This window comes from Borostomias antarcticus (assembly GCF_949987555.1).
Source record: "Borostomias antarcticus genome assembly, chromosome: 10".
NCBI lineage: Eukaryota > Metazoa > Chordata > Actinopteri > Stomiiformes > Stomiidae > Borostomias > Borostomias antarcticus.
The window spans coordinates 13,519,733-13,663,911 of record NC_140243.1 but is presented as its reverse complement, the minus strand read 5'-3'; the positions used below and the strand labels follow the sequence as shown (position 1 = coordinate 13,663,911).

The 144,179-nt window shown below is 48.0% G+C and overlaps 5 protein-coding genes across 5 annotated transcripts in view; 2 read left to right on the top strand and 3 right to left on the bottom strand.

Moving 5' to 3' along the window:
- Window positions 1-45,872: 45,872 nt before the first annotated feature.
- tent5aa (terminal nucleotidyltransferase 5Aa) lies at window positions 45,873-47,938 on the bottom strand (the record flags this gene model as incomplete). Its single annotated transcript, XM_084444895.1, has 2 exons — window positions 45,873-46,652; window positions 47,504-47,938. The coding sequence occupies 2 exons, from the start codon at window positions 47,936-47,938 to the stop codon at window positions 45,873-45,875; spliced, it is 1,215 nt and encodes a 404-aa protein (XP_084301021.1).
- Window positions 47,939-56,888: 8,950 nt separating this feature from the next.
- On the bottom strand, window positions 56,889-82,312 carry ibtk (inhibitor of Bruton agammaglobulinemia tyrosine kinase). Its single transcript, XM_084445081.1, has 26 exons — window positions 81,960-82,312; window positions 81,744-81,840; window positions 79,877-80,001; window positions 76,897-77,007; window positions 75,634-75,804; window positions 75,326-75,443; window positions 74,823-75,000; window positions 74,540-74,663; window positions 73,065-73,242; window positions 72,484-72,637; window positions 71,643-72,296; window positions 71,409-71,495; window positions 71,211-71,293; window positions 70,123-70,160; window positions 69,882-69,978; window positions 69,513-69,614; window positions 66,534-66,651; window positions 66,204-66,264; window positions 65,866-65,993; window positions 63,648-63,769; window positions 62,947-63,080; window positions 62,609-62,868; window positions 62,260-62,397; window positions 61,867-62,049; window positions 58,191-58,323; window positions 56,889-58,031 (listed from the first exon to the last, which is right to left on the bottom strand). Exons 1-26 carry the CDS (start codon window positions 82,284-82,286, stop codon window positions 57,906-57,908), a joined length of 4,047 nt encoding a protein of 1,348 aa, XP_084301207.1. The 5' UTR covers window positions 82,287-82,312; the 3' UTR covers window positions 56,889-57,905.
- Window positions 82,313-86,677: 4,365 nt separating this feature from the next.
- Window positions 86,678-87,826, top strand: tpbg (trophoblast glycoprotein; the record flags this gene model as incomplete). The annotated part of the gene is made up of 1 exon (XM_084444509.1): window positions 86,678-87,826. One exon carries the CDS (start codon window positions 86,678-86,680, stop codon window positions 87,824-87,826), a length of 1,149 nt encoding a protein of 382 aa, XP_084300635.1.
- A 22,709-nt stretch (window positions 87,827-110,535) lies between these two features.
- On the bottom strand, window positions 110,536-123,051 carry ube3d (ubiquitin protein ligase E3D). Its single transcript, XM_084444389.1, has 10 exons — window positions 122,755-123,051; window positions 121,501-121,706; window positions 120,633-120,723; window positions 119,975-120,215; window positions 118,772-118,844; window positions 117,858-117,948; window positions 117,303-117,411; window positions 116,864-117,045; window positions 115,893-116,031; window positions 110,536-110,658 (listed from the first exon to the last, which is right to left on the bottom strand). Exons 1-10 carry the CDS (start codon window positions 122,829-122,831, stop codon window positions 110,638-110,640), a joined length of 1,230 nt encoding a protein of 409 aa, XP_084300515.1. The 5' UTR covers window positions 122,832-123,051; the 3' UTR covers window positions 110,536-110,637.
- Window positions 123,052-123,339: 288 nt separating this feature from the next.
- The window catches only part of dop1a (DOP1 leucine zipper like protein A), a 29,645-nt gene continuing 8,805 nt past the window's right edge, over window positions 123,340-144,179 (top strand). Inside the window, exons 1-23 of the mRNA XM_084444390.1 lie at window positions 123,340-123,459; window positions 124,937-125,132; window positions 125,317-125,498; window positions 125,691-125,861; window positions 126,263-126,452; window positions 127,025-127,123; window positions 127,465-127,564; window positions 127,974-128,083; window positions 130,114-130,228; window positions 130,362-130,482; window positions 130,671-130,790; window positions 131,173-131,290; window positions 132,773-133,000; window positions 135,527-136,124; window positions 136,756-137,033; window positions 137,247-137,399; window positions 137,501-137,601; window positions 137,874-138,142; window positions 138,397-140,241; window positions 140,350-140,680; window positions 141,155-141,266; window positions 143,242-143,430; window positions 144,111-144,179. The exon at window positions 144,111-144,179 is cut by the window's right edge and continues 57 nt beyond it. Coding sequence (XP_084300516.1) covers window positions 124,995-125,132; window positions 125,317-125,498; window positions 125,691-125,861; window positions 126,263-126,452; window positions 127,025-127,123; window positions 127,465-127,564; window positions 127,974-128,083; window positions 130,114-130,228; window positions 130,362-130,482; window positions 130,671-130,790; window positions 131,173-131,290; window positions 132,773-133,000; window positions 135,527-136,124; window positions 136,756-137,033; window positions 137,247-137,399; window positions 137,501-137,601; window positions 137,874-138,142; window positions 138,397-140,241; window positions 140,350-140,680; window positions 141,155-141,266; window positions 143,242-143,430; window positions 144,111-144,179 — 5,637 coding nt within the window. The 5' untranslated portion in view covers window positions 123,340-123,459; window positions 124,937-124,994. The remainder of the gene's footprint in view (window positions 123,460-124,936; window positions 125,133-125,316; window positions 125,499-125,690; window positions 125,862-126,262; window positions 126,453-127,024; window positions 127,124-127,464; window positions 127,565-127,973; window positions 128,084-130,113; window positions 130,229-130,361; window positions 130,483-130,670; window positions 130,791-131,172; window positions 131,291-132,772; window positions 133,001-135,526; window positions 136,125-136,755; window positions 137,034-137,246; window positions 137,400-137,500; window positions 137,602-137,873; window positions 138,143-138,396; window positions 140,242-140,349; window positions 140,681-141,154; window positions 141,267-143,241; window positions 143,431-144,110) is intronic.

The window sequence follows — 144,179 nt, the reverse complement described above, 5'->3', positions numbered from 1 at the left end:
GCAGTTTGGGGTCTCTGCTTTTCCCCAGGTAAAGAGATTCACTGGGCTAGGCAAGACATCATACACTGCCCGAATCAGGAAGGTGATGCGGTGTGGCTCAGCCTGCCAGAGGTCCGTCCAAGTGACTTTCAGGTCCATGGCTTGCTCCCACCTTGTCCAGGCATCCTGCTGCCTCAAACCGTCCGCTCTGGTTGATCTTCCTTCCTCACCTCCTCCGGAATCTGCCTGCACTTCTCCTTCCCCTTGCCCTCCTTGTGCCGAGGTGTTGGGAACCATCCTAAGCCCGCTCTATCATGGGCCACCAAACCCACCAGATCTTTGTGTCGCAGCCATGATTCTGCATCCAGCACCGCAGTCTGGGCACTCCACTTCCTTCTAGTTCTCCTCTCCAGTCCTTTCCATATCTCTCAAGTCTCTGTACACCTCTGCACCTCTTGTCCTTGTAACCTTGAACTCCTCTTCCAAAGACTTCAGTGGCAACCGGAGCTCTGTGCTCTTCCTGTAGAGGGCGATGTTGCTGAGGCTTCTAGGCAACCCCAACCATCTCCTGAGACAGCAGCTGACCTTCCTCTCCAAGGTCTCCACGGTAGAGATGGGGACCTCACAGACAAGTAGTGGCCAAATTATCCTTTGCAATATACCATGCTGGTATATCCACACTTTGAACTTGCCTGGGAGGCCAGATCTGTCGATTGATCTTAGCCAGCTGTCCACTTCCTGGCATGTTGCCTGCACTGAAGTATTGAATTATATAAACCCTTTGAGAGAAATAATTTGGCTACATCCATCATTCACCATTTCCCATGCCATATATTGGGTTTCTAATAAGAACTTCAAATACATACACATATGAAAACATTAATTTGGCTACTTCATTAATGTGTTAATTCATTCGAAGACAATCTAACAGAAAGCATATGTTCACATTTATGTAAACTTGTGGTGCCACACACAGAATTGTCATTTCGTCAACTTTCCCCTTTTCAAACTTGTTCCTGTACCTTTAAATGTCTAGCTGCATAGCTTCGACTGGAATGAGGAAATTATTAGTGCACTTCCCTGATGATGGGTCTGCACTCATCCTTCTCAGCAACATCCAGAGTGAGAAATTGGAACCTCTTCTCTCTTTTCTCTCCTCCTTCGATCTTCACCTCTCTTCTCCTCCTACTCACAAATCCGGCAACCAGTTGGATCTCCTCTTCACGAGACACTGTTTCACCATTAACCTCTCTGTCACTCCCCTCCATCTCTCTGACCACTATTTCATGTCCTACTCCCTCTCCCTCCCCTCTTCGCCTGTAATTCCTCCTCCTACCCACATGGTTACTACCCATAGCAACCTCTGCTCACTCTCCCCTACTGACCTTTCCACTGCCATCACCTCTGCCCTCCCTGCTCCTGAATCCTTCTCTCTCCTACCCTCTGTTACTGCCACTGACCTTCTCCTCTCTACTCTTTCATCTTCTCTGGACAATCTCTTTCCGTTCACCTCCAGGCCTGCACGCCCAACTCCACCTGCCCCGTGGCTGTCGGACTCAGTGCGTACTGATAGACGGAGCCTGAGAATAGCTGAGTGTAAATGGAGAAAAGAGAGGGGGGTGGAGGAGAGGAGAAGGAGGCGGATGGAGGAGAGGAGAAGGGAAGTTATTTCTCATTTCACATAGTGTGTTTGACAGGACACCAAATACAGCTGAGCCTTGCTGCATCCTATACCCACTGCATTCCTCCCTGTCTACTCAGATGCTATCTAACATGACCATGAGAGAGGGAGACAGAGAGAGAAAGAGGGAGAGAGACAGATCTCTCAGTTGTCAGGGTAAATATTTAGGGGAGACTAGATTCCTCCTCCTCCTGCTGCTTCTCTTGAAATTATTCCTGGTATGTTGGCCTCCCAGAAGCCTCTCCGGCATCACCATCTGTGAGCAAAGTTAGTTTACCACCTCAGCAATAACTCATTGCCACCTATACTTCCACACATTCCCACTCTCCTCCACACCTCTTCACCTCCTCTTCTCTCATCATCTCCCCTCTGCTCCTCTCCTCCACTGCTCCTCCACTCCTCTCTGCCTCTCTGAGGCTGTTCAGGAGCTTGTGAGGAGGATAGAGGAGGATGGAGGGGAGGAGGATAGAGGAGAACAGCTGTTAGTGCAGTGAGCTCCAGGTGTTGAAGGTGTTTCATCCATCCCTTCACTTCTCTGTTGAAACGTGTCATCTTCCCCCTCTCCTTTCTCCTTCTTTCATCTCTCTGTTTGTCTGTTTGTCTCTTGTTTGTGTTTATCGCCAACCTACACTGCTGATCTCACTGCCGAAGTTACACCAAAAAAGATATTCACATCCCACATAGCGTGTTTCACAAGCCGCCCAGGCCTCGCTGCTGAATCTCCATTCCTCCCCCTCTCCTCTCCTCTACCCATCCCTCCATCTCTCCCTGTCTTCCACATCCTCTGTTTCACTTATATGTATTCAGATGCTATCTATCTTCTTATCTATCTTAATTCACTCTCTCTCTCTCTCTCTCTCTCTCTCTCTCTCTCTCACACACACACACACACGCAAATACATGGACCCGTGGCAACTGGGTGACATCTATCAGCAAGGTTATGACTGATTGAGTATGTGTGACGGTGTGTGATGTGGGGATGACTGACAGCATCAGCACCATTCCCTCCTCTATCTCTCCCTCCTCTCTCTCCCTCTCTCCCTCTCCTTCTCCTTCTCCCTCTCCCTCTCCCTCTCCCTCTCCCTCTCCCTCTCCCTCTCCCTCCCTCTCCCTCTCCCTCTCCCTCTCCCTCTCCCTCTCCCTCTCCCTCTCCCTCCCTCTCTCTCTCTACTGTATCTCTCCCTCTCCCTCTCTCTTTCCCTCTCCCTCTCTCCCTCTCCCTCTCCCTCTCCCTCTCCCTCTCTCTCTCTCTCTCTCTCCGAAGGTGAGGTCGGTGAGTCAGCCATGCTGGCACCTTCGTCACTCTTCCCCCTCCCGACAGCATGAGGAGACTGAACACCATTGGTTGACTGGTATGACTCAACACCATTGGTTGACTGGTATGACTCAACAACATTGGCTGACTGGTATGAGGAAGTTTGATCAGGAAGTGTCAGCTACAAAATGATCACTTGGAAATAATGAGACCCAGAGTTCAGAATTTAAATTGCTGTCAGATTGAGTCATCAGGATGGCATGAATGAATAACTGTCTTTCCTGAATCCGAGATCTGCTCATTATAATGTATAGTAATAAAACTATGATTTACTTGTATTGTTTGGGGGGATAAAACAATAAGGCATATGTGTGATGTTAGGATAATGAAATGCATGACACAGTGGTTAGAACTATCAAAAGAACAGCTGTATGTACGGCCATAAGCCAGGCTGGATCTGGCCTGGTTTTTACTCAACTTGCTTCAGTGGAAAGGAAGTAGCCTATACATCACTGCAATACTGTATGTGCACACACCTTTGGTTTTATCTAAACTTCCATCTGGAAGCTTAGATTACAGTAACACTCGCGTTTGGAATTACGGCAAGAAGTTGGGTTGACTGCAACTTGGATTGGAGTCAGACAGGAAGTCAGGGAGCATAAGGCATTTAAGTAATCTGGCTTGACAGAAATGTATAATTGTGTAGCATCAGTCTTTTGCCTCTGACTGACTGGATGTATTTATTATGATATGATGCAGGCCTTTGAGATAACCTTTCACTCTCCAGACAGTTGATGAGACAACCCTGGTCTAATATATGATTGGTTGCCTGAAAGGAACGGCAGTGACGAGACCAAAAAGTTTCTTTCTAAAAAGTTCAAATATTTTTAACTTGAAGTGCTTGGAGTGGCCGTCCTAAAAAGTCAGAGTGCTGAAAAAAGACACTGGGTGCAGTAATTTGTCTCTACAGGAGCTCAACGCTCTCCTCATTGGGAACAATTCAAAAAAAGGCAATGCCACTGTGAAAAAGGCGCTGTGTGGACATGGTCCTTAAGGACTGAGACCTTGTTTGTAGCAGCACTGGGTCTAAGGTCATTGACTATTTAGTAAGAGCAGTCTCTATACTGTGATTCGATTTAAAACCTGACTGGAACTTCTCTAGAGTACTGTTTTCACTTAGAAAGTTGTTTAGTTGATTAAAAACAACTTTTGGATGTATCTTGCTCATGACGGGTAAGTTGGATACATGCCTGTAATTACTTTGCAAGTTATAGTTTCTTCAAAAGCGGTTTCACAGCAGCAGTTTTAAATGTATTGAAGAATGTTCCATTCTCAAGAGATGTGTTAATTATTTTTAGAGCAGACATGGAGACACTATTAAAAACATTTGTTTTTTTCAGTAGGGACATCCCTGGGTTCTGTCATTTACTCACAAGGCTTCTCCTACCATTGTTATGCTGATGATACCCAGCTGGTCCTGTCATTTCGTCCCTCTGACTGACTGTGGAGGCATGCATTCTCGGAGTGGAGGGCACACACCACCTCAAGCTCAACCTGGAAAAGACTGAGCTGTTACAAGGAGAGGGTTGGTCAGACCATGACCTGGCCATCACCACTGACAACACAGTGGTGATGCCAACACAGACTGCGAGGAATCTGGGTGTGACCCTGGATGACCAACTGTCATTCTCGGGACATATTGCATCAGTTACACACTCTTGCAGATTCCTGCTCTATTAGGAGGATTTGCTCATCTTTGCTCATCCAGGCCTTTTTCATCTCCCACCTGGACTACTGCAACTCTCTCCTGGGGCCCCAGTGTCCTTGGTGTGTAGATTGCATTGATATTCATTTCATTTCAAAACTTTATTTATACTCGTATAGCACTGAGGTTTCCCTCATTTACAGTGTTGACAAGTTCACACAAATACACAAATAACAGAACAAATACAATAATAATAATAATAATAATAATAATAATAATAATAATAATAATAATAATAATAATAAAAACAGTTACAGGTCTAAGTACAAATGTCAAGAGCCATGGATTTAAACTCTGCGACTGAAGGAAGTACCTCAAACTTTAGAGTCTGTTGTAAAGTATTCCAGGTATAAGGAGCATCATGGAAAAAAGCAGCTCTACCAAGGCTCCAGTCCAACAGAGACGAGATGTATGGTGGACGTTTACCAATAATGGCTTTGAAAATAAACCAGTGATAGTTACACCTTAAAGAAAGAGGATACAAGCCTACCTTATCATAAAGAACACAGTGGTGGGTGTCATAACTATCACCCGTAATAAATCTTAGGGCGGAATGGTAGACAGAGTCTAGGGATTTCAGGGTAGTCATAGAAGCATGTCTATAGATTGTGTCACCATAGTCTAATACTGATAAGAAGACAGCTTGAACAATTCTCTTCCTGCTGAACATAGGAATGCTAGAACAGTTCCTGTACAGGAAGCCAATTTTCTGCCGCAGTTTAGAGACTAGACTGTTTACATGAAACTTGAAAGAAGTTTATCATCCAGCCAGATTGTAACTGTGTCATCATGGCTAATGGATGATGCAGATTGATTACTGGGCTGCTAAGGCTCAGTACCAGCCATCAGGAGGACTCTGGTTGAGGTATCCTTCGGCAGCAGTAAGGCTGTATTTGACATGACCACTACTACAGCTGAGGACTGAGGAAACATAAGGGAATCACTTTTATGGTCCCGTAGGTTATCCTGTATCTTGTCACATGGTCTGTCTCTGACACATGGACCTCATTCAGTTCGCAAAGCCTGATCTCCCTTATTTCCAATCCCCCCCCCTCTCTCTCTCACTCTCTCTCACTCTCCCTCTCTCTGGTTATTTTTGTTTATTTTGGTTAGAGTTGTTTTTGTGACTGCACTGCAAAGTGGAGATGCAGGGAGATATTCAGCTTGTTTACCTCTCTCTCCATGACAGCTCTCTCTGTAATAATATTTAAGGGGCCAAGCACGAAAGTGTGAGGCACCCTATTGTAATTGATATTTATTATTATTATTATTATTATTATTATTATCATTATCATTATAATTATCATTATTAGTATTATTATTAGGTAACACTTTATAATAAGTGTATACTATAAAGCATTTATTACGTATTAGTAAATACTTAATTCATCATTTATAAAGCGTTATTCATTCATTATTACACATAAGTAAGCAATTTATTAACACATTTATGAAGGTTTTATTCTTCATTAATAAGCTAATGTAAAATGTGTTTATTCACTATTTTTTCATACTTTATAAACAATGTATTTACCATTTGTAAATTGCGTATCATATCAATTACAAACAAGTTTTTCATGATAATGTTAATGGTTCATCATGTTGTTTATGCCGTGGAAGTTAATGATTGACAAACTATTAATAAGTACCTTATGCATGCATTTATCCATGTAATGAACTATACATGCACAAATGGTTAGTAAGTGGGCCAATAGATGCTTTATACACACTTAATAATACTGTAATTCATGATGAATTCAAGTAGTTATAAAGCATTTACTCTGCCATTGGTAAAGTGTTATGTGGGAGATGATCTAAAGTGTAAACTATAAAAGTGTAAAGTGTAAACTATAAAAACTATGCTTTACACATCATTTACAAATGAGATATTAAGGCTGGCAAAGCAATTACGATCGATTTCAACTAGTCTACAGTGTTTTTTTTTTTTTATTACACAGGGGTGGTTTTGAACCCTGGTCTACTGCAGTGCAAACACCTGTCTAAACCATTAAAGTCCCAGTTAACCAAAATCAGAGATTTGCTTGAAAACACATTCTATGTGTTAGTGATGCATTGCTGATAACATGTCAAAATGGGATGAACCATGTGTAGTACTGAATTGTGAAGTTAGACCAGTTTTGTGTTTTTGACCAGTTTTGATTTCTGGATTTTCTGGGCGGGCTTAAAACGGTACCGGATGACGTAGAGCGGTGTTCTTAGCATATCCCCGCCCTAACACTATATAAAGCTAGAATGGATTTGAATCTTCGGTTCTCCTGCTCAATCTTGAGTCTAGAATTAGCTAGTTTTAACCAACAGTCTAGAATTAGCTAGTTTTTCTTAGTTAGCAATGCCTATGCATAAAACTAAACGAATATGTATCCTTCCTGGATGCCAGCAGGAATGGGATGATAAGGTCTCCTTCTTTCACTCCCGAGTAAAGCTGAAATGAGAAGCAATGGTTAGCATTTTTGAAGAGCCATGGTGTTACAGAGTCTGTCACCGCTAGCGCCCGCCTCTGCAGCAAACATTTCACTCCCGAAAGCTTCTGCAATTATAATATGAGGCTTTTGGGTTTCACGGACTCACGACTGGTCCTGGTGAATTTGGCGGAGCCAACCATCTCCCTCCCCGGCCTCCATTCTCCTCCTGTCGCATCAACCTTTGGTGCCGACACCGCTGCCTTGTGTGCTTATAGCTAATTAACGTTATAACGTTAGCTAGGTAACGTAAGCAATAGGGAAATACACTGCTACGTTAATCTACAAAATGTGTCTTGACATTTATGTGGTAATGTCAGCTATGATGAATTATATTATATCTTAGGAGGAATTATAGCTAACATTAGCTATGTAGCTTGCAGATGGGAGTGTGTATATAACCTTAGTCTAGCTAACATAGCTAGCAGCACCGACCAGGCGACCACCCACCAAATAACGTTACGGATGATATATTATGACTATAAGCGTTAACTATACAGAAACTGCCTGCCATATTTGTGGCACCTGATGTGCGTATGGGTTCACCGGTAATGGTTACAGTATATTTCTCCAGCGGGAGACCGGGAGGCGGGAGCGAGGGGGATGGTTAGGTAGACCAGCTGCAGCTGGAGAAAGACGCACCCTCTCCTAGTGAAGCGGTGCTCGGCGGCTACTGGCTGAACATTCCAGTTCTGTTGGATATGTTGCGGGAAAGTTGAAGCCGAGTGCTCGTTATTCTCACACATAACATTGCCAACGAGAGTGGATGAGTCTGTCCCGATTATCAACTCCGGTAGTGTACGCTTCTTCGCGCTATCAGCGCTGTTCAAGCCAGTGACTAAAAGGTACATTTTAAACAACTTTTTCCATTGATCCCAAGGGACGACAGGATCGCCTGGGAGGGGTAGGAATGGGTCCGGAGGTGGCAGGGAGAAAATAGGGACAGACTCATACATTCCTCGTTGCCTGTTTTTGTATTTTGCATCTAAGGGCAGTAACACTGGCGCGTTGGTATAGAGTAGCTACAGTTTTACCTGTGTTGTTTGTCAGGAGGTAGGTTAGGAGGAAGCATCTGTGCGTTTGACTCATTAGACAAGTGTAATTTCAACTCCTCTCTGTTTTCACAAAGCTGTGCCTTCCTACCACAAAAGAGACGGCGTGCCAGTGTGACAATATGCAGACCAGAGAACGGTACTATTTGACAGGTTCTTCCCTCCACACCCCCTCCCCACGCAATTGGGTGTGGCTTCGGTGCCTTCAGCAGACACGCCCCCACAGTCTCAGACCAGAGAATGCTGCTGATTTTTAACCGATTTTGAAGCCTTATTTTATATACTTAGCGACATTTTTAATCACTCAGATTTGGCGGGGTGGTTAATGACATGTTTTCCTGTGGTGTGTGAAGCTCATAACAAAAATTTGAACTGGGTTAACCTGGACTTTAAGCCACCGAAAACAGTGATGCAACTTAACTCTCTTTAGTGCCTTTATACAATCCAACTGGTTGCGCAATATCGGAAGCAGGCTTGAATTTTGAACGGTGCTCTATAAATAAAATTACATTGACATTGAAAGTTTGGGGCTCCTTGCTGTATCTCTGCTTGAGTGCACAAAGAGTCGCTGGTGTTTGCAAATATCCTATTACATGTCTTAGCTAAAGACGGGCAGTTCCCTGTGTGTTCAAACTTCTCACGCTTGGGTACATGATTATGACATTTACATGTGGCAGTGGTAAATTCCATGACAGTATGTTTCTGCACCTGTGTGTGTGTGTGTGTGTGAGTGTGTGTCCACATGTGAGTGTGTGTATGTGTATGTATATGTGTGTGTACGTGTTTGTGGGTATGTGTTTGTGTGTAGATAATGACATCCTCTCACTGTGTTTCAGCGTGCCAGACATTCCTCCATTGATTACCAAAGCTTCCATTGATTACCATCTCCTTTGCTCACTTAATTGAAAAGCCTCAGCGTCCTCTTCTCCCTCTCTTTCTCGCTCTCTCCTCCCCTCACCCCCTTTACCTCCTCTCCTCTCCCCACACATCCACTCACCCTCTCTTCACTCCCTCACTCCTTTCACTCTCCTCTCCCTCTACCTCCTTTTTCTCCCCCCTACCCTCCCTCTCTATCTCCCTTTTCTGTCTCCTCACTCTTCTCTCCACATAACCCTTCCCCAGACAGAGAGCTGCGCATCCACATAACCCTTCCCCAGACAGAGAGCTGCGCATCCACATAACCCTTCCCCAGAGAGAGCTGCACATCCACATAACCCTTCCCCAGACAGAGAGCAGCGCTTCCACATAACCCTTCCCCAGACAGAGAGCTGTGCATCCACATAACCCTTCCCCAGACAGAGAGGTGCGCATCCACATAACCCTTCCCCAGACAAACCAGAGAGCAGCGCTTCCACATAACCATTCCCCAGACAGAGAGCTGCGCATCCACATAACCCTTCCCCAGACAGAGAGGTGCGCATCCACATAACCCTTCCCCAGACAAACAGAGAGCAGCGCTTCCACATAACCATTCCCCAGCTTGTACTGCAGTTCTGCTCAGGGATTAGTGGTTGAAACATGCATGTTGTTTTAGTTGGTGTCCATGGTGCAAGATTACTATTAGATTTAGACCTATGCTATATTAGATCCACCTGCAATCAGGTGTTGTCAGGGTGTGGGGTGGAGGTGGTGGGGAGGGGTCACCTAAGAATGAGTAGATCTTAGAGTCGATGGAGTTGACGGGGAGACAAGAGGCAAACTGAGGAGGAAGAGTCTCTCTCTGGGTACAGTAGCCATAACACACACACACACACACACAAACATTTTCCTGGAGCTTGCTCGATCGTCTCGTTGAGAGAGGTCAGGGAAGAATTTACACAAGTCACTTTTCTGGCCACTGAGTGAACATTTTTTATGTAGGGGTATGTCCACCTCGCTTTACAAATAAAGTTTGATTTGATTTGATTTGGATGGAGAGTCTAGCTAGTTAGCTGGCTAGAGAGCTAACATTTAATATTCATTAGACCTTAATAGCCTAGCCAGCACAAATGCTTCGCTCGTGCCTGCCTAACAATGCCGATTTGCGCAGGCTTGACCGTCCAAAGAATCCATTCAGAATTTGGCATTGTATGTCCACGTTTTTTTGGCTGGCGCTGTGGAAAAAATATTTGAGGAAAGAGAGGAGAAGTATCAACCTAATCGTCTTTCTCAGAAGAATGCATTTTCTTAGGGGTTTTTGTATTTTTGGACAGCTTCTCCATGAACTCCTGGCATTAGAAGTTGACTGGTGTGCATTGCTCCCAGTAGCACCCGATAATGTAATAATCAACCGATAATGTAATAACGCCTGATAATGTACTAAAGGTTTGACTTAAGTCAATCGAAAATGTAATAAAACCTGATAATGTAATAACTTAACCAATAATGTAATAAAATGTCCTGACTGATAATGTAATACCATTTTTCTGATAATGTAATACCTTATTACATTATTGGTCAAGTTATTACATTATCAGGTGGGTCTTTTTTTTTCAAAACTGGTAATGTAATACTTGACTGATAATGTAATAATTTAAAAAGTGAATGAATAATACTGTAAGGGTACTTTGTGGTATACTTTGGCGTACTTTGTGGTACTTGTGGTATACTTTGGTGTGTCTCATGATACTTTGCAGTATACTTTGGGGTGCTTTGAGGTACTTTGTGGTATACTTTGGGGTACTCTGTGGTATACTTTTCAGTACTTTGCAGTACTTTGTGGTATACTTTGGGGTACACAGCAATACTTTGCAGTACTCTGCAGTATACTTTAAGGTACTTTGAGGTACTCTGCGTAATACTTTGAGGTACTTTGTGGTGTACTTTGGAGTACTTTGCGGTACTTAGTGGTATACTTTGGGGTACTTTGTAGTACTTTGCAGTACTTTGTGGTATACTTTTGGGTACTTTGAGGTACTTTGCGGTACTCTGCGGAATACTTTGAGGTACTTTGTGGTGTGCTTTGGAGTACTTTGCAGTACTTAGTGGTATACTTTGGGGTACTTTGTAGTACTTTGCAGTACTTTGCAGTACTTTGTGGTATACTTTGGGGTACACAGCAATACTTTGCAGTACTCTGCAGTATACTTTGGGGTACTTTGAGGTACTTTGCGGTACTCTGCGGAATACTTTGATGTACTTTGTGGTGTGCTTTGGAGTACTTTGCGGTACTTAGTGGTATACTTTGGGGTACTTTGTAGTACTTTGCAGTACTTTGCAGTAAACTTTGGGTACTTTGCAGTATACTTTGGGGTACTTTGTGGTATACATTGAGGTACTTCTTTGCTGTATACTTTGGGGTACTTTGCTGTATACTTCGGGGTACTTTGGTATTTTGCAATATTTTGCAGTACTTTGCGCTTTACTTTGGAGTACTTTGTGGTACTTTGTGGTATACTTTGGAGTACTTTGAGGTACTTTGTGGTATACTTTGGAGTACTTTGAGGTACTTGGTGATTAGTAGGGCCCTTCAAAAAGGGGTTCAGTATTTTATCTTAACCTATATAGTAGGAGACAGGATTTAATTTAAGACATAGATTTAATAATATGAATTGAAAGCATAGTGTATGAGGCAAATTATGTGAGGCTGCTGTTCATCAACTATAGTTAAGAGCTGCTATCCATCGACTATATTTCAGATTGCAATACCATGAGCTGAGATGACATATGAAATTGGACAGTTCACCTAAATAGAGAAGTATACATATGGATCTAGAGAGAGTAAATGCCTCTGTGAGTTGATCTTCTTCAGTAGGCAGTACCTGAGCAGAGAGAAGAGGCTGTTGTCCGGGTGGCTGGGATGTTTCAACATTCTCCTGACCTTGGTCCTGCAGCGCCGTGTGATGTCCTGGAGGTGTGGGAGATATGTTCTGCTGACCAAACACTCTCTACAGTGACTTGTCCTGCATGGTGTTGCTTCCATAGCATGTTGGTAGTGTTGATGTTCTCAGTCAGACACCCTCTCAATCATGCATATACGGGGATGTTTGTTGTCCATGTCTGGTGATCTGTACATCAATATACTGTACTTGTAAATACACTGTCTCCACAGGGGTCCTACTGCTGTTCAGGCAATTGGCCGGTCCTGCTTCCTGCTAGTCCACTAGAATCACTTTCATCTTCCTGCTTCCTGCTGTAGTCCACTAGCATCTCCATTATCTTACTGACGTTCAGGTGGAGGTTGTTGTCCTGACAACATTTAGTTTGGCATGCCACCTCCTCCAAGTAGGCCTTCTCATTATTGTTGGAGATCAGGCCTACCGCAGCTGTGTCATCAGTGAATTGATAATTGAGCTGGAATTGTAGGTAACTATGCAGTCGTGTTTGTACAGAGGATATGAAACAGCCCAGTGTTGAGGGTGAGAGGGTGACTTTCTCCAGTGTTTAGGGTGAGAGAAGATGATGCCCACTCTCGCCCCCTGAGGTCTGCCCGTCAGGAAGTTGAGGATCCACCTGTGCAGGAAGGGTTTAATCTCCAATCTCCATCCTGCGTTTGGAGATGAGTATGGGGGAGTTATGGTATTGCAATCTGAAATATAGTTGATGGACAGCAGCCTCACATAATTTGCCTCATACACTTTGCTTTCAATTCATAGAATTAAATCAGTTCCTGTCTCCTACTATATAGGCTAAGATAAAATACTGAACCCCTTTTTGAAGGGCCCTACTAATCACTAAGTATCTCAAAGTACTCCAAAGTATACCACAAAGTACTCCAAAGTATAGTGCAAAGTACTCCAAAGTATACAGCAAAGTACCCCAAAGTATACAGCAAAGTACCACAAAGTACCCCAAAGCATACTGAAAAGTACCTCTGTATACCACAAATTACCACACATTACTGCAAAGTATGGGTAAGTACCTCAATGTATACCACAAAAGTACTACAAAGTACTCAAAAGTATAACGCAAAGTACCCAAAGCTTACTGCAAAGTACTGCAGAGTACCGCAAAGTACTCCAAAGCACACCACAAAGTACCTCAAAGTATTCCTGCAAATTCCCGCAAAGTACTGCAAAGTACCCCAACGTTTACTGCAAACTACTGCAAAATATCAAAGTACCTCAAAGTACCCCAAAGTATACTGAAGAGTACTGCAAAGTATTGCTGTGTACCCAAAAGTATACCACAAAGTACTGCAAAGTACTGCAAAGTACTACAAAGTACCCCAAAGTATACCACAAAGTACTGCAAAGTACTGCAAAGTACTACAAAGTACCCCAAAGTATACCACTAAGTACCGCAAAGTACTCCAAAGCACACCACAAAGTACCTCAAAGTATTCCGCAGAGTACCGCAAAGTACCTCAAAGTACCCAAAAGTATACCACAAAGTACTGCAAAGTACTACAAAGTACCCCAAAGTATACCACTAAGTACCGCAAAGTACTCCAAAGCACACCACAAAGTACCTCAAAGTATTCCGCAGAGTACCTCAAAGTACCCCAAAGTATACTGCAGAGTACTGCAAAGTATTGCTGTGTACCCCAAAGTATACCACAAAGTACTGCAAAGTACTGAAAAGTATACCACAGAGTACCCCAAAGTATACCACAAAGTACCTCAAAGCACCCCAAAGTATACTGCAAAGTATCATGAGACACACCAAAGTATACCACAAGTACCACAAAGTACGCCAAAGTATACCACAAAGTACCCTAACAGTATTATTCATTCACTTTTTAAATTATTACATTATCAGTCAAGTATTACATTACCAGTTTTGAAAAAAAAAGACCCACCTGATAATGTAATAACTTGACCAATAATGTAATAAGGTATTACATTATCAGAAAAATGGTATTACATTATCAGTCAGGACATTTTATTACATTATTGGTTAAGTTATTACATTATCAGGTTTTATTACATTTTCGATTGACTTAAGTCAAACTTTTATTACATTATCAGGCGTTATTACATTATCGGGTGCTACATGGATGCTCATCTGGCTAGGGTAATGTGCGGAATTTCATTGTTCCTAAAATGAGTACTGTGCTTCATCTTTCATAAAGGGGCGTGTCATTTGTTTTCTATCCATCGAGAGCTCTCCCCTTCAGGAACTTGTAAAATAGTAATCTAATTTCACAAATTACCTCAGTGAATTTTGCACATTTTGCTAATGCGTGTTAGTCTATGTTAGCTAGTCTAGCTAGGACAGGCAGACAATATCAACAAATTGAGCAGAGGACAGTGGTAACAGTTTTGTTTTGCCTTTAAAAGGAGATATGAATACAGTGCGCTCTGTTTGTCTAATTGTGTTTTCCCCTTTTTCCTTTCTTTCATGCACCCTTTAGTGTTTAAAATTGGTGAAAACTAGAAAATCTCTCCTCTATGTGTTTTAAATGTTTTACCGTAGGCTATATCCCTCTAATCAGAATGGATTCCTTTTATAATAAGAATACCGTGGATTTGTATAGGCCTAGCACCTTTCACAGAACCCAAGGTCGCTTGAATTTTAATTTTGATGCTGCTCTGTAGTTTTTCTCGCTATTTGATGAAGGCCTACTGCCTCCTACTTTACCAGGCTTTATATATCAAGCAATTTAAGCTGCAGTCCATGTCTGAAATAAACAAAGGTTAATTAAGTTTAACATCATGACCACGATTATTCTGCAACCATCCCACATCTGCATGCACATACAGTATGAGATACAGTAGTTCATCCCCATCAAATGTGTGCACTACCTCCGGATCATCATACATCATAGTCTGCATTAACCAATAGCTGTGCGTAATTGGATGTGATTGCCACTTGGATACACCTGTTGTTTGTCATCACACACACACAAGCAACAGGGAATTGGTGCATTCAAATCAATTAAAACTTTGTTTGTATAGCGCATTTCATAGACAGAGGCAACACAATGTGCTTTACAGAGAGCAATGGGAGGGTGGGCATAGGTCCGCATATTCCAGAGGGAAGCAAAAAAAAAACAGTTTCACCTGGGAGCCAGAAAAGTGAGCTGTAAAAATACTTCCCTGACCTCTCTCAACAAGACGATCGAGCAAGCTCCTGGAAAATGTTTGTCTATTGGCTAAGAACATATACAGAGCAGTAAACATGGGCTAAATACTTCATAAGAGAGACATGACTAACAGGAGAGTGCACAAATAGTTACAGTGAAGTTGCCTAAATGTGTTAGCTATCCCTGTAGTCTCTAATATGATATTTAAGTGAATCATATAACCAAGCACAGTAAGCACTTAGCAGAACAGGCTCATAGAGAATGCCGCAAGGCAGAGGTGAAACAGAGGGGGAACAGAAAGCAGAGAGCCAAAGGTAAAAAAGGGGTAGGGTTGGCTGGATAGGGACAGCTGACGACACACAGTGGGAAGGAACTAGTCATGAGAAGGCAGGGGGCCTTTCCAGGAGCCATAAAGTGGACTTTTGGCTGAGGACGGGGGGGGGGGGGGGGTTCTCCGGGGTGGCCTGCAGGAGACAGGGGGAGTCCACAGGACCTGTTTAGAGCATTGGGTTGCAGGCCACCACGGGTTGGCCATGCATTCATACTCTTATCAGCTGGGCCATTCAGTTGATGTTTTCAGACATTCTGCTGCGTGTGTTGGCACTTTTGTGGGGGAACTACAGTAGGCCTGTCGCTGGTGTTTCATATTTGTAATGGGCAATGCGAGCAATGCTATTTAATTTGTTTAGCACATAACATAAACATTGCAAATTAATGGGACATAACGTTATCCTACATAGAATAGGTAGGCAGAACAGCAGGGCAATGGCAGATGTGTGGATTCAGTTCGCAATTAATATTATAATCGCAGTCGGGCACCTTGGTTCCCCGCGTGTTCATTTTTAGCATTATTTTGTTGATGGGGGTGAGTAGGACGTCACTTGTTACATTAAAATTTCATTTGGGAGCATGCAATTATGTGGGACAATCGATTAGCCTGGCATCGATTGATTTGTTTTCAGTACCGAGGTAGTGGACAGCTCCTGTAAAGAAGCTTCTTTAGCGCGGTGCTAAGAAGGGCATTAAGAAGGGCTCTAAGAAAGCATTTGGGAAACACTCTTTTCTTAAGGCTCCGTCTTAGCTGACCTCTTCTTCGGACCCTTCTTAACTCCTTAAGAAGCTTCTTCTTCTTCGGGAAACGCGGCCACTGACATTGACTAAGATCTTCTCAACACTATTTCTATTCATGTTCTTATCTATTTGCTAACCTTGAAAATACAGCCACCAAACTGTTAATTAATCGCATCCTGTTTTGGAATATCACCACCTGGTATGGCTACAGCAGCACACAGGATCTCAAGTCCCTACAGAGAGTGGTACGGTCAGCTGAACATACCTTAGGGGGCCACTCCCCCACCTTGAGGACTTCTACACCAGAAGATGCAAGACCAAGGCCAACAGGATCCTGAAAGAACCCAGCCACCCAGGCAACGGACTGTTCTCTCTACTTGGGTCAGAGAAAAGGTACCACACCCACATGGCGATCACGGAGAGACTTAGGAAGAGCTTCTTTCCCAAAGCCATCCGGCACCTAAATGATTAACTAATGTATACAGTGCCACTATATCTAGTGGGTCAGAATATCTGTTGCCTCACCCTACATATAAATGCAGATGACAATATATCTCACCCCCGGGATTATTTATTATAGCTATAGCATGGATGTAACACACATAACACCCCCATGCCACCCCCACCAAACTTACGTTCGGCAAGCTCTCCCGCTTGTGAGGCAGACACGCTGACAGTTGTGCCAATATGGTCGTCCCTCTTGGAGGGACTCTCAGCACTCCTTACTCTCACCAGCTACTCTCACATTTCACTTGGTTACACTCACCCCTCTAAACTCACTCCACACCACAGGACACTGTGGTCAATGTAAACATCATACTCTCATCTGCGCTGTGCTCTTGTGAGGTGGATGTGCTGACAGTTGTGCCAATAGGGACGTCCCTCTTGGTAGGGATTCAATTCACCTGGTGATATCGTATCTCCCAATTTCACAACGAAGGAGAACCATACTGTAGCAGTGGATTAAACTGGACGTTATTAGATCCCCCTTGGAGTGGGGGTTTGCAGCGCTATCATCAGTAACACAGCTTTAACAGGTGGTACTGACTCGCCCACTAGGAGCACGTGCTGAATAAAGAAGTCTGTTTAATCTTTCTCTTGTCTAATGAATTGTCTGTATAGAGTATTCACAGTATCCTGGTGATGGTCTCAAGAAGCCTACCCTTCATTCGCGGGAGACAACATGTACTGGGTTTCTTGTTGTGGTTGCTTTGCCCACTGAGCTAGCTGATAGGTGGGCCTCTCCATCTCTCCGCTGCAAGTGACAAAACTACCGGCCTCGCTCATTGCAGTGGAGAGGGGGAGATGCCCTCTATTTATTGTATTGGAAGGGACACGACAGACATTAAGAGGCCAAATAGGACCCCTGCTAACTGAAACAGAGACGAGCTAGGTCTGTATTTCTACCTCCACGCCAGCGACAGCTGGACGAGAGGTAATGTTTTCGGTGGCGTGTGTGGAATAATTTATTCACCCTGAAGGGTCCGATTTGTTCAGTCCTCATGCATGCTGCTGTCTTTATTGTTTAAGTGATGAAAGAAAGACTGGATGCCAGAGTTCAATAGATTGTGAAAGTTTGCTGACAATTAAATTCAGTACAGTGATTCTGAAGCACGCGCCATGCCTGATTAAACATAATCTTCTCCATTTATTGAGTTCTGGAGAAGCAAGGATAATCCTGCATCATCCAATCACAGTTCACTTCAATACATGACACTTCAATTCACACACTTCAGTACATGACAATGCTGGTGTATTCTGAAGGTAACCTAAAACTAACCATGCTTTGTTCTGAAGATGTCCCTTGTGCAACATCAAAAACATCTCCCACACCAGTGCCTCCTGAAACATCTAAAACCACAGATTAACACTTGATCAGCAGGCCTATTTTGAGAATAGAATCAAATATTCTCCCACACATGTTTATTTATTGGTTGGTTTATTAGTATAGTATTGGTTGGTGTATTAGTTTATTGGTTTATTAGCAGGATTACACAGAAACGACCAGACCGATTTTTATGAAACTGTGGTGGAGGGGTGTAGCATGGGCCAACTTAGAAGCCATTACATTTTGGAGTGGATCCAAATCACGAGACGGGTCCACAAGCCGCCCAAACATGGCCAGCCATTCATCTCCTTGCATAAAGCTCTCTCCCGACTTGCATAAAGCTCTCGACCTAACGAATGCAGCAAAACCAAACATGTCCTGTTTGCACGCACATGCAGGTTAGCTACGAATCACAATCCATGACGTAGCCTAGAAGGCAAATGAAAAAATAATAATAATAAAACGTCCTGAATATCCTTGACCATGTTGCATTTCCACCCCTAATACACAGATAATCAAAAACGAATGCTCGTATACACACACACACACACACACACACACACACACACACACACACACACACACACACACACAAACACAAACAAATCAAATAGGGCGTTGTGTACTGGAAGTGTCAGTCTGAGGAGATTAAGTGTTTACCTCTCATGTATTGTAAACAGCCAACATGATTTCATGGCTCATGGATTCCCATAATATACAATTCTCTCTTCTCTCTTTTTATTTTTCCCTTCTCTCTGTCTTTTTCTCTCTTTATCTCTTTCTTTCTGTCTCTTGCTTTCTGTCTTTCCCTGTCTTTCACTCTTTTTCTCCGACTCTCTCTCTTGTCTCTATTTATGCCTCTTGCTCTCTTCGTCTGTATTTCTCTCTCCGTCTTTGTCTTACTCTTTCTATCTTTCTCTCACTCTCCTTTTCTCTATTTATATCTGTCTCTCTCGTTTCTCTCTCTCTTTCTCTGTTTATCTCTGCCTCCCTCCATCCCTCCCTCCCTCCCTCCTTCCCTCTATTTTCCTCAGATGGAGACAGTGAGTCCAGCTGATCTCCATGGCAGCTGCGTTACCTTGTACTTGAACATTACCATGTTCCAGGGTGAGTGTGTGCAGCCCCAGTCTCAGGGCTGTTGCGTGTCCCTCCCAGGTTCCAGCAGAGTAGCCGGGGACACAGAGGCCCAATCGCGCACCTCCCAGTGACCATGAGAGGATGACAGCCTGGACGTTCTCATCCTGTGCCGGTCCTTTGCTTCCTATTCTTCTGTTCTCGTAAAGCTGTGGAGAGTTTGTTCAAGGCTGGGACAAGGTGACATGATGGCAGGTACACCCTGTAACCTCACTCACACTGACACAGAGAAGAGGAGTGGAGGAAGTGGGAGAGGGGGGGGGGGTACAGAGTGGCGGAGGAGAGAGAGAGGGGGGGTTAGAGAGGGAGGGGGTAGAGAGTGGCGGAGGAGAGAGAGAGGGGGAGGGAGAGAGATGGGGGGTTAGAGAGGGAGGGGGTAGAGAGTGGCGGAGGAGAGAGAGAGGGGGAGGGAGAGAGAGGGGGGGTTAGAGAGGGAGGGAGGGGGTAGAGAGCGGCGGAGGAGAGAGAGAGGGGGAGGGAGAGAGACGGGGGGTTAGAGAGGGAGGGGGTAGAGAGTGGCAGAGGAGAGAGAGAAGGGGGAGAGAGCGAGGGGGAGGGAGAGAGAGGGGGGTAGAAAGGGAGGGGGTAGAGAGTGGAGGAGGAGAGAAAGGGAGTGAGGGAGAGAGGAGGAGGGAGAGAGGGAGGGGGTAGATAGTTGCTTGTCATTTATAGTCTCATAAAATCCAGCAGAGAAACTGCCTGATAGTCTAGTGGACTGACAATTCTCATCAAAACCGCTGGCAAGAGACTTTACTACTCTCTACTACTGAGCTGCACTGATCAAAATGATAGCCACTTAGATATGGCATCACTTTAGACTGAGATGTTGGAGGTGCTGCTCTATGAATCACTGTATAATAGATAAATACTTTATGGCCTTTACAGAAATGTGTTGCCACATCTACATATTGCCTCGCATGAACACAACATAGATACAATATACACTTATCACCATACACCCCACACCATACAGATACAGTATCCCAACTACCTTTAAGCACACATACATATAAACATAATATTATGATGATGATATGATAATTATCGGGGCCCTTTGTTACATAAGTGATGCTCTGGCAGAAGGGACAAAGCTCCTTCTAAAGCATGCATATTTCCAGGCCAGGGATCTGCATCTGCGGCTTGATGGAAGCAATGTGATGAGTGGTTGATTGGGTCAGGGGGGAATGTCAAACAGCGTACAGTGTCATCGCAGCACCGCGATGCTGCATGATAATCTACTTGCCAATTAGCTTCATCCTTCAGCCTCATTCTAACTAGCTGGGCAGCTGGGAGTTACTGACAAGGCTGCCTTGGGAACAGTATCTTCTAATTCAGTCTCCTCGCTGTGTATCCATGTTGTGTATCCTCCAACACTCTCTAGTTGTGGGTGTCACTGCTGGATCTTGTGGTTGTAGTATATCTTCTGTTTGATGTCAGGCACCACATCCTGAGACTGGAGAGTTCAGCAAGCTACAGTACATGCTATACTCTGCGGCCCGGTTGTTGGGGACCAATGTGCTATAGTATATACTATAATTTTATCACCTCAGAAACATTGCCAAGATGAAACCTTTCCTCTCCCCAGACTGATACTGAAAGACTAATGCATGTTTGTATTACTAGCAAGTTGGATTATTGTAATGCTCTTCTGTCTGGCCACCAAATAAAGCGATTAGTCAACTCCAACTGATTCAAAATGCTGCAGCACATGTTCTTACAAAGACCAGAAGGCCAGTTATAAAATCACTGCGCTGGTTACCTGTCAGTTTTAGAATAGATTTAACGATCCTTTTATTAGTCTATAAGTCCTTACATAATGAAGCGTTGAAATATATATCAGATATGCTTTAAAATATACACCCAGTAGATCCCTCAGGTCCTCTGGCACTGAGCTTTTAATGGTTCCTAGAGCCAGGGGTAAGAGGCATGAGGAGGCAGCCTTCAGTTCTTATGCCCCCAGCCTTTGGAACACCCTGCCAGAGGACCTGAGAATTTCTGAGACCGTGGTAATTTTTAAGCTCTTAAGATCTTAAAACATACAGTACCTTTTTAACATTGCTTTTACCACGTACTGTAGCTTTACTTGTTTTAATACTGTATCTTAGTATTCTTAATTCTTAACTATGTGCTACATTGATTTGTGTGAATGGTGCTATACTGTATAAATAAAATGACACTGACATTCTTGGGTAAGCCAGACAGGAGAGCACTGCAGTAATCAAGTCTGTTTGTGGTAAAAGCATGTAAACATTTCTTAGTGTCCGCTAAAGAGAGAAATTGGAGCACCTTGGCTGTGTTCCTCAGGTGGTAAAAGGTGGTTTTGGTTGAGATACTGTACAGTATGTGCTTCAAATTTCAGAATCTAAAATTACACCTAGACTTTTCACCTATTTTTTTGTCTTCAGTAACTGAATTACTGAAATGTGCATCCAGATTCTCTCTCTGGTCTTTGTCTCCAATGATGATAACCTCTGTCTTGTCCTGGTTTAATTAAAGAAATGTTGAGCCATCCAAGTACTTTCCGTATATCTGCAATACAGTTTAAAAGGGGCTAAGATCCTCAGATGACACACTGTAGAGATGTAAAGTTGAGAATTGTCTGCATATCAGTGAAAATCAGTACCATGTTTCCTAATCACACTGCCAAGGGATAACATGTGGATAATCTAAAAGGTGTATAATCTAAAAGGTACAGGGCCCAGAATTGAACCTTGTGAAACACTGCATGTTATATCCACCATCTTAGAGTTTTGGCCACCAAGGCAACTTTCAGCCTGCTACAGTATATTAAAACTTGGCCAGAGAGCCCGACACAGGTTTAAAGTCTCCCCATGAGGATATGTCTAGAGTGTGAAAAGCTGCGATCAAATCTAAAAGTACAAGGGCTGAGGGCTTTTTGGCATCTGTGTTTACTACTTTAAGGTTGTCTCTGTGCTGTCTCTGTGCTGTGGTGGGATCAGAAACCAGGTAGGAATTTCGCAAAATACTCTTTGCATTTAAAAAACAACATTTAGCTGTATAAAAATATACATTAATTTTTATCCCGAATCCTTCTTAAAAACAGAGGATTAGAGATTGTCCTCAAATGGCTAAATGCTGAAGAATCCTAATAATATTTATTCAGGAGGGTTTTCACCCTGGAACTTCTAAGAGCACTGGGGAAAATGCCAGTGAGCAATAGCATGTACATCATCAGATATGCAGTTAAAACGTTTTAGAAAAACGTGGGAATGGCTTAATTTGAAGGCTTAGAAGGCTTAATTTGAGATATTACTTTCCTAAGCATGTCTGTGTCAACCAGGGAAAAGGAAAATGCCTTCGCTGGAGAACATACAGTACCATTAGAACAGCTCAGCAAGGGGCTGTTGAGTAATACAGAATGGTTGTAATCTTTTCCCTCAAATATGCTGCAAAGCCCTCACATTTGGATGTGGGGAACAATTCTCAACTCAATGATTTGTGGGGGGTAGGATTTATGAGACTGTTAATAGCAGAAAAAAGCACGCTTGGATTATTTTGGTTCTCTGTGATCAAGCTGGAAGAATCTGATGGTGCTGGAGTGCCAGTGACTGTAAATAACACAAGGTGGAGCCAGGGGAAATTTAAACTGTATCAACCAATTACTCTCCCAGAGCCCTACTCTGTTCTTCTTAGCTGCTTTAAGCTGTGCTTGGGGCTTTAAACAGCATGGGTTATTGTTTCCACGCCATATCAGCCAAATGACTGAACTGGACACCAGCCTCAGCTTGCATACCAGACTCTCAGGTTCTGAGAAGGATTAGAATACACAGCCGGTTGTAAATGAGATCAGGCATTTATTTATCCGGCAGAATAACATTTGGATGGATTGCATTAAGATTTAGAAGCATTGTATGTATATAAACTGATGAACAGCAACATGATAATATAAACCATGGAACATAAAACACAACAGCCTTCCCACATGCCAATGAACTGAGCGAACCTCTAGAGCTAGGCAGTTTGGTGTGTGTGTGTGTTTGTATGTGTGCGCGTGCGTGCGTGTGTGTGCGTGCGTGCATGTGTGTGTGTGTTTGTGTGTGTGTGTTAGCTCTGAACCCCAGGTTGGTCTGACCCATGCTCCAGTCAGACCCTCAGGCAGGTGGAGTCTTCACACACTCACAACCCAGTCACCATCAGCCCCTTATCCCAGCTCTTCTTCACGACAAACTCACCCAGCTAAGTATGATTGACTCCATCTGTTGGTGGATCACCAACTTCCTTCGGATCCCCGGAGACGAAGCACTGGAGCCCAACAAGGTTGCGTGCTCTCTCCCCAGGGACAAGTTGGCCTGTTGATGGGAAGTTGATCACCTGGCTTCCTGGTGCACCTGTAACAATCTGGAGCTCAACGTCTACAAAACTGTGGAGATGTTTGTGTGCAAGACCAAGGCTAACAGAATCCTGAAGGACCCCAGCCACCCAGCCCCATCCCACCATCGGGCTATTTATAGCCATACATATAGCATGTACATAATCCATCTATACCATGCATACGTATCCTATCTTTATCCTGTACTTGTTGTGTAATTTGTAAATTGTGTATTTGTAGTTATCTGTAATGAGCACATCTCGGAGCTGGTAGCAACATTTCACTGTGACTGTGTACTGTACATCTTCAACACCTCACTAGAGACAGCCTGCTTCAAGACCTCCACCATCATCCCCGTCCCCAAGAAAACAAGTATCACTGGCCTCAACGACTACAGACCTGTCGTTCTGACCTCTATAGCAATGAAGGTTTTTGAGTGCCTTGTTCTGCAGCATCTCAAATCCCTCACAGACCTTCTCCTGGACTCCCTGCAGTTCCCCTACAGAACCGACAGGTAAAGATTGGCACCATATCTATTTTTGATGGATCCTGCATCTGGAACACATCAAAGTAATAGTAGAAGAAATGGGTTACTGTGGGTCCCACCCCCTGGCAGAATATCAAGCAAAATACTCGTACCTCCAACACAGCTGGTGGACTCCCGCGTGAAGGATGGAACAAAACCTGACTGCATTCGGAACGCCACGCAGCCGCAGTAGGTGGAATCTTGGTGTCACAGGACCTCAAATGGGAGGATGACTCCATCATCAAGAAGGCACAACAGTTTCCTCCTGCACCAGTGGAAGAAATTCAACCTGCCGCAGATAAATATGGTCCAGTTCTACACGGCAATCATCAAGTCCATCCTTACCTCAACCATTACCATCTGGTTTAGTGCCACTACATCCCGTGACAAGCAGCACATAATTCAGTCAGCAGAGAGAGTCAATGGTAGCCTGGCTTTGCCAGACGTAATTTGCAAAATACAAAGGGTCTGGAGCTGCTGAGTTTATTCTCGATTTTTATGGGGTGTTATCAACGGTCGCAGACCAAATGCCTCTGGACGCAATTGGATAGACCTGTAACCAATCAGAGCAACAAAATGGAGTTAGCTCCAAACTCCTAAATCCTAACTGTTCAGGAGGAGAAAAGACAACACCACAACCGTTCTAATCTAACAAGAAGCACTCAGCCATGCTTTGCCAATCAACTCAACTAGACACATCTGCCATCTCCGTGCCTACAAGGTAGTTTCCTGCCTATTATCTACAGTATATAAACATGCCTTACCTACCTGTTCCAGCTTACTGTGTACCTTTAACCTGTCTTCCTCCTACCTGGGACTGCTGTGTGTGATCACTGATCAGCCCCAAACCAGCTCTGACCTGAAGGGGCGAAGTCTCACCACCACGCCACTATCCAGCCCACAAACCCCACAACTTGGCCCCTAGGTGGGATAGAGACACGCAGTCTTTGCCGGGGGGTGCATGGGGATGGTTTGTTTGGCTACATTCTCCTCTGTAACCTTCGAGATTATTTCAATTACTTCCTCAGTGAGTGTGTTTATGTCCGTGTTGTCTTTTAGCAGTTGTTCAACAGTTGTGTTGGTGAACCTACACCAACAAGGCAACTATATGTAGATGTCCTGATAAGCTAGCCTGGTATGACCATCCCGATCTAGCGAGCTCACTGCTTCGCTCCGCAATATCGGTCTGGCCTTCGCCCCATAGAGAGCGATTATGTAGGAGGGGGTACTTGTCTTGACAGACAAATACCTTCAGCCAATGAGCGTTCAGCAAACCTTTGCCAAATCCAGTTGGAAGAACGGCAAAAACGTCTTTTCCACTGATAAACTCCGCTAGTGCATACTCTTGTTCTTGTTTAAGTGTTGTGATTAAGTCTATTTCTGCAATAACTGCACTTATAGCTGCGTTTATTCTTCTAGCGTTAACGTTACCACTCGTTGCTTCAGGAGCCGCCATGTTTGTTTAGCGAGCGGCAGGGACACAAACCAATCAGGGGCTGCTTTCCACTGTGGGGTGGGACAGCAGTTAAAACGCAGTCCCTAATTGGCCCGGTATGGATTTTGGCATAATCGCTCTGGAGGAGGCGAAGGGCAGACCGTTCTGCGTTAGTGAAACAGATTGTGAGCTCACGAGAACGCGATGGTCGTACCAGGCTACTGATAAGCCACTGTGTCTTAAGTCTCAACGCCAGACCCCTGAGAGCTCTTTCGCTGATACACTACGTAAGCTACGCTAACTACGTTACTGCATGCTGCAGATCTCTCTATGGGTCTGGGACACTTCATGAAAAAACTGATGCTCAAATCCTGGCAATCACTGGTTTCGCAGGAATCCCTGCGACACCAATCAGTAACATATTTTGCGATCAGGCGTTCTCACTGATAGATATGTCCCGCCCATCTAACCTGGGCTAGTGTCTCTCATTTGGTGCTATGACCTGTCAGTCTTTCAATTTTGAACCATTGATACGCCCTCAGAATACCAGCTTGGTCAGCAAAGTGGCACAGAGTCTATTACAGTATGTAATATGCGGAGCACAGCGATTCAACATAGTATTTGAGTCTGGAGAGAGACTACTGTGTCTTGGTCTACTAACTTCACCACCTAAAGGGAAGTGCATAGGGCATGCAATGACATTTCTCCAGAGCTATCAAAAGAAGTATGTACACCCACCAGCCATAAGCCAGGCTGGACCTGGCCTGGTTTATACAGTATGCGAGTCCTCTGTGCACCATCCACCAAGTCAAACTCTTTATGTAGACTATATGGATCATAAAGATAATGAACAATTAAGTTTTTATCCAATTATCAATATGATGAGACAGAGAGGGGTTTAGCCTATGCAGGGGACTTCAGCTGGCAAAAAAGCATATCCTAGTATTAGGCATAGGCTATAAAAGAAAAATGTTCCTGTTTGTGAAGTTGTACTGTAAGGCTAAAGAAACTTTAGCAACATCGACATGTATAAAATACTAAGAAATATTCAGGGAACCAGAGAGGCTGCGCTTTATGGAAGCCCTCCCATTGCTTTATGGAAGCCCTCCCAAACTTGCTTGTCTTCCTGTGATGGTCAGGAATAAGTCTCTATAGAAGAACCCTCTGAAGAAAGATTCCAGATAGACCCCTTTTCAGGTCTGTAAGGTTCCACATAGAACCATTTTAGGTCTGTAGGGTGCTGTTAGGAATCCTAAATGGTTCAAAAAGGAACCAAAAAGCAAAGCCTCTTGTCGGCCAGGATCATTCTGGTATATTTTTCTTTTCTGCCCGTAGCAGCCAGCCAGCAGTCTGTAGCTCCTGTAGTTATATCCGGTTCTCCCTCTCCCACCAGCATGTCCATAGTGGGAAACTACAGAAGAGCAGATGAGGGTGACGATGTTCTCCATCAATGAGGTAATCAGCAAGAGTAAACAGCCTCGACACCGCGATAATGAGTTGTGACAATCAGTTATGTATGTGTCAAGAAAGCCAAAGGCTGCCAGCACTGACGTTTAGCACCTTGATAAATCATCAGGCACTCCCTCTCTTCCCACAATATCACTCTATTCCTCTCTCTCTCTCTCTCTCTCTCTCTCTCTCTCTCTCTCTTTCTCCCCCCACACACTCTCTATACCTCATCTGCCATCTCCTGCAGGTCTGCACTCTCTCAGCCATCCTGGCCAAACGTTATCCCAACACCCAGGAATCCCTCTCTCATAAAAACCTTTCAAACGCCTCTGCCTGAAAGAGAGACTTGTCGATGTGTTTTCATATGGAATATGATACCGTCTGTCTGGCCTAACGTTCACAGTTAATACTCTTTGTATAAACATAGAACTATTCATATCTATGTACATTAGTAATATATTTTTCCTTCAAATTCACATATTTGGCAGATGTAATGTCCTGCCCCTCTCAGAGGTGTCTAAAGGAAAACTGGAGAATCAAACTCTGGAGAACAGATCTTGGTTTGCTGAAAGCTGAATTGTACAGCAATGGATTGGACAGCAAAATGTGACCTTGACAAATGACTGGGGGCATGATGAGAGGAAGCGTTAAGCACGGAGACGTCAGAAAGAGGGAACAGAGAGAGAGAGATAGAAGAGAAATAGCAAGAAAAGGAGAAGTGAAAGAGATAGGGAGGGACAGAGGGAGAAGGATAGAGAGAGAGAGAGAGAGGGAGAGGCAGAGAGAGAGATAGGGAGAGGCAGAGAGAGAGAGAGAGAGAGAGGGAGAGGCAGAGAGAGAGAGAGAGAGATAGGGAGAGGCAGAGAGAGAGATAGGGAGAGGCAGAGAGAGAGATAGGGAGAGGCAGAGAGAGAGAGAGAGAGAGGGAGAGGCAGAGAGAGAGAGAGATAGGGAGAGGCAGAGAGAGAGATAGGGAGAGGCAGAGAGAGACAGAGAGATTGTCTGGTGAACCTCTGTGTTCCATTCAAAAGCTGTTTGTTTCAAGCTGTTCCGTGCCTCCACATGCCACAAACATGCTATACGGAGCTGTAAAAAGGATATAGAGTATATTACCTCTCTCTCCCATCTCCTCTCCTCTGGTCTCACAGCTGGTCTTACCCCTCAGGCCCGACATGTCTAAGTAGGGTCTTGTTAGTGAGTCTTTCCTCTTCCATTGCCACTATGACACCACTGCACACACACACACACACATCCGCATACACGCACACACACTGAGCAAGAGATCATGTACAGTATCTGTGTGTGTGGGTGTGTGTGTGGGTGTGTGTGTGTGTGTGTGGGTGCGTGCATGCGTGCGTGCGTGTGCGAAATATGGGGTTCTGGGGGAACTGAGCCCCCCAATTGACACTCGAGACAAAAAAGAAGGTATTCCAGTATTCATGATTCAAAACATTTATTCACAAATATGTTCCATTTTTTGGCTGGCAAATATATAAGCCCAATAAACGCACACGAATGTCTGTGGCTGATTTATGCAAATTTGCTATGTGCGAATGCACACAGAAAGAAAGACGTCAGGACAGATCACTCCGTAGTCTTGGATAAAAATATGGAAGCAAATCCAAAGTTCATTACTTGTAAAGTTTGGATTCACTTCTTCGAAAAAGCTGAATCTTTTTTAAGGTAAGATAATATTTTTGCAATCTTTGTGACTGAATCAACCCTTTTCCCAGCAGCCGTTTTGACATGTCATACTGTAGCAGGGTAAATACAGATGTAATTTATCAAATGAACTAAGGTCACATTCTATTTAGTGTGTCAGTCATTCCAGGCCCGACTCATCTAAATCCTAAATGGAACAGGGCCGTACTTGATGTGATTAATTACTCCTGTTTACCCTGCAATGACACGTCAAAATGGCTGCTGGGAAAAGGGTCTATTCGGTTGTGGCTAGATTGGGTACAGAGACAGCCTGTGTAGAAGGATAGTTCCCATAAATGCAGAGACCCTTACCCCAACCCTAAACCTAACCAAAACCTTAACCCAACCCTATGTCTAAGTCAACCTTAACCCCAAACCTAACCCTTACTTAACCCTAACCTTAACCCTAAATGGCCTCTGCGTTTATGGGAGCTAGCCTTTACCATCCTTCTACATCTGCTGTAGCTGTACCCCATCTAGCCATGACTGGTCTATTGAGTCACAGCAAACCTGTGTAAGGTGTGAGGTGTATGTGTGCACATGTGTCAGGCAAATGTGTTGTGTGGATTCAGGGCATTGTTACATTGTTGTATGGGCCTAGTTGTGGTTGTGGCCTTATTGTTCATGATATTAGCCTTGGTTTTCAAGTTCTTTATTTATGATGTGTGTACAGCCTAGTTGATTGCCTTGGCCTGCATCCATGAAATCTTGTATATTGAGACGTGTAGCAAACCGGGCACCCTGCGCAGTGCACAGATAAGCTGAAATAATGAGCAGAAAGGGAACGACGGCAGCACTGTACTGTATGCCAGAAATGTGTGATAAGAGTTTCCATAAAGAGAGGCTGTTAAATGTTTGTATTTTGATTCTCCAGTTCTCTGGGGATTGGACTAGCAAGCCTGCATTAAAATCACTCAAAAGTGTAAAAAAAGTTTTTATTGTCACAGGCTAGATTCTCGCCCACCAAACTATATATATATATCTTGAGGTCCAGAATTATTGTGTGTGTATGTGTTTGTTTTGTGTATGTTCTGTATCTAGGAAAGGGAGGAATCTATTATTGAATTGTCCACTGCTGTCAAATTCTATGAAAATAATCTTGAAGAGAGAGAAAGAGAGAGAGAGAGAGAGAGAGAGAGAGGAAAGAGAGAGAGAGTGAGAGAGAGAGATTTTGAAATCACATTCTGATACACTTGTCAGTGCATATTAGCAAAGAGGAGAGAAAGGATTAGCAAAGCTTAAAACCACAACGTCCTCAGGGATGTGAGAGCATGTCCATGTTTGGAGTTCTAGAACACTGTCCAGCAGCCTCTTGCCCAGCACTGCTATGTTATATATAACATGATAGGAGACTCTGAGGTGCTGGACAGAGACTTTGAAGGGCTGTGTGGGTTGGCTGATAGAGCAGTGCTGGTGTTTCTGTCTGCTGGCTGAGACTGAGCTCTGCTGGGTCAGCCAGGCCATGTCTAATCTGAACCAGAGGGAGAGGAGAGGGGAGCCATTGATGTTCTTATTGTTTCAGCTGGGGAAACCTCCAAGGTTAAAGAGGCTTGAAGCAAGCCTCTGTGATATCACTGTTGTTTATTTAACCTTATTAACTGAGCAGTCACCCTTGATGGTTAAGATGTATTTTAGGAGAGATGTGAGTTAAGCGCTGGAGCCAGGATCTGAGTTAGGGTTAGGGTTATTGGTGTAGAACTAAGGCAATAAGCCTAACATCTGTATGGAGGCGTCTGTCATCGGCAGACCGGTGCTTACCGCTTACCTGGCCACAGGTGTGTGGGGCTATACCTGTGGCGGTATGACCATCGTAACCAGATAATCACTGTGATCAGGCGCCCAGCGAGGCCAGCTGGTGCCCCTGGCCGCTTGCCTCTGAGGGCTGGGATGAGTGGAGTCGTCCACACCCTCCCACTAATGCAGTGGCGCAATACTTTATAAGTCTGGTGTCATTCTGGCTTTCATGAGCTCTGGAAGAGAGAGGTATGTTGATAATTGGTAGTGTGTGTCGACCACGCCAGTAAAACATCCAAACCAAGCGCCCGCCTCTGTTAGTTGCTACCGCGTGTTGCATGTTGCGTGTTGCCACCATGTGTTGCGTGTTGCTACCGTGTTAAGCGTGTCCCCTGGCTGTTTAAAACGTATGGTAGAGTGAATGACAGCCTTCAAATCACAGAGAGCAGAAAAGCCTCCCAATTCCCCTCCCACCACACACACGTTGGGACACACTCACTGATCACACGGTAGTGATGGGGATAAAACCTGATCTCATTCAATGTGTGTGTGTGTGTGTGTGTGTGTGTGTGTGTGTGTGTGTGTGTGCGCGCACACGTGTGTGTGTGTGTGTGTGTGTGTGTGTGTGTGTGTGTGTGTGTGGCTGGTTGTGTGTGTGTGCGTGAGAGAGAGAGAGAGAGAGAGAGAGAGAGAGAGAGAGAGAAAGAGTGAGAAAAGAAGGTGAGAAAAATGGATACAGTGTGAATGGATGAGAAGCTCAGTAGGCAGGTGACTCAGACCTTCACAATACGAGGTTACTGAATGTTGTGTGTTATGTATTGTGTTGTGAAATGATGTACTGTGTAATGTGTAGTCTCTGAATGGTGTATACTGTTCGTGCTGTCCCATGTGATTCATGGTGTAATGTCCCTGAATGCTGTGTGTACTGTATTGATTTTAACCACTGTGTACCAATTTTACCATTGCAGGAAGGCCTTTTAATTTCTGGCAGGGGGACTGCCGACGGAAACTAGCCTTTTGGCTAAAATCGAGTGCATTTACACTATGTGTTTATTAATGTATGTTGTCCCAGGTACATGTCATTACATTACATAACATCATCATCTTCACCTTCATAATCATCATCTTCTTCTTCTTCTTCTTCTTCATTGCCATCATCATTATGACCATCATCATCAACATCATCATCATTATCAGCATCATCATCATTATCATCATCACCACCATTACCATCATCTTCATCTCTGGGGGAGAGGACCACCACTCCCCTGCTCACCAGACAGGGAAGCCCGCTACAACCTCTGATCAATCAGAGACCCAGAGAGCCCATCTGAAGGAAACGAGGAGGAAACTGGCTGTAAAACAGTCCTGTCAATGTTAGTAAGCAGCCCCCGGAGTGTGTGTGTGTGTGTGTGTGTGTGTGTGTGTGTGTGTGTGTGTGTGTGTGTGTGTGTGTGTGTGTGTGTGTGTGTGTGTGTGTGTGTGTGTGTGCCCCTGTGGGTGGGTGTGTGCCTGCGTACGCATCTGTTTGTGCCTGCGTGTGTGTGTGCGTGTGTGTGTGTGTGTGTGTGTGTGTGAGTGTGTGTAGGTGTGTGCGTGTCTGTGTGTGTGTGTGTAGGTGTGTGTGTGAGTGTGTGCGAGTGTTTTCTAGAACCCCTCCAGCTGGTCCTGTGTGGTGGAATTACAGCCCAGGATCTGAGCGTTTGAGGATTGATGGAGGGAGGGAGAAAAGAAAACAGCTGTCAGACAATGAATTACTGCCCAGAAGATTCTCTGAGGAGCATAGGAAAGCTGTCAAGAACACTCTCTCTCTCTCTCTCTCTCTCTCTCTCTCTCACTCACTCACACACACACACACACACACACACACACACACACACACACACACATACACACACACACACACACACATACACACACACACACACACATACACACACACACACACACACATACACACACACACACACACACACACACACAGACACACACACACACATACACTTGTTTCTTGACCTAACCTAGCCCAGACCCAGACACTCCAGCAGACTGACAGACAGCCCATTTTGTCACACTGTGAAGATGAAGGTTAGCTGGATGACACAGTGGAGATGTTAGACTGTCCACCATAGTTGGAGCCCAGGTGGGCTCTACCTGGGCTGAGGGAAACTCTGGCAGCCGTGTGACTGCAGAGCAAACACAGCACAGCCGTAGGTTGAGGCTGACCCCTGTGAACCAGTCCTGTCTGGGGCTGTGTCTCAATCCTCTTCCCTCTTTGAACTGGTTCCGTCTGGGGCTGTGTCTCAATCCTCTTCCCTCTTTGAACTAGTCCCGTCTGGGGCTGTGTCTCAATCCTCTTCCCTCTTTGAACTAGTCCCGTCTGGGGGTGGACAGGAGAAAGGGTATTGAGACACAGCCCCAAACCAGACCTAACATCACTAACGTTAGTGGAAAGGGGGAATGTCCCATCAGTGAATTTGAACGGGTCCTCACAGGGCTGTCTCCCACATGTCTGCCTGCAGCTAGTCTCCTAGGGTAGCACTGAGAGAGAGAGAGATGGAGAGAGAGAGTGAGAGAGAGAGAGAGAGAGAGAGAGTAGAGAAAGAATGAGAACGAAGACCAGAGCTCAATAGCATTGTGAGTCAGACTTCCACAAGTCTGACTCACATTACATTACATTACAGTCATTTAGCAGACGCTTTTATCCAAAGCGACTAACAATAATTGCATTTAACGTATTTAACGACTCACAAGGCCAGAAGAGATGTATGGTAATATCGTTCGATCTCCCATTCACACATTCAGTATAAAAGATCAAATGGATTATCTTATTGAGGCTGCTCCTGCGGTGACCGGGCCAGGCCCGTTGTCTCTGAGATTACCTAGGAGCCCCACCAGGCCAGGCCATCTGGCTCCATTTAGCAGCGGCAGCGTTACTAACGGAGACCACTCACTGTGCGAGGGGCCCTGCAACGGAAAGAGGGCCCTAAATGTTTTTCTTGTTTGTTTTTTTGTGAAGAAATATTTTTCAAGCCACTCAATACCTTCCCTAGTAATATTACTATTTAATCAGTAACATGGAAGGAACAACAATTATTGGTCTCAGTGTTCCTTAATTTCGAACAAATGTATGCTACTTTATCACAGGACCACAAACCCTTGATTACATTTTATGGCAAGACCCCCCCCCTCCCCCGCACACATACACACACTTCATAAAGGTTAAATCACCATACAAGGAGTGAGGCCCCTGGACAGATTCTCGCATGGGGCCCCTTACCTCACCTACAACCAGCCCTGTTAGCCACGAGCAAGCAACACGGCTCCGTTTGTTGGAGAGAAGGCACAGAGGTTCATCCAGACAAGCTGTTTGTTATATTATGGTCCAACTAGAACACCTCCCCTCAGCCTGGATCAATCTCGGTTCTGTCAACTAGAACTCTCCCGTTAGCCTAAATCTTGGTTCTGTCAGCTTGTTCATTTTTTTGCGAAAGCGGAGCTCTCTGGAGAGCCTAGGCCAGGAATGGGAACATCAGTGAAGAAACACTGGGAAGAGCTTCATGGCCGTCATGCTGACAAGAACAAGAGGTTTAGTTCCAAGTTCATAAGAATGAGACGACAGTGGAGTTCTGGAGTCCAGAAGAATGAGACGGCCGTGCGGTACTGGTGTTCATTAGAACCAGACGGTGGATGTGTTGACCTGAGCTAGGCATGCTTTTAGCGTGCGCGCGTCTACACACACACACACTCAAATACCCACACACAAGCACACTCACACACACAAACACTGAACAACCACATGCTAGTGGGGTGGAACAGTATATCTGGAGGAAATTAAAAAGTATTTTTCTACAGACATTGAGTACTGAACCCCTTGCATGTTGTAAGTCACCCCCCCCCCCCCAACAGAGACAACCCTTCAATCACAATTGCCCTTGTCTCGACCACAACCAGCTAGCGAAACCCAGGCGAACAGTGATACCTGTACACAAAGCACCTCTCTCTCTCTCTCTCTCTCTCTCTCTCTCTCTCTCTCTCTCTCTCTCTCTCTCTCTCTCTCTCTCTCTCTCTCTCTCTCTCTCTCTCTCTCTCTCTCTCTCTCTCTCTCTCTCTCTCTCTCTCTCTCTCTCTCTCTCTCTCTCTCTCTCTCTCTCTCTCTCTCTCTCTCTCTCTCTCTCTCTCTCTCTCTCTCTCTCTCTCTCTCTCTCTCTCTCTCTCTCTCTCTCTCTCTCTCTCTCTCTCTCTCTCTCTCTCTCTCTCTCTCTCTCTCTCTCTCTCTCTCTCTCAGGGTATAGTAGTATAGTGTAGTGTATAGGGGCGGCACGTAGCTCAAGAGGTAGAGCTGGGGATCGAAAGGTCCCCGGTTCGATCCCAGCTCCCAGCATGCCGAAGTGTTCTTGAGCAAGACACTGAATCCTAAAATTACTCACATGATGCAGCATGGTGGTGTAGTACCTACCTACTGTCGCCTCACAGCAAGAAGGTCTCTGGGCCTTTCTGTGCAGAGTTTGCATGTTCGCAAGGGTTTCGAAAAACATGCAGTGCTCTTCAATCTGGTTCCTGACCAAGACCTGGACTGAGTACTTGAACTTTTTCCCCAGGCGCCATGAACAATGGCTGCCCACTGCTCCTGGCTCCCCCTGGAGGAGGACAGCTTAATGGGAGAAATGCAGGGAACAATTTCCACCGGCGACCCCCAAAAATTGCATGTGTGTGTGTGCTGTATGTCGTGTCACTGCTCTCTGTGTGTGCAATGTGTGTGTGTCACTGAGTGGCCAAATAAAGACCCATCCCGGGTCTTGTATGGTATGGTATAATATGGTACAGTAGATGTGTGAAGACAGATCTCCCTCCTTCTCCCTCCCGCTTTCTCTCTCTCTGTTCCTCTGCTTGTCTCACTCCTCCTCCCTTCCTCTTCCTCCTCCCCCTCCCTGCCTCCTCCTCTCAGTTTCTCCAGCCTTTCTCTTTTATACTCTCCTCTGAGAGCTCTCCCTCCATCTCTCCATCGCTTCCATCTCTGCCGTTTCCTGAAGTGTTTCGGGAGAGCCCTGACACCAAACAGTGAATACACCCGTCTCTACAGGGTCCCAGGGTCGGGGTCAGAGCCATGGAGCTCATATTACACTGGAGGGATATACAAGACCACACCCACCATTCTCTCCCATTCAGGAGCCAAATTTGCAGGTGGGCATCGGCCGGAGAGAGGGACCCTGAGTTGGGGTGGACAGTTCCCCTACAGAGTCTGAGTCTAGCCCAGGGCTTGTTAGTCCTGCTGTACCGAGGTGAGCAGGCTGAAGATGGGATGGCTGGTAGGAGGTGATTATGTAACCTTCTCTGGTAGAGTATATAAGCCCGTAGACGTGGAAGAGGCAGCGCGGGTCATCGTCAGTAACCACGGGCAGTTTTCCACCTCCGCACTGGGCAGTGAAATCGTTTAATGCCCGGCTCATTGTATATTATCCATCATGTACGTATATAGGATAAGAGTTTGTCATAGGTGTGTGTAGAGCAGGGATTGGTTGTCTGTGACCCTCCCCACCGCAAACCCCACCAAGGGCCTGCTCCTCTCCCATCCCCACGGGAATCTGTGTTTGCACTCACACACACCAAGGTTATAATAGTTTTACTTTTTTGATTAGTTTTTATTTTTATATCGTTTTAACTTTTTATTTTCAATTTCAGTTTAGTTTTAATTCGTTTTTAAAGCGGGCTTGCTAGTTAGGGCCCGAGCACTGGCGGTGCGAGGCCCTATTGAAATTGTAAGGATTATTAGAGCCCGAGCACTGGCGGTGCGAGGCCCTATTGAAATTCTAAGGATTATTATTCTCCCTTCTCCTACCTTCTACCTTCTTCTCCCCAAACAAATGCCTTTTTGGCGGCCTAAACATTGATGAAAACGCATGAAACTTTGCAGATATGTCAGTCCCGGTGAACATTTTGATATTTCATGGGTGATGGAAATGGGCGTGGCAAAACGGCTCAAGAGTATCCCATAGAAAATTTAAAATGGCGAGCCCCACCTTTCAGTTTGATGTAGGCAAACGAAATTCGGTGGGCCTATGTAGTTCATCGAGACACACTAAAATGTCTCTTGGTGCCAGGGGCGTCATGCAACCCTTTTTTTTTAAATGAGGACACAGCACACTACTAGTTGCCACTCAAGCGGTGTGAAATTAAACTTACCGGTAGCGTTCTTTGAAGGACTTTCAAAATAAAAGTAAGGGAAAACAAATCTACTTTTTTTTACTCACTTGGTCCGAATGATATACAGTACTGTATACTGAGGTATGAAGTATATTGAATCTGATATACTGAATAGCCTAATATTTTGAGGACCTGTTCATCAGTTAAGGACAACCTTAATCTAAATGTATGCAAGCAGACCATGAAAACGTGTTTATCTGAGACGAGGCGAGGGAAGGGCTTCCAGGTCCAGTGTTAATTTGGAAGTAGTCTCGCATAGCCAGACCTATCTCCACACTTCGTTTACGCTGTGCCAGCGCGGAGACAGGTCTGGCTGGACATTACCATTCTGCAATAGGGGGGGAAAAAATGTAGTATGACACCATCTTATCCTCCATCCCGTGGACCCACCACCTGCGGGAGGAACTGTCGGGGTCGGGTGCACTGCCAACTAGGTGGCAGTGAAAGTGGTGGGCACCGACAGACCGGACCCGGGCGGCAAAGGCTGGCTCTGGGGACATGGAATGTGACCTCGCTGGGGGGGAAGGAGCCAGAGCTTGTGAGGGAGGTGGAGCGATACGATTACACCTGGTGGGGCGAACCTCCACGCACAGCACCAGCGCCAGAACCAAACTCCTGGATAGGGGTTGGACCCTGTTCTTCTCCGGAGTTGCTCACGGTATGAGGCGTAAGGCAGGTGTGGCTATACTAGCTAGCCCCCAGCTGAGCGCCTCTCTGTGCTGGAGTTCACCCCAGTGGATGAGAGGGTCGCCTCCCTGCGCCTTAGGACTGTGGAGGGGGGGACTCTGACTGTGGTTTGTGCTTATGCACCGAACAGCAGTTGGGAGTACTCAGCCTTCCTGCAGACCCTAAGTGGAGTCCTATTTGGGGCTTCTGCAGGGGACTCCACTGTCCTATTGGGGGACTTCAATGCACACGTGGGCAATGATTGAGAAACTTGGAGGGACGTGATTGGGAGGCATGGCCACCATGGTCTGAACCCGAGTGGTGTTTTGTTGTTGGACTTCTGTGCTAGTCACGGTTTGTCCATAACAAACACCATTTTCAAACACAAGGATGCCCACAAGTACACCTGGCATCAGAACACCTTAGGCCGAAGGTCGATGATCGATTTTGTTATCATATCATCTGATCTGAGGCCATGTGTTTTGGACACTTGTGTAAAGAGAGGGGCAGAGCTGTCCACTGATCACCATCTGGTGGTGAGCTGGTTTAGATGGCGGGGGAAACCTCTGGACAGACCTGGAAAACCCAAGCATGTAGTGAGGGTGAACTGGGAACGTCTGGAGAAGAGCCTGTCCGGAGAGATTTCAATTGCCACCTCCGGCGGAGCTTCTCAGGCATCCCTGTGGAGGTTGGGGACATCGAGCATGAGTGGTCGATGTTCAAAGCCTCCTTTGCTGAAGCTGCGGCTGGGAGCTGCGGCCTGAGGGCCATGGGTACCTCAAGGGGCGGTAACCCTCGGACACTGTGGTGGACAGCGGTGGTCAGGGAAGTCATCCGACTGAAGAAGGAGGCCTTCTGGGATATGTTAGCCAAGGGGACTTCAGAAGCGGTTGCAGGGTATCGACTGGCCCGGAGGGCTGCGGCTTCGGCCGTTACCAAGGCAAAGCAGTGGGTGTGGGAGGAGTTCGGAGAAACTATGGAGAAGGACTTTCCGTAGGCACCAAAGTGTTTCTGGAAGATCATCAGACACCTCAGGAAGGGAAAGCGGGGGAGCATCCAAGCTGTATACAGTAAGGAAGGGACACTGCTGACCTCAACTGAGGAGGTTGTTGAGCGTTGGAAGGAGCACTTGGAGGAACTTCCGAACCCGACTAATCCACCCTCTACCATCGAGGCAGAGCCGGAAGATGATGGGGGTCACTCAATTTCCCTGGAAGAGGTCACTGAGGTAGTCAAACAGCTAGTCAAAAAGCTATCCAATCCCTGTACACCCAGAGCGAGAGCTGTGTCCGTGTCTTCGGCAGTAAGTCGTCTTCCTTTCCGGTGGGGCTGCGCTTTGTCACTAATCCTGTTTGTGATTTTCATGGACAGGATATCGAGGCATAGTCTTGGGGAGGTGGGTTTGCAGTTCGGTGAGCTGGGGATCGCATCGCTGCTATTTGCAGATGATGTGGTCCTGATGGCATCATCTGCCTGCAACCTTCAGCACTCTCTGGATAGGTTTGCAACTGAGTGTGAAGCGGCTGGGATGAGAATCAGCACTTCTAAATCTGAGGCCATGGTTCTCAGCAGGAAACCGGTGGTCTGTCTGCTCCGTAGGAAATGAGTCCTTACCCCAAGTGAAGGAGTTCAAGTATCTGGGGGTCTTGTTCACAAGTGAGGGAACCATGGAGAGGGAGTTTGGCCGGAGAATCGGAGCAGCTGGTGCGGTTCTGCAGTCGCTTTACCGCACTGTTGTGACGAAAAGAGAGCTGAGCCAAAAGGCAAAGCTCTCAATCTACCGGTCTATATTCGTCCCCACCCTCACCTATGGTCATGAAGGATGGGTCAGAGATGTCTGGGGCCCCCTGCTGGAACTGCTGCCTCCGCGACCCGACCCCGGATAAGCGGATGAAGATGGATGGATGGATGGAAAACGCAGTATTTATTCAAACCAATCACAGTCGTCTTGGGCGGAGCCAGCCCCGGACGCAGCGATGGTGCTCTTGCAAAATAGTCTGGATCGAATCTGATTGGTGCCGAGAGAATCTCTCAGTTTGGAAACTGAAACAGGAAAACAGGTGAAACAGGAAGTCCTCAAAACTCCTACATACATTATCCGATTTGCAACAAATTGCTGACACTTCATGAAGGTCGCATTCTGAACACATCTATGCGTCGGTATTGAGTCACACTTACAGCGCCACCTACTAGTGAAACAGGAAGTACTCATAACTCCTACATACATTATCTGATTTACTCCAAATTGCTCAGGCTTGATGAAGGTCGCATCTTGAACACATCTGTAAGTCAGTATGGCATCATACCTACAGCACCACATACTAGTGAAACAGGAAGTCCTCATAACTCCTACATATGTTATCCGATTTACTCCAAATTGCTCAGGGTTGATGAAGGTCACATCCTGAACACATCTGTGCATCAGCATTGAGTCATACTTATAGCGCCACCTACTGCTTACAGGAAGTCCTCATAACTCCTACATACATTATCCAATTTACTCCAAATTGATCATGCTTGATGAAGGTCGCATCCTGAACACATCTGTAGGTCAGTATTGAGTCATACTTTTAGCGCCGCCTACAGGTCAAGCAGGAAGTCATCATAACTCCTATATACTGCACATTGTCCGATTTACACAACATTTCTCACGCTTCATCAAGGTACCGTACTGAACACATCTATGCATCGGTATTGAGTCACGCTTAGAGTGCCACCTACTAGTGACAGGATGTTTCTCTCAGTACTGGACACTGAAATAGCACACCCTTTAACGGTGCCGCACCCCGACACGCGTGGAGTGCGAGGGCCCACTTACTGCTGCTCGCAGCTCTAGTTTCATTTTTATTTTTTGTAAATGCTTAGTTTTAGTTTAATTAGTTTCAGTATTAGTTTTTTTTTCTTCTGCACTAGCCTTGTGAGACTATCCTGATCTCGTGAGCTCACGTTGTTTCAATCCATTTGAAACAAACCATCTGGCGCACATTAGGTTACTTCTGCGCAGGGACACAGCAAAAAGAAAATTGGAGGATAGATTTCATATTCGCCCAAAATACCAGGCTTATGTATGAAATGAAAAAGTAAAACTAAAGAAATGTTCTCTATAATTTTATTTTATTTAATATTGTAAACACACAATACAGTTTTAGTTAGTTATCGTATTTTGTAAAGCCTAGTTTTTATTTTTATTTCAGTTAACTGTAATGTATTTTCACACCTAGTTTTCGTTTTTTAGTTATTTTCGTTAACTATAATAACCTTTACAGACACACACTCTCTCTCACACACACACACACACACCATGATGTGGCAAGCAGTAGGTAACATATAGTCTGTTTATTGTCACACACTCTTCAAATTAGTATAATCTGATGCTCTAGCCAGGTCGCAAATCACTACCTTGGTTCTGAACCTCAGTAGAGGCCGGGTCACTACCATGGTTCTGGGCTTTGATACAGGCCAGGTTTGGAACCAGGCCAGCCAACAACTGGAAAAACCTCTCAACGGAAAGAGAGAGGAGAGAGAGAGGAGAGAGAGAGAGAGAGAGAAAGAGAGAGAGGGAGAAAAAGATAGAAGGAGAGAAAGAGGAGGAATCTCATGAAGAGCGAAGTGGGGAGAGAACAGAAGAAAGGAGAGGAGAGACATTACCTGGACTCTTATAGAATGCCTAAGCGGAAGTAGGAAGAGAAAACCCCCATGGGAGTTAAATAGGAAAAAAATATGAACTGTAGTGAACGGCGTGAGAATAATAATTTATTGATCCAGAGTGAATTGTGCCATGACCATCACATATGAAGTTTGTCAATTTAAAACATTTGACATAGGTTTTACTCATCTCAGTTAACTCGCAAGTTAGCTAATACAAGCTGGCTGACATTACACTTGTTTAATAGTCACCAAAACCATGTAAAGCTGATCTCGCATGCCAGCTCTTACAGAACTCTCTTTTTGCCTAGCTGCAGCTTTCAACATAACAGACTAATAGTGATTTTCACCTCTTTTAATAATTTGAAACTCCTTCTGGAATAATGCTTTAGAGTTTTACGACAAACTGCGACTTTCTTTACTTGCAAAATTATGTTTTAAATTGACAAAAATCATATGTGTACGGCCATGGTACAATTCAAATGGGATCAAGAAATTACTTGTTTCTTGCCATTCACTACTGTACATATTTTTTCTAAAATAAGGTCCCATGGGACGGCTCCTCCTACTTCCGCTTACTCACTCTATATTTGATAATTTTGATAAATTGATCAATAAGGACACTGAGCTGTTTCCGTGTGTGTGTGTGTGTGTGTGTGTGTGTGTGTGTGTGTGTGTGTGTGTGTGTGTGTGTGTGTGTGTGTGTGTGTGTGTGTGTGTGTGTGTGTGTGTGTGCGTGCCTGCGTGTGTTAGCCAAGAACCAATTCCCGGTCAACCATTCTGTGGCTCAGGTTAATGAGCTGTAAATCAGGCTTAAGTGAAAGGCATAATATCCAGCTAAATATAGCAGACTGGCTTACTTTCTCTCTTTCAATCTCTCTCTGTCTCTCTCTCTCTCTATCACACTGTATTTAGGACAATGAGACATTTGACACCTTTATGACAGTCGGGTCAGGTTGCTGTCATGGGGTTCTCAGAGCACTGGTAGAAGAGCAGCAGAGTCCAGCTGGATCTGGAAGGAGTCCACGCTGAACTCAAACTGACGCCTTGAGCTCCACGTTCTTCCCTCGGTTGTTGGGTGAGATGAGGGTCCAGCGGTCCGAGTCGTTACACACCTTCACCATCTTCTGCACATAGGCCTCCTAGAACACACACACACACACACATTCACACACACTCACACACACACACACACACACACACACACACACACACACAAGGAGGGGAAAGTCATACTTTTAGCTGATCTTGAATGCAATCATCAAAATATATGTGCACTTTGCTTCTGGTCTAATATTAACATATAAAATCAAAAGTAATCAGAAAAAGCCCACACACTGAATGATAGAGCACTATAGAGGCTCTTTTGATGCAAAAGTAGACGTCTTTCTCTCTCTCAGTCCCTCTGTATTTAGGACAATGAGATATTTTTGACCTTTATGGCAGTCAGGTCAGGTTGCTGATTTGTTCACAGCTAAACAGCCATAGCAGGCCTGGTCCTGGTTCAGTGTCCGGTCTTACAGACCCAGTTACCTTTGGTGCCTGTGGAGGCCTGACTAAGAGGAGAGCAAGCGAGACAGTGAGAAAGAGAGTAAGAATGAGAGTTTGGTGTGTAATGAATAGGCAGAGATACTGTATTAACAGTACAAAGGTGATGAGGTCTCAAATCCCTCCAATTCACCAGCTCAAGGCAACATCAGGTCCAATCTCTCTTGCCGAGCTCTGGCTAGACTTGATGGGTCCTGCTGGTTCGGGCTAGGCCCGTGGTTCTGGCTAAACGTGCTGATTCTTGAAAAGCTGGTTCTAGCTAGGCTTGTGGTTCTCACCAGGCTCGGCCAGGATCTGCTTCTCTTAGCAGCGACGGTGTTGAATGGGAAGCATCAGCAAAGACAACAGCTCTGTTATCAGAAAGCAGTCTGGAATCAGAGATCAGCCAACATAACTGGGTCTGGACCAGAACCAGGACCAGCAGCAGGGAGGTAGACAGTGAGATTCATATATCACCAGGAGACGTCACAGCTTGGGTTTTCAGGTTGTTGTTTTTTAATGATGAAGACATCTTTATGTTCGACCCATCACACACATCATATACAACATCTGGAAAAAAAAAAAAAAAAAAAACATCTCTCAACCTGGTCACAGATTCCAAAAGCGCTGCAACACTGCAGTGTCTAGTACATTTATAAAAATAACAATCATAGAAAATACATACAACACAGGCTGTCTCCCCTTTTCCTAATATTTGATTAATAAAGACTGCATTGGAACACAGATTTAAAACAATTCATACAAGACAACACAGTAACCCACAGCTTATGTAACCATAGTAACCCACAGCTTCTGTAGCCACAGCAACCCACAGCCTGTGTAACCATAGTAACCCCTGATCCAGCTGGATCTACGGTAGTGGCTAGTTCCCATCAACGCAGAACTTAACCCTAACCTTAACCCTAAATGGCCTCTGCGTTTATGGGAACTGGCCTTTACCCTAGATCTACTGGTAAAGCCTTGCAAGAGGGAAGTGACATCACAGAACCCACACCGTCCACATATACATCATCACATGTGCAGTCCAACAGAAACACTTAGCAGAATGTGGGTGAGAGGTCAGGGGTGGGTTAGCCTCATGAGACCATCCTGATCTCGCGAGCTCACATTCTGTTTTTCTCTCTGAATATCAGTCTCGCAAGGCTAATAGAAATAAGTTTGTGCTAGATCAGAAAATGATCTAGCCAATCAGTGTCCTATGAGGCAGCTACAGGTGTGGTTTAAATGTGACAACAGCAAGAAGCAATATATGTCTTGTTGATCTGATTGGTTGAAGTACAGAGTTGGGGGTGATAGACAGGTGGTTCATCCAATCACCGGCCAAGTAATTGAGCCCTGCCCTTTTCCAAACAGTTTCCAACGAAGCCTTCCCAGATGGTTGTGCAAACCATCTGGTGCATCAGATTAGAGTGGGTAGAAGACTCGGGGGTTACAGCTCTGAGGAATCTCATATCACAGACAGTCTTCCCATCTCTCCTTCCCTCCCTGCTCCTCCTCCCTGCTCCTTCCCCCTTATCCTCTCCCTCCTCCTCCTCCCTGCTCCTCCTTCCTGCTTCCCTCCCTCCTCCTCCTACCTGCTCCTCCTTCCTGTGTCTCCTCCCCACTGCTCCGTGCCCTCCAGATCCTCCCTGCACCAATAAAGGCCACGTCTGAGCCTAACGAGCAGAGCCCAGAGCAGAGCCCAGAACAAAGCCTACAGAGCAGAGCCCAGAGCAGAGTCCAGAGCAGAGCCCAGAACAGAGCCTACAGAGAAGAGCCTATGGAGCGGAGCCCAGAGCAGAGCCTACTGAGCAGAGCACTTCAGAGCAAATCCTATAGAGCCCAGAGCAGAGCCTGCAGAACAGAGCCTACAGAACAGAGCCTACAGAGCAGAACCCAGAGCAGAGCCCAGAGTAGAGCTTACTGAGCAGAGCCTATAGAGCAGAGGCCAGAGGAGACACCCCACTACCAGCTGCACCCTCCTCCCCAGACAAGACACCCCTCTTGTCTCTCTCCTGCCTTTGTGCTTCAGTAGCACCACAGCCATTAATTCTACACATCAACAAATGACCCTCAGTTCACACTGGGCTAGCATTAGGTAAACGTTTGGCACAACAGTTCCTGGTGTGTTACAGTCGACCCCAGACATGACCACACAGACAGAACCACAGCCCCCAAACCAGGCAAGCCCAGACGCTGACCCTGAACTAGCCTAGACGCACACACATACACACACAGTCCCGATCAGCCACTTCGGCAGCCACTGTAGAATTCCCTGCTAGGGTGTTATAGCAAATACTGCCCGATGATCAGAGGTGTCTCTCCAAATACCTTCCTAGATGCACGAGAACACGCACACATATACACACACACCATCTCTGTGTCTGTCTGTACTCCTAGCCCAGGTCCTACCCCATCTGCAGCGAGCAGGAGGCTCGGTCATAGGTAGGTGAGTCAGAGGTGAGAGGTCAGACGTGTTGCTGTAGAGACCACACAGTAAACCACATGAAGGTAAAAACCCAGAATCCTGCCCCTCTTTCTTTATTGCTGATGGGTCATAAAACCATGTTGTTAATGTGAACTAACCACATCAAAACAATATCAACCCAACTATGTCAATCAATGGACTGTATGTACAAAGAACAGCAAAATCCCAGTGTCTGCCTTCAGATGAATAAAATGAACTGCAGGGATTATCACAAATCATCTACATTCACAAGCCTCTGAAATGGCCGTCGGCAACATGGCCCGCTCTCTGTGACCTGGTACGCTTTAGGCACTTAACACATGGTCAAACACATAGCATTACTATGGGGTCACACACATACACACATAGAATTACACCAGGGTCATACACATACACACACATAGAATTACACCGGCTTTAGGTTTTTTAATCTCCCATTCAAACTTGGGTTGCTTTAGAAACAAACTATAATCTTTGGTCTGGAAACACACCAGAAATATATCAGACTCCCAGCCCGTACTAGGGTGACCCCTGACCTCAGCTGACCTCTGAACCCTCAGTTGACCCCTGACTAAGACGAGGTTCAGAGTCCATGGTGCTGCCGCATCAGTGAGTCAAGAGTCAGCGGGATTTCTGCTGCATACGGTTTTGCTTTCTTATTGTGCTTTGCGTTGACGTGGGGGGCGCAGTGCGGGGGGGGGGGGGGGGGGGGGGTTGAGTAGGTCTTCTACCCAACAACTCTGCTTTCAGTGGTGGTTCAGGCCTCTCAGGAGCTAAGCCCCGCCTGTCCTGAACTGACCTGCCCGGCTAAGCAATATTTTAATTCATAATTCAATTCTAAACAGCCGGGCGGGGAAAAAACTGCCGCTCATTCAGCCAAAAAACACTGGACAGACGGAGCGAGGGACTCGGTGCCTGTATAAACAAATGTGTCTCTCTCTTCCTCTCTCTCTCTCTCTCTCTCTCTCCATATCAATCTCTGTCTCTTCGCGCAGGTTCAGTTACAGGGCAGCCAGGTAGAGTAGGCGTGCTGTTGGCAGGTGAACACCGGCTGCACCTGCGCAATGTAGTAGTTACTGAAGTTGCCGTCGGCGACGTAGGGGGCGGGCTGGTAGTAGCAGGTGACGTTGGCCACATTGGGGATGACGTTCTGCTCGGCCAGGACGCGCACCGCCAGCATGGCGATCAGCCCCAGCGTCTGGCGCCTCTCGTGGCCCATCAGGCACACGGTGCTCTCGTTGACCACGCTGTGCAGCGTCATCAGGTAGTCGTGCTTGCGCTCCTCCAGGTCAATGAAGTGGTTCTGCAGGTAGGACTCCAGCTTGCGCTGCTGCTCGCCGATGTCGGAGAAGTCGATGAAGAAGCGCGAGCACATGTAGCGCTGCAGCGACTTCATCTCCGTCTGCGAGGCGGCGCGGAAGCCCCTCACCAGCAGGTGGCAGTACTTCAGCAGCCCGCCGCCCCGGATCTCCTCGGGGTTGCGCGTGCAGATCACCTTGTGGCGCAGGTGGGAGAGCGCCTGGCCGAAGTCCCCGAACACGCTCTCGCCCACGACGGTGGGGTGGAACGCCGGGGTCATGGGGTTCTCAGAGCACTGGTAGAAGAGCAGCAGAGAGTCCAGCTGGATCTGGAAGGAGTCCACGCTGAACTCAAACTGACGCCTCAGAGAGTTCACGAACTTCAGCTCCACGTTCTTCCCTCGGTTGTTGGACAGCGAGATGAGGCTCCAGCGGTCCGAGTCGTTACACACCTTCACCATCTTCTGCACATAGGCCTCCTAGAACACACACACACACACACACAATGAGGGGAAAGTCATACTTTTAGCTGATCTTAAATGCAATCATCAAAAGATATGTGCACTTTGTCTCCTGCTTATTAAGGTTTGGGGGTCTAATATTAATGTATAACACTTAATCAAAAGTAATCAGAAAAGGCCCGCACAATAAAGCAAGTATAGAGGCTCTTTTGGATGCAAAAAATAGACGATGTCTGAGGACCTAAACGTTCACCATTTACTATTTTTGCATCCAAAGAGCCTCTGTATTTTTGTCAGGGTGCGTGTTTTTTCTGATTACTTTGGATTATTATGCTGGCCTCTTCACCTGGCCCAATCCTTATTCCTCGAGTCAAGAACGCACATTTTTCTAGACTATTAGGGAACTAAACATGTAATCAAACCAGGTGCCACACTGCTGCCCTGCAATAGCCGTGTCTGGGATCTAGGAGGCTGAGAGGAGATACTGCTGTACCTGCAATCGGTTTACTGCAAATCCTCTTAACCGCAGAAAACCAACACCACTGTCAGTATAGCTTCCTGGTCTGATAGAGACAGGGCTAATAGGCTGCTATTTGCATATAGGTTACTGTTAAGTGCGCACTTGACTTAGCATATTTCCCCCTATGAATAAAAGTGACCACGGTGAGGCAAATCACTCATCTCAATTAGGCATATTGTCAAATACGTTTAGGTAATTGATCAGTGTGAATAGGTATGTTCAACCTCTTGCGCAACAGGCACTGCTCGCCTTCAGGACCATGCAAACTCTTCAGCTAAGACTGTAGGCTATTGATAATAAAAATTAGACATATAATTTCAGAAACAGTTGAAAGGTAAAAGTAGGCTACCTTTAAAGTCAATTGGGTTATTTTCTCTTTATTCACTCCATCGGGTAAGAAATCCAGGAGACAGTCCAAAACGATATCCTTCACAGTTTGAAAGTCACTTTCTCCTTTCATATCAGCGCAAAATATCAGGTCCAGATCCTTGTATCCCAGTCCGCTGTCCTCGTGAAGAACGTGGCTGGCAGCAGACCCGTTTAACCGAACGTCCCGGACGTTGATGTGCTGTTCCTCCATGCGGCTCCGGACCACCTTCACTATCTCCCGGGGCTTCATCTCCAGTGTGGGGAAGTTCCCCCGGCCGTGGATGGGGATGGTCTCCGTTAGGATGGTGTCCAGTCTCTGCACTTGCTCCCAGCTGAGCACGCTAAAGTTGTTACTCTCCAGTTCTGCTACGGAACTACTAGCAGTGCATGTGGAGCTGCTGTCGTCCTCTGACATTGTGAAGAAAATTAAACGGCAATTTTTAAGTACGGGTCTAAGATTTAGGCGCAAATACGGTGCAGAGGAGCAACGTTAACTGCATCAGTACCAGCCGTCAAAAGTGCCGTTTCCGTACCTCGGTAGTATTTTACAGTAAACTATTCAATGAAGGCTAGCCTAAATGAAAATATTCTGCTGTTAGTTGCGGATGTACGCACTTAAAATCTGAAAATGTGATGGCCGAAATCCCCGTGGTCTCTGGATGAAGGAGGATATAGACACGAGGAGCTTCTCTCAAAACGTGTACTGTCTTGTGCTTATTTCTTTCTCTCTCTCTCTCTTTCGATCTATCCTTCTCTCCGGTGTTTAGAACGCGTGAAACATCTTCTCATGCAGTCAGTCAGTGCGTCCGAGCGCTGCGCATCATCGTCTTTGGAGGCGGCTAGTATGACAGGGGGTTCGTCTTTCAGTCTCTGACTCCATGGCCCGAAGGCACACCTATATGAATTTGCATGAGTAGCTACTGGAGTCGCACTTGGCACGACCACCGGTGATCAGCACTCCGCGGAATCCCGTGGATCTTGACGCGCGAGTTCTACATATTTCCTTCCCGCTACCGAGAAACTGAAATAGAATCTCTTCCTTCAATTGTACAGTAACTTACACGTGCACAAGGCAATCGAGCTGTTTTATCTCGCTTTATGTATCTATATAATGCAACCAAATAACCCTCCGACGTATCCGTGTCCTTTCAATTCAGCTTCTGGCACTTCTCTCTGGCAGATGAATCCTGTTCAATGCCAGATCCACGCCCCTTTCTTCTTGCATGGATGGAGGTAAATCGGAGTGACAGCTATGCTCGCCAACAATGAGTGGTCTCTCAATAGTGCCCAGACCGTGTCCAAAGTAATCACCTCCACTTATTTTATCGTAGATAGCCTAGCCTACTCTATAAGAAAATGCAATTCAATTGAACATTATTAAAGAGGTAAATTCGGATTGCTCAGGTTGGTTCGGTCTCACAAAGATGGGATTTAACAGGCTTAGGCTTTACTTTAACGTTGCACTGTAGCTTAATTGCCTGTAGAATGTGTTCGGGACATGATTCAAATATCTGTTAACGCGCTAAGTCTAATGTATCCACGAGGTTCAGACATGCAGAAATTGGGGTCTGCTTCTCAGAATTGGCGTTGCCACACCGCCCTCTGTGGGCTGAAGGCCCGGCCGTTTGGCCATCAATAGTGGACGTTTGTTTCTAACTTTAATTAGGCCTAAAACTTCATCGCAAATGTTGACATGATAAATAAATAGGACTAGCCTACCAAGTTTGCAATTTCTTTTTCTAAATAGTATGCGTTTTTATAACAAAATTCAAAGTTCAAAATAGCCTATAAGGCATTATATATTTCGTGCTAAATAATGCCTATCAATTTGAAAAAGAAATTTGCCATTTCCATGGTAGGCTACTATCCAGTACCCCCCCATCACCCCCCCTCTCTCTCTGTCTCTAAGACCTGCTGGCCTAGTTGTCTCACTGCTCTCTCTCTCTCAGCTCTCTCTAGCCGTCTCACTGCTGTCTGGCTGTCTCACTGCTCCCACTCATTGCTCTCTCTCTCTCTCTCTCTCTCTCAAAGATCTGCAGGCCTATCTGATTGCTCTATCTGTCTCGAAGATCTGCAGGTCTAGCTAATTGCTCTCTCTCGCTCTCTCTGTCTGTAAGATATGCATGCCTAGCTGTCTCACTGCTCTGTCTAGCTGTCTCACTCCTCTCTCTGACTGCACTGTCTGTTTCACTGCTCTCCCTGGGGTTGTCTCACTGCTCTCTCTGACTGTTTCACTGCTCTCTCTGACTGTTTCACTGCTCTCCCTGGGGTTGTCTCACTGCTCTCTGACTGTCTCACTGCTTTCTGTCTGTCTCACAGCTCTCTAATGCTAGGCTCACATAGCCAAGAACAGTGTAATAGTTTTAGAATTCCCTGCCTACTTGAAACTTATAGCTACAATTTTCAAGATTCAACATGTCAAAACGAATGAAAAATATCAGATGGACATTCTTAAACAGGAACCTTGTGTGTCGCAACTGTGGTGTGAACCCAGCCTGACCTAAGACCTGACCTGACCGTATCTGACTAAGCCATCCAGCAGCTCAGAGATTTTAACGTGCAGTGATGTTAGTGGGAGAAATGTGTGTGTGTCTGTCTGTGTGTCTCCGTATGAGGGAATCAGCTGCATCATGCAGGGTGTGTGGGGGAGGCTGGGGGCATGATGACGTTCCCCCAGTATCAGGGGCTGGAGGAGGGGGGGAGGGCAGCTGTCAGCAGGGATCCATCAGGCTGCGTAAAGCCGTGCGTCACTGCAGCCACCTAGGACTGTAAACCCTGATGATCCTCTTTACTCTCTGACACAGTCTGCCCGCCCGCTCAGTCACACCCACCTTCCCTCCACGGTGGACGCAGCACACAGACAGACATGCATGTCGTCTTCATCAGCGTATGCCACTACCCTAGTATTCCTAGTATGTGTAAACCATATACATGGCGAGTAAATTGATCTTGAATCTCTACTGTACACACATACAGAGAGAAAAACACAAACATGCACACATACAGTCCAGTACACATATGCACACACGCACACACACACACACACACACACATATACACACACACACACACACACACACACATACACACATACAGGCAAACGCACACACAGCCAGACACACATACACTCATGCACGCACGCGCGCACACACACACGCATCACACCAGACCCAGACACACACACACACACACACACATCATGTATGTTTACATTCATAGAATTGCAAATCCCCCTGGGTCTAAACTGGATTGGCTAGTTCCCAGCGTGCAGAATAGAAGGACACATCTGGAGATGTGTGTGGAACTGTTGGTGAGTCCTAGGGTAATGGGCCTAGGGTAGCCAGAATTATCCGTTCCCCAGGTGTGGAGGTATTATGGGCTTGCCGCCCTAGCAGAACCTGGAGCACAAGCCAGGTCTGTGGCGCTGCCATGGGGATGACAGAGCTGTGTTCCTTTACAGTGCTAGAATAGAGCTGGATGAAATCTCTGTCAGTGGAATGAAGCATTTCTGCCCTGTGAATGAGTGATGATGATTAGCAATCAACTCCCCATCAGCGGATATACTGTGCAAACTGTTCATATCCTGGAGAGCTTTTAGACACTTTTAGACACTCATAATGCTGGAACTCAGGACTGGTTAACTCTTGAGGTTCCACTTGATCATTTCTGAAAGTCTGCTTTTAGTTATTGTGTACTGTCCCATATGGAACAAACTCCAGAAATCTTTTAAGTTAGACGTGCTACTGCGGCTGCCTTTAGGACATTTGAAAAGGGATTTTTTTTAATAATTGCTTTCATTGAGTATGGAATAAATTTGCACATTCTGTATATTGCACTTTTTTTGTATGCCAGGTCCCATGTAAAATACTGTAGATATTTTTCTCAATGGGACTCCCTGCATAAATGAAGGCTAAAAAATAAGAAAAAATATTTTTAGTCAAAGAGGAGTTATGGTGAGGCACTTTAGTTTTGTAATTAACTAACTTACAGTGTTTAAGATTCTCATTGCTTGGACCGAAACAGGTGCTGGTGCTCACTGTCTATTAGAGGTGCAGGAGCTCAAGCATGGTGCTGGTACTCAGCTCCTGTGAGCTCTTGCCCAAATGAAGCAGATTCTTCATTTGAACCCAGCATGTACATGTACCCAGTACTCATTTCTCTCTGAGCACCCCAGTCGCTGGCTCTAGACGATGGAGCCCCTACATGCATATACACACACACACGCGCACGCATACGCACACACACACTGTCCCTCTCCTGTCCCCTCCTGTAACCTGTTCTTTTCCATCATCCCATCAACCCATGCTCCATAAACAATGATCAGAACATTTCACCCAATAAACAGAGGCCCTGTGTTTCCTGAGCTACCCAGCTGACAGGACTGCTGAATTTACAACCCATGAAGTCCAGCCTCTCAGCAGAGCGCCACATCATCTCGGACTGTGTGCTCATCTTCAGGTTAAGCATTCAATATACTGTACTTGCTGTTTAGTAACGCGTCTGTTGTTAAATTAATGAATTTTACGGCACATTCATTCCTGAGAACCTGCACAGCCAACTGCAGCCAACGTGTGGTAGCCAGCCAACACATGGTAGCCATCTTCTGTTACAGTAGTTAAAACCAAGTATACTGTACCACGGCCTTTAGGCCTAGAGTAGATCTCTCTCTCTCTGCCCACCTCTTTCAGATCTCTTCTTCCCATCTCTTGTTGGCAAACCGTGGAAGTGTAAGTCAGTGTGAGTGAGTGTGTGTCTGCAGAGGGTGATTATGTAGCAGCACAAGTCCATGGACTAACCACAAATGCAAAAACTCCTGTTCATACACACATGCACACTGCCACAATCTCATGAATACACACACAGGTGGCAGAGTAATTGGGATAGATGTGAATGGTGTAAAGAATTGATGGTGCTTGCTGTTTATGGTTTCAAGGTAAGGAAAATAAACTTGAGGTCGTTTCCCTCTCATTCTCCCAGCAGTCTCTCTTTCCCCTTATCCTCACCTAACCTCCACTTTGACTGAGTCTACTTTCCATTCATTTATCATTCAGAAATAGAGGGGGGAGCGTAGGCTTGAAGTGTTTTATCCAGCTGTCCTCATCTCTCTGGTTGTCTGTCAGACCCTCTCCGTAGCTGCCTGTCTCCTGGAGCGCTGAGGAAGATGAAGTATCCTATGTACAGTAGCATACAGTATATGACTTACTTAGACAGCAGGACTGGGACCCATCACCTCTGCTGAAGACCAGAGGAATAGATCCATACTAACTAGGTGTCAGTGACTCTGATGGCTGCCTTCACTGAATAGCTAGCTCTAGAGAACTACTGTATGCATTCAGAGGTGAAGCAATGAACATTTGTTCCTTTAAAGGAACAGAAATCCCATCAGTAACCAAGAAGCTCTTGAGTGATGACTGATAAAATAATAACACATACAGTGTCTTCCCCTTTTTGCTTGCCTCTACAAATCTTTCATCTCTCTCTCTCTCTCTCCCTCTTTCTCAGTTGGGTCCAGAACCTCAATTCCGTGACATTCTCTGGCTAAGAGTTTTGATGATTGATTTGAGTTCCATGGACCTTTTATAAATATAAAAATAAAAAGTAGCCCCCAGGTCCTTCGCAAAAATTGTTGGGCCAAATCCAAAATACTTGTTGGCAGCATCTTGAAAAATTAACCAGAGCACCTAGAATCATGAATGAAGACACTTTTTAGTGTCAGTCGACCACGAGGATTCTGATTCTGTTATCGGTATAATGTTGTGACATAATTTAGACCCATAATTCCAAGATGACTGCCATCCAGTAGAGTGAAAATGTAATTTCTGAATGGGAAGTAAAATGTGGTGTTTGCTCTTTTTACCGTACATAAGGAAGGAGAATAACAAAGGTAAACTATAGCTGGCAGCAGGTGTTTTAGATTTGGCCCTCAGGATTTTGGGAAGGGGCTTACAGTTTTATAAAAGGTCCACAGAAGTCAAATCCATCATCAACACATCAGAAGTTCTTGACCCAACTATTTCTCTCTCACTCTCTCTAACTCCTCCATCTATTTCTCACTCATTCTCTCTCTCTTCTCTCACTCTCTCCCTCCTCCCCTCCTTCTCTGTCCTCCCCTCCTCCAGCCCAGTAGTAACTGGATTGGCAGGCAGGTCACATTAGTCCTTCCTGTCTGAATGATATCCCCAGCGTGGACGGAGCGGTACGTTTTGGGTTTGGATCAGAAGCTGCTCAGCAGGAATGGGATTTCCAGCGAGTCTCAGCCGATTGGTTGACCCACGGTGTCAACGCACTGGAGAATCACTCTGCTCGTCTGGAACAGGGTAATACGTGGAGAGGCTCTGCTGCTTTCAGCTCATCACACCCACACACCCACACACTTCCTCTCTGACAAGTAAATGTGTTGAGTGTGTGTGTGAGTGTGTGTGTGGTTAGGGTGAGCTGAGCTAGCCCTGGGGAGCCCTGGCCAGTCAAGTGATAAGGTGTGGTGTCTTAGCAGTGGCTTTTGTTACTCTTGCTATAATACTTGACAGTCAATATTTGATGCGTCTTATAATGCGTTTTTCATGACATATGTACTATGATATATCTAACAGTCAAAATATTGTAACATTCAGGTAAATATATACAGTAGGCCTCTTGTCAGTTCAACATTTTCCAGGAGCTTGCTGTTAAATGTATTTGTGTCTTATAATGTGTTGTGTATGCTACATGTACATACAGTACATACATACATACATAACAAAGTAGTCGACTACCATTCAGGTAAAGTATATAGGCCCATATATGCAGGTACTGTAGACCTAGTTGGTTAAACATTTTCCAATAAATAATATAAATGCGTTTTATAATGTGTTATATGTGTTATGCGTCTTATGATGTGGTACGTATGTTATGTGTATGTGCTTTGTAATGTTACTATGATAAAGCTAACATAAATTATAAACATTTTCCAGGAGCCTGCTTGATCATCTCGTTGAGAGGTCAGGGAATTTTGCTCTGTGAAGTGCATTGTGTTTACCTCTATCGGTGTATTAAATGTATTATATATAAATAAAGTTTGATTTGATCTACCCGACATCCGGTGGATGGTCTGTGGGTGATCTATGTGACAGTCTGCCTTAGTGCCCTGCCCTGACCCCTGGTCCTGTGCTCCTCTTAGGCCCTGGCACTGAAGCTATACAACACCGGAGAGAACCGTATTTCAGGGTTCTCTCTAATTGATCTCTCTCTCTCTCTAGGTTATCCTCAGACCAGTCCTACATTGGGGCTTCTAGTCTTCCAGATCATCCATATATTTGGCGAGCTCACCGACTGATTCCAACCGAGTTGTGCTAATAACAATGCGGAGAGGATACAGCAGCTAAACTCCCTCATATCCATCAACACTAGAGGCAGGAGCAGAGACTGGTTAGGAGGAGGCAGCCAGGCCCTGTCATGTCCACGGGGTGCTACCTGCTCAGCAACACGGACACACAGGTCTATTCTCAGCAGCTTTGAGTCTGGCCAGCGGGCCCTGGTGAGTGGCAGGCCGCCATGTGGGCCTCCAGCCTTGATGACATCACCACCAGACACCCACCAGACCGGTCAGCAGGACGCTCAGAAAGAGCCATGCCTGGGGATGCCAGTGGTCCAAAGTAGGTAATCCCCAGGTAACTGGCTCCATGTCTGCTAAGAGGGATAGAGAGGGCTGGTTGAGGCTTGGGTCTTCATGGCTATGAAGAGACACTAAGCCGGATGGAGCTTTACGCATTGGTGGGGTATCAGGACTGAGAGGTATGAATAACTCTTAATGGAGTTAGGACTGATGATGCTCAGTCTCTCCTCCCACCCTCTCTCTCTCTCATTTCTCTGGTCTGGTCTTGAGCTGGCCTGGTCTAGCCTAGCCTGTCATCCTAGCCTCGCCTGGTCTAGCTGGTCCTAGCCTTGCTTGGTGGCCTGGTCTAGCCCAGGCCGTAGCAGGTTGGAACTGTGGGAGGTATTCCACGGTATTCTCTCTACATAAACAAGATTCCTGCTGAGCTAGCCCCGCCTACTGGAGGCCAGCCCTATGACTTTCCCATCTGCCACACCAGAGCACTCACTGACAGACTCTTTCTGTCCCCGCTCCGGAGGAATGTGCTCCCAGAATGCTCTGCTGCGCTCATCAGATGCCCGGGAGAGGAGGTATGCTCGCGCCTCCTGCCATCCGTCATGATGCTATTCTTCTGGAGCCACTCTACCCAAACCTGACAGAACGATGCTAGATCCTTGGTTGATGTCACTGCGGCCTCAAAGTACCATGACCTCATGCTAATGGAAGTCTTAATGGAAAAGAGGGTTGATCAAGCACAACATAAACATCCTTAAGAATACAGTGTCCTTTAACTTGGCCCTACACATCTCCTTGAGCAAGACACCTAACCCCAAAATTGCTCCCAATGAGCAGGTTAGCACCTTGCATGGCAGCTACCGCCATTGGTGTGTGAATGTGTGTGTGAATGGGTGAATGAGAGGCCATTGTAAAGCGCTTTGAGTGCCGCTAAGGTGGAAAAGCGCTATATAAGTGCAGTCCATTTACCATTTACCATTCAACATTAGCTAATTTAGACATTTCATTACTTTAACTTGAGTGTTTACCTCAGGGTTCTGTGGTTTACCATTACTGGTACACACCTGATACCACTGGAACTAATAGATAGAGAAGTAGGGACCCATCCATAGTTCTCATTTTGATGCTGTTCTGATATTCATCAAATTCATTATTTTCATCACCTCTGCCGGCGTCGTTGTGACCTCCATCTTAATTTCTCCTCTCTCTCCCTGCCACCTCTTAAGTGATCGTTTGTCTTAATGAGTGATAACTGTTTCTGGAGCGCTCTGCCACTCTCCGCCTACTAATTAGATACTCTACCTGCAATCAGAGCTAATAAAACGGCTCCATCCCATCTTTCTTTCCAGTTGCAGCTAATGATACCACTCAGTCTTTCCCAGCCAGGGTCGGCCCTGCTCCCCACAGCAGGCCGCTTAATGGCCATTAGCACATGCAGAACAGGGCGTTCGTTAGAGAGAAATGAAATATTATTGGCATTACCCTCTTCCTCTCTCCTAATGTCCGTTTTCATATGCAGAGCAGGGCAGAGCAGAATGTCATATCTATTACGATCATTTAACACAGAGAGAAGTAGAGAGTTCGTCTCAGTGAGTGTGGCTGATTGTCTATGCCCACGCCACAGGGCCCCTTTGCATGGTGTAAATCACCATGCAGGTAGATCTGATATAGAGCACCAGAAATATGTGTAAAACACCACCCTCCCGCCCTGTCCTCCCCAAGCACAGTGTAGTCCAGGCTCAAACAGTCTGTCTGGACGTGTGAAAGACAGTAGTCAGGGTCACTGCACGGCACTCTTTATTGCCATTTCATTCCCACATCCTACAGAGAAAGGGGGGTGGGGTTATCTGGAGGAAGACTGCGGTTACCGGCCCAGGGCTGAGCTTAGGGGGAGGGTGGATGAAGGGGGGTTTAACTCATTGGCTCTTTAACTGAAAATAAACAATACAGCAACTAAATTACAACTGAAATAGAGCCAGGGCGAAGAGTTAGGAAGTTATTGTATGAGAAAAAAAAGTGTGTGTTTGTTTGTTTGTGTGTGTATGTATGTGTACGTGTGCCACAGGCTGGTAATAAGCTTAAACAAGGCACACTACATTCTCAATAGCCTGCACTTATACCACTTTGATAAAAGGAGGTTAGCTAGCCACCTCTCTACAATGAATTCCCTTTGAACAATCAGTATGCATCATCAAAAGGGCTTGGTCTTCCTTTCCCTCCTTTCCTTCCTTCCTCTCCTCTCCTCGCCCCTAGCTGGGCCTACAGCCTCTCATAGCTGATGATGCTCCACCTCTCCACCTCTCCTAATTGGCACTGAGCTTCTTCACCTCAACACCGCATGTCTGGCTACTGTAGATGTACAGTGAGCGTATCAGCAAACAGCTGAGCTCCTTCTTCTCTCTTCATTCTGACAGTATTTGGCTAAATCATGCAGATCACAGGTCCCAACACAAATAAACAAAAGTGCAGTAACCGACAAAAACACGAGATGAGCAGGAGAGGCCCAGGTACACCTGACCTCTGAACTCGCTTGCGGTTATGTTGTTTGAAGGTTTGACTTGTAGGTTCACGTATATTGTATGATACAGGTATGTTATAAGTATGTTGCAGGTATGTTATCTGAAGGGTGGAGGATTTCTAATTGGCAATGGCTTGTGTAGCAGTTATATTTTCACTGAATGGGTGTGTTGTCCGATGGGAGTGTGTATGTGTGTGTGTGTGCTGTCTGTGTCAGCTTATAGATGTGAGTATGCATGCGTGTTGTCTGACAGGAGTTCCTGTCTCCTCTGACAGGAGATCAGTGTTTGTTCCAGGTTGGCGTGGCGACAGGGCCCAGGCTGGACCTCTCCACCACGATCAGCTCCTCGGGGTTGCCACGGCCACCGTAGTGGACTAGCAGGTCCTGGATCGCCCACTCCTCAATCTGCGGGGAGAGAAGCATACTTAGTTGCACACACGTACGCACACACACGTACATACACACTCGTACACACACACACGTACACACACGTACGTACATACACACACGTACGTACACACGTACGTACACACACACACACACACACACACACACACCTCTTACCTGTATGAGTGCCAGTGGTTTCTCTCGGCTACGGATCAGGGCCGCCTCCTGCTGTTTCTCCTCCTCCAGGATGGAGGCAAAGGTTACCATAGCACCCACGGGGGGGCTTCCCACCACCCCCAGCACCCAGGGGCTGATGGGACAAGGATGGAGAGAGGGTTCAAGTATTGTCAGTAGTCAGTATCTTCATGGTGAAACATCCTGGCAAGAGCCGACATGACCCCAGTTGGAGGATTGACTTGAGAGGGGAAGTACCAACTTCTGCTAAAAACCCACAGACAAACGCCTCCCCAGTGCCATCTCAGGGCACCCTGACACGGACACACACACACACGTACACGCACACCCACACACACACAAACACACACACACACAATGTAACACTTGTGGTTTGCTATCTGCGAAAAACACCCTCTCTCACAGCTTTCACAAGGGGTCTACAAGTAAAGTTGCTGTGTATGCAAGGTTGTGTGTGCGCTCGCGCAATATTGTGTGTGTTTGTGTTTGTGTGCAGTACTGCTGCTTTACAGCCAATCCTTCACAGAGAAGTGTCGTTTTATCATGTCTCAACTCACCATCTAGTTGCTCAATCTCCTCTAGCCTGCTGTGTGTATGTATGTGTGTGTGCGGGAGGTACTGGATACCTTTAACCAGGGTTTTTCCCGGCTCAGAATGAGGCGGTTGTGGTACTGTAAGTGGGGTTTGCAGGTTCTCCCCCAGGAAATTTGGGGCATCAAAAGCCTCATTTCCGGCATTCTGGGGAATTTTCTATGCACTAATGTGCGCTTTATTAGCTTGTCTGCCCAACTATATTAGCCTACATTATCCAATTTCATCCATCCATCTTCCATCTTCATCCGCTTATCCGGGGTCAGGTCGCGGAGGCAGCAGTTCCAGCAGGGGGCCCCAGACATCCTTTTCCCTAGCAGCATCAACCAGCTCTGCCTGGGGAATCTTTAGCCGCTCACAGGCCAGTGCGGAGATGTAGTCCCGCCACCTGGTCCTGGGTCTACCCCGCGGCCTCCTCCCAGCCGGACACGCCTGGAACATCTCCCTAGGGAGGCGCCCAGGAGGCATCCTCACTAGATGCCCGAACTACCTCAACTGGCTCCTTTCGACGCAAAGAAGCAGCGGTTCAGTCATCCGAGTCTCTCCCGGATGACTGAACTTCTCACCTGATCTCTCAGGGAGACCCCAGCCACCCTCCGGAGAAAACTTATTTCGGCCGCTTGTATCCGTGATCTTGTTCTTTCGGTCATGACCCATCCTTCATGACCATAGGTGAGGGTGGGGACGAAGATAGACCGGTAGATCGAGAGCTTTGCCTTTTGGCTCAGCTATCTTTTCGTCACAACAGTGCGGTAAAGCGACTGCAGAACCGCACCAGCTGCTCCGATTCTCTGGCCAAACTCCCTCTCCATGGTTCCCTCACTCGTGAACAAGACCCCCAGATACTTGAACTCCTTCACTTGGGGTAAGGACTCATTTCCTACTTGTTTATTTATTTTTAAATAACAAATAGCCTAGAACTCGAGATCACAGATAGAAGCGGCCGAAATGAGTTTTCTCCGGAGGGTGGCTGGGGTCTCCCTGAGAGATCGGGAAAGACTCGGAGTAGAGCCGCTGCTACTTTGCATCGAAAGGAGCCAGTAGAGGTGGTTCGGGCATCTAGTGAGGATGCCTCCTGGGCGCCTCCCTAGGGAGGTGTTCCAGGCGTGTCCGGCTGGGAGGAGGCCGCGGGGTAGACCCAGGACCAGGTGGCGGGACTACATCTCCACACTGGCCTGTGAGCGGCTAAAGATTCCCCAGGCAGAGCTGGTTGATGCTGCCAGGGAAATGGATGTCTGGGGCCCCCTGCTGGAACTGCTGCCTCCGCGACCCGACCCCGGATAAGCGGATGAAGATGGATGGATGGATGGATGGATGGATGGATGGATGGATGGATGGATGGATGGATAGCCTTGAACATTTGTGAGGGCATATCACTGTAACTATAATGTACGGTTGTCATGTCAAACACAGTAGACCAGCGGTTTTATGCCAATGACTGGAGAAGAGGCTCCACACTCCCATAGAGAAAGCATTGTCTGTTCGATAACCAGAGCTTGATAACTAGATGCAAGTCAAGATATGGCTGTTTAGGCGTTATAGTCATGGCGGGAAAGCTTTCGTTTTCACCTCTACTGGAAACAGCACTGCATCAGAGTGTGTAACTAGCAAATTGTCTGAGGAAATAAGGTAACACCATAACAATTATGTGTACTCGCACAAATGCTCCCAATTGTATTTCGAGGTCGCACAGATTAAAAATGTACAACATAAATCACTGGGGGGAAAAAAGTACCTACTATGCAAAATGTGTGCAGGTTGGCAGGTCTTAGTGTTGTTGTTTTTTTGAGAGCTGGAGGCGGCACGAAATTTGACGGAGACGGCCGCCTCGTAATTCTCTATGCAGGAAAAACCCTGCCTATAACCCTTCCTATAACCCTTCTATAACCCTTCCTATAACCCTGCATATAACCCTTCCTATAACCCTTCCTATAACCTTTCCTATAACCCTTCTATAACCCTTCCTATAACCTTTCCTATAACCCTGCCTATAACCCTGGCTATAACCCTGGCTATAACCCTGCCTATAACCTTTCCTATAACCCTTCCTATAACCCTTCCTATAACCTTTCCTATAACCCTTCCTATAACCCTTCCTATAACCCTTCCTATAACCTTTCCTATAACCCTTCCTATAACCCTTCCTATAACCTTTCCTGTAACCCTTCCTATAACCCTTCCTATAACCCTTCCTATAACCCATCCTATAACCCTTCCTATAACCCTTCCTATAACCCTTCCTATAACCCTTCTATAACCCTTCCTATAACCTTTCCTATAACCCTTCCTATAACCCTTCCTATAACCCTTCTATAACCCTTCTATAACCTTTCCTATAACCCTTCCTATAACCCTTCCTATAACCCTTCCTATAACCCTTCCTATAACCTTTCCTATAACCCTTCCTATAACCCTTCCTATAACCCTTCCTATAACCCATCCTATAACCCTTCCTATAACCTTTCCTATAACCCTTCATATAACCTTTCCTATAACCTTTCCTATAACCCTTCCTATAATCCTTCCTATAACCCTGCCTATAGCCTTTCCTATAACCCTTCTATAACCCTTCCTATAACCTTTCCTATAACCCTTCTATAACCCTTCCTATAACCCTTCCTATAACCCTTCCTATAACCTTTCCTATAACCCTTCCTATAACCCTTCTATAACCCTTCCTATAACCCTGCCTATAACCCTGCCTATAACCCTTCTATAACCCTTCTATAACCCTTCTATAACCCTTCTATAACCCTTCTATAACCCTGCCTATAACCCTTCCTATAACCCTGCCTATAACCCTGCCTATAACCCTGCCTATAACCCTGCCTATAACCCTGCCTATAACCCTTCTATAACCCTTCTATAACCCTTCTATAACCCTTCTATAACCCTTCCTATAACCCTGCCTGAGAGAGGTTGCAGTGTTGCTGTCCAGACGTCGCAGGCTGATCAGAGATAACAGCACCATCACATGGACGAAACCGGAACCACGGTTGAAAGAAGTCATGGCTTTATGTGTGTGTGTGTGTGTGTGTGTGTGTGTGCGTGTGCGCGCGCTTCTTACCCGGCAGGCCTCTCTGGCTCACTGGGTTCCACAGCACATTTGAAGGTGACCTTCCTGGCTGCAGAGACCAGGGGGGCTCCCTGTCCACCGGGCGCCCCAGGACCCCCCTTGAAGCGACTCTCCTCCTCAGCTAAGAGATCCCTGAAGGAGCAGGAGGAGGGGGGGGACTGGACCCTGGTGGCCCTGAGGAGGAGGGAGGAGAAGGAAGAGACATTCAACAACTACGTCAGCCAACAGCTGGACTAACAGCTGAGGACGACCACTGTAGGTGCGTTTTTCCACCTCAGTACCAGCTGAAACACTCAAAGCATCCACCCCCCATCCCTCTAGAGCACCGCGGAGCTAAATGGAACGGTCTACTTCTCCAGTCTTGCGGCTAGCAGGAGAACCTACCAGGCCTTGCTGCTCTTGGGGGGCGTGGCCGTCGGCAGCGACTTGGACACAGGGCCCTCCGTGCTGCCCTCCTTGGTCGCCATGGCAATCATCCTCCTCTGTTTCTGAGAGAGTTTGGTGGGGGTGGGTGAGGCCTTGCTGTGGGGGGGGGGGGTTACAGTCATGTACCCGAACACACATCTGCCTGTTCATGACCCTCTGAACATGATCACATCTTTCGAGAGACAGAACCGCTGCTGAGTTCATGGTTATATTACATTTACACTTTGTGTTTTCTGAAAAAAGCATAATTACTATTTGTATTATGATTCTATTCCCCCACAGACACAGGCAAGGAGAGAGGACGTACGTGACGGGGCTCTTGGGCGTGGCCCCCTGGCTGCCCAGGGAGAGAGCCTCCATGTCCATGATCGCCCTGAGGTCCAGGACTGGGGGGGTCAGGGCAGGGCTGGAGGCGGCCCTGGGGATGGGCTCCGGGGCGGAGCTGCGCTGGGGGGCCCTGAGGATGGGCTCCGGGACGGAGCTGCGCTGGGGGGCAGAGAGGCTGTTCTTCAGGGTGGCGGGGGTGCTGGGGGGTGTCCTCATCCGCTGCGTTCCAGCCCTCTCGTCCTGCTCACAATAAAGCATCTCTGCTTAGTGTGTGTGAGTGTGTGTGTATGTGTGTGTGCGTGTGTGTTGTGTCAGTACCTCGGTCCTGTCGAGGCAGATGGGGGACTGCAGGTCTCGGGGGCTGCCCAGCCCCATGTAGCTGCCCTCGGAGTCTGACGTGATCATCTCCTGCAGGGACTCCATGGAGCTGGTCCTCCCTGCCTTCCCCAGACCTGGGGGGGACACACACTGGGTAATTGCGGGCAAGCTTGAGTGTCAATGGTGACCCTGTGACTGAGTGTAATGGAGTGTGTGTGTGTGTGTGTGTGTGTGTGTGTGTGTGTGTGTGTGTGTGTGTGTGTGTGTGTGTGTGATGGTAGAGTGTAATGGAGTGTGTGTGTGTGTGTGATGGTAGAGTGTAATGGAGTGTGTGTGTGTGTGTGTGTGTGTGTGTGTGTGTGTGTGTGTGTGTGTGTGTGTGTGATGGTAGAGTGTAATGGTAAATAAATGGTAAATGGACTGCACTTATATAGCGCTTTTCCACCTTAGCAGCACTCAAAGCGCTTTACAATGGCCTCTCATTCACCCATTCACACACACATTCCCACACCAATGGCGGTAGCTGCCATGCAAGGTGCTAACCTGCTCATTGGGAGCAATTTGGGGTTAGGTGTCTTGCTCAAGGACACTTCGACATGTAGACAGTTGGAGCTGGGATTCGAACCACTGACTCTTCGATCACTGAACGACCCGCTCTACCAACTGAGCTACAGCCGTAATGAGTGTGTGTGTGTACGTACAGGGAGTGGTTGTGGTGGGGGGGCTCTGGATGATGTCAGAGAGGTTGTACCCCCCAGAGCTGTCAGAGCGTCGCCGTGGTTTCCTCTTAGCTTTCATCTTAGCTCTCTTCAACAGGCTCTCCCTGGGGGGTGGGGGAGAAGAGCACCAGTGAAATACTCCCTCCGGTCAAAATCAAATTTTAAACTGAAAATACATATTTTAGTATTCAACACAGCGATGTTGGTCTGAAATAAGCAGTTTTGTAAAAAATAAAATAAACTAGAGGGGCTTGCACTCAGAGTGCAGACCTCTGCCCCTGCCCCCCCTCCCCTTTTTGAATTGGTTACTGTAGCACCACCTGTAGTTTCCTCTTTCTGCTTGACATCTTTCCTCTCCAATTTCCAAAACATTGCTAGTTTTGTGAAGACTTCCCATTCACATTCATTAAGAGCCAAGCAGAGCAGTAGTGGAGGGAGGAGTGGGCTGGTTCAGAGTCTGCAGTCAGTAGTTTACAAGATGTACATTTGAGATGGGAGTTATACAGCCAATGACATGTTAAATCTATAGTCTATGGGCGAGATATAGTTTTCTATGAAGGCAATCATTTTAATGTGCAGACACTTTATTTTCATCCACCTGAAAGTGTCTGCAGTTTACATTGAATGCTTGAAGTTTACATTATCGTTTAAATGCAAGTTGAGACTATATAACAGGTGTCACTGTGTTGCTTGGCAGTATTGCCTTTACGCTCACTTGCCCATGCTGTGTTCGATCTTGGCTGTACAGAAATCATCACACTTCACACTAACAGATAGTATACATAAAGCATTAAACATGGTAATTTAGCGGCTCTATTGAGGTAGCCTACAGAATGCATCGCTTCAACTATCCACACGAATGAGAAATATAACGTTATGGTGCATTCCATTTGTCTCGGGAGGTGCGAGTGGGAACTGGCAATGGTCACTCCCGAGGTGAGCGTTCCAGTTGCAACAGCTGATCTCGTTATCAACAGCTAACTAGTAGCTCTAGCCTTTGTTAGCAAACAAGTTGATAACAACGCACTAAGTGGTATTGTGCGCACAAAACACCATAATTAGCAATAGCTTTAGCAGCTTGTTTGTCGCTCTCTACACTGCAGCCAGTAGTCTGGTCAGGCGCAAGGCAAATTTTAAATATTGCTGATTTAAATAATAACACTGCTGCAGCATCGTCTTCCATCCGCAGGACAGAAAAATTATGGTAGGCGGGCTCTAGCGTTCTACTTTCCAGATTGAGCTGAAAAAGTAAATAGACACCAGCCTGTTGACGCGAGCATAACTGATCATGGCTGGATCATGGATGTATTATAAGAAGTGGATAAGGCATGCAAAGACATCGGCCCATTCAATCCAATGAAAGTTACTCAGTGGCGCATGAAGCAAGCCCCCACGACCAGGAATAGCCAGTTTTTGGCATAGTGGCTAAGCTCGGTATTGCAAGTGGCGCCAAGAACCTGAAACCTATGAGGAAAATGGAACCTAAATCCCCCACTACACTGAAGTTACAGTAATATGGGTACTGTAGAGCCACCTATGAATGAATCATGGTAAAAATCATGCATATCGGGCTGGTAGTTTTTGTTTAATCCTGTCCGCATGCAGACAGACACACACACACACACACACACACACACACATACAGGGGCGAAAACATTACCTCAAGGTAACAAAAGTCAAAATTAGTACAATCTGAATTATGTCTATGACATAGCAATGTCTTTGCTGACGTCCGTTCAATGCTGTTTGGTAGTTGATGCTACTGCAGCTACTGTAGCAAGCTATCTAGTCATTTTAATTTGCACTAGCTAGCTAGCTAACTATTCTAGCTTAATACATTCCTGTTACTGTCACAGACCACCATTGTTCAGCTGATCCGGCATAATAACTCCCTGGGGTGTTTTATAAACAATAACATTGCATGGTAGATTGTTACGCCCGCTACGCATATTCATTAGTGTCGAGAGTGAGTACCATCCTAAACTGAAAAGTTTAGCTGAACATGTACACCACCAACACTTTCACCTTGCAGGCGGGGGACTTTAAAATTAAGTGTAAAGACTCTCTTTATATACTAAAACAATATAACTACTGCCGCTCTCATTATTAAAACAGCCAGTGGATCCCAGTCTCAGTCCTGCTGACTAGGTCCAGCTGGCTCCATCTGCTGCTGTGACAGGCCTTCAGTACCACTACCGACCTGCTGCTGTGGTCCAGCTCTGACTCTGTTTTGGCACTGAAGGCCGAGTCCAGATCCTCCTCCTCATATAGGCTTAGGTCTGGGGCGTCTGGATAGGGGGTGATCACACGCTTCTGCATGGCAGGGATCTGCCAGAAGGGGCAGACCGACAAACAGACCGACAGACAGGGAGGGAGGCGGACAAACAGAGAGTAAAGACAGGCAGACAGACAGGCAGTAGGTTAGACAAACGCAGAACCACACACCTAATGGACCCTCAACGGAGCTGTCGGGTCTCCACAGTGCTTCCATGCACCACAAACAACCGCCCCGCCCCCCACCCCCAGACCCAGTCTCACCATCCTCCTGTAGGCAGCAGACAGCTCCAGCAGTACCTCATCACTGAGGATATCCAGCGCTCTGAGGGGAGGAGCCACACGACAGAAAACCGTTACACAGACAGACCATTCGATCGACCACACCTGGCCAGACCAGGCCAGGCCAGGCCAGGCCAGACCAGATCAGATCAGACCAGGCCAGGCCAGGCCAGGCCAGGCCAGGCCAGGCCAGGCCAGGCCAGGCCAGGCCAGGCCAGGCCAGACCAGGCCAGGCCAGGCCAGGCCAGGCCAGACCAGGCCAGGCCAGGCCAGGCCAGACCAGACCAGACCAGGCATACTGTAGATACTCACTTGGTCTCCAGCAGGGCGGCCATGTTGAGCACGATGAACTGCAGGCAAGAGAGTCTGAGCTGCTCTGCGTTGTACATGGCTGAGAACTCCAGCAGCTCCACAGCGTTCTTCAGAGTCACTGAAAGCATGGAGAGATGAGGGGGTTAGGGTTAGGAACCACAGGAGACTAGCACAGGAGATGAGTTTAGGAGACTAGCATAGGGGATGAGTTTAGGAGGCCAGCCAAGGAGACTAGCATAGGACACTAGCAGCACAGGAGCCAAAACATTAGAGATGCACCGATCCACTGTTTTTCAGTTCCGATCTGATTCCGATACCAGAATTTGGATATCTGCCGATACCGTTCCAATAACGATACCAGCGGTCTTTTTTCTTGAATTATTTCTCATTATCATTCATTTTCATTAACGTACACTTTATACACTTTGCACACACCATATTCTTACTGTATTGCTACTGTACTGCATTGAACTGTTTTTATTATTAGGATATCTTGCATCTTGTTGATGAAGAGCCAAAACATAATTTTACACATCAATATTACCCAACATATGGCTACTTGTATATTGGATGTAGGCCTAACAATGAAATAATCCTTGAATCCTACTTAGTTTATATATTCATTTTCTCATATCAGCACCCACTATCATCAAATAAAAAGTAATTGTAAAATATAATTAGTAAAATATAAGCATGGGATGAGACCCCCTGTCTGCTCTGTGCTCCTGTCACTCACTCCACACCTGCAACACAGTGGGTCTCAGCCTCAGTAGAGCAACGGTGTCATATTTCACTATGACATGACAAGAGTAAAGCCTCGGATACACTAGAAGACTTTCACAATTTTAACAGATTATGAAATGGGGAGTATCAACACTAGACGACTGGCTTCTGATGATTTTTGTATGACAACTGAAAAACTGGGTATCGCACATGTAACGACTGGACCAGGTGGTGACGAGTTTACACTACACGATTGCGTCCAGAATCTGCTCAAAAATATCAAACGTTTGATATGCTCCGACTCGCTCCGACTCGGATCGGGAGAAGTCTGTTCTTATCATACACTTGCCGATTTAAATCTGTACCCCTCATACACTTACAGATTTCTGTGCCAAATTGCCACTACGACTACCCCCAACTAGTGCAGACTGCTGCTGACTAGGACAGACTCGGCAGGATTGTGAATCGTGTATAAAATCGGGCATAATATCTTGTAGTGTATCCTCAGCTTAAGGAGAGGGAGAAATGGCTCTAGCTTACAGATTGCCTCATTAATGTTATCAGGTCCCCTATTAGCTTTGGATTTAAATCTGAAATATTGCTAAATAGGCGCATTTGCTTTTGGAAATCCTCCACCACTGTCTAGTGTTACCAACTCCAGCAGAGCATGCAACTCAAGATTTTCACTTTCGAACGTTCTTTGCAAACTATTTTAACACTTGCTTCAGCATAACGTTTGTTTCCGCATCAAACGTTTGCAAACATAAGCAAACAGTCTGAGAGGCAGGCTAGTTTGGTGAACTAGACGCTGGACTGAGGGAAATGTGAATTGTAGCCTATGATTGAATGAATGAATACCGGAGCTTGAGATGCTTGATTAAGTTTTATCACCACCCCTCGGAACATTGACTTGTTTGCTCCATGCACAGCTTGTTGTGTTTACCGTGCGAGGTGAGCGTGTTGCTTGCGCGTGACATCACATGCTGCGCACAGCATAGAAATGGATAGAATAGATTGGTTCCTATGGATCGGGCCTGATATCCGATCTAGTCATTTATTCAATATCGGGGCCAATAACCGATCTAAATATCGGATCGGTGCATCCCTACAAAACATAGGAAATGAGTTTAGGAGACAAGCATAGGAGACGAGCATAGTCTCAGAGAAGAATGAGAGGAGAGGTGGAGTGTGGGAGGAGAGAGGGATGAGAGGCGAGGTAGAGAGAGAGGGATGAGAGGTAGAGAGAGGGATGAGAGGAAGGCAGAGAGAGAGGGATGAGAGGAGAGGTAGAGAGAGGGATGAGAGGAGAGGTAGAGAGAGGGATGAGAGGTAGAGAGAGGGATGAGAGGAGAGGTAGATAGAGAGGGATGAGAGGAGAGGTAGATAGAGAGGGATGAGAGGAGAGGTAGAGAGAGGGATGAGAGGAGAGGTAGAGAGAGGGATGAGAGGGGGGCAGAGAGAGAGGGATGAGAGGAGGACAGAGAGAGGGATGAGAGGAGAGGTAGAGAGAGAGGGATGAGAGGAGAGGTAGAGAGAGAGGGATGAGAGGAGAGCAGAGAGAGGGATGAGAGGAGGGCAGAGAGAGGGATGAGAGGAGAGGTAGAGAGAGGGATGAGAGGAGAGGTAGAGAGAGGGATGAGAGGAGAGGTAGAGAGAGGGATGAGAGGAGAGGTAGATAGAGAGGGATGAGAGGAGAGGTAGAGAGGGATGAGAGGAGAGGTAGTGAGAGGGATGAGAGGAGAGGTAGAGAGAGAGGGATGAGAGGAGAGGTAGAGAGAGAGGGATGAGAGGAGGGCAGAGAGAGAGGGATGAGAGGAGGGCAGAGAGAGGGATGAGAGGAGAGGTAGAGAGAGAGGGATGAGAGGAGAGGTAGAGAGAGGGATGAGAGGAGAGGTAGAGAGAGGGATGAGAGGAGGTAGATAGAGAGGGATGAGAGGAGAGGTAGAGAGAGGGATGAGAGGAGAGGTAGAGAGAGGGATGAGAGGAGAGGTAGATATAGAGGGATGAGAGGAGAGGTAGATATAGAGGGATGAGAGGAGAGGTAGAGAGAGGGATGAGAGGAGAGGTAGAGAGAGGGATGAGAGGAGAGGTAGAGAGAGGGATGAGAGGAGAGGTAGAGAGAGGGATGAGAGGAGAGGTAGATAGAGAGGGATGAGAGGAGAGGTAGATAGAGAGGGATGAGAGGAGAGGTAGAGAGAGGGATGAGAGGAGGGTAGGGAGAGAGGGATGAGAGGAGAGGTACTGTAGAGTACGTACGGTTCTCAGTGATGGCCACCTCACACATCTCCTTCAGTCTGGTGATGAGCAGCTGGTCAGCCACCACCAACACGCTGCACACAAACTCAACATGCAGGGCCTCTGAGGAGAGGAGAGAGGAAGGAGAGGTGGAAGAGAGGAAGTGAAAAACATTTCAGTTACCTTTCCCTTTGTCAATATCACCAACCTGCCTCCCAATATATAGTATATACAGACTATTCATATAGATATCATATTCAGCTTCTTCTTGAACATAGTCTTGGCATACATATTACTTTGTTTGTTACAAAATCTGACAACCATTATCTTTCCATATGCAGATTGCCAGCATGTTTGAAGTGTACCTTGTGTGTGTGTGTGTGTGTGTACCTTTGACGGTGGGGGACTCGTCTGTGTAGATGTACTCCAGTATGACCTGCAGGATCGCTGAGCTGGTGGGCATTTCCAGAGCAGTGCAGGAGGTGGCCTGTAGGGGGCGCACCACAACAAGAATTGAACCTTCAACTGGCATATGAGTGGGGGTTTACATATCCGTATGTGCATTATGGTTGTATTACGCTGTGTTTATTAGATAACACTGGTTTGGCAGGAGTCCAGGATGTGGGCCTACCTCTATCCAGGGGTTCCCCAGCATACTGTGGAAGTACTCTGTGGGAAGCAGAGACAGAGACATTAGATATTAGCTTCCATGAGGCATACTTCTGGTACAGGATCAGGTGCCTCACAAAAACACACCTAATTAACCCTATCCTACGACAACACAACTAACTATCCCCTCTCCTACGACAACACAACTAACCCTAGCCCTACACTGTAGTTACATAGTTAGTATCTCACCCAGCCTCTACAACACCGTAGTTGCATAGTTAGTATCTCACCCAGCCTCTACAACACTGTAGTTGCATAGTTAGTATCTCACCCAGCCTCTACAACACCGTAGTTGCATAGTTAGTATCTCACCCAGCCTCTACAACACCGTAGTTGCATAGTTAGTATCTCACCTAGCCTCTACAACACTGTAGTTGCATAGTTAGTATCTCACCTAGCCTCTACAACACTGTAGTTACATAGTTAGTATCTCACCTAGCCTCTACAACACTGTAGTTACATAGTTAGTATCTCACCCAGCCTCTACAACACTGTAGTTACATAGTTAGTATCTCACCTAGCCTCTACAACACTGTAGTTACATAGTTAGTATCTCACCTAGCCTCTACAACACTGTAGTTGCATAGTTAGTATCTCACCTAGCCTCTACAACACTGTAGTTACATAGTTAGTATCTCACCTAGCCTCTACAACACTGTAGTTACATAGTTAGTATCTCACCCAGCCTCTACAACACTGTAGTTACATAGTTAGTATCTCACCTAGCCTCTACAACACTGTAGTTACATAGTTAGTATATCACCTAGCCTCTACAACACTGTAGTTACATAGTTAGTATCTCACCTAGCCTCTACAACACTGTAGTAACATAGTTAGTATCTCACCCAGCCTCTACAACACTGTAGTTACATAGTTAGTATCTCACCCAGCCTCTACAACACTGTAGTTACATAGTTAGTATCTCACCTAGCCTCTACAACACTGTAGTTACATAGTTAGTATCTCACCTAGCCTCTACAACACTGTAGTTACATGGTTAGTATCTCACCTAGCCTCTACAACACTGTAGTTACATGGTTAGTATCTCACCTAGCCGGGCACACAGCACACACTTGTGGCAGGGGAACTCCTTCCCATCCACAGACCTCAGAGTGACATCACACAGGTAGGAGCTGTGGACACACACACACACACACACACACAGATGAAACGAACAGCATATCTCTGCCTCTGTTATCATGACTCTACAACACAGAGGCTCCTCATCTTGTCTCCTCGCCTCCTCACCATTTCTTCAGGTTGAAGCGGGGCTTGTTACCAAGCTTCCTCTGGACCACGTTGATCCTCCCCCCCTCGAACTTCACACCATCCAGCCTGTCAAGACACGTCGGGTTATTAACATACATGGTTAGAAAAACACATGGACATACAGCCAAACAATACTTTACTACATAATAGTAACACACAACACAGCATAATAGTAGCACACAAGACCCTGCAGCTAGTGGAGAAAGTCCTCACCGTCTTGACAGGCTGCCTATGCCCAGCTTCTTGGCCACACCCTGTAAGGTCTTGACGGGGTTGGCTCCGCCCCCTCCGCCCTCTGGGGCGCCCATCTTGCCGGTCTTGCCCTTCTTCCCGGCGGGCTTGCCGGCCTTGCTCCTGGCCTTGTCCCCGTCGGCCCTGGAGGAGGGGGGCAGGGAGCGGTACACCTCCAGGGCTGAGCGCCCGCGCAGGCCCTCCTGGAGCCCCAGCTCCTGCAGGCTGGAGATCAGCTGCTCCTGGCCCCCCAGGTCCAGGCCGCAGTCCTGGGGAGAGAGGCGCGGCCGGGCCCCGTCCACCAGCAGCTCACAGCAGTCGGTGTACATGAAGGCCAGGGCGTGTTCCAGCATGTCGGCCGAGACCTTCTCCAGGACCAGGAGGTCGCAGCCCGACGCGTCTTCGCTCCTCCTCACCTCCCCCTCCTCCTCCTCCTCCCCGACGCAGCGCTCCGACAGCAGCTGCTTCCTGAAGAAGTCAGACCTCATGGACAGGATGTACTTGTGGGCGGCGAAGGTGCGGTCTCCGGCCTGCAGGGTGACGTCGTGGATGCTGTCCGTCTCGTCCGCCTCCTCCAGCAGGCCGCGGAGGTGCTGGGAGAAGAGGGAGGGGGAGACGGAGGGGATCTCGTACAGGCTGGGGGGGGGGGGGGGGGAGGGGAGGATGTGGTTCAGCGTTCTAAACTCTATAATCCAACAGTCTGTACAGCGTACAAGCTCCACAATCATAACATTCTAGCGTTCCATGATTCCACCATTCTCAATGTTCTACGTTCAACGTTTCACGGCCCATCCTCTCAGAGTTCTAAGCGGTGCTGGGGTACCTGGTTTTGGGGTCTGACTGTAGCACGCCAAAGTTGCGTCCCTTGGTATCCATGGTGATGCCGACAGCTCGGTGGATGTAGGGGAGCTTCTCCAGACGGATCCTCTCCTGTACCGTGCCCCCCTCGCCATGACCACACACCTCCACGCTGCCGTCTGGTCAACAGAAGACATGGAGGGATTGTGTGCCATCCTTGAAGGGCTAGTTTCCGCCAAAACAGATTAAAGCTAATCCTAGACTGAAAATGATTGATAAACCTACTCACTTTTAGACCAGGCTTAATGTGGGAGACCAGCCCATTAAAATGTAAAAGTGTATCAAGCAGTACTTGATAATCTGACACTGATGGTAGAGTCTGATTGTCTGATCATAGACCTTGATAATCTGATGATACACCTTGATAATCTGATACACCTTGATAATATGACACATCTTGATAATCTGATGACACACCTTGATAATCTGATGATACAGCCTGATAACAATCTGATGATACATTTTGATAATCTGATGATACAGCCTGATAATAATCTGGTGATACATCTTGATAATGATCTGACAGTGCAGCAGCTTGTTACGTACCTTTCCTGTCACAGATCTTCCTGGACTCCCCCAGCCAGTGACCGCTGAAACCCTCCCCATCCTGGGTGATGAACACCAGGCTGTTCCTGCTCATCGCCATGTCTGACATGAACACCTGGCGCCCGTATGCCCAACGCACCTGTCTGACTGCACTGCTGCTGGAACGCCAGCAGAACACCTGGGGGGTTAGAGGGTGAGAGGGTGAGAGAGAGAGAGAGAGAGAGAGAGAGAGAGAGAGAGAGGGGGGGGGGGGGGGTGAAGATGGAGAGTTAGCCACTAAGAAGGTGACATACCTTTCTTTTCTTTTTTTTGCCTGCTATCTGGTTACTGGTGGGATTTTCATTACAGTACTGTAGGCCTACTTGCATTTAAATCGGTCATAATAAACATGTAGGCTACTGTATCCTACTGTGAATAAAAACAGAACTGTATGTAGACCTACATGTTGCCTGTAGGCTGTAGCCTACTGTCACGTTTCATTTCTTTGTTACTTTAATGTCGACCGCAAAACGCAAACGAGTCTGCTGCGCGAGAGCTGCATTCCTTGGTAGCCAGAAAGCGTGTCAGCAACCTAAAGCAGCATCCGAGTCATTTTTCGTTCCCAGTTAATGGACTTCAGGAACACAGACGTGTTGTAAGCATGTAGATTAGCCTACTAGGCCTATTTGTTAAATAATAGCCTACAGCCTATAGCCGTTAGCCTACATTGGTTGTTTTAGAGACTTTCCTTTAGGCTGCAATAGCCTAAGACACGACAACTTGTCTGTCATTTCATTTATTTATTTATTTATTTATTTATTGATTATCATTTGCTCTAATTGTTCTAATGTTGGGTTGTTTTTAGGCTATACCATTTTGTTCTGCGAATACAGTAGACTATCGATGCAGCGTAGGCCTCATTTGAGAATAAAGTAGGATACTGTATTTGATCAAAGCATGCACTCAAGTGGGAATTTGTTTATTTTATTCTAAGCTACTGTAGGCCTATAGGCTAGGCTGTATGAGTTTAGTTGGCTATTTGATTGCAATTTTGATGCATTTTCACAAGTAATTAAGGGTATTTATCGGTGTATTATGAGTCTATATGAAACAAGTATACCACTTATTGAATTTGGTGCATTTTAAAATAAGTTTCAGTCATCCGGACATTTCAGAGATACGAACGACCTTCGGTCCCGTTGGGTTCGGATAAGTGGGGTCCTACTGTACTGTATATAATTGTTTATTATTTTATATACTGTAACAATTTTCCGCAATACAGTATCAATACAAAGTTTTTGCACAAGGAAAATATACAGAGCAAGACAGGGAATAGACATAGATATATAGAATTAAGGATAGAATTCAGTCATAGATACTGTACATAACATGTCCTGTCTGACATTTGTTCTATATGCCAAGGACATGGGGAAAAAAAAGTATAAACTTAAAAACTTTCCAAATGCTGGACAATAAAGCTTGTTGAATCTACCTACCCTGCCAGCCTGGTCCAGAGCCAGGATGACCACCTTCTCCCCCCCACCCTCGTTCAGAACCTGGGGGTCCACACGGTGGTCCAGACTGCCTCCACTCACCAAAACCTTCCGGATATTTAGCTGTCTGAAGGTGGGGGAGGAGAGTGGAATGAGAGGGGAGCGGGGGGGGGGAGGAACAGAGGGAATCACATATGTGCTCATTTCAATTTCATTTTAAGAGTCAATTTCACAGATGAAGTCTGACTCATAGCTGGTGTATTGCGGGCGTGTGGGCGGAGCCGACCTGGCCAGCTTCTTGCACTGGTAGTCAGCCAGCAGGTACACATCTCCCTTCTCCGTCACCACTACCGTCGCACCGTTACTGGCCGCTGCCATAGCGATGGTCACGTCCTTGTGGTGCAGAGCGGAGACCTGGCGGGGGGCTGGCACACACTTGTCCCCATTAGGGTCCAGCAGGTACCCTGGGGGGGTCAGGGGGCAAAGGTCAGCAGGCAGGTGGGTTCAGGGGTCACAATCAGGGAGATGTAAGAGGAAGTGGGGGGTTCTACAGTCCAGTATGACAAATGTTCAGAAGTTATTTTACAGATTCTGAATTGATCAAGCATGCACAGGTGTGTGGTAACTAGATTATAACCCTCCCAAGTGTGTAGATAGCTAGCAGTTATTAGACAGTAGCTGTCCCGGATGTGTCTCACCCAGCTGTCCTCCATTCAGCCCCATGGTGTGAATAGTAACCCAGATTATAATCCAGATGGTAACCGCCTCAGGTGTGTGTGTGTGTCTCACCCAGCTGCCCTCCATTCAGCCCCATGGTGTACACCGCCTCCCTGGTCCACAGCACCGTGTGGAACCTTCCTGCTGCCACTCCAATCACTGTCCTGCCTTTCAGCGTCTTGGAAAATACCTGCATCCCATTGGACAAGGCCGAGGTCAGTTAGCAACCAATCTGAACCACAGGAAGGTTTCCCAGACTTATCCCAGCCTTGTCAGCGGGCATTCTAATACAGGACCAGGCTTCACCTGGACCCTAAACGAGATAAAAGACAGGTAAGGCCAGGAAACCGGGTAGGTACTAGGTAGCTCCGCTCGCTTACCTGTTTGGGCACATGGCTGCCAGCGGGGGGCGGGGACAGGCCCAGCTGATGGGAGGAGTTTAGTCCGAAGGTGTAGACGTATCCCTCTTCTGTCAGAACCACGGTGTGGTCCCTGGCTGCCGCCACCTGGGACACCTGGTGAGAAAGTAGAGCCTCCACCACCTTGGGCACCTGGGCGCAGACAGCAGAGTAGTAGTATACATGTAGGAAGTGTAGCATATAGTACAGACTGAGCAGCTAAGTGTGCTGGTACCCCATGTTCCAGGGTTAGTACAGAAGTGTAGTAATAGTGTAATATATTATAGTAAAGTAAATATAGCTAGTTAGTGTTAGAGATGCACCGATCCACTTTTTCTAAGTTACGATCCGAATCCGATACCTGAATTTGGATATCTGCCGATACTGATCCAATACTAGTGGTCTTTTTTCTTGAATAATAATAATAATTTATTATTAACTTAATTATTATCATTATAATACACTTTATACACACCATTTTTCTGTACTGTATTGTATTGCATTGAGCTGTTTTTATTATTAGGATATCTTGTATATTGTATCTGACTATATGTTCATGTTCGCGTATCAGTGTTCCCGTTCATCAAATAAAAATAACTAATTAGTAAACTATAAGGGATGAGACCCCCTGTCTGCTCTGCTCTCCTGTCACTCACTCCACACCTGCAACAGAGTGGGTCTCAGCATCAGTAGAGCAACGGTGTCATATTTCACTATGACATGACAAGAGTAAGGAGAGGAAAAAATAGCTCTAGTTTACAGTTTGCCTCATTAATGTTATCAGGTTCCCTATTAGCAATGGGTTTAAATCCAAAATATTGCCAAATAGGCATTTTTGCTTTTGGAAATCCTACGCCACTGTCTAGTGTTACCAACTCGAGCAACGCCAGACTTTCACTTTCACTCGTTCAAACATTCTCTGCAAACTATTTTGAACTTTGTCCAATGAACGTTTGTTTTCACACCAAACGTTTGCAAACATAAGCAAACAGTCTGAAAGGCAGGCTAGTTTGGTGAACTAGACGCTGCACTGAGGGAAATGTGAATTGTAGCCTATGATTGAATGAATGAATGAATGAATGATTGAATAAATGAATACCGGAGCCCTTTCACTTCATCTGGATCAGTACGTGGATCGGCGACATCAGGCCGACACCTGATCCGTGAACCACGCCCCTTTCGGAGCCCGATCCTAGATGGGATCGGTCCCATGTCTAGTTAGTGTGGTGTATCATGTATACTAACCAGGTAGGTGTGCTCGTCCCCGTGGCCCAGCCGTCCTCCCTGCCCGTGCCCACAGGTGAACACCTCCCCCTTCTGAGACAGGAACACGGAGTGGAACTTACACAGCACCACCTGGGGGGAGACACGGCATGTGTGAGAGTTGTGTATTGTTTGTAAGTAAGTAAGTAAGTAAGTAAGTAAGTAAGTAAGTAAGTAAATAAATAAGTAAGTAAGTAAGTAAGTAAGTAAGTAAGTAAGTAAGTAAAGTAAAAGTAAGTAGGTAAGTAAGTAAGTAAAACTGTATTTATAGAGCGCTCTTCTCAGCACGAGTGCACAGAGTGCTTTACAGTGGAGAATTGTGTAATCATGACGATGTGGTCGTGTGGCCAGCGTGGGTCGGGCCGGGCGTGGTCTCTCCAGGTGCGGGGCCAGGCCCTCCCGTAGTCCTGGTAGCTGCCCCAGGCCATGGGCAGAAGTGGATAGGCAAACATCATTACTAATGCATCACTCCCCTCAGGATCTCAATAGGGCACGGGGATGTTTCCTGGAGTATCACTTTGATATACACACACACACACACACACACAAACACTTCAGTGTGGGCCATTTAATTAAAGGATGTCATTCTGGGATTAATATTTAACATATCAGCACCTGTAGGACTAGGCATGGAGGACAAAGCCTGTTTGTGGGTGTGTCGGAGGGCAGTGGGGGGGTCTCTGGAAGGTCGTGAAACAGGATATACCCCCCGCCCCCCCCCCCCCCCCCCCCTCGCCTGAAGTGGCCTATTATGACTCTCCTCTCCTCTTCATCTGCTCTTCATCTGCCTCCGTCAGCAGGACACCAGGACTGGGATTAGGACTCTAGAATTGGGTTCAGGCTATGGTGGAGACAATTACTCAGTAGTCCCACACTGCCTAGACCTAAACACTGGAGTCATCCACTCTAGAGGTGTAGTCTAAACAAACAAAGCATGTCTAGAAATGATGTTCCCCTGACTTCAGAAGCGGAGCGGGCACCAGGACTAGTCAAACCCACCACGGGTCTGCAAGCGTGGCCCCCCTCTGATCTGGCGCTATGCTGCTACAACAACAAAGAAGTACGGCACAACACAGAACAGAACAACGAAGACAGAAAACACACACGCGCACCACAACAAAACGCCAGGGCAGTTTAGGACTGGGCTGCCCAGGGTAGGGTAGGACAGGAAAGCCAAGCACAACAATGCAGGGCTGGGCAAGACACGGCATACAGCTGACTACACACAGTTGATCCATAGCACTACACACAGCATCGCACCCATAGAATCACACTTTGGACCGGACTACACACCGCCTGCTATAGGAAAGGACAGCAGACGGGGCCACCGGGCTCACATACCTGCGCTGCCCCTCCCCTCTGCCCCCCTCACTCAGCAGACCACTCTCACGGGATTAGCGAATACTGTGCTGGCCTCATATCTCATAGCATATCCACACTGAAAGGATGACAATATACTAGTAGTGGAACACGGCTCATATTACACACGCTGACCACCTTGCCTTGCTGCGCCCATCAGACCGGCCCGAGCAGACCAGGATGTGAACCCAGAAACCGTCTCGGAGGTGTGCTAATCCAGGATCAGGTGTCCCCTCTGTCCATATCATCGTCTCATTTAAAAAGGCTAAGGTGATTCCAGGTCAGCGCTCCCAAGTCCCGGTCCCGTTGAGAGCGTTAACAGTCCTAGTTCGCACCCGTCTGGTTTTAACACCTGGCTGGATGTGTGACCAGCCAATTAAGAGGAGGACCAGGGACAAACATGGTTTCATTTCTACCAATGCCGGCCCCCCCCCCCACCCATGGAGGGAAGCCTGTTGTGAGCCAGGGCCCCCGGGGAGGTGCTGTTTTTCAGGGGGACCTAGGTGAGGACACGTCCTGGAAGTCCCAGCTGGGACGCCGTTCTCTCTAGGTAACCCTGGTTGTCGTCATAGAGGGGGGGGTTGATCACCCAGGAGACTGGGGGTGTTTAAGGTGGGGAAGCCCTGATTTGTGGCCTCGCAGGTAGCTAGATAACCTACTGCATCTCAGGCTGCTAGGTGACCAACGCATGATGCTGCCGCTGTCCCAAAACTACAGACCAGTATCCCTTCTTTCCTTTCTATCCAAAACCCTTCAGCATCTGTGTTTAACAAACCCTCCTAAGATCTCTCACAGAACAACCTCCTCGTCCCCCAGCGATCTGGCTTCAGTCTACTGGGACTGCTCTCCTTGCTCTAAGAGAGCACACACGTCCTGTCCTATGTAGGGGTGCGACCTATGCTCACCCCCCCCCTCGCCCCCCATTGCTCTCTATAAAGCACATTGTGTTGCCTGTGTATGAAATGCGCTATACAAATAAAGTTTGATTTGATCTCCACACAGCCAGAGATTCCTCCCTCTCCTCAGTTGTCAATCTTCTGGATTTGGCAAAATTCAACACAGGGTATCGCCAGATAGATACTTCTCTACACGCTCTCAGTCTCCCAGGCAGCTGCATTGTGGACTCGACGTGGAGTCGCCACGGTGGCGGCAGCCTGACATTAATGCTTGGATGTCTGTGAACCATCTCAAGCTTAATCAGGACAGAGCTGCTCTTCTCCCGGGAAAAGACGGCCCTTTCCGGGTCTTTTCCATCACTATTGAGAACACCACTGTGTCCCCCTCCCAGACAGCCAAGAACCTTGGGGCTGTCTGGGACCTAACCTGTAGCCTCTCAGGCTGCCAGCTAACCTGTAGCCTCTCAGGCTGCCAGCTGACCTTTAGCCTCTCAGGCTGCCAGCTGACCTTTAGCCTCTCAGGCTGCCAGCTGACCTTTAGCCTCTCAGGCTGCTAGGTAAGCTGCTAGCTAACCTTCGGCAGAGCGTCCAGACAGCCGGCAATTATGTCATATTCTCTTTGCCGTCCATGGAAATAGTGGGTACAAGCGTCAGGTTGGTAGTAGTTCAACCGAGGGCAGAGCTTGTGGAGGGGCTAGTCTGTTCACCTGTTTGATGTAGACCGCAGTCCTGGCAAAAATATCCACAATCTCAGGGTGCTGCCGGCTCTCCTGGTTCCTATGACCCAGGCTGAAGTTGGTGTTGTTGCCCCAGGTGTACACCTCCGTAGGGTCTGGGAGGGGAAAACGAGCATTAACAGACAGTTACTACCCCAGCTGCCTGAGAGGTCATCTCTACTGTACTTCATGTGAGCAACAGGACTAGAACAGAACAGACCACAGGAAATACACCACCATAGTCTCACTATAACACAGCAGGAAATATAGTGTATAGATTGGCACTAGGGCTGTACGATATATCGTTTACGTATCGCCATTGCGATGTGCGCTTGCGCAACAGTCACATCGCTGGGCCTGCAATTTTTCTCCTGCTATGTAGTCCAACTCAAACACGTCATGATAATTCAAAATTCAATACTAATTTTCCGCAGTATTGATACTTTCTGCACTATCGATACCAGCTGGCTTTTTCTCTCTCTCTACTCTGACCTTTGGAAATTGCGTTTTGACTATTATAATGCATAAAAGAATAACATAGAACAGCTTAGAATAGCAGAACATATTCAAATCGAAAATAATTATTTATATGTATATATATATATATATATATATATATCCTTACAAAATGAAATACAGATAGGCCTACTTTTTACAATGCTGTGCAACCGTGCATTTTAGAGAGATTGGGCTGGACTTTGGTCAGCAGCATCCTGCTCAAAATACGCTCCCGCGGCTATGTTTGGAAGCAATCAGTCATCAGTCTTATAAATCATATAATTAGGAAACTCGTAGTCTATTTTATCAATGTTGTATAGCATATAGCCTATTTTTGTCTTGTCTATTTTTTGTAGTTTGCAAAGAACGTTCACGAAGGAAAGTGAAAGGGCTGAGGGCTGCTCAGTTGGTTACTCTAGACGGCGGCGGAGTATTTCCAAAAGCAATATTTCAGATTTAAACCCAATGCTAATAGCTGGGGAACCTCATAATATCAATGAGGCAATCTGTAAACTCTGGAGCTCGTCATGCCGTAACGTGAACACCGTTGCTCTGTGCTGCGACCCACTCTGCTGCGCGCGGACAGAGTGAAGGAGAGGATCAGTAGACTGGCTCCCGCCCCTGAATCTGAATAGCAATTCAATCTGAGTGTCAGACTAGTGGAGCCGAGCAGACACTTTCATCTTATAATTGTAGCCTCCAAAGCTTATTATTTTACAAAGAAGAGTTTTGTAAATTAACTTAATGAATAAAATAATACAATATATATGTAATGTATTTAGTTTAAACAGTTCACATTCCTGCTCTGCCTCAGCAGACAGCAAACACTGAGATCAGTAGGCTACACCTGACATGTATTATTCCATTAGCCTACTTTTCCTGGTGTTTTAGATTTGTGCCGTGGTATCGTTTCAGTATCGGCATCAAGATATTTTTAGCAGGTATCGTATCGAAGTTGAAATTTTGGTATGCCCTACATTTGGTCTGTCTGACATAACATGAATGATTCAGACCAATCACCGCTGGAAGGCGAGCACAAGTCAAGTAAAATGAAAATGAAAGAGAAAGGGGACGATTTAGTGGTTAAAAGAAAGTCAACGTCTGACATTAGGCGTTACTTCGGCTACAGAAAGACTGATGTAGCATCAAGCCTGGCGACAGCACAGGTAGCAATTAACAAGATTAGAGAAGATGACAAGAACTAATTGGGGGCTCCCACGCCTTGTTTTACATATCGCAAAAAAGTGTATTGCTGCAATGTATGTTTTTGTTAATATCATGCAGCCCTAATTGGCAACCCCCCCCCCCCCCCCACCACTGCTCCCCTCACCCCCTCAACCCCCCCATACCACCCCCTCACCTGTGTTTCTGAATACCACGTGTGCAGGTCGGTCCTTCATGGTGAGGTCCAGGACAGACAGACCCTCCTTATCCTGGGTAGACAGGAGCCCGCCATGCTGCAACACACAACCAACCCTAGAACCACAGTCCTACTTGAACAGCACGCACACGCACACGCACACACACCACACAACACACACACACACACACACACACACACACACACTAGACCCACCTTGACCAGGGACACAAGGCATTCAATGTGTCCATAGAAGGCGCTGCGGTGCAGGGCGGTCCAGCCGGACTCCTTGTCCTTCACCATTAGATCGGCCCCTCGGCTCTCCAGCAGCCACTCCAGCAGGGCCCTCTTCCCCAGCGAGGCGGCCAGGTGCAGGGCGGTGCGGCCAAACCCGTCCCTCAACGTGGCGGCGTTGTGGCAGTGGGCAGTCAGGAAGGCCCGCAGACGGCCCTCTGAGCTGCCCGTCAGAGCTGCCACCACCTCGTCAGCGTGCCGCAGGGAACGGCATTTTGGCGTGCAGTCTGGCAGCATCACCAGGCTCATCTTGACCGCTGAACTCTGGCTCAAAGCTCAAGTCCTCCCCCACCCCCACCCCCCCTAATATACACCCCACCAACCCCTCCCCACCTGGAAAAAATCCAAAACAAACACTGCAACAGAAACCTGTCAATTCAGACCTCCTGATTAAGATCCAGCTGGACTTCTAAATGATATGTTTTGTAACAGAGCTGCTCTCAAAAAGGGAAGGGATAGTAAACAGAAAAGGTGAAGACGGTGTTGGGGTGCTAGAATTGTGCTTGTGTTGAGGTTCCACCGCACCCTAGCAACCCCAGAGCTTGGTCAAGCTCACTTCAGTCCACCATGGTGCGACAGCTCAAAAACACAACCTACTGTGCTCTGAGCAGACATTGGCATCTGGAACTCAATAAATACAAATGTTTCTCTTATTATAAAAAAAATCATACAAATATATATGAAGGTATCTCAAAAATATGTATCCTTCTCTTAAATCTTAGATAATTTACAAAGGCAACTGTTCCAACACCCTTCAGGGAACCACCCAGCACTAGCCCATCAGTCCAGAGAGGAAAGGCCCCCTCTCCCCCCAAAACACTCCTGGTCCTTCTCAAACCTCCATAATTGTATTGGGAACCTGGGGAAGAAATTAGAAACATTATTAGCCACAAAATATTAACAAGAGGCAAATGGGAAATTCATATATAAACTTGGATTGTCTGAAAACTTGCAGTATGCATGGCTGTTCTGAACACTACTGATACAGGGGTCTGCAGAGTGCAGAGGTCAGATAACACATAGGCCAAATAGGAAGGGTCAGCCTTTAAGGATCACGTTGACACACCTTGCCCAGCTTGGCAAGTGATTGCAATACATACAGTAGATGTTACAATAGAACGGAAGCTTGCATGATAAGATGGACTTTTGTAACACTACTTTGCATGAAACTAGATGAACAGGATATGGTAGGCCTACTCGTTGAGGTGCAATTGTAGCTGCTAGCTAGATAGGCTACTAGCATTATGTTATAAAGGCAAGTTTATTTGTATAGCACATTTCAGCAACAAGGAAATTCAAAGTGCTTTACATGAGACATTAAAAGCATCAAGGCTAAGTGCAAGAAACACATACATGGTCATATAAAACGAAATGCAAAAAGGATATTTAAAACAAAATGCAGGAAAAATAAAATACAGGAATAAAAGTTACAGCTAGCAAGTCCAGCTTGCATAATAATTTGAGGCAATGTTGAAACGTAGCGTAGCTACAACGTTAGCCGTTCTAGCTCGCGCAAATCCAAATGTATGATCTAGCACTAGCTAGCTAGCTATCTTGTTAACGTGTCACTTTGCTAGGTAACTTGTCAGTGAAGAGTTTCAGGCAGAAGAGGGTGTGAGGAGCATAGTGACTGACACATCATCGCTAGCAAGTTAACACTAGCTATGTCGAGTAGCCTGCTAGCTAGGAATAGCCAGCTAGCTACATATGTATGCAGTTCAAGTCTGCAAACCAGCTAGGCTACCAAGCAGGGAGCTGATCAAGCACATTCAATATATCTTAGTTACTCTTACTAAACCAGAGGGAGGGTGTGAGTAGGGTTGTGATTGACATATCATCGCTAACAACTTATCTATGTCTAGTAGCCTGCTAGCTAGCTACTTATCTGCAGTGCAAGCCTGCTACCTGGCTAACTTTAGTTTAGTGCTACCTAGCAGGGAGCTGACCGATCACATCCAATATCTCTCGCTCACCTGCCGTTAGATGAAAGAGGATGTGGTCATACGGCTGGTCTCAACGGTGCACATCCAATGTGTCATTACTGAAGAATATGAATGCCTAAAATGTTGACTAAATCCGTTTATCTTGACAGCGTAGCTGCAATCCTCCAGCGTAGCAGCAATCCCAGTTCAGGGTCTCAGAGCAGGCGGGAGGCTTGATAACACGAAGACTTCCGATTGGTTGTCAGAAGTTGCATTCTGATCTTCTATTGGACTGTGGCTCTGGAAAAGCTTTGGATTTCCATAGTCAAACACGGAGAGTCCCCAAACCCAAATCCTAATTCACTAGAATCATACTAGGGCCCCATATTAGCATATAGCCTACACTGCAGATTGGAGTGCGAGTGACTGGACGGAGAGTGACTGAGGGAGGGGGGTCCATATGATTGTCCGCGGGCCACTTATCACAGAGGAGTGACACTCTGACCAAGTTGAGTATTAGTGTCACACTCAGCCTCGCCTAATCTGTATTTAGCCCATGTTTATTGCTCTGTAAATGTTCTTAGCCAATAGACAAACATTTTCCAGGAGCTTGCTCGATCGTCTCGCTGAGAGAGGTCAGGGAAGAATTTTTACAGCTCACTTTTTTGGCCCTTGGGTGAATTGTTTTTTTGCTTCCCTATTGGATATGTAGGGGTAGGACCTATGTCCATCCTCCCATTGCTCTCTGTAAAGCGCATTGTGTTGCCTCTGTGCATGAAATGCGCTATACAAATACAGTTTGATTTGAGCAATCTGACAGCTATTTTGACGCCACCCATCCATGGACAGAGGCCTCAAACACATACAAAATGGTTTCAGATGCAATGCTAATGAAGAATTCTTTATGATTTCTATCACAAAAACACCTGTTTCATTCTGTTCATAGGGACCATCCTATTATAACCTTGGACGACATATGTAAGACTAAAAGATATTCAACCTCATTTCACTGTGTTCATTCGCTACAATAATACTATGACCTGAATGAATTATGTCCTCTTGAATAATGTTTTGCTGTCAGACAATTTCTAAAATTAGTGACATGGCGAAGTTAAAATAGGTTTGGGGGTCAAAGAGATTGTAGATCAGGTTACACACAGCAGGGGTACAGATCAGGGCTCGTCTGCCTCTCTCTCGTTCACACCTGAACCCAGTCACTAATCTGCTACACACATCCTGTCTGGTCTGCTTCTAGCCTACATCTGCACCCAGTCTAGTGACTAGACTGGGTGCAGGTGTATTAAGCAGACTAGACTGGGATAAAGATAGAGTCGCGATTCCTGAACTTCATGCTGCTCTGGAAGCAGACTAGACTCTAGAGCAGCATGACCCAGCTAATCCTGACTGGATCAGCCTCAGAGAAATAAAGCCTACGTAAGCAAGTCAGGGAAAAACACTGCTCAGATCTGAGGATACTCTCTCTAGCTTTTTTTTTTTTTAATCTCTCTACAACAACCAGAGCCTTCAAACACTAACCAAACTAATGAATATGCATGGTTTAGATTGCACACAGACCGCTGAGCACTCCTAAGTCATCATACATTGGCTGTTATTATCAACCACTAATCTAAATTCATGAGAACTGTCTGGAAATTGTAAACTACTGTATACGTACCCACTTCTTTTGTCAGAGTACTGTAGCGAACTGGCAAGGACGGGGGTCCTAATTGGTGGTACTGCCAGGGGGAGTGGCCCTGTTTGCTGTATGAAGATGCTCCGTGTTTCCGGTTTCGTCCTCTATATATTGTATTGTGTCTCCGCTTTTTCCCTCGTGTGTCATCCCTGAGGGCACTTTGTATGTCATGTTGTAGGCCATGTAGCCTCATGAGACCGCGCAAATAAACCCCAGTTGGGAAGAACTGCTGCCTCCTGCCTTCTTCTCAAACGTTATAGTAGCCTACTGTTACACCCACTTATTTAGTCACAAATACACCCCTGGATACATCATAAATAATTTAGACCACTTGTTGTGATTTTACTACAAATATACTACAAATTATTTGTGAAAGACGAAAACGAGCATCAGCCCACAATTTTGTCGAATGATACTGAGCAGCCAATAAGTTTCACCGCACCCGTTACACTGATGGTACCCCCCTCTCCGTGGTTTGCGCCGTGGAACTGTGTAGTATAGCCTACACGTAGATCCTCTGACACACACACGATCTTGAGAGGCGCAGGGAAAGCAGAGAAGATCGAGGGGCAGATGGGCGCGCATGTAACCGTGAAAGATAGTCGCGGTATCTGCACATGAGGAATTACAGATTGATGAACTTCACTTGCTATGTTGGGTGTATGCGAATGTTTTTGGGTTACGGGAAAATGTATGAATAGCATCAAATTAACAATAACAGCTTTGTACCTGGAGTAGGCTCTATTCGACTTAAAACTTTGTTCAAAACCTAAGGGACTTTATGGACACATTGGAGCCGTAAGAGGACGGACCGGGCGGTTATTATTGGATAATTTCCAACAAGTTAGTCGGAAGTGGGGCTTTGTGAAGGAATCACAGAGGGGATACATTGAAAAGTTGCCGTTGTCCCCTGTTGAGGAGCAGGGCCGTGACCGGAGCTTGAATCGTGGAGGAAACACAACATTGCGATTTTTACGCACAGTGGTCCTTTTTACTACTCAGATTATACGGAAGAAGAGATAAAAATGTGCGTGGCGAGCACACCGTTTTGTTGTAAACGTGATGTAAACCGGGAAAGGACAAAGAAGTTCAGCCTCGCAATTGTATTGTTTTTTCTTGCTGCCTTTGTGTCGTGCGCAGCGTGTCCGCACAAATGCGTATGCTCCACAACAACTGTAAAATGCGTAAACCAGGACTTATTCGGGATCCCTCAACCATTACCAGCCAACATTACAGCACTGTTTGTTACGGGGAACAACATCTCCCGGATCACCGACGAGTCTTTCCCGACTCGTCTGGATCAGTTAACAGAGCTGAATCTCACCGGGAATCAGCTGGAGGCGGTGGACGCGATGGTATTCAGTAACTTGCCAAACCTCCGGTTGCTTGACCTCAGCAACAACCGGATCCTGAGCTTCAACGCCACAGCTTTCCCTGCTGACAGCATGGTCCAGGAGCTCGTCCTCAACGGGGCTTTCAGTAACCAGTCCTCCACAGAGGAGTTTCTCAACCTGCTGCAGAGCGGAGCCCTTCGACTGCTGACCCGCCTGGACCTGTCCAACAACGACCTGCTGGTGCTTCCCGAGGGGGCATTCTTCCACCTGTCCAACCTGGTGAGCCTAACACTCCAGAACAGCTCCATCATCTCCATCCAGGACGGGGCTCTGAGGGCCCCTCCTCTCCGAGAGCTGGACCTGAGGGACAACATCCTGCGGGCCCTCTCCAACTCCACCCTGGCCGACTTCAGCCTCCATCCCCACCTCCTGCTCCGGCTGGCGGGGAATCCCTGGCGCTGTGACTGTAACATTGAGGACCTGCGGGCCTGGCTGAAGCACTCGGACCAACCGGTCAGGGACCTGCAGAGCCTGACCTGCTCCGACCCGGAGGGCCTTCGACACAAGCGCCTGGTCGACCTGCAGCGAGCCCAGCTGGAGTGCTCCTACTCAGGGGACATGAATGGTGTGCTGGAGACTTCCTACGTGTTTCTAGGCATGGTGCTGGCCCTCATCGGAGTCATCTTCCTGCTGGTGCTCTACCTCAACAGGAAGGGCATCAAGCGCTGGATGTACAACATCCGGGACGCGTGTCGAGACCACATGGAGGGCTACCACTACAGGTATGAGATAAACTCCGACCCCCGGCTGGCCAACCTCAGCATCAACTCGGACGTTTGAGGGGGATGGAGATGTGGCACCCTGGCAATATGACAGCACTGGGACCCCACAGCCAGGCAACGAGACTATGGTCAACATCTGCATGAGTACCCTTTCATCATCACAGACAACCTAGTCTGCCTCCTCCTCCTCTTCCATTAGAGCTACTATCCAGACTGGACTATCCTCCATTACTCCTGTCCAGCTCCAGCCCATGCCCCAGCCCTCCAAACCCAGCCTCTGCCCCAGACCCAGTCTCAGTCCAGTCCAGTCCCAGATCCATCCTCAACCCCAGCCCTGGCCAATGCCTTTCAACATCAGCCCCAGTCCCCCGTTCTAGCCTCAGCCCCAGTTCCAGCCCCAGTCATAGCCTCACAACCCCAGCCCGTGCCCTCCAGCCTCAGCCCCAGCCTCAGCCCCAGTCCCACTATCATTTTGAGCTGTGCCAGGCTGAGCACGCTCCCTCCGGGCTGCTGTGGTACGATATCTGATTCTCCCTTCCTCGCCCTCTTACGTAGCCTTGCATGGATTACCAGTCGTGACACAGGATTTATGGGGGACGTTTCTGCAAGATGCTCACTCACCTTTCTTAAAGCAAAGATAATTTGAGTGCTGCCACACAACTCATAAAAATAAAATTTCCTCAGACTCATGAGTTGATAGAACACCCAGATGATGATGCCCATCCTGCTGCCTGTCACACCCCTGCCACTGGACCCCCTACTGCAGTGTTGCTATGCATGAGCCTATGTTCTTTAAAACTGTTATTTTATGATATACACCTTTAAGATTATTGTAGCGCTCATATTTATTAGTATTGCACTTATTATGCGGACATTCTCTCTTTTTTCCATGAATGAGTCCAGCTGAATAAAATGTCATGAATAGCTGTTCTCCCTGTTCCTGCCTGTGGTCTTTTCGAACCCTGCTGAGGAATGTTAGGAAGGGGGTGGGGGAGGGGGGAGGGGCGGCTAAGGAGTCAGGGAGCTCTGGAGACAGCTCACTCAACGCAGCTTCAAAGCCAAGCCAGCATGCATGCTGTAGGCATAACACACACAGGCAACACACTTGTCACTCCCGTCAACACCCTGTATCGTTGCAATCCATGGCTCGATTCCTGCTATAATTGACTGCCCCCATATTTCTCCTTTTAGTGGTTATCTGTGTCGATATTGTTGTTCTTGAAATCCTTACTTAAGCCAGTTGTGACTGATGACATCATTGGCCCCGCAGTCATATATTTGCGTAGTTGTGGCTTGTCCCAGGGAGTGTTGAGGTGGTAGCCAGGAGACGGGGCCCGGGCCCTCACCACTCCAACCTCTGGAATGCCCCTCCATCCCTGCATGGCTGTGTTGTCACGATGGACAGCAGCAGCGAGTGGGAGGTGAAGCACTGGGTTTTTTGATACTGTAAATGCTAATGAAGGAAGACAGACTCAGAATTCTGTGGTGCCCAAAAGTTCTAGTGGGGCAGATTGCTGACAGCATGGTAGCAGGTACTCCCAGCTGGCATTGTATCTGGTATTAAAAACGGTTTCCTTCCCCTTTATACCTGCTCAAGAATGTGTGCAGGAATGTAAGGAAGGCATTTTCTCACCATGGAGATGCCATCACCCATCTTCAACTGTTTTATCAGTATATTTATCCGTACTATCTATCTATCCACCTGTTGTATAAGTTCACCAGACAAGCTCAGACTCCAGTGCCGGTATAGATGACAGTTTCTGACTAGATCCCAGAATAAGATTAAATATTTGAGATGTTCAGCACCAACTTATTTAATGTTATCCAATCAAAGACCAAATTCAACTCTGGAGATAAAACACTGTGTAGTTCTCCGCAGGTATTGGAAACATAATATAATGTAGAGTCATCGGCATACATTTGTACCCTCTCTTTACACAAAAAAGATGGTTAGTCGTTTGTAAAGATGGAGTACAGGAGTGGTCCAAGGCAGTTACCCTGCGGCACGCCACAGTCTAGGCCTTTACAGCCGTTGTTATACACCCTTTGTGTTCTGCATGAGAGATAACTCTTCATAAATTAAATCGTGTTTGGTCTGAATCCATAGCATTTTAGTTTTCCAATTAAAATATCATGATCATCAAATGCCATGCTACTGTAAAATCCAGTATCACTGCACCGGTCATCTTAGAGTTATCCATCCCCTTTAACCAGTCGTCTGTCATTTGTGTAAGGGCGGAACAAGTAGAGAAGTTGTATCTATAAGCATGCTGAAATCTTGTATTTAAACCGTTGCAGTCAAAGTAATATTTTAATTGTGAGTGAACAATTCTCTCCATCAGTTTACTGAGTACTGGGAGAATAGTGATGGGTCTGTGTTCTCTCAGACACAGACTTCCGGAGCATGTCAGTCTATCTGTCAATCTCTCCCAGGTGAGGGCTTACCTGTCTCACTGCTAGGGCTGACTTGTCTCACTATCAGGGCTTACCTGTCTAACTATCAGAGTTTACCTGTCTCACTGCCAGAGCTTACCTGTCTCACTATCAGGGCTTACCTGTCTCACCGCCAGTGCTTCCCTGTCTCACTACCAGAGCTTACCTGTCTCAGTACCAGGGCTTACCTGTCTCACTACCAGGGCTTACCTGTCTCACTACCAGAGCTTACCTGTCTCACTACCAGAGCTTACCTGTCTCACTACCAGGGCTTACCTGTCTCACTACCAGGGCTTAGCTGTCTCACTATCAGGGCTTACCTGTCTCACTACCAGGGCTTAGCTGTCTCACTACCAGTGCTTACCTGTCTCACTACCAGGGCTTAGCTGTCTCACTACCAGGGCTTACCTGTCTCACTATCAGGGCTTACCTGTCTCACTATCAGGGCTTACCTTTCTCACTACCAGGGCTTACCTGTCTCACTACCAGGGCTTGCCTGTCTCACTATCAGGGCTTACCTGTCTCAGTACCAGGGCTTACCTGTCTCAGTACCAGAGCTTACCTGTCTCACTACCAGGGCTTACCTGTCTCACTACCAGGGCTTACCTTTCTCACTACCAGGGCTTACCTGTCTCAGTACCAGGGCTTACCTGTCTCAGTATCAGGGCTTACCTGTCTCACTATCAGGGCTTTCCTGTCTTAGAACGAGGGCTTACCTCAACTCAACTCAAATTGTATTTATAAAGCACATTTAAACAACCAACGTTGACCAAAGTGCTGTACAGGTACAGAGCAACAAACACAACACAACACGCAACAGAACAGAGAAATACACCATACACAATAAGCAATATACAGTACAATACAAGGACCATCGGGTGTCCAGCTCAACCTGAGATGAAGGCCTGGAAGAAAAGGTGAGTCTTCAAAGAAGACTTCAAAATCTCTACGGCCTGGGCAGACCTAATGTGCCAGGGCAGACTGTTCCAGAGCCTAGGAGCAGCCGCCCCAAAGGGTCGGTCACCTCTAGTCTCAGTCTTTGGGACAGCCAGCAGCAGCTGATTAAATGATCTCAGTGCTCTAGCTGGGGCATGAAAGTGCTGGAGTTCAGCAAGATACTGAGGTGCAGTCCATTTAGAGCTTTAAAAACAAACAACAAAATCTTTAAATCAATTCTAAAATGCACTGGGAGCCAGTGGAGCAAGGCTAAGATTGGGGTGATATGGTCACGCTTTCGCTTGCCAGTGAGGAGACGGGCCGCTGCATTCGGCACAAGCTGCAGGCGACTATTTCACTATCAAGGCTTACCTGTCTCACTACCAGGGCGTATACCTGTCTCACTATCAGGGCTTTCCGGTCTCACTATCAGGGCTTACCTGTCTCACTGCCAGAGCTTACCTGTCTCACTACCAGGGCTGACCTGTCTCACTGCCAGGGCTTACCTATCTCTATCAGGGCTTACCTGTCTCACTGCCAGGGCTTACCTGTCTCACCGTCGGAGGGGAACACACAGGTGCAAGCTCCTCACCTTGCCACAGAGACCATCTCGACCCCTCACACACCTGGCATGCTACGACACGGCACTCAGTTGATTTTAAGTAATGTGTGTTTGAGTGTGTGTGTGTGTGTGTGTGTGTGTGTGTGTGCGCGCACGTGCCTGTGTGCCCTCACAGCTGGAGTGCGACTGGAGAGGAGTGGAATGAGAGAGGTAGAGTGTGAGACGGAGGGGTGGAGGAGGAGACTGGGGGGAGGAGAGAGAGACTGAGTGAGGAGTAGGGAGAGACTGGGGGGGTCGAGGGGAGAGGAGGGGTAGACGGGGCGGGTTGAGGGGTAGGAGGAGGGGAGACTGGGGCGGGTTGAGGGGGGAGGAGGGAGGGGGGCAGATGGGGCGAGGGGGGGGCTACTGAGGGGGGAGACTGGGGCGGGGCTGAGGGAGGAGGAGGGTGAGACTAAAAGTGAGACGGGAGTTTCCTAAAGCACCCATGACTCACACAGTGGCTCTTTTGTGCTTGTTAAAACTGGTCTCCAAACTGCTTCCAACGAGCAGAGAGTTTCATAGATTCCTCCAGCTGAGCCCAGGAACACAGATGTCTGTATCTCAGACAAACAGGCAGACCGAGAGACACGCAGAGAGACAGACAGAGAGACAGACAGATAGGCAGACAGACAGACAGACAGACAGACATACAGAGAGAGATTGACTGATTTTATTTGAAAGAATGTTAAAATACATATAGTGCTTTCCCAGTTGTGTAACAATACATCATTAACAATTCTGACAAGGATTAAAAACACAATAAAGTCTGGCGACTTATTTCCATTGTGGTCCTCTTCAGATGTCTCTGTGTCTGCTATTCTTTCCAGCTCACTGACAGGATCCACTTCAACCCCAGACAGACAGAGCAGACTTACATCTGTTCTGTTCCCGGATCAGAGGCCTGGCTTCGTCAGACTGTCTCTCTCATTATTTCTCTCTCTCCCTTTCTATTATTCTCTCTCTCCCTTTCTTCTTCCCCTGTTCTGTCTTCACCTGTCCAGCATACCGTCGCTGTCGGGTGAAAACCACTCCATTATTTATTTATTTATTTATTTTACATCAATTGAAAACTGAGACTACCCTTTAGAAAGTCTGAACACCTCCCAGCCCTGGGACCAATTAAATTTATTCTAAAAAGCTAATTATGTCCAAAAACATAGACATTGGAATGTTCTTTTCAACATTGTGACAACTGTTTTTCACCCCACAGTGACGATATTTTTCAAGGCTCCTCTCCCTCTTTAAGGCGCGCACACACACACACACACACACACACACACACACACACACACGCACACACACACACACACACACACACACACTCACTCACTCACTCACTGCCTTGCACACAATCATTTGTAATCATTGAATATGCCTTTGCCATCTCCCAGTGCTGAGAGGCAGAGGCCCTGACAGGCTCCTTATCAGATGGCCTGTGAGGGAGTAATTACATTCATTGGCCTGCTCCAGCGGCCTTCAAGCACCTGGCAGGCAGCCCCATCCTTGGTCTAGCCGCCCTCTACCCCAGTCTTGATCTAGCCCCAGCCCCAACCATGGTCTAGCCTTGGCCACAGTCCTGGTTTAGCCCCAGCCCCAACCATGGTCTAGCCTCGGCCCCAGTCCTGATCTAGCCCCAGCCCTAGCCCCAGCCCAGGTCCCTCATTAGTGTGCCTCTTTCTCCCTCCTGTAATGTGGATTGATGAGTACGTGCGGTGGGGCTGGGCGGGGGCCACCTCCTGCTGGGCTTTATTAAACAGCCCTCCTCTAAACGAAGACAGATCTGATCTGACAGCACCCTGCGCAGAGGCCTGCCACCCACCATCTGGTGGGATGGTGGGGGTAAGGTGTGTGCGTGTGTGTGTGTGTATACTGAATGTGTGTGCGTGCATACGTGTGTGTGTGTGTGTGTGTGTGTGTGTGTGTTGTGGTGAGGTCTGTGTGTGTGTGTGTGTGTGTGTGTGTGTGTGTGTGTGTGTGAGGGAGGTGATGTGGGCTGTGTTTAGCGGTGATGGAGGTGAGGTGTGTGTGCTCTGGTGAGGTACATACAGTGTTGTGGTGAGGTGTGTGTGTGGTGCGAGCTCTGTGTGGAGTGAGGAAGGGGAGATGTGTGTGTGTTGTAGGTGAGGAGTCCTGGTTAGACTCATGACATCTCAAACATGATCGGTAACGGTGAGTTCACTGAAACGTCACACTTCCGCCAGTCTCTCCGTCACCCTGACACTCCCCCTGAGTCATCTGCCCTCACCTGGGTTATGGTCAGGCTGATTTATGTCTTCAGACTGGTTGATATATCCCAGACCTGTCTACATAGTTTATAACACAGACCTGTCTTCAGACTGGTTGATATATCCCAGACCTGTCTAAATACTAGTTTATAACACAGGACTGTCTTCAGACCGGTTTATAACACAGACCTGTCTTCAGACTGCTGTATATATCCCAGACCTGTCTACATACTAATTTATAACACAGACCTGTCTTCAGACTGCTGTATATATCCCAGACCTGTCTACATACTAATTTATAACACAGACCTGTCTTCAGACTGCTGTATATATCCCAGACCTGTCTACATACTAATTTATAACACAGACCTGTCTTCAGACTGGTTGATATATCCCAGACCTGTCTACATAGTTTATAACACAGACCTGTCTTCAGACTGGTTGATATATCCCAGACCTGTCTAAATACTAGTTTATAACACAGGACTGTCTTCAGACCGGTTTATAACACAGACCTGTCTTCAGACTGCTGTATATATCCCAGACCTGTCTACATACTAATTTATAACACAGACCTGTCTTCAGACTGCTGTATATATCCCAGACCTGTCTACATACTAATTTATAACACAGACCTGTCTTCAGACTGCTGTATATATCCCAGACCTGTCTACATACTAATTTATAACACAGACCTGTCTTCAGACTGGTTGATATATCCCAGACCTGTCTACATAGTTTATAACACAGACCTGTCTTCAGACTGGTTGATATATCCCAGACCTGTCTAAATACTAGTTTATAACACAGGACTGTCTTCAGACCGGTTTATAACACAGACCTGTCTTCAGACTGCTGTATATATCCCAGACCTGTCTACATACTAATTTATAACACAGACCTGTCTTCAGACTGCTGTATATATCCCAGACCTGTCTAAATACTAGTTTATAACGCAGGCCTGTCTTCGGACCGGTTCATAACACAGACTACAGACTACGGTCTACAGACTGGGGCAGCACACCATCTTGATAGAGTTGAAGCCATTGAAGACCTCAACCAACTGCCAATGTTACAAGCAGTTCCAGCAGTAATCATCTTAAAGATGAAATCAGATCACTCAAACATGTTATGTTTTGTTTTTTACAGACAGCACAGCACTGCGTGGCGCTGAGTCATTCAGACCACAACGTTATCCACTTGATTCCTACTTATAGGCAGAAACGGAAACTCTCCAAGCCTGTTCGTTGACTGGCCGGGCATAGAGGCTGGAAACACTCTAGACAAATACACAAAAACTGTGACATCAGTCGTCAGCTACTGCGAGAGCCAGTGTGTTCCAGCCCGCTCCAGGATAAGCTACAACGACAAGCCCTGGTTCACATCCAAACTCAGGAAACTAAGGCTGGAGAAAGAGGAAATACGTTAGAGTTGGGACAAGGACCGGTGTAAAGAGGCCAAGTACAGATTCAGCAAGGCGGTCCAGGAAGCCAAACAGCTCTTCTCTGAGAAACTCCAACATCAGTTCTTAGAGGGGAATATATCAGCTGTCTGCGAAGGCCTCAGACAAATAACACACTACAAACCAAAATCGACTGACGACTGGAACTCCCCCTCCACACACATACACTCAGCAGCAACCCTGTCCCCCCCTGCTGTCACCCTCCCTCCCCCACACACACACACACACCTCTCTATCCTGGAGGGGGACGTAAACCACCTGTTAAAGAGACAGAACCACCGGAAGGCGGCCGGACCTGACCTGACTCTGTCTCACCCTTCATCTTGAAGTACTGTGCTGACCAGTTGTCCCTGGTGTTCACTGACATCTTCAACGCCTCACTGGAGTCATGCCATGTACCAGCCTGCTTCAAGACCTTCACCATCATTCTGGTTCCCAAGAAGGCAAAGATCACAGGCCATGACTACAGACCAGTTGCCCTAACTTCTGTGGTCATGAAGGCCTTTGAGCGCCTTGTCCAGGCTCATCTCAAGACCATCACAGACCCACTCCTGGACCCCCTGAAGTTTGCAGTTTACATACAGAGCCAACAGGTCCGTGGACGACGCTGTGAACATGGCTCCTGGACACCGCAGGTACTTATGGAGCACGGGCTCTCCCTGCTACGAGGGCCTGACTCTACCCGCAGGTGGATCACGGACTTCCTGTCCAACAGTACTAGCTCCCCACAAGGCTTTGTTCTTTCCCCCCTAATATTCTCACTGTACAGGAACAGCTGTACCTCCAGCCATCAGTCCGTGAAGCTCTTGAAGTTTGCGGACGACATCACCCTCATAGTGTTGTGCCCCCACGCCCGAGCCAGTCGCGGTCACGTTCCCAGTCCCACTCAGCACGTCACCCTTGAGGTTGGGCCCGGCGTCTCCTTCCGCAGCAGGTGTGGACGGTTCCAATCAGGCCAGCTGAAGCCAATCACCACCTGGGCTCAGCACTATTTAAGGCTGCGGAAGACAGACGTTGGGCGCTTGAACGTTGACAACTGTGGTCAGTGGAAGTCTGCCGTAGAGCCCCCCCCCTTGAGAATTGTTTGCGCTACCTTTGTTTGATCACCCTAAGCCTGTCTTCTCCTCCATTCCTCCTAGGCTCCCTCCTGTGTAAAACCTGTGTCTCCAGCTCCACCCGCGCCCTCCATCGGACTCCCCTTCCAAGCTCCTACTCCTTCGCTCCTCCCAACCTCCCTCTTGTTTCTACCCCTGGAACCCCCCCGTGCTTCCCTACCCCGGATCCCCTCGGACGGACCTCCCCCCCTGCTCTCTACCCTGGACTACCTCCCGGACTCTCCCTCTCGGACTCTCCCTCGTTAGTTTTAGTTCCGCAGCACATTTCCAACACGCTGCCCTACATTTACACTTGCACCACACATAGGTTACACTTAGACACGTGCAAGACACACACATAGTCTAGTACACATCCCATCGACATTTTGACCACGCACACACTCACACACACGTTAGGCCAGTTAAAGTTATTGTTTCATTAAAACTGTTGAAACCTGTTCGGGTCTCCGTCTCTGCTTCTGGGGTCCCAGGCACATTTGGCTACTCTGCCCGGTAGGGTCGTAACACATAGGTCTCATCTCCAAGGGGGACGAGTCCGGCTAAAGGTGGGAGATTTAACTGCTGCTGACCTGGTGCGGCAGGAACAATCTGGAGATTAACACTCTAAAGACAGTGGTAGTCGACTTTTAGGAAGAACTCAAACCCCCCCCCCGCCCCCCCCTTTCCTCCCATCTCCCTACGTACATGACTCCCCGGTCATGCAGGTAGACTCCTTCCGCTTCCTGGGTTCTGTCATTTCCCAGGACCTCACATGGGAATTGAACGTCAGCACCCTGATCAAGAAGGCTCAGCAGAGGATGTACTTTCTGCGGCATCTGATGAATTCAACCTGCTACTGACCATGATGGTACAATTCTACACCTCCATCATCGAGTCCCTCCTCACTTTCTCCATCACCACCTGGTTCCCCGCTGCTACAGTCAAGGACAAGACTAATTTGTGGTGGATGATACGCTCGGCGGAGAGGGTGATCGGCTGCGCCCTGGCCTCCCTCCAGGCCCTGCACGACTCCAGGGCGCTGAAGCAGTCCAGAAAGATCCTGGCCGACCCCTCCCACCGGGCTATGGCCTCTTCAAACCGCTGCCCTCTGGCAAGACGCTCCGGTCGTTAAAGACTAAAACTGTTCGACTCAGGAACATCTTTTTCCCCACGGCCACCAGCCTTATCAACATGGCTCCCCTCTGACTCTCTCCCTTCCCCTTGCACTTTTTGCACTAAACTGACTACTGCACTGATTCTTGTATAGTTCAATTGTACTGCTATTTTTTGCACTGTTTGTATCACTGCACTTTGAGTCCTGTCATGCACTGTCCTGTCCTGTCCTTGCACTTTCATTGTTGTATTGTTGTAAGCACCACAGTTTCGCAAAAAAATCCTGTATGTGTGTAAAATACAATGGCAATAAACAAATTCTGATTCTGATTCTGACTGACAACATCCATGCAGAAATATTCAAGCAAGGAGGCTACCTATGCACCTGAACGCTCCACCAGTACGTCGACAAATCCATCCCCCAACAATGGCAGGACGTAAGCATTATCACCATTTGTAAGAGCAAGGGGAACAAGTCCATCTGAGGCAACAGTCCTGCAACTGGGGCATATCACTTCTGGCTGTTAATGGCCAGATCCAGGCCAAGGTGATGTTACATAGGCTATTCAACAGCATCACAGAGACACTGCTGTGGTCACAGTGTGGCTTCAGAAAAGTAGAGTCGATATGATTTTCACACACGACAACTCCAGGAGTAGTGATCAGGCCTCTGTCGACTTGTCCAAGTGCCTTTGACACTGTGAGTTGGAAACTTCTATGGGATGACCAGACACATCTGTTAACATTCTCTATCAGTTCCATAATGACCACAGGTGGACAAGAGTCAGTGGTCGACCGAGTTCGAACAGGTGAGTTGGCAGGGATGTGTACTCGTACCTGCTCTTTAAAATCTACCTCCGTGGTGTCAAGCTGCTTCTTCAGCTTTTCTCAGATTGCTGGCAGACTTGGTTAAATGAGTTTAACGAGTTTTTGCAAGAAAAGACGAAGAAGAAGCGGTCGCATTGAAAACGATAATCACATTCTGTCAAAGAATCAGATTTAATCTGTTACTTCACCCCGGCCTATCATTTTTACACCCCACCCTGAAGCATGTAGATAACTTTGAGAGACGACATCAGCAAATAGCTAAGACGTGCCCCAGAACACCGTTTACCGCCTTTCTTCTATATGGGAAGGAGGTGTAACGATATATGCAGTGCCATACATATAGGGTCACCTAGGGGCCTAGTGACAGCTCTGCCAGCAAGGTGTACAAAGGCTTGAGGAGAAGAGTCAGCAGAAACATTTCAGAAGGCACACAACCATGACAGACAATACACACTCCAATCTCACCAGCAATTAAGTTGCAAGTGTCTTGGCTTATGGCAGTCATCAGATTGGATGGATGGATAAGCCAACCTTTTTATTTATGTATTTGTGTGAACTTGTCAACACTGTAAATGAGGGAAACCTTAGTGCTTTTCGAGTATAAATAAAGGTTTTAAATTAAATGAAACCTGTGGAAGAGTGTTAGTGTGTGACTGTGGAGTGTGTGTCACTGTGTAACTTTGGAGTTAACCCTAACCCTAGAGAGAGAGAGAGAGAGAGAGAGAGAGAGCTGCTCCCCTCTGGTATTGTCTAGGAGGTGTGAAACTAGAGCTGATGAGTATGGAGGGTGTTAAGTGATATTACACACACGCCAACCCAGCTACTGTAATATATATATATATATATATATATATATATATATATACACACACACACACACACACACACACACACAGACCTACAGTAGCTCCACTTAGTTCTCTAACACTAGGCAGGAATGTTCGCACCAGGTTTACATGAACATCAGCCTAGCCAGGGTGAAGGGAGGCAGAGTGGTGTGTCTGTGTGAGTAGCTGGGTTGTTGTGTGTGTGTGTGCGTGTGTGTGCGTGTGGGTGCGTGCGCGTGTATGACCTTTATTGAAATATTTGTTTACCAAAGAGGCACCAGAGGGAGAAAGACTGACGAGCTTCAAAAGCCAATGTTGTTCTTTCATGTCCAAATAAGTGCTGATAGATTCATGCTCCAGGGTGGGGATAAGCAGACCTGGGCCAGCAGAGAATCAAGGTCATTAGAAAGAATAGATTCTCTATGAGGATAATTATGCCACATAAAGAGGGGCGTCGCCAGGAGAACAGGGGCTCCAATGAAAAGGTCTATGGTGCCCCTCAAAATATACATATATTGATCAGTGGCGACTGTATAAACAAAACATTCAGCAATGTAAAAAGAAATGCATGTACTGCAGGTACAGATTTGCTGGTGTCGGGAACACTAGCTGGGTTTGTGTTGTAATCCCTGCTCAACACGACACGGCACACGCATACAACCTTCGGGGGCTGCAGGTGGAAATTTATCCGATGAGCCGTCGTCCTCCAGGGGCTGCCAGGAACAGTGGGCAGCCATTGTTCATGGCGCCCGGGGACCAAGTCCAAGTGCAACAGTCCAGGTCCTGGTCAGGGGCCGGACTGAAGAGCATATGCTCTTCTGCATGTTTTTCGTCTTTTTTGGGAAGACACCCTTGCGAACACAGGGAGAACATGCAAACTCCCCAGAGAAAGACCCGGAGACCTTCTTGCTGTGACGTGACAGTACAAGGTACTGGTACACGTGAGCAATTTTGGGATTCAGTGTCTTGCTCAAGGACACTTTGGCACACTCCGGGAGCTGGGATTGAATTGGGGACCTTGCGATCCCCCGCCGGCCGCTCTACCTCCCAAGCTTCATGCCGCCCCACATTCCAACACATACATACTACATTCCACATACTACATACTACATTCCACATACTACATTCCACATACTACATTCCACATACTACATTCCAAATACTACATTCCACATATTACATTCCACATACTACATACTACATTCCACATACTGCATTCCACATACTACATTCCACATACTACATACTACATTCCACATACTACATTCCACATACTACATACTACATTCCACATACTACATACTACATACTACATTCCACATACTACATTCCAAACTTGCACTAGCTCTCAGCTTGCACAACAAGATGAAAATGGAGTCATGTTTATTGGATTAATTTAATGGCATGATGGATAATGGGCAACCTCAACTCTAAATTGTAATTGTAAAAAATAATCGTTGTGCTCTTAATTCTATTAAAGTGACACATAGCGACTTGGGCAATGAAATCCACGTCCAGACTTTTCTGGGCCTAATCCAAGCTGAGGCCCCCTGAATCAGCCCACCCATGCATACTGAAACACCCAATGCATATTAACAGAATACACAATGTCTTTGTGTGTGTGTGTGTGTGTGTGTTTCTGAGGAGGTTATTCAACATCTAGTAATATGATGTAGACCAGCGAAGCGCGTCACAGTGAGTAATGACCTCGTCACCTCCGAGGCGCGGCAGAGGAGACAGCTGCGATGGTGAAGAGGAAGAGGCTGTCTGCCTCGGTGCGCCCACAAGGACAGTTCCAGCCAACCCTGGTTAAAAACCTCTCGCGTTTTCAAATGAGAATGCTCGACAGACCTTGGCGAGGGCCCTCAGAATAGAAAATCGATGCCCGCTGACGTTCTGGAGACCTGGACGCTGAAACCTGGCACTGCATCACATGTACTCACACACTGCGGGTGTGTGTGTGTGTGTGTGTGTGTGTGTGTGTGCGTGCATTTGCGTGCCTCTCACATGCAAACTTTCAGGGGCTCAAGCAGAACCCGTTGTGTGTGGAACTTGAGTGGTTATGGAAATACTCGCTCCTCCATGCGTCTGTTTACAATCTCAGCCCCCCTGCTGTCAGTCAGGCAGCCTCCCCCCTGCTCCTCCTCCTCCTCCCCGCCATGGCCTGTACTCAGATGGGCGGCAGGCCTCCATGCCAGCGCTGCCACCTGCCAGTCGACCTGGGCAGAAGGGAGGGAGGCAGGCAGGCAGGCAGGCAGGCAGGCACGCACGCACGCACGCACGCACGCACACACACACACACACACACAGGAGCCCCCACGACCGACTCATGAAATGCAATATTCCTAAAGTGCAGCGTAACTTGAGGACTATATGATATATCAGATGTGTGTGAGTGTGTGTGTTTGTGTGTGTGTAGCTGACCAGACCTCTGTTACTGTCCACATGTCAGAGGTTTGACCAATTAAGCCATCTCCAGTTACCCCTGTGTGTGTGTGTGTGTGTGTGTGTGTGTGTGTGTGTGTGTGTGTGTGTGTGTGTGTGTGTGTGTGTGTGTGTGTGTGTGTGTGTGTGTGTGTATGGGGAGATGATCATGATAACAGCTCTCTAAACGGGTGTACGGACATGCCGACCCTCTCATGCTGGTCCATGACAAACCAAACACCAAATTAGTCTCTCTTTCTCCCTCTCTCCCTTTGAATGGTGTCATGACTTGACGTTCTGATATGGAGATATTGTCCTGATAAAAGCACATTCCTTCTGTCCACTGGGGTGGAGCAGGGGATTAGATCTCATGCTCACCCTCAAATCCCTCGAGCTATGTGGGAATCAACCTGAGTAGGACGGACGGACGGACGGACCGACGGACGGACACAGAACACCACAAAGCTGCATCTCTGCCCTCTACTCCGGAGCTAGGACAATACTGCTGCTCTCAGATCAGATCATAGATGTGGGAGAGAGAGAGAGAGAGAGAGAGAGAGAGAGAGAGTATGAGGCAGGGAGAGAGATACGGAGAATGAGGCAGAGAGAGAATGAGACAGAGGGAGAGAGAGAAAGAGAGCATGAGGCAGAGAGAGAGAGAGAGAGAGAGAATGAGGCAGAGCGAGAGAGAGATAGAGAGAGAGAGTTCCCGATCCATGGGCACGGTGGAGACCACCCTTCTACACACTCATATGCAGCTTCAGGTGTAGCTGGTGGAAATTGTTCCCTGCATTCCACCCATCCAAGCTGTCCTCCTCTAGGGGCAGCCAGGAGCAGTGGGCAGCCATCGTTCATGATGCCCAGAAACCAAGTCCAAGTGCTCAGTCCAGGTCTCGGTCAGGGACTGGACTGAAGAGCATCCGTTCTTCTGCATGTTTTTCGTATTGGGTTCTTCTTCGTATGGGTTTGGTGTAGTTGTCCTCTCCTCCCAGACTCGGGGCCGAGGGGCTATCCTTTTACCTCCCCAAGCCTGGGTGAGGGGGTCACCCGGGCTATATATCCAGACACACCTCCAGGAGCCATGTAACCGTTTCGTCATCCACAGCCGTCAGGCCACGCATTCAGTTGGGTGTTCCGATATATCGGATAGTCCTGGATGACGTGGTCTGTAGTTTCTTCCTTGGCGCCACACTCACACGCCGCACAAGATGCCAAACCCAATCTGTGCATCGATGAGCGGAAGCGTCCGACGCCAGTCCGGAGAAAATTAATCCTCACCCACGCCGGTCTGGGTAAATCCATCCCGGGAGGGGAAGGACCGTATTGGGTTCTTTGGGAAGAAAGACCAGGACATCTTCTTCCTGTGAGGCGACATGAGCTACATGCCGCTCCATTACAGGCCTGACCCTAGCCCATTACAGGAGACACTCAGAGCAACATCTCCACAATTACAACCATTACAAGAGACACACGGAGATCAGAGCAAATAAGCCTCTTCACCACGACTCTGTTCAGCTACACATGCTAAAGTCTTTGTTGTGGCTGTTGTTGTGTTCCCTGTCATTGTTATGCACAGTGGACAGTCTGATGCATCTGCTCTGACGCTGGAACAAAGAGGACACGATTCACTACAAACTCATTCAGCTGTGCAGACAGAAGGTGAAGATCCAATAGTAACTAGGGCTGCGAGCAGCAATGAGCGGGCCCTCGCACCCCACGCGAGTCGGGGTGCGGCGCCGTTAAAGGGTGTGCTATTTCGGTGTGCAGTACTGCGAGAAACTTCCTGTCACCAGTAGGTGGCGCTCTAAGCGTGACTCAATACCGAAGCATAGATGTGTTCAGGACGGTACCTTGATGAAGCGTGAGAAATGTTGAGTAAATCGGATAAGGTATGTAGGAGTTATGAGGACTAACTGTTTCACCAGTAGGTGGCGCTGTAGGTATGACGCAATACTGACTTACAGAAGTGTTCAAGATGCGACCTTCATCAAGCATGAGCAATTTGGAGTAAATCCGATAACACATGTAGGAGTTATGAGTACTTCCTGTTTCACCAGTAGGTGGCGCTGCAAGTGTGACTCAATACCGACGCATAGATGTGTTCAGAAGGTGACCTTCATGAAGCGTCAGCAATTTGGTGCAAATCGGATGATGTATGCAGGAGTTATGAGGACTTCCTGTTTCACCAATAGGTGGCGCTATAAGTATGACGCAATACTGACACAGATGTGTTCAGGACAGAACCGTCATGAAGCGTGAAAAATAGCTGACTTCCTGTTGCATGTTGGGTATAGGTCCAAGAGACATTTTAGTGTGTCTCGATGAACTACATATGCCCACCGAATTTTGTTCGCCTACATCAAACTGAAAGGTGGGGCTCGCGATTTTAAATTTTCCAGGGGGCGCTCTTGAGCCATTTTGCCACGCCCATTTCCGACACCCATGAAATATCGAATTTTAACCGGGACCGATGTATCTGCAAAGTTTCATCCGTTTTCATCAATGTTTAGGCCGCCAAAAAGGCATTTGTTTGGTGAGAAGAAGAAGGTAGAAGAAGGAGAATAATAATAATCCTTCGAATTTCAATAGGGCCTCGCACCGCCAGTGCTCGGGCCCTAATAATAATAATCCTTCGAATTTCAATAGGGCCTCGCACCGCCAGTGCTCGGGCCCTAATAATAATCCTTCGAGTTTCAATAGGGCCTCGCACCGCCAGTGCTCGGGCCCTAATTAAAGAGAGAGAGAGAAACAATTACTAAAAATAGATGTGTGTGAGCGTATGTGCGTGAGTGTGCAGAACGCATGTGTGTGTGTGTATGTGCGCGTGGGTGCGCAGCAGGCGTGTCGGTAAGGAAGTGTATAGGTATTGAATGAAATGGAGAGAGAAAGAGAAAATATATATAGAGAGAGAAACAGAGAGGGAAAATGGGAGGGTGGCAGAGGGACTGGGAGAATGTGAGAGAGAGAGAGGGTAGGGTGTGTGTGTGAGGAGAAGTGTGCAATGTTAGCTTCCTCCTTTCATTTCATTTCAAACCTTTATTTATACTTGTAAAGCACTGAGGTTTCCCTCATTTACAGTGACGACGAGTTTACACAGAGACACAAATCAACAAAACAAATGCAGTGTACAATAATAATAATAACTAGGGCTGCGAGCAGCATTGAGCGGGCCCTCGCACCCCACGCGGGTCGGGGTGTGGCGCCGTTAAAGGCTGTGCTATTTCGGTGTCCAGTACTGAGAGAAACTTCCTGTCACCAGTAGGTGGCGCTCTAAGCGTGACTCAATACCGATGCATAGATGTGTTCAGGACGGTACCTTGATGAAGCGTGAGAAATGTTGAGTAAATCGGATAATGTATGTAGGAGTTATGATGACTTCCTGCTTGACCTCTAGGCGGCGCTATAAGTATGACTCAATACTGACCTACAGATGTGTTCAGGACGTGACCTTCATCAACCCTGAGCAATTTGGAGTTAATCGGATAATGTATGTAGGAGTTATGAGTACTTCCTGTTTCACCAGTAGGTTAATAATTAAACACACTTACAGGTTGAAGTACATAGGTCTAGACCCATGGACTTAAACTGTGAATAAAGGAAGGATCTCAAGCTTTATAGTCAGTTGTAAGGTATTCCAAGTATAAGGAGAATCATGGAAAAAGCAGCCCTTCCAAGTTCAGAATGCACTTGAGAAAGCCAGATCCATCGAGCAAGCCAATCGTTTGATTGGGTCTGGTAGGTGCCAAGACTCCAGTCCAAAAGAGACGAGATGTAAGGTGTAAGTTTACCAATAATGGCTTTGAAAATAAACAAATACCAGTGATAGTTATGCCTTAGAGAAAGAGGTGGCCTTATGATTACCTCCTATGGTTAAACATTCAAACAATGTCAGATCAACCCTGCTCAACATGACACACACACACAGTAAAGCTTCTTCATGCGGGTTAGATGTTATCCTCTCCCCCCCAGGCTCGGGGCCGAGGGGCTATCTTTTTACCACCTCAAGCCTGGGTGAGGGGTCACCCGGACTATATATCCCTGGCTTTACATGCTGGAGGGCAGCAGCGAACCGCGGGAACTTGCATAGCACGCATCTATCAGGAAGCCGGTTATCAAAGTCGACGCTCGCAAATGTCAAGTCAGGATTCGTCCCAGTTTTCCAGCGACCTGAGACAAAGCTGGCTGCGCCCTTGGGATCGTACAGCAAGGCCAGGCTGTTGCTAGCTGCCCAAGCAGCCAGGTTTTCTCCATCGGATGTATTGGTGCTGTACCCCCAATCCTCATGCTGGCAATTGAAGTCGCCAGCATAGAGGCAGGGGTGGGGGAAGACTGCGAGATACGCTGGTGTGATTCGCAAGGGCGGAGGCTTGTAGATGTTGATGATTTTAAAGCTGGCAACGTCCACGCACAACCACTCAATCTCCGAGCCAGTCGGGGATTAGTCGACAAGAGTCCAGTTCAACCTTTGATGGACGAACGTCGCAAGGCCACACTTCCTGCTTAGGATAGACCCAGCTAGAGCGAAAGTTGGGAGAACTATCTTATCTGCTGTTACGCAGTGGGTCTCCTGGAGGAGGATGGCGAGGGTCTTGGTGGTGCAGGCCAGGTGCTCAATGACGTCGATTTTACTGAGGGTGAGCCCTTCGGTGTTTAGCTGTAGAATTCTTGGTTGAGAGTAAGCTCAGCCTGTGGCAGCCGAACACCAGCCCTCAGTTGGCAGACTTTGCTTCGCTTATGGTGGTTAATCGCAGCTACTGACGGGGGGCACCACGAGAAGTTGTCTGCCTCACCCCCGAAGAAGAAGACAGACACACTGTATGGCAGAAAATGATAATGCTCTCACCCTCAGGCCTAGCCTGTCAGAGCTATATTAAAATCTCCATTTTGGGAGAAGAGAGGTTCAGACTGACAGACCTGCCTCACACACTCTTCTCCGTCTGTTCTCTGAAAGAAGCCTCCGGGCTCACAGCTCCCACGCACGGCGCATACCTCAAAGGGAGAATAATGTGCTAAGTGCCCCTGGTCGCTCGGCACACGCAAGGACGCTCCGGTCACGATTCACAAACATATCCCGGGCGAGAACGAGTTGAGGGAATTGACAAAACGCAGGGAACACACACAGACACAAACACATGCACGCACACGCATACACTCTCTCCGCGCACACACACACAGGTATACACCCACACTCTTACTCACTTATTCTCTCACACACACACACACAGCTACAGTATACACTCACTCACTCTCACACACACACAGCACTGTGTCCGCTGGGTCTGGTTGCTGCCTGAGCTAATCACATGATGCTGATATTGTTCTCTGCTCCTTAGGGCTAGTCTCCCACACGCAGAGGGGGGGGGGGGGGGGGGGGGGGGGTTAGGAGAGGAGAGAATAGAAGAGGGAGGACAAAGAGACGGGAGAGAGATAGAAACTCCCCTCTGTTCCCTCTTAACACTTTACTGAAACTGTGAGGACTCAGTTAGGTACAGTATACATTCGATCCCACAGCTCCTCTCTTCACAGACTGTCTGAAGATATACAGTATACACACAGACACACACACACACACACACGTCAGTGACTGTATGGAGAGATTTAAACATTTGCTTGAGTTCGCCTGGAGCGGGAGGTGGGAGGGGTTCACATTTCTGAGACTAGCCCGTTGTGTTTCATCGTGCCATGAGCGCAGCTAAGTATCCGGAACAAGTTTGTTTCCAGGTCAGCACTCTCCGTGGCCTCCATGGCGGGTCTGGATCATGTGGTTCTGATACAGCTGCTGCAGGACCGGAGCACAGCTGGAACGGGCAATCCAGGGCCACAAAGACAGGACCCGCACACACAAACACACACACTTCCATGGCCGCGAGCAGACAGAAGCCCGTACATAGAGGGCCCGCAGGCAGACAGCCTGCGCAGACCAGGCCTGTGGGCATGGCGTTTCCATGGGCGCTCTCCAAGCTGGCCCAGGGGACACGATGAGACCGGATGGGCAAACTAATGAGTCTCTGAACAGCCGCAGATACACTATGTATCCCCTACAGACTAGTTAAGAGTGGCTGGGAGATGGAGGGAGAGCTCGGTGACAGAGTGGGTGAGAGAAAGAGAGGAGACAGGATGATGGAGGAGGAGAGAGGGAGGAGAAAGAGAGGAGAGTGTGATGGAGGAGAGACAGAGAGAGGGAAGAGGAGGGAAGTTTTAGGAGATGTTGTGGTTGACTGTAAGGATCCACATGGGATCATTAGAACTGGTTGGGTGGTGCCGGGAGCAGCCTATCTGACGCCTCATTGGTCAGAGTGATGGGAGGCACGGCATTCTGACCTCACAGCTCTGCTTCATTGCCGCGGCAACAGCAGATTTCACCCTCCAACGCCCAATTTAATCTGAATACTATACCGTACATTAACCCTTTAATCTGACTATAATACAGTATATTAGCCCTTTAATCTGACCATATTACAGCATATTATTGTTGACAGCATAGTGGCTAATACTGACCAAGGCACTGGCAAAGATATGGAGTTTGTCCCCGAGGGCTGTACTGTGGCAGCCTTCTGTTGCTAGTGCTAGGATAGATCAAACGCAGAGCACAGGATTAATTTCCCCAAAGGGACGAATAAAGTAGACTATTAACCCTGAGATGAAACAGAACATCCTTGATCTCATCTCATAATCTAACATGATCAGGCCCTAAAGTCCAGATCAACAGGGCTAAAAGGGTCAAACTGATCCTAGATCAGTAGTCCAACTACGAGAGTCCACAGGCTCAGGTATCACATCTCTAAAGGGAACACATATTTTTAAATTAGGATTATTTGGGTGTGGTTTTCACATAAGCCCTACCTAACCTGCACACCTTTTGTCTTTTTGTTGCAATGACATTATTTATTAGCACAAATAAAGTGAAAACCAAAGAAAACGTAAGTAAACTAAATTAAGTAAACTAAATTATTCTATATGCCAGTTGTAGCATATGGTGATGATATAGAGGGAGTCAGGTCTGTAGAGTAGCTCTGATATAGTCAGGTCTGTACAGTAGCTCTGATATAGTCAAGTATGTACAGTAGCTCTGATATAGTCAGGTCTGTACAGTAGCTCTGATATAGTCAGGTCTATACAGTAGCTCTGATATAGTCAAGTCTGTAGGTCTGATATAGTCAGGTCTACGGTGTGGTCATTCGTTCCCCTGAAGCAGACGTTTATCAGTAAAACATCAGATTTAACAGTTAGAGTTTGGTCAGACTGGAAGACTTTTCTCTTCCGTCTCTTTTTATTCACGTTTTTACAAAGTAAAGAAAAAGACACGCACGCACGCACCTCAAACAGATGCCTCATTACTACAGCATGTGATCAGCAGGCATTTCCCAGGAATACAATAGCAGGCCGGGCTAATGAGCTTTACAGAGTCAACCAGGTGTAGAAAGAGACAGCCACTTTCAATTTGACACCGTGTTGTCTCACTGCAACAACAGCGAGCAAACAGACGGACGCACAGACAGACATGGCGTAGAGTGTTTATTCAGAGAGCCCCCTTCATCTGCTGCCAGAGAGGAAGCGTCTCCCCGCTCCCACTCTGGATAGGATCTAATTAACCGCTTCCCTCTCTCTCCGCGCCGACGCCCTGCAGGGCGCCACTCTCCTACGCTAATTGTCAGTTGCTGCATCAGCACATCCAGCCAGACCAGAGGAAACAGCTCCCAGCTTCCAACGCACAGCGCCGTGCTGCTGAGACTCAGGTAGTGAAAACACACTGACTCAGGTAGCGAAAACAGACAGACTCAGGTAGCGAAAACACACTGACTCAGGTAGTGAAAACACACTGACTCAGGTAGTGAAAACACAGACTCAGGTAGTGAAAACACACAGACTCAGGTAGTGAAAACACACAGACTCAGGTAGTGAAAACACACAGACTCAGGTAGTGAAAACACACAGACTCAGGTAGTGAAAACACACAGACTCAGGTAGCGAAAACAAACAGATTCAGGTAGTGAAAACACAGACTCAGGTAGTGAAAACAGACACTCAGGTAGTGAAAACACACACTCAGGTAGTGAAAACACACACTCAGGTAGTGAAAACACAGACTCAGGTAGCGAAAACACAGACTCAGGTAGCAAAAACAGACAGCTCGTGTGGGCAAAGTCAGACAGACAGCTCGTGTGGGCAAAGTCAGACAGACAGCTCGTGTGGGTGCCTAGCCGTCCCTCTGTCTGTGGTTTGTTTTTACTGGCAAGGCGCCAACCTGAGCAGATAAAACCGCTTGGCTGCAGAGGTCCTGATAGGCTCTGATAACAGACAGCAGAGTATCCAGAGCCCCTTTAACACACTTGGATGACTTCTGATACAGGTCAGAGGTCAGCTAGCTGCTGTGATACAGGTCAGATGTACAGTATACTGTAATGTAATGCTCTTAGATTATTCCAGCGAGTAGACAGTGTTGAGACAGGGAAATGTTCCCACCTGTCAAAGACGTTACACAAACACCATCAATCATATTACCAACAGGCAGGCTGCACACAAACACCCAGTGTATTGTTATAACAAAGGTGCATGCTGCAGCAGCAGGGAGGGGCAACGAGTGTCTCTTTAGCCCCCCCCCCAGTGCAGCAGAGCAGTCTGTCAGTAGACCCACTTTATAACACTCTCACACACAAGAACAAGAAAGAGGCAATACTTTAAAACCTACAATATTTTATTCTCCCTTAGCAGGGTACGGTGGAAAATACAGAGAGAGCGTTTTGGAATGTCAATGTCATGACACTGCTCACGTGACCCAGACCTCCAGGTCACTTGACCAGAGCTCCAGGTCACCTGACCAGAGCTCCAGACCTCCAGGTCACCTCACTAGACCTCCAGGCCCCTGTAATGGTACTGTTCCTCCTGAAACGGCAGACATCTTCTCTGGAGCTGATGACCTCTGACCTTACAGCCTCAGGTATGCCACCTGTCGGGCAGAGGACAGACAGACATACAGATAGACGGAGGTTAGGGGAGGGAAGTGGGAAGGTTGGGGAAGAGTTACAGCAAGAAAAAGACACCAATATGGAGGTCTGGATTATTTAGGCGGTAGGAAGCCTAGTGGTTAGAGCATACGACCAGTGCCCGAAAGGTTGCTGGTTCGAGACCGGGCCAGGCCACTTGACATGTGATTTCCCCATGACTCACTGTCTACCGTTGTGCCTTCGAGCACTTTAACCCCAACACTAATTACATGATCGTAAATCACTTTGGTTAAAAGTGTCTGCTAAATGACTTAAATGTAGTCTTCACTCTGCATGTTTCAGTCCAGATGCCTCACCATCTTAATACACGGCTAGCGTGTTCCAATCATAATGGCTGAGGATAGGCTGGACAGAATGCAATGATGTCCCTGAGACTGTTGTTACGGGAAACAGAGCAGCATGCTACGGTAACCTGTCTCTGCCGTCGGATGCCGGGTATAAACACATTAACAACAACCATTACTGGGTTTGGCTGGCCAGCCAGTACTCAGAGCTGTTATCAGCATCGGGAGAACACGCTGCCTTCAGCCCTGACCCTCCAGACAGATCAGCTAAGTCGCTTTGTAGAAAAGCGTCAGCTAAATGACTTGTAATGTAATGTTATCAGCAACCCAGAGTCCGGGTCCTGCATCTGCTGCCTCTCTGATTCTGGTTCTTGGTTCTGGATGTGTGTCTGGTTCTGGGTGAGTCTTTTGTTCTGGGTGGGTGGGTGTGTGTCTGGTTTCGTGTGTGTTTTGGTTCTGGCTTGGGTGTGTGTCTGGTGAGTGTGTATGTGTGTGTGGTCCTGCTCCTGGTTGATTGTGTGTGTGTGTGTGTGTCTGCACTGTCTGGTTCTGTGTGTCTGATCCTGATTGTATGTGTGTGTGTGTGTGTGTGTGTATGTGTGTGTGTGTGTGTCTGCATTGTCTGGTTCTGTGTGTCTGATCCTGATTGTATGTGTGTGTGTGTGTGTGTGTGTGTGTGTGTGTCTGCACTGTCTGGTTCTGTGTGTCTGATCCTGATTGTATGTGTGTGTGTGTGTGTGTGTGTGTGTGTGTGTCTGCATTGTCTGGTTCTGTGTGTCTGATCCTGATTGTTTGTATGTGTGTGTGTGTGTGTGTGTGTGTGTGTGTGTGTTTGTGTGTGGTCCTGCTCCTGGCTGTGTGTTTGCATGTGTGTGTCTGTGTGTGTGTGTGTGTGTGTGTGTGTGTGTGTGGTCCTGCTCCTGGCTGTGTGTTTGCATGTGTGTGTGTGTGTGTGCTCCTGGTTCTGTGTGTGTGTGTCTGGTGGAGGATTGGAGCTGGCCTGCCTCCAAGGTAGCTGGGATGGCTCTGGACCAGGATGATGAACGAGGTCTTCACCTCTGCCAAGGCCACGGTCTCCCTCCTCATCCCCCATCCCCCTCCCTCCCACTACGCGTCATCATTCCACTATTCATACTGCCTGGAATAGTTCTACACTGGAGGAGTGACGAGAGAAAAACACAAGGGGGAACACACACACACACACACACACACAGGGGCAGTGATAAGCAGGGCTGGCATGGGGGCTGTCTGCCCCTCCTCCCCCATCATCCCCCTGGTGCAGGAGAAAACAGGAGAGTCTATCTGCTGTGGAGAACTATGTTACAGACCATTACACATGCAGGCTAAGAAGAGCAGAACATGCACGCGCGCACGCACGCACGCACACGCATGCACACACACACAGAGGCTAGGAGCTGGGGAGATATAAATATAAATTGATGTATTCTGTCCCTCTCTCTGAGCTAGATGATCCATTTCAGAATCAATCCAGTCCAGTGAATGAGCTCTCACACAGTCACGTCAGAGTATCTCTGTAACTCTAGATGGGGTGTGATCACATTAGCCTTGTCCAGGGTCAGCAGACAGCAGACTACAGCACATGCTCCTCTCTAGTCCAACTTTCAGCCCCCTGCCCCCCCTCCACCCTGCTCTCTGCTCCTCTCCCCCTCTCCTTCACCTGTCCTCTCCTCCTCTTTCCCCTTCACTCGTCTTCTACCAACACCCCCTCCCACAGAGGAGGAGGAGAGAGGAGGAGGGTGGAGGACCAGGAGGAGAGAGGAGTAGGGGGAGAGAGGAGGGGGAGGAGGGATGAGGAGGAGAGAGGAAGAGGAGCAGAGAGGAGGAGGGTGGAGGAGAGAGGAGGAGTGTAGGTGGGGATGGTGAAGAACAGTGTAGAGAGATGAGAGGATTGTAAAACAGGGGAATGCAGGCAGGAAGCAGACAGGCAGTTAAAGAGCATAATTACTCTGTGAATGTTACTGTGGAGTCGTCTCTAGAGGAGCTGCCAGCTCAGCTACACATCTTTTCCTATTATCCAGTCCTGCTAGTGTACCTTGCTAAAACACCCTGGTACTCTCTCTGCACAGAGAGACCAGGAGAGACCACGCCAACACCAACACAGCCTGATACGCTCTCTAGTCCAGCTGGGTGACACATTGTGGAACCATACATATTGCGATACATTGCAATACTATAATTAACTGAAAATGTAAATAGAGCTGAAAACTGTACCCCCCCCCACCCCTGCTCCCTGGAGGTGATCCGGAGAGCAGAGGAAATTTAAGGACATTTTAAATCAGTTTAAAACACAATTAATGTATCGCTGATTGAATTATATCCTTCACTTTGTATATCTAGATCTATTCTATAATATCCATTTCTATTCTCTGTTTCTGTTACCTCTGCCTCAACAACAGCACAGTGTTCGGTGGAGTTTGTTTGTTTGTTAATTTCTTGGTTTATTTGTGTTAGGTGCCCTGGCTCAGCCCAGTGAGCAAACATATCACACAGTGATCAAACAGTGAACAGGGTGGCAAAAGGGAGCCAAGAGAAAATGAACTATTTGAATAACCAAGGTTTTAAAATAATCAATCAAATAACAACAAACAAATGAAACAATAATTAACTCAAGTTAATTATAAGGTCCACAGACCAAGACACATCCCCTATCAAAGGAAACCTTAGCCCAAAACCAGCCGCCACTCGTTAGCTTTGGCTATTAAGACAGTCTGAATGCGGCAACCACCAAACCCCACACCTCAGAGCTGTAACATGGCCCACTGGGCCCGTCTGTCTGGTCCAGCGTGTCGTTATGCGGGAGGAGGTGGCGAACCTAGGTCAGCAGGATTACGCTAAAACTACCAGGCCAATTTTCATGGAACTCGTGGAAGTGTGTAGCATGGTCCAACTAAGAAAACATTACATTTTGGATCCAAATCACGGGGCGGGTTCACAAGCTGCTCACACACGGCCGCCAAATCACCTCCGTTCATTTTTGGAACTTGGGCTCAGGAACAAAATGTCCATTCATTGTCAATCAGGGACTGCGAGTGGAAATTAGCTGTTTAGCTATAACCTTGTACAGTGCATCTCTCCCCATTCTATAGGGTAAATTTCTACTGTACCTTGTCCCTGTCTTAAAAATAAATAAAATCAAAAATGTGAAATGGCCATGGGACATGATGGGACGTTCACAGAGATACAGTTTGGACTGGCATAAAGCTCTCCACCTAATGGAAGCAGCAATACCAAACATGTCACGCTCGCACGTGTGTGCGGCTACACGCACACAGAACCACAAAATACATTCATGGGTGGAGGGCTGTATCAATTTTTCTTTGCACAGCTACTCTCTATATCAGGGGTCTCAAACTCCCGGCCCGCGGGCCATTTCCGGCCCGGGACATGATATCAGAAATATAATGCAATCCGGCCAGGGACATATCAAAAATATAATGTAATCCGGCTCGGGAGATATCAGAAATATAATGTAATCCGGCCCGCAAAATCATTTCTTGTACACGGCGCCAGCAGGCAGTCCTACAATGCAAAATTCAAGTCGCTCAAACGTGGAGTGAAATGCTGTTATTGTGCGCAGCGCGCGAGGTGAATGTTGCATACAGTCACAGGTGCAATCAATCAGCACGCGACTATGAACGGAATGCAGCTCGCCACCGAGAGGCTGTTTTCAAGGTTAACTAACATTAGGAACACAGACAGTTTCAAGAAAGATGGACATTGCAGTATTTTTTGTGGAGTTCAATGGAAATTCTACCTGCCTGATATGCAAGAAAAAAGTTGCCATTCTAAAGGAATATAATGTCAAGCAAAAGTATAATGTCAAGCTATTCAAGATAAAATAAAAGTAAGTAAAAAAGATTTGCACTAACTGTTAAAATATATTCAAATGTATAGAAACCGGTTTAAATTTGTATGATGAAAATGTTTGTTATAGAATAGTCTCGCAACATTTAGAAACTGACTTGTGAGTCTAGTTTTGGAAATGAAAAATTACATTTTCAGGTAATATTGCACTTTCTTATAGTTAGTAGTACTTGAAGTTGACATGGAAGTGGCCCTCCTGTGAGCTGACGATACCAACAGTGGCCCCAAGCCAATTTGAGTTTGAGCCCCCTGCTCTATATAGAGAGACCTACCTGTACCTATAAATAACTTCAAAGTGCAGTATGCGGTTTGGCTCTGAAGCATTTTTTGAAATTCTCATTAACATCACGACAGCAATCAATAAATACAGTCCTCTGACCCTAAAATGAAATAAATCTGTACTTTGTGGAAGTCTCAGCAGGACTGTAATAAGTGCATCCTATCATTTTGAGTTGCCAACTTGAAATGTTTGGATGACTTAAAGTGCCAGCCTGTCAATCTATCTACCTGCCTAGCGAGTGTCATTTGTTTTCTACAACCCAGTTTGGAGGAGTGGCTTTGGAGGGAGGCCTGAGGGGAGGGGCAGGAATTTTGTTGCATTTTCAAAATGTTTCCTAAGTCGAACAGGAAATCACAAACCGCATACTGCACCTTTAAACACAAACCCAAGCCCATCAGATAGATGGCTGTAACTCGGCTACAGGCTGTGTCATGCAAACACACACACACACACACACACACACACACACACACACACACAAACACACACACACACACACACACAAAAACACACACACACACACACACACACAAACACACACACACAAACACACACTTCAGGTATGAAACCTTGCAGATGACTATGACAGCAGCTTATTAGTGTTCAGAGCAGATGTCTCTACATCATGTCTCAACAACATAACTTACATCAAACACGACTGAGCTGCTGAGCTGGAGCTGCGGCCAATCTGAGCAGCTCCACCAGGGTTACCCAGAATGCCTCTCACCTGGTAGGCGTGGCAACGCCGGAGTGATGGAGGCAAACATGAAGTGGAGGCCTTCAGCACCTGGAGCACTTCCAGACAGGAGGTCAGGGGCAAGTCTAGAGGATGGACACTCACAGTCCTCTCCCAATCTGCTATCAGTCTGTAGCAGCAGAGAAAGAGACGCACATATACTCATACACACATGCACGCATACACACAGGCGCGCATACACACACACGCACGCACGCACGCGCGCACACACACACACACACACACACACACACACACACACACACACAGACAGACAGACAGACAGACAGACAGACAGACAGACAGACAGACAGACAGACAGAGAGGGAGGAAAGAAGGAGACAGGACATGAGTCTCAGTAGACATGAGGACCAGACATCAACATCACACTGATTGATCTATCACTACAAAGTGCAACAGAGAGAGGAGAGAGAACGAGAGAGAGAGAGAAAGGGAGTGTGAGAGAGCTTGAGTGAAGGGGGGGAAGAGTGATGGAGAAAGTGATTGATGACCTGTCAGAGTGGAGATGAGGCAGTTATGTAGGTGAAGCAATCTGTGCAGACTCTGCTCTACGTGTTAAAGAGATCTCTCTCACACACACACACACACACACACACACACACACACACACACACACACACACACACACACACACACACACACACACACACACACACACACACACACACACACACGTGATACAATGGTAGTCGGGGTCACCTGGAAGCAGATTAACATGGCCAGGGGTGTCATCTCTGTCTAAACAGGAGTGATAGTGCAATCGGCCACCCCAACAATCCATTGACATTTAGTTAGACTACGCCTCAGTGATGCTAAAACACACACCCATAGTCAGACACACACACACACACACACACACACACACAGTCTCACACACACACACACACACACACACACGGATGGTTGGATGGATGGATGAGAGGTGGAGGGCAGTGTCTTACTCTCTCTGCGAGCTGTCATTCGCCTGGTCGGAGACGGCTATATAGAGCAGCTTCAGAACGCTGGCGGCTGAGTGTGATTGGCTCTGGGCAGAGAGGCGGAGACTAGGGGAGACAGGCACGTCGGCCATGACAGTCTGCTCTGACGCACATGCCACGACAGAGTCACTGTTCAGCAGCCAGAGCTGAGAGGAGACAGACACAGACTGGTGTTACACGCACGCACGCACGCACACGCACAGTGGTTTTACTCACACACAAACACACACTCATTCACACATTTTCTCCCACAATCTGAAACCGTCACACACTCCTAGTCCTGTATACTCATCCACCCTTGTCCCCCACCACAATTCCTAAATCATCAATCTTCTCACACAAGCTGTGTCTCATACAGTAGGCAACTCATTTCTCTCTCTCTCTCCCTCTTCCCTCCTCTCACCAGTAGGCAGGCCTGCTGGTCGGGGGTCTGGAGGGAGAAGCGGAAGATGCTCTGAGAGGTGGAGAGCTGCAGCAGCCTGGCAGCCAGGGTCCTCTCCAGAAACACACACCTGGACATGAGGAGAGGAGGAGAAGAGGTGAAAGGAGGGGAGAGGATAGGAGGGAAGGGGAGGGGGGGGGGAGAAGAGTGGAAAGGAGAGGAGGGGAGAGGAGAGGAGAGGAGAGGAGAGGAGAGGAGAGGAGAGGAGAGGAGAGGAGAGGAGAGGAGAGGAGAGGAGAGGAGAGGAGAGGAGAGGAGAGGAGAGGAGAGCAGAGTTGCCCCAGTTGAAATGTGCTGATTTGAGTTGCTTTGTGTCATGTAAGACTCACCTGCTGTAAGCCTCCTCCTGTTCCTGCATGTAGGCTCAGCAACACTACACATCTCCAGGAATAGATGACCTGACATGCTGGTGCACTCTCAGTAAAACGCTTGTGTCGTATCGTGTCAAAATGAAGGTACTTTAGCAGTGAGTACCAACATCTGTGGCCGTGACGCCAGCAAACGCCAGGTTCGTACCTGTTGAGAGCTGGATCTTCATGGCCGTCTCTCTGACTGTCTGCATCACTCTGGCTCACCTCCACCTCTGTGATGTACAGCTTGAGGGTGTCTGTAACCCCCCCCCCCCCCACACACACACACACACACACACACACACACACACACACACACACACACACACACACACACACACACACACACACACAGTAGCAGTATGTCTCTCCTTATGGACCAAGCCTTAGTATGTGGTTAGCATAAACAGATTTCTGTTGTGTGACTGGTCTGTGTGACTGTGTGCTGTGGAACAGCATGTAAAATGTATGGCCGTCCGGGCCGTGTTTGGGCGTCTCATGGGCCCGCCCCATGCTACCCTTCCACCGAGTTTTGTGAAAATCGGTCCAGTAGTTTTTGCGTAATCCTGCTGACAAGGTAGACACGGGAGCAAATCGCTTATTTCCGCTTTAAGAATTAGGCTTGAAATAAAACTTGGAAAGATATAAATAATATTCAATATTAAGTTAATGTTAAGAATTTGTTCAAGTTAAACTGAAATAAAACTTGGAAAGATATAAATAATATTTAATATTAAGTTAATGTTAAGAATTTGTTCATGTTAAACTGAAATAAAACTTGGAAAGCTCTAAGTGAATTTGACTGTTGTATTTGAAGGTATGATACAACTGTTTTCCATGGTCGTATTTAAAAGAAATGCTATAAATTGTAATGTCGAATCACAATACTTACAGAATCGCAATAACCACAAAAATCGCAATATATATCGAATCGGCACCTATCATCTTGAGATGGTATTGAATTTGGAGGTCCCTAATCCCTGCCCATTCCTGTCCCTAATCCCTGCCCATTCCTGTCCCTAATCCCTGCCCATTCCTGTCCCTAGTGTGCATGCGTGCGCATGTACTCCATGTGTTTACCTGGGGTGACGGACTCTCCCAAGACAGATGAGCAGCTCTTACAGGATACAAGTGTTCGTCTGCGGCAGGACTTCTAAACACACACACACACACACACACACACACACACACACACACACACACACACACACACACGAGCAGACAGATTTAGTTCACCTTGTTTAAAACACAGATGGATGAGTTTGACAGACTGGGAAACAGCCAAAGAAGAAAGGAGAGAGCAGTGAAGCCAGTCACTGACACCGACTAGCCTAGAACTTATCTCTTCCTCTAAGGTTCTCCATCTGTCTCTCTCTCTCTCCTCATCACTCTCTCCGTCTGGCTGAGAGCCCAGGCTGAGCAGAGACTGATAGAAGCAGAGGGAAATCAGTTCTGCTGGATATAGATGGAGGGTTGAAAGGTGGATGGAGAAGAGAGATGGAGGGGGGAAAGAGAAGGAGGGAAGAGAGAGAAGGAAGGAGATGGGAGAGAGAGGGAGGAGAGAAGGAGATGGAGGGAGATGAGTGGAGGGAGGGAGATGGAGGAGGGAGAGAGAGAGATGGATGGAGGAGAGAGAAGGAGGGAGGGAGAGAGATAGAGGGAGGAGAGAGAAGGAGGGAGGGAGGGAGGGAGGGAGGGAGATGGAGCGAGGAGAGAGATGGAGGGAGGAGGGAGAAGGAGGGAGGGAGAGAGATGGAGGGAGGAGAGGGGAGGGAGGGAGGGAGGGAGGGAGGGAGGGAGGGAGAGACAAAAAATTGTTCTCTGCATTTTCCCATCCATGCTGTCCTTCCTCCAAGGGCAGCCAGGAGCAGTGGACAGCCCTTATCGGTTGCACACAGGGACCAATTCCAAGTGCTCATGTCCGTCTTTGTCAGGGACAGGAGAGTGATCTGTCCTGCATGTTTTTATATTGAGGTTCTTTGTGGAGGAAACCCATGTAGGCACGAGGAGAACATGCAAACTCCACACAGAAGGGCCCAGGAGATAACCCACCTGAGTACCGACAGGCCTGGGGAGAACATGCCCCCAGTTCTAACAGTGACTCATGCGAGAATCGATGGCTTCTTGCTGTGGCAAATGCAACTCCTAGTCCCACTCTCCTAGTCCCAAGTCTCCTAGTCCCAATCTATTAACCCCACTGTCTTGGCCCCAGTCTCAAAATTCCAGTCTCCTAATCCCATTCTCCTAGGCATAATCTCAGTCCCTCACTTCCCTTCAACTCACCTTGGTCTCCTGACCATCCCCATCCTCCTCAGTGCAGGCGGGGCTGAGTTCCTGTACTTCCTGCGTGAGGGTGTCCCCACACTCGCTGTCCCTGGGCAGCAGGAAGTAGGTGTCGCCCAGTAAACAGTCCCCCGGTCTGGGCAGCAGCTTCAGGTTGGCAAAGGGGTCTGGGTGGCAGCACCAGTCATCCACCAGGGAGCTCCAGTTCCCGTTGGGCAGGGGCAGCACACGGCGAAACACCCTGGGGCAACACACACACACACACACACACACACACACACACACACACACACACACAACACACACACATATACAAGTTGCAGCACATGAGCAGGACATGAGACAGTATTCCATCCCACTGAACCATACTGTATCTACCCACAACAATATCTCTGCCTGATTAAACTTCTGTATTGCTGAGTCACAGATAGAGAGAGAGGGGGAGGGGCAGAGAGATAGAGAGATAGAGATTGAGAGAAAGAGAGCGAGAGAGAGGAATCGAGACAGTAAGGGAGACATGCCCCTTGTCCTATGTAGGAGGGTGTTGATGAACACGATCATCCCTGACACTCCCTCCTCCTCCGCCCACATCTCCACACATCCCTTTTCCTCCCCTCCTCCCTCCCTCCCTCCTCCTCCACCTCCTTCTCCTCCTCACCTGTCCTGCAGCAGTCTGGTCCCACAGGCCTGGCAGGTGAAGCTGTAGTTCTCCTGCACCCTGAACCGCTCCAACACTCCCTCACCGGGTTCTGGAGGACACACGCGCATGCGCACACACACACACACACACACACAGACACAGACACACGCACGCAACACACATACACAACACATATACATACACAAACACGTAACACATACATACACACACACACGCCACACATATACATACACACACAGGCGCACACGCACATACACACAAGTCTAGGTTAGCAAACAGACCTTCACCTTGTACTACAGGACTGTGTTCAATAACTCCTGGGTGGTGGTGAGAGGAGGAAGTGAGGAAATCTATCTCTTTCTGATTGGATTTGTCAATGGCCACTCCACCAGTCTTCCTGGTCAGGCTGCCCCTCAGGTAGGCTGGTAAAACCACCTGCTTCACAGGCAATTCTGCTGAGGACTCTTGTGTGTCTAAGAGGAGGGACGGTGGGGGGGACAGGGTGGATGGACGGAGAGGAAGGAAGAAGGGAAGGAAGTAAGGCAGGAAGGATGGGAGGAAGGAGGACTCTGGTAAGGAGGATCATTATCACACCTCCTGGTGACTCAGCCCTCCTGACATGTGCATTTGGGCTGAGCAGACCCCTGAGAATAAAGTAGACCCCATACAGTTAACAAGATACTCCCACCTCTTCCCACCTCTCTGCAGCTGGCCAACTGACTGTACTACAAATTAACAGACACACGCACACACAGTGTTCTCTTAAAGTTACAGACTAGCTAACATTGTTCTGCTGCTTTCTGAAAGGAAGGGGACTAGGTAACAGGTTTGAAAGAGTGTGTCCCCAATCAAAGCAGGTTAACACCTTGGTCTAAACACTGGTCCACATTAATCCTCAGCCTGAAGTGAAGTTCGTCTCCTGGCGGTGCTGGTGTTTGCCAGCAGGAGTCCGGCGCTACATTGACACCTGGGGGTAGCTCAAGGTGTAGCAGGACTTGGGCTGTCTGCACCTGGAGGGACCTCTCTCGTCCTGACACACCCACCTCAGCAGGGGTCCCAGCCACCTCAGTCCTGACAGGGAGGGAGGGAGGGAGGGAGGGAGAGAGATATAGAGAGGTTAGAGTGGTGTATTCTGCAAACTACAGTACTTTTGCTATCATGCCGACACACCCAACTGCAGTCAGGCAAGATTAATTGAGAGTGATCATTGTGTGTGTCAGAGAGAGAGAGAGAGAGAGAGAGAGAGAGAAAGAGATAGAGATGAATTATTTTATCCTCCCTACCTATCCTGCTCCCCCTCAACACCCCCCTGGGGCCAGTCTATAATGAGACAGCCCATCAGAGGAGAGCTTCTAATTAACAGCTGCAGGTAACGGAAGACTTCCCCCTTTTCTAGATGCTCATTAGGTAAGGAAGTGTTGAAGGAATATATCTTCATGCTTGTGTGTGTGAGAGACGAAAGGGGGAAGGGGGTGAAATGTAGAGGATTGTAAAAAAATAAAATAAAAAAGGAAATGGGAAAGTGTGTGTTTGTGTGTGGTGCTTCTTGTGTCATACCTGATCCACTCAAGCATGGATGATATGTTACCTTTGCCCTGACCAATCCCAGGGCTCCATGCTATTATTTCCACCCAGCCAGGCAATGTGTATCTGTCCAGGCTTGAGACAACTACCATCCTCAGGGTAAAGCATGTGTTTACCATCGCAGACAGCGTTTGAATCACTAGGTCGGCAACATTCAGTTCAGAATGGATCCGCTAGTAAGCTTAAGCCACGCAACAAGCACACCTTGACCTTCCGAATAGAGTAGCGGACTGACTCTTTCACTCCATCTAGTGGTTTAGTGCAGACAGTGGATAACACTATCACACTGACCCCACATCCCATCAAGAGCAGTCTGACGCTCAACAACACACATTGTCATCATGGCAAGCTGGATAGTGTATGGAGTCGAGTAGCCCTGCAGGATCACTTATGTTGAGCCCATGGTGGAGCGAGCTAGCTAAAGGTGGGGAGCTTCTAAACGATGGAGTCACACAGGCTAGCTACCTAGCAATCTTAGCTTGTTAACAGCATAGGCTATACAGGTATGGCGGAAGAAATAAAGTCAACCACTAACCCCAGAACAAGAAGACCACTTTGCAGCCGCTTTCTTAGCTCAAGAAAAACTCCAACTTTTCCAGTATCATATGCCATTTTCCCGCTTTCACTTAGCGTTAGCTAGCTAGTTAGCTATCGAGAAACACGTGCAGTCCACTGTGAAAAAGTAGTGGGTAACAAATTGTTAACGTTCTACTAGCGACGTTGTCAGCAATATTGAAAGACAGAAAAATGAGCGGTGTGTCAGAAGTGGAAAACTATAACCACAAAAATCGCTAAATAGCACTGGAGCTGGCAACACATTACTTCTACTAACAGTAAGTGGAACCATTCTAGCGCTGAAAATGCATCCAGACGGACAACTATGCTGAACGTACAAAAATCTGCAATGCAGTCTGGGAGCTGTCAAATGAGATGTTGGCTTTGTGGCTGTATCCAGGGGCCGCTAACGCTAGTTACCGTTTTAATCACCAAAACATTTACTGAAATAGCTATGAATATGTAGAATACACTGAGCTGTCTTTTAACTGGTTAGCTCTGTATGTTTACGTGACGAGTGCCACGGACTGTTCAATCGGGTGCATTCACCGAGAGGTAACAAGACGGAGAACCCAATAAGCTAAGCTAACTAGCTAGCTTGATTGGTACAGGATTGACAGTTGTGTTCTCCGTCTGTTATTTGTATTTTAAGTAGTGACAGTGGTTCACCGGTATCCCATTAACGGTAAGAATTCATCATTATTGTCATTAGCTAAGGTTACGGCAGTCACCCTCTGAATTGCAGAAAATGGATAACGCGTTAGCTTAGTGGCTAGCTAAAAATTTTGTTAACAATTTTTCTTCATTGTGTTGTCGCTAGTGATATTTAACATTCATCGTTGTGGGTTGTTTGATAAACGTCACGAATTCAGCAGAGACGTTCAGCCATGTTCCCTTTACCCTAGCCAGGCTCTTCCGAGTGTTGGCAATTGATGGAAGTTTTTCAGAGGGTTCACAACAAATAGGTGGACAAGAGGAGCTACAGGCTACAGCATATCTAACCCAAAGTCGCATCTGTCTATTGGTGCATATGGATCATCGGTTGCATGTACCATGATCTAGTCCTGGGCTTCTAGTCAGAAGACAGACGTCTTGTTTATCAATAGTTATAGATAGATAGACTTTATTTCAGACTCAGGTCCATATAAAATACATAAATACAATACAAATACAAGGACAACAACATATACATTTTATTTTATATAAAAAACATAACATTATAAAAATTGACACCTCAGTAAAGTACCAGACTGGCTGAGATTTTAGCCTATTGCCTCTCTGCCCCAACCTCTCTCTCACCCCAGCAAGAGCAGTTCTCATTGTGCGCTGACTGGCTGGTCTGTCATGTGACACAGCAGCACCATCCCTTCCTCTGCTCACAAACAGCAGGAATGTAGCGCTCTCGGTCTGGATTTACATTCTAGGAAAATCCGTTTTAGCTTAAAGGATGTCATTGTTGCTCTCTGCTACTCCACTGAGTTCCCTATTGTCAGCTGAGGTTTGTCTTTCCTCTCCTCCTCTCTGCCGGAGTCTGACACAGGGATAGTGCTTCACTGTTCAACACTGCTGTCTTCACCAGGCAGCCTCATCACCAGGCCGCCTACCAGACTTTGCACCTCATGTATACGACCAATAAACAAGCCCATGAAATCACAAGCTGCTCACTCGCCCCCAGCTGGCCGGCTGACTGCTCTGTGGTTTATAGCGCAAGACTGATTAAGCTTTCGTAGATGATGCATGAGGTTTTGAGTAATCGGTAATCACTATAACTTTGAGTAACAATCGATCAAAGTTATGTTGAAAATTTTTTTGGTCTGTCTTCCTCCCTCTCTCCCTCCCTTTCTCTCTCTCCTTCCCTTCCTATATATAATATTGAGGGAAAAAAGAAATATGGATGCTTTTTAACCAGGACTCAATTTGATGGATGAAATTTATGTAAATGGGACTGTTAGACTATAATACTGCTATATAAGCTGCTACAACAAAACAATTAACAAACCAACAACTAACGAAACCAAAAAAATGATTGGTATCGGCAGTGTATGAACCAATATGGCTCATAGACGATAAGCGGTTGGTATCGGCGGCAAAAAACGTTATCGGGGCATCCCCACGCTCTAACTCCTACCTCATCACTCCCCCACCCTTCCTCTCTCCAACAGGTGTGATGTGTGTATGTGATACTGGTGTTGCCCTGTAGCTGACCAATCAGACGGGAGGATGAACGCAGAGGAGGTGGAGCTACTGAGTGACTCCAAGTACAGGAACTATGTGGCAGCCGTGGACAAGGCCCTCAAGAACTTTGAGTACTCCAGCGAATGGGCCGACCTCATCTCAGCGCTGGGAAAACTCAACAAGGTCAGGAGCATCACACACACACACACACACACGTACGTACGCACGCACGCACGCACCCACCCACCCACCTATCCATCCATCCATCCATCCATCCATCCATCCATCCATCCATCCATCATACATCCATTCCTCTGGATAGACACAGCCAACCTGATGGTGTATTTGAACCTGTCTGCCCTCCCAGGTGTTGCAGAACAATGCCAAGTACCAGGTGGTGCCTAAGAAGCTGACGATTGGCAAGCGCCTGGCCCAGTGTCTCCACCCGGCGCTACCCAGTGGCGTGCACCGCAAGGCCCTGGAGACCTACGAGATCATCTTCAAGATCATCGGGCCCAAGAGGCTGGCCAAGGACCTGTTCCTCTACAGGTATCAGCAGGCTGGATAGACTGCTCTTTAATCAAGGGAATGGATACCTATAACACATATACAATTTATTGGGTCACCCTGTTATTCTCGGCAATACAAGAAGAAGTCAAAGGCCATTATTTTCTTTATCCCACATTCAACAGACTGACACACTTATCTCTCCTCTGGTTCCCTGTGCCCTCTATGCTGCAGCGCTGGGCTGTTCCCCCTCCTCTCCAATGCCGCAATGTCCGTTAAGCCAGTTTTGCTGGGCCTGTATGAGACCTACTACCTGCCCCTGGGGAAGACCCTGAAACCAGGCCTGCAGGGGCTGCTGACTGGGGTGCTGCCCGGCCTGGAGGAGGGCTCAGAGTACTACGACAGGTAACACAGTACTACAGTAGTAACATGCAGGCAACACAGTAGTAGTAGCATAGAACATTTTCCCTGCAATGCACTGTATGAGACTTAGTGATGAATCATGCTAATCACAGCGTCATGACCTCATCGGTTTGAACTTGATACATCACACCCACACCTCACGACCACACCAGACACCTGACTCCTGACCCGGTTTGATCAGTCCCAGTCATGGTGTTGAGTAACACCGACCCACCCATCTACAGCAGCAGGTGGCTCTACTACTGAGCATGGCAGGTGTGTTCAGACCAGAGTAAAGCTCAGGTCTCTGCTGACACTAAGTATGCCCAACCCCGCTCCCCTTCTCCTTCTCACCCGCACACTAACTCACCTGCACCCCCCCCCCCTCCCCCCTCCCCTCCCAGGACCAACTCTCTGCTGGAGAAGGTGGCAGGGGCGGTGGAGCAGTGTGCCTTCTACAGCGCCCTGTGGGGCAGCATCCTGACCAGCCCGGCCGTGCGTCTGCCCGGGGTCTCCTTCGTCCTGCTGCACCTTAACCGCAAGCTCTCCATGGAGGACCAGCTGTACGTGATGGGCAGCGACATCGAGCTCATGGTACGGAGATAATAACACAGATGATAACGGGTCAGATATATTAACAATGCTTATTACAAGACTCTGTGAAATATTTGATTCTGATTGGACAATCGACACATTCTACCGGTCAATTATTTCTCGATAACGGACCGACTTCAAGGGCAACCGAGCGATATTGACCGCCGCTAAGGGCAACACTGTCTGAATGTTGCTGAACATTCTAAACAGTTAATAACAGTTTGTATGTGAACCCAAGGACAGGACCAAGCGTTGTGAGGGACTCTTTCGTAGCTGAAGCTAGCTAATTTCTTTAGCTGAAGCTACAAAATGACAACCTATAATCTGATCAGTGCTGTAAATCGATTAAACACATTAATTGAGTTCATCACAATAATAGGCTGTGATTAATCATGATTATACACCTTTAAAATACTAGTACCTGGCCTGGTTTTTACTCAGCTTGCTTCGGTGGAAAGACAGTTACATCATTGAAATATGTGCACACAACTTCGGTTCTTCGGTGGTCCTCTTGAATGTGGGCAGTGTGAAATCATATCAGACCAAATGTGAGTTGCTCCCTGGGCCTGCAGGTGGAGGCAGTGAGCACGTCTGTGCAGGACTCCAGTGTTCTGGTCCAGAGGAGCACACTAGACCTCATCCTGTTCTGCTTCCCCTTCCACATGAGCCAGGTAACACACAAGCGCACGCACACACACACACAAGCGCGCACACACACACACACACACACACACACACACACACACACACACACACACACACACACACACACACACACACACATTGCTTACTAGCATTTCATTAAACATTTCATTGTACATTATACTTGTGTCTTGTACATATTACCATAACCAGGCTCTTCCTCACTAGATCACTGTTGCACCTCCCATCGTCTCTCTTTAAATCCAAACCTCTGATTGCTGACCTGTGTGTGTGTGTATGTTTGTGTGTGTGTGTGTGTTGTGTGCGTGCGTGTGCGTGTGCGTGTGTGTGTGTGTGTGTGTGTGTCCAGGCGACCCGTCCAGATATGATCAGGATCCTGTCGGCTGCCCTGCACGTGGTTCTGAGGAGAGATATGTCCCTCAACCGCAGACTGTACGCCTGGCTGCTGGGTAAGACACACACACACACACGCACACACACACACTATACACACCTTACACACACACACACACACACACACACACACACACACACACACACACACTATACACACCTTACATGATACACACACACACACACACACACACGTTTTACACACGCTATGCACACATGCTATACACACCCTACATGCTATACACGCACACACACACCATCCCCCATTGCTGATGCTGCTGCTGCTCTGCTCTCTCTTACCTGCATGTCATGGTGGACGGATCTGCTGGTGAGTGTCTGCCTGGCTGAGAAGACAACACACCACACACTTTGACTGCTCCATCCAGTCCCATTCTGATATCTTCTCTTGTCCTGTATGTGTGTGTGTGCGCGCGCGTGTGTGTGTGTCCTGTCCTGTCCTTCCAGGCTTTGATAACAATGGTGTGAGGACAGGCCCTCGCAGTACCCGGCAGAGCAACCCAGAGGAGCACGCTACTCGCTACTCCAACACCTATTCTAAAGACATGCTGGTCCAGGTCTGTACCACACAAACACACACACACACACACACACACACACACACACACACACACACACACACTAGTGCTAAAAGTGTCCAGTACATCTTATATCCCAACTGCAATAACGATGGCAGTTACAACGGGTGTATGTGAGCTTAGATGTTAAAAAAATGATGAACGCGTTCATCTCACCACTCTCGGGCGGAAGCCATAACCACACAGCAGTACACACACACACACACACACACACACACACACACACACACACACACACACACACAGGTCCAGTCCTGAGGGAACTCATGCTCCACCACCCCTGTGGCACCTGGCCCGTGGCCCCTAAAGCCTAATTTATGCTCCTTGAAAAGTGTCGCTCGACCAAAAAAAAAAGTATCGCTCGACATGTAGCATTTATGCTTTGGGTGACACTTCGCGACGTGTCTATGACAAGAATCCGCCGCGCGCTTGTCATTTTGTTGCACGTTTGTTGTCATTCTGAGAGAAGCGGCTTTCTGATGGAAAGAGTTTAATCTGCGGTAAAGAGGTTATTCAGAGAGCGGTTTTCATTCTGGTTTGTTTTCATTCTTTTCCGCAGTACAGCATCTCTGTGAAGGGGCAGGGATGAATTGTATAGATGGGGATATCTCCTCACAAGCTCGGAGAGACGTTCCTCTACTCCTTCCAAACGTCAAATGACAGCCAAAACTAAAACAAGGCTGCGGAACAAGAATATCCATGGCAACGCACAAGCCTTCTATTTAGCTATCCAATCACACTTGAGCGACAATGGGTGCGTTAAGTAGCTGAGCGCTCAGTGAGCGAATGCTCACTGTGAGCACGGAGCGGATTTTAAAACCACTTAACAGTCTGCTCTAACCGAGCGCTGAGTTGCTAGGAGACGAGAAATTTTCACCTCAATCATGTGTGATTAGTGAGCAGCGTCCCAACGATTCCCAAGCCAAAACGCACCCCTTTTTTTTTTTTGCTCAGGTGATGATGATGATGACGTGGTGTTTGGCTCAAACAGATCATAGTTCAAAACTGCTCACTTGTGCTCTGAGCAGATCAGTCTGAGCGTAACTGAGCAACCCGTTAAGTGAATTCTGATCACTGATCGCTCACTGAGCGCTCAGCTACTTAACACACCCAATATGCGACGGAGTCAGCGAAATTAGAAAAATCCGTTGGTGCGCGACAGCCCTCGGTGACACTTTTTTTTTTTACAAAAAAGTGTCGCCCATGACGTCAAAAGCGTCGAGCGACACTCGACGCTTTTGAAGCATAAATTGGGCTTGGGCTCCCCACTCCTCTCCTCCATCCTCTACTCCTCTCCTCCTACCTCTCCTCCATTCTCTTCTCTACTTCTGTCCTCACCTGCCTGTTAAACTTTCAGGCCCCTGGGTCTCCTTTACTGTCCTGTGTGTGTGCGTGTGCGTGTGCGTGTGTGTGTGTGTGTGTGTGAAGCCTTGGGTGATCAGGGTTGGAGTCAGACAGTCAGGCAGACGGACCAGGGGAGCTGTAATTGTTCAGATTTTCCTGTGTTTGTCTGCCATCTGCTACCACTTGTTGGAGCTCCCCCGCTGGGAGAGCTCGGTACTGCAGGGACCGCCCGTTCCTGCCTGCAACGCATCCACTTACATGACAGACCAAGCGTGAAACACGAGCTCGCGCACACACACATACACACACATGCATACACACACACACACACACACGCACACACTGAAGAGTGAAGGGATATACCGCCTGCTAGCTGCAACACAAAAAGGCAAAGGTATCCCACCCAGAGACATTAAGCTAAACACCCGAGTCCATGTGTCCGTCTCTGTTGGCTGTGCGTACCCTCAGCCAGGATAGAGTGTGTGTGTGTGTCCAGTCAGGAAGTGAGGTAGGTGTTTGTGCGTGTGAGCGCGTGCGTGTGTGCGTGCTTGCATGCGTGTTCGACCACGGTAGTGTGGGTATGTGTATTCGCCAGTTAATGTGTGTGTGTGTGTGTGTGTGTGTGTGTGTGTGTATATGTGTGTGTGTGTGTGTGTGTGTTCCAGGCCATGGTGGGGATCCTGCAGGGCAAGGCCAGAGGAGGAGAGGAGGAGAGCGTCCTGATGCACGACCTCAAGCCATTCCGCATTCTCATCAGTCTGCTGGACAAGCCTGAGCTTGGTACGAAATACTACTGTCATCACACACACACACACACACACACACACACACACACACACACACACACACACACACACACACACACACACACACACACACACATCCAAGATCAGCAGTGTGAATGTGTCCTCAGGCCCAGCCATCCTGGAGGACGTTCTGATCGAGGTGTTCCGGACCTTACACACACAGTGTCGGGCTGAGCTGGATCTGCAGAACCATAACCCCTTCAGCAAGGACCACACACAACTCAGCAGGTCGGGAAACACACACCTCAGCTAGGAACACACATGCACACAACCACCCTAGCCTGCAGTTGAGTGTTTGTCCCGGTAGTGGTGGTACTGTAACCGTGAGGCTGTGTGTTTGTGCGTGTGTGTGTGTTTGTGCATGTGTGCGTGTGTGTGTGCGTGTGTGTGTGTGTGTGTGTGTGTGTGCCCTCCAGTAAGCTGCGGGAGAACAAGAAGACAGCGGAGCTGATCAAGACGGCCAACCTGTTGTTCAACTCTTTCGAGCCCTACTACATGTGGGACTACATCGCACGCTGGTTTGAAGTGTGCTGCAGGTGGGTGTCTCAGTAGCAGGTTCAGGGTGTGATGATGATGTACTTCCTACTGTCTGTGTGATGAGGATGATGATGATGTATGTTCTACTGTCTGTGTGATGATGATGATGATGATGTATGTCCTACTGTCTGTGTGATGATGATGATGATGATGATGATGTATGTTCTACTGTCTGTGTGATGATGATGATATATAATAGTGTTTATGGGATATACACTACACACTGTATAATAGTGTTTATGGGATATACAGTACACAACTACACATTGTAAAATAGTGTTTAAATGCTGAGATTGGATTGGTGGATGATCTGACAGTGAGTTAGCTGTGAGATTAGACTGTGAAACCTGTGCTGGATTAACTGGCTGCTCCGCCCCTCAGGAGGACAGCCAATGGCAGCCCACGTGCCACACGGCAAGCTGGGAGCATGGAGTCTCAAGATCTCTCATTGGTGGAGTTCTGTCAGCTGGTGGACTTTCTCCTGGACATAGTGTCCCTGGTGAGACGCACATACTGTACAGATGTGTACACACATACTACACATGCAGATGTACCACACACACACACACACACACACACACACACACACACACACACTTCTACTCTCTCTTTCTCTCTTGTTCTCTTTTCCTCTCTCTCCCTCCTCTCTCTCTCCCTCCTTCCCTCTTTTCTGCTGTCTGCGTGTCTCAAAGCCATGATGAACCAGTGAAATCCTTGCTAATCATAGATTAGTCAGAACCTGTGTGATGTTTCTGATGAATGTCAGTGTTGCTTATGACCACAACCTGTACAGTGTGCCTTCCCTCTAGTGCGCCTACGTGTGTGTGTGTGTGTGTGTGTGTGTGTGTGTGTGTGGTGCATTAATAGGTTCAGATCTGGCTATCTGTCTAGTACCTCTGCATCCTCTGTTAGAGACGAGCTTGTTTCCAATCTGAATAATCCTTCACGGCTCAATTACTGCTGGTGTGTGTTTTTGAGTCATTGTGTGTGTGTGTGTGTGTGTGTGTGTGTGTGTGTGTGTGTGTGTGTGTGTGTGTGTGTGTGTGTGTGTGTGTGTGTGTGTGTGTGTGTGTGTGTGTGTGTGTGTGTGTGTGTGTGTGTGTGTGTGTGTGTGTGTGTGTGTGTGCGCGTGCGCGTGTGTGTGTGTGCGCGCTCTGGCCTATGCTCTGCTTGCTCCTGTCCTGTTCAACCTCTCTGCTCTCTCCCCCCTAAAGCCAACTAGAAGCATGAGGGTGATCTGCCAGGTACAGTACTCTTCTCTCCTGACCCCCCGCCACCTCCCACAACCACTCCTCCCCCCCCCCCCCCCTCCCCCTCCTGCCACCTCCCACCACCACTCCTCCTCACCGTCCTCCATTACTGCTCCGCTTCCAGTGAGTGGAGCTGCAGTGACTGGCCCGAGTTTCAGAGCAAAGTAATAATAATAATGATAATAATAATAATAACCGTAATAATAAAGTCTATCGTAACACTCAGAATACTGCGATTTGGAGGGATGATGCTGATTTCATGAATATTTCAAACTTCCTCTCCCTCTATTCTCGGCGTTACAGTAAAGTTTCTGATGTGGTTTATTTTGCTCCAGCACTCCGGCCGGCCCACTCCGGTTCCGGCCCACTCTGGTTCCGGCCCACTGTACGTCGTCTCGCCAGCCTTCACACGCTGAACGGCGCTGAACGTTCATCTTATGTTTCACTCAGGGTTCTGCTTCTTTCACCACCATCCTTCCCGTGCTCGTTGTTTCATCTATTCACCGTCCATTTTGTTTCAGCTGCAGCATCACGCTATTGTCTTGCTCATCGTTTTGTCATTCGCTCAGTAAAGTGTAACTATACAAACCCCCAGGTGTTTAACTGGACTGTGGCAGTACCGTGAGACTGTCTGACGGAGCCTCACATTGTGACACCTGCCTGCTCCTCTCTCCCAGAGAGCCTCATTCTCTGTCTCACCTGTCTCCTGCTCCTCCTCCTCCCCCCTCCAGGAGACGTACATCGAGATCCAGACGGAGCACCTCCCCCAGCTCCTCCTGCGGATGCTGTCGGCGCTGACCGCCCAGCTGGCCTCTCTGGGGCTGGGGGAGCTCACACACTGCCTGCGCCTCAGCTCCAAGATCCTCAGCAAGGTGCAGCCACCCCTGGTGTCCCCCCTGGCCCTGCCCCCGCGCCCCCCCGGGCCGCCGGCCCCTGCCTGGGACAAGGAGGAGCGACGGGTGAGGACGGAGTCTGCCTGCTGATTGGACGCTGCTGTACTGACCCTTACACTAACTACACGCTCTGCTGCATCTATTACTCTATCCGATGTTGCTGGAGATGTTTGCTTACTGCTGATGTTTGTTGGAGATTTTGACATCATAGTCTTGTGAATGCTAGGAGATTTTCAGAGGTCAAAGAAGTTAGGGTGACCCTAGTCTGGCTCAACGGATGTAGGTTTTGGCAATAAACCTTGTCATTCGTTGTCACGCTGCCCAATCAGTGGCGAGTCTGGCAACGCAAATTAATCTTATTCGGGCCGAGAGATCCTCTCGGCACCAATCAGATTCGATCCAGACTATTTTGCAAGAGCACAGCCGCTGCGTCCGGGGTTCTGGTGAGTGGGTCTGATATCCCTCAATGACTTGGTGCAGGTGAATGGGTCTGATGACCTGAGCCAGACTAATCTCCCCTGACCCTCAGCTTCCTGCCCAGCCATCTCCACTTCCTGCCTGGATGCGGACCTCCTCTCTGGGGACCAGCTTATGATGGAACTCTGGCTTGTGTTGTACATGATATCCCAGCAGAGACACACAGGCCTTTAGTCTAAGCTAGAGGCATTTATTCTCTGGCCAGCACAGACGAAACAGAGTGTACCACATTCACAAGCACACTCACCCCACCCTCACGCCCACCTCACCCACCCTCACGCCCACATCCCACACCCTCGCCCATGCCCCCACAGCCAGCCCTTAACCCACTTTGAAACCGCCCACTTTGAACATAAAACTTGGTCCTCCTCTCTCCCCGTCCAACACTGCCGGCTGGCTACCCTGTCGGTCCAGGAGTCTTGTGTCCTTATGCCGCGTTCCAGATAGGATTTTGAGCCCGTAAGTTACGACTTAAAGTCACAACTCACGACTTCATAGCGTTCCAGGCAAACTGTCTGAATGCGTGGCATTCTGGATAAATGTAAACAAGCCGATATGGTAAAAGCTTGAGATTTGGCACATTGTCAGAGCTGGCAAGCTAAACATTGTATGCCTAATTTCGCTATGCTAAGAAATCGTATGTTACATTTTATTTATTGACATCATCGACTTTTCGCCGTTTGCATGGTCACGTTCAGGTTTACCTTAATGTTAGCTATCTAGCACTAGCTATCTCTTGTCAACGTATTTGGGCATCATTACATACACATAGCAGATTGTAGTGCATAATCGTTTGTATTATTTTGATTACAACGTACAAATTTACTTTACGTTGCCCTAAAGTTATCTTTGTCGCCATACCCATGGGGGCTGCCATCTTGCTTAGAGGGCTGTGTGATGTCAGAGAGCGCAACTGGGAGTACATCGATCTGGTACGAGTTCACGGGTGGGAAGTTATTGTTTGACTGCCATTCCAGTGCATTTTCATGTGTAGAAGGTCGGAAAAACACGAGTTACGGGTTGCCTGGAACGCGCCACTAGAGAATGGCAGTCCCAGTATACATGATCTCGGTCCCTACCCTGGCGTACTAGCCCACAGCAGGGACAGACCCGGCTGACCCACTTCCTCTCGCTACCCACGGCCCAAAGAGCCCCCCCAGCCTAGCCAGCCCCCACCTCTCCTAACCCTAACCCAGCCCAGGACCTCATGGTGTCCCCTGGTCCCTGAGCAGCCTGACTCCCAAGCCTGCCAGCCGTGCCATACGCTGTCCACCCAACCCTGCCGACCTCCCAGCCCCAACCCTCACAAGCCCAGTCAGCCCTGCTGTCTCACAGCCTGCCTCCACAAAACCCCCACCCCCGTTGGCTGGGCGGTCCCAAGGCTGGCCTCTCCCCTGACAGAGGGGACCCTGTCTAACTGCTACCGAGCCACCAGAGGGAGCGTATATGTTTGTGTGTGTGTGTGTGCTTGCTTGCTTACTGAAGCAAGAGTTCATCCAGGCTCCCCGGTCGGAGGGCTCTGGGGGACTGCGGGGCGCAGAGAGACACAAGGTGTTTACAAACAGCTGAGCCCCGTTCTCTGGTCCTCTGAGGAAGAGGAGACTATGGTGTATCCCAGTCTGTTGTCTCCATCAGAGTGGAAGAACAACCCCCCACCCCCTGGGGGGCAGTTTCGGGATGTAGCTTACTCTGCCATCTGAGTCCAGGCTGCAGAACGTAGGCTAAGATGAGCCCGGGGGCGGTAAAGGCATTATGGACTGTAGGAAGCTGGGCAGTGCGTCTGTCTGTCTGTCTGTCTGTCTGTCTGTCTGTCTGTCTGTCTGTCTGTCTGTCTGTCTGTCTGTCTGTCTGTCTGTCTGTCTGTCTGTCTGTCTGCCTGCCTGCCTGCCTGCCTGCCTGCCTGCATGCATGCCTGCCTGTCTGTCGCTCTTTGTGTGTGAGACTAGAGATGAGTGGTCTGGGACAGCTGAGCGTGCTCTGCTCCTCCCCTCCTCAGGGACGCCACCTCCCTGCTGAGCCGAGGAGGAGTGGTACACCACACCACCTCCTGTTACAGTACTGTACTGACCCTCCTCTCCCTGCCCCCCTTCCCTCTCTCTCTCCCTCCTCCCGCAGCCCCTCCCTGCCGCCCTGGAGCTGCCTGGCGGGGGGGAGGTGTTTGAGGAGGGGCCGAACCCCCCCAGCGGTCGCTCCTCTGAAAGCGGTTTCTCGGACTTCGTCCAATACCAGGCGGACGGCGACGGCGAGGAGCAGGACGGGGCCAGTCTACCGGGGGGCGGTGACCCCCAGGCCCAGCAGGCCTCCTCCCTCAGCAGGGCCAGCTGCAGGGGCTCAGGCGCGGCCCAGGCCAAGCCCCAGGACAAGCCGGTGATGCAGTGCTGCCTGGAGCACTTCCAGCTGTTCCTCTCCCGACTCATTACCCTGTACATCGCGCCCGGGCAGGGAGAGGGGCCGGGGCCCGGAGCCGAGGTGGTGTGGACGGGGCCCCCCGCTGCAGAGGTCCACCAGCAAAACGGGCACGTTGACCAGCCGACCTCAGCCTCAGGCCCGGCCTCGGTCGAGCGGGTGGCCCCAGGCTCGGCAGCCCCAGGCCAGAGGGAGTGTGTCCCCGCCTTCACCGCCGCCTGCCAGCTCTTCCTGGAGTGCTCCAGCTTTCCCGTCTACATCGCCGAGGGCAACCTCAAGTCCACACCCACCCCGGAGGAGGCGCCTGGTGAGACTCCGACTGTTTCGGTCTACCTCTATGACTCACTCTCTGACTGACTGTTTCGGTCTACCTGTATGATTGACTCTCTGACTGACTGTTTTGGTCTACCTATATGACTGACTGACTGACTGTTTTGGTCTACCTATATGACTGACTGACTGACTGACTGACTGTTTTGGTCTACCTATATGACTGACTGACTGACTGACTGACTGTTTTGGTCTACCTATATGACTGAATGACTGACTGACTGTTTTGGTCTACCTATATGACTGAATGACTGACCGACTGTTTTGGTCTACCTATATGACTGACTGACTGACTGATTGACTGTTTTGGTCTACCTATATGACTGACTGTCAAACTGACTGTTTTGGTCTACCTATATGACTGAATGACTGACCGACTGTTTTGGTCTACCTATATGACTGAATGACTGACTGACTGTTTTGGTCTACCTATCTGACTGACTGACTGACTGTTTTGGTCTACCTATATGACTGACTGTCAAACTGACTGTTTTGGTCTACCTATCTGACTGACTGACTGACTGACTGTTTTGGTCTACCTATCTGTCTTACTGACTGACTCACTGTTTCAGTCTACCTGTCTGACTGTCTGTCCCTCCCTCCACCAGATGGCGAGCAAGTGCGTCCGGCCGCCTGGCTGCAGACCCTGATGGACGCCTGCTGTGTGGGTGGAGACTTCAGCCTCCAGGGCGTGGCCATCTCCCTGCTCATGGACCTGGTTGGCCTCACACAGTCTGTCGCCATGGTGACTGCAGAGAGCATCAGCGCCGGGCCCGACTGCGCCACGCCCATGAGCCCCAGCCAGGGTCGTGTTGCCGTGGTGATCAGGCCGCCACTCACCCAGGGAATCTTAAAGCACATTGCAGAGAAGACAGACTTCTTCAAGGTATGGGAATTGTAGTCTTTATAGATCAGACAGACTGCTTCTGGGTATGGGATTTGTTGTTTTTATAGATCAGACAGACTGCTTCTGGGTATGGGAGTTGTAGTCTTTATACAGTAGATCAGGCAGACTTCTTCAGAGTATGGGAGTTGTAGTCTTTATAGATCAGACCACAGCCATTGTCTAAACCCCTCCCTGCACCCTCCCACCCCCCAGAGTGTGGCCCTGATCCTGTGGGAGCAGCTCGGGGAGGGAACCCCCCAGCACCACCAGCGCAGCGTGGAGCTCTTCTACCAGCTGCACAACCTGGTGCCCTCGTCCAGCATCTGTGAGGATGTCATCAGCCAGCAACTCATGCACCGGGATAAGGTCAGAGACACACACACCCCCCCACATACACATACAGTACATAAACACACACACACACATACATAAACACACACACTCACTAAATGTGTGTGTTCTTCCAGAGGATCCGTCTGGAGGCCCATGTGAAGTTCTCAGTGCTGTGGCATCTGACCAGGGACCTGAACATCACAAAGTCTTCCCCGTTCAACCGCACCTTTGACAGGTAAGACCACTGCTTACCTGGGTCATTCACTTCACACACACACACACACACACACACACACCCACACAGAGTTGTGTTTTACTATACTTGTGTCTGCCTAAACTTAACCCTAGCCCTAAACCTAACCCTAAACATAACCTTTAACCCCTAACCATACATAACTATGACCATAACCATGACCATAACTTTAACCCCCCAAAAAACCTAAACCTGGAACCCTAAACCTATCCCTTCTTCTCTTTCTCCTCTTGTCCGTCCTCCCCTCTTCCCAGGTCTCTGTTCATCATGCTGGACAGCCTGGGGTACTGGGACCCGTCTGCCAGCGCCGTGGGCCGGGCCTGGCTCGACCAGGTCCTGCAGAGACACGACATCGCCCGGGTCCTGGAGCCCCTGCTGCTGCTGCTGCTCCACCCCAAGACCCACCGGGTCTCCATCCAGAGGGTCCAGAACCAGCGCCACTGGGCCCAGGCCTTCCCTGCCCCGCCCGACCACCATGACCCCTCTGATCCCATCTACATGAGGGACTGTGGGTTTTCAGACAGTGAGTGGAAAGTGATGTCGTCTGGATGTGTCCGGAAGCGTCTAACCCTGACCATGTGCTGTAGGGTTGGCTGGGAACCAGGATGCATTTACTGACTCCTTTTCTCCCCTCCCCTCCCCTCCCCTCCCCTCCCCTCCCCTCCCCTCCCCTCCCCTCCCCTCCCCTCCCCTCCCCTCCCCTCCCCTCCCCTCCCCTCCACTCCACTCCACTCCACTCCTCCCCTCCCCTCCCCTCCCCTCCACTCCTCCTATCAGACTTCAGCCAGGTCCCAGGGGACGGCCTGAGGGCGGAGCACTATCATCTGCAAGGCCTGCCATTGGGCGACATGGAGCCCTTCAGCCTGACAGTCAACCCTCTGAGTGACAGCCTGTCTCTGTTGAGCCTGAGCAGTGAGAACCTGCAGTACCAGCCCTCCGACCAGCAGGGGGAGCAGGGGAGCTCCGAGTCCAGCGGCTCCCATTTCTCCACCCTGGACCAGGGCAGCTTCGAGGAGCTGGAGGGGGGGGGCAGCGCCCAGGGGGGGTCAAACCCTCACCCCGACCCTGCCCCGGAAGACAGCCAGGCCGGTGAGGAAGAGGAGGAGGAGGAGGAAGAGGAGGAGGGCTCTGTCGAGGAGGCTGTCTCCTCGGTGCTGTCTGCCCTGCTAGACAGGGTGGAGGAGGGGGCGGTGGAGCCCCTGACCCCCCTGGAGCCCTGGCCCCTGACAGACGCCGACAGCTCCTCCTCCTCCTCGTCCTCCTTCGACACCACCGCCAGCCCCCCCCTCCCCCCGGGCCACGCCGGCTCCGCCCCCCACCCCCAAACCCTCCCCGAGATGCTGGCCGGGGGCACCCTCGAGTTCCTGTCTGTCACCATGGAGGCCGCCGCCGCCGCCAGGGGGGAGCGGGAGGGAGAGGAGCCTCGCGAGGGCGGCATCACCCGCCACAGCTCCTCCCCCTCCATCGTGACCCTCCCCGACGGTGCCGCCGCCGCCCCTCCCGACCACGACGCGCTGCAGGTGGACGACGCCCTGGCGGGCCGCAAGCGCAGCCACAGCTCCACCCAGCTCAGCCTGCGTGGGAAGATCCTGGAGCGCCTGGCGGCGGAGAAGCCCCCCGGCGCCAAGCCCAAGGCCACGAAGAGGAGCCGCAGGAAGGAGGAGGAGCGCCACAGGAAGGCGCTGGCGGCCGAGAGGAAGCCCGGCCCCCCCGGAATCTTCTTCGGGGACAGCCTGGACCTGGAGAACTGGTACAGCTGCGGCGAGGGCGAGGTGTCCGAGATCGAGAGCGACACCGGCTCGCCCAGCGGAGCGGCGGAGGGGGGCGGGGCCACGGCAGGGGGCCAGAGGCTATCATCGTCCTCCTCGCCGCTGCGCTTCAACATCCACCCGCTGTACCAGCACGTCCTGCTCTACCTGCAGCTGTATGACTCGTCCCGGGCGCTGCACGCCCTCTCTGCCATCGCCGCCATGCTGCGCGCCGCGCCCGCCGGCTTTGTGGGCGCCATCGCCACCACCAGCATCAACAACGCCTACACGCCGCAGCTGAGTCTGCTGCAGAACCTGCTGGCCCGACACCGCATCGCCATCATGGGGCGGGACTTCTACTGCCCGCTGTCGCAGGACCCGGCCCAGTCGCACTCCTACCGCAGCGCCATGTACCTGGAGATCCTCATCTCGCTCTGCCTGTACTTCCTGCGCAGCCACTACTCCGCCCATGTGGCGGCAGCACCCGAGGATCTGGCGGGCAACCGGGCCATGCAGCTGACCAGCCTGGAAGTGCTGACGCTGCTGTTCGGCGAGCTGGCCAAGGCCACCGGCGGCGCCTCGGCCAAGGGTTTCGCTCGCTTCATCGGCGACTTGCTGTCCAAGTGCAAGGTCCAGAAGGTGCTGCTGCACTGCCTGCTGTCCACCATCTTCTCTGCGCAGAAGTGGCACGAGCGGCGGGCAGCAGGCGCCAACCAGGCGGCGGTGGAGGAGGGCCTGTCGGAGGACAGCGTCATCAACCTGTCGGAGGACCAGCTGGACGGCTGCAGCGCCGTCCAGTCGCAGCTGCTGCGGCTGCTCCAGAGCCTGGTGGTGCTGGAGCACGGGGTGCTGGCGCCCGGGGACGAGGCAGGGGGTGACGGAGGGGGGGTGGGGGTGGGAGGAGGGGCGGTGGGAGGGGGAGTAGGGGGCGCAGTGGGGATCGGGGGGGGAGGGCCGGGCGGGGTGCCGGGGGGCGTAGGAGGAGGGGGAGGGGTAGGAGGAGGGGCGGGGTTTGAGCTGCTGGGCGGAGAGGTGGAGCACGTGAACCCGCAGCAGCCGATGACGTCGCTGCAGTACCTGCACGGCCAGCCAATCACGGGCCAGGGCATGTTCCTGTGCGCCGTGATCCGAGCGCTGCACCAGCACCACGCATGCAAGATGCACCCGCAGTGGATCGGCCTGATCACCGCCACGCTGCCCTACATGGGCAAGGTGCTGCGCCGCGTGGTTGCCTCGGTGACGCTGCAGCTGTGCCGGAACCTGGACAACCTGATCCAGCAGTACCGCTACGAGACCGGCACCACCGACACCAGGTAGGACACGCACGCACACCCGCACACACTTATACACACGCTGGTGCTGGAAACCTCTGAAATGAACACGCTACAATTTCACAACGCCACTATTAGATGGACAACACTAACAGGTACTGGACATTCAGAATGAATACTGTGTTATAAATCTCTGATGTTTCAGATTCAGACAGATTCTGTCACTAGATGGCAGTGTTGGTCTACAGATGCTTTAATCCTCCTCCACTAACACTGTGGGTGTTTAGATTCTGAACTGTTCACACCGCAGTTTGAAACCTTATGTCAATCAATTTCTATCTATTTCCAGTCTATTTCCTGTGTCCCTCCAGATCCCAGAGTTTGCAGTATAAAATAGAAATTAAATAGAACAGATGTAACGATGAGCAAGAACACACTATCACCTCTATCAACACACTGAACACACTGAACTGATGTTGTGCCTGCGTTCCTCCCTGTCTCTCTGTGTCCCTGCAGACCCCAGTGGATGGCGCTTTGCATCCCCCCAGACCTCATCCTGACCGTGCTGGAGGGCGTGTCCGCCCTCATTCACTACTGTCTGCTGGACCCCACCTCCCAGTACCACCAGGTGGGGGCGCCAGAGACATTCACCATGGTTATATGATGCCTGTAGTCATATTAATATCAGCACTCTAGTGAAACACACAAACATGACTAGAGCAGTGAATGCATCGAAGACTCATTAGATACACAGTAACGTTACCTCCACTCACTGACTGACCTACTATTTTCTTTCATGTCATTGTCATGCTAACCTGTGTGTGTGTGTGTGTGTGTGTGTGTCTGTGTGTCTGTGTGCGTGTGCGCATGAGCGTATTAGTGTGTGTGTGCGCGTATGCAGCGTTTCCGCTGGTAAGGTTTTGCTGTGGCGCACCCCCACGGCAAGATCCTTGCCGCCACACCAAACATTTGATACAAATAACAATAATACAAATTAGGCTATATATAAATTAAACTTTCTAAATATTTCTGCCTAAATGCGCTTTCAAAACCACTGTCGCGCCCACATTAGGACTATTTATTTTCAAATAAAATGTGCCGCTCCATGCTGCTCCTTGCTGAGGTGATCGGAAGACTCGGCGCGTGAAGGGATTTTTTCTTCAGTGAGCGGCATGAGGTTACAACGAAAGATAGGTAGGCTATTGACGCTCAAATATTACCATAGTGTTAACCAGTGTTTGAATTGGGCCAAACACTGGTACTGGCACCTAGGCCTACTCCTCAAAATGCCTAGCCTACTGTCTAAAATACATTTATGTTAGTAATCCAAGTGCCGTTATAGCCACAGTTAGACGTGCCGACAGCTCCTGCCCATCTCAAGCACGTTGGTAAAGCCTTTGGTTTTATAATTCACTGATGACAACTAGCGGATCCTATAACCTAATATATCAATACAATTTTCCAGATGGGCATACGACGATTTTTGAAGAGGAAGAGAGAGGAGAATGATGAGACCAGTCAGGTAGGCTAGGTTATTGAAGAGGAAGAGAGAGGAGAATGATGAGACCAGTCAGGTAGGCTAGGTTATTGAAGAGGAAGAGAGAGGAGAATGATGAGACCAGTCAAGTAGGCTAGGTTATTGAAGAGGAAGAGAGAGGAGAATGATGAGACCAGTCAGGTAGGCTAGGTTATTGCCGGCTAGCCATGATTCATACCGGGGGATTAAGGAACAAGGCAAGCTAGTAGTGTTAGCTGTAGTAGGCTAACAGTTTTGCCCGCTTCCCAGGGACCAGTAATCTCTGTTCGGCCAAGAGGAATGTCTCATGCAGTTGTCTGATCGGACAAGTAAAAAATGAATATGATAAATTGGCCTTGTGTTGCTAAAGTTACGTAACGTTATCTGAAAGTACAGTTTGAGCCGAAGCGGAGCCTGTCTGTCCGTCATCAGCCCTTCAAGTGAGCGTTGTCAAGGAGACATACACCATAAGCGCGAGTAGGTTCTGCAACTTTCGTGCGAGTCAGGTGCAGCGCTGCCTGATGGATTGTGCGACCGTCTTTTTGGCTGGCTGAACTAACACTAGCTTGCATTAATGTTCCTCCAGCCACCTAAAAAGTGCCAATCAAAATAACAGAAAACAGCAGCTGTTGCCATTATAACAGCTGCTGTTATAATAGTAACCTACAATACATCTGATTAAAATATGTCTATAAACTATATGATTTATGAAGTGCCTGTGTGGTTACTGTTTTATCCTGTCCAGTTACATGTAATTAATTACATTTTAAGCTCTAGGACTTTACCAGCCTTACGAGATAAGTTAGGCCATCTTAATAGACCTACTTATAGGAAGGGGACAGGAGAGAGGAACAAGGGAGGAAGAAGGGCGGTCTCCGATCCCCTGCTTTGTTTTCGAAATCGGACTCTTTTTTTCACACACCACCACACCAAGAGATCAGTTCCACAGGAAACACATGAGTGTGTGCTTGTGTGTGTGTGTGTGTGTGTGTGTGTGTGTGTATAAGTGTGTGGTTGGTTGTGTGTGTGTTTGTGTAACTGTGTGTTATCTCTCCCATGCTGACCTGTGTGTGTGTCCTCTTGACAGTCTCAGCTGCAGGTGAGCGTGGATCAGAAGCAGCTGTCGGAGGCCCGTTCAGGCATCCTGTCCATCCTTCACACCATCATGTCCTCGGTGACCCTGCTGTGGAGCGTTCTCTACCAAGCCGACAGCTCCGACAGGCCGACCGCCGCCTCCGCCGCCTCCACCTCCAACATCAACCTGGGCTCCACCAAGGTAGACATGACCACACCACCACTACCAAGGTAGATATGACCACACCACCACTACCAAGGTAGATATGACCACACCACCACTACCAAGGTAGACATGACCACACCACCACTACCAAGGTAGATATGACCACACCACCACTACCAAGGTAGACATGACCACACCACCACTACCAAGGTAGACATGACCACACCACCACTACCAAGGTAGACATGACCACACCACCACTACCAAGGTAGATATGACCACACCACCACTACCAAGGTAGGCATGACCACACCACCACTACCAAGGTAGACATGACCACACCACCACTACCAAGGTAGATATGACCACACCACCACTACCAAGGTAGGCATGACCACACCACCACTACCAAGGTAGATATGACCACACCACCACTACCAAGGTAGACATGACCACACCACCACTACCAAGGTAGATATGACCACACCACCACTACCAAGGTAGGCATGACCACACCACCACTACCAAGGTAGACATGACCACACCACCACTAACAACCAAGGTAGGCATGACCACACCACCACTACCAAGGTAGACATGACCACACCATCACTAACAACCAAGGTACACATAATGACACCATTGCCACCAAGGCCTAGTTCAACCTTTCCTAACAGGCCCTTGTCCCCCATGCACCGCCCCCCACACCCCTGTAGAACCTGCGTCAGCAGATCCTGGAGCTGCTGGGTCCCATCTCCATGAACCATGGAGCTCATTTCATGGCC

What these genes read in the sequence shown, in the direction of transcription:
- ibtk (XM_084445081.1), bottom strand. Translation starts at nt 82,286, where the DNA reads ATGAGCCTGGTGATGCTGCCAGACTGCACGCCAAAATGCCGTTCCCTG. An exon ending in GCCTTGTGTCCCTGGTCAAG is followed by an intron (nt 81,841 to 81,959) that starts GTGGGTCTAGTG and finishes TGTGTGTTGCAG; the next exon opens with CATGGCGGGCTCCTGTCTAC. An exon ending in CTCTGGACCAGGCTGGCAGG is followed by an intron (nt 73,243 to 74,539) that starts GTAGGTAGATTC and finishes CTAACCCCCCAG; the next exon opens with GTGTTCTGCTGGCGTTCCAG.
- ube3d (XM_084444389.1), bottom strand. Translation starts at nt 122,831, where the DNA reads ATGGCATATGATACTGGAAAAGTTGGAGTTTTTCTTGAGCTAAGAAAG. An exon ending in ACCAGACTGCTGCAGGACAG is followed by an intron (nt 120,216 to 120,632) that starts GTGAGGAGGAGA and finishes GTGTTGCCCCAG; the next exon opens with GGTGTTTCGCCGTGTGCTGC. An exon ending in AATGACAGCTCGCAGAGAGA is followed by an intron (nt 116,032 to 116,863) that starts GTAAGACACTGC and finishes CTGCTGCTACAG; the next exon opens with ACTGATAGCAGATTGGGAGA.